Here is a 128989-nt window from a genome sequence, read left to right on the forward strand (position 1 = left end):
CATTAGGTGGCTACTCTTCTAAATCTCAAACCCAAATTCCCAATAGGAATAGAGCTGTCCGCCCAAATGTCGTAAACCCGATTTCGCCTTTAGAAAAAGGGGGCATCGACAGCTACTGGATTCAAATGGCGGATTCAGGATTTTAAAGTCATGGGTGCTCACTCAATATTTATCTAAATATTTTTATAATTGTCTATGCAAATTTACCAAATATGGTCAAAATTAATGGGTGCTTAAGCACCCACAAGTGCCCATGTGGATCCGCCATTGCGGATTCAACTGAACTCGTATCGTGTTTGGTAGCTCCGCCCAGTAATAGATGGTATCCAAACAAGCTGTAAGGGAACGTCATTTTATGGTGTTGGCCGTTGGGCAGGGCCGGCTTTTGGGTAAAGCCCATTTTTTACCCTATAATTTTTTTTAATTAAGTATTTTACTCTTATTACATATTTTGGTAAAAAATAAAAACATATTTTTGTTTCTTAAAAATGGGCTCCTCACATATAAATACAAAATTTATGGAAGAAATCAAGTGATTATTCTTTTTTCTTTAGTCTTTTTCTCATTAAATATTATGTAAACCTTTTCCACTTCCTTTCTTGGTTTGCACAATATTCAATTTTATTTTTCAATCTTTCTCAGTTCTCACCAAACGTTACTACTATTATATTTTTTCTTTGTGCCTCCAAGAGATCATATTGTTCCATATTTTTCGTCAATCAAGCAAAAGTCTACCAGAAGTATATTGAAAGCAACAAATATTTATTTTCAAATCAAATTAATGAATCAGGTTCTTCTATTCCAACTTTTTAGTACTAGTTTTCATCTACGTTTGTTTTTCTTGATATTTTCAATACGTACGCATATATTATCCTTTTAGTATTTATTAAATTTAAATATTCCAAATATAAAGTATGAATTCGGTTATTCAAAACTTAAGGAAAAAAAATGGTGAATCTTTGATACAGTCCCAAAAAGAAGAAATGATAGTACTCTAATTGGTATATTCAATCCAATAAAAATACTTGATTCTTTTTCATAGCTTATATTGCGTATAGAATAATGGTAACAGTTGTCTCGGGTCTTCCTCGATCACAAACTAGAAATTTAAAAGAAAGTTTTAAATTAAAATTGATAAAATCTTACTTAAGATCAACCATGACGCAAGAGATTGAATGGATTAACTATATTATAAATTAAAAAATAACTATTAGAAGAAATTGATTATAAAATAAAAATTCTTAATTTTGCATCTAAAAAGGCTAGAAAATTATATTTCAAATAATATATATATATATATATATATATTTTTTTTTTTATATTATACAAAAATAATTAAAGGCCTCTTATGGAAGTTTAGCTTTAGGCCACCAATAGTATTGAGCCGCCCCGTCGTTGGGTTAATAATGCGAGTAGTAAAGGGTGCACAAATATAACAAAAGACACTTTTAAAAATGCAACAATGCATTCCAACTTACGATCTGGAAGTTCCACTGTGAAAATTTACACAAAAATTACTTTCACGAGCAGCAACTAGTTCCGGGCTCCAAAAAATGAAGATAAAAATTCACAATGCAGAGAAACTAATCTTAGGTCTGTTTGACCAAAAAGCTTGGGACTCTTTTGGTAACTTCAATTATCGATAATGAAAAAGGTAAATCTTAGCCAAGCATAATCAACTTCAGATCTAAAACTGAATAACGAAATAATCAATGAAAAGTGGGAACATTCTGAGTTTATTGATCTTATAATCTATCCTTCATAAGAAGAAAAAATGAGTTTACATCCTTAACAATAAGAAATTGTAAGAGGAAAGTAGAGAGGAAGAGTCCAACCCCCCTTTCCCGAGAATTCCCCTTCTATATATAGTTCTCGGTACTTTGCTCAGTGTTCTTTGACCAACGCGCTCTCATGCGACGACCATTTTCGTCGTCATTCGAGTACTATTCTAACTTGACATACACTGTCGATGATCTGACTCCGAGGTTGGTCGTGGTGCTTTTTGCTGTTTCGCCACCTAGGCGAGGTCCCAACTTGGTCGACCGCTACGGTCAGATTTTTGACCTATACAGTTAGTCTCTCCGTCTGTCGAAGTCATCCCTTGGTGGGCTCGGCGGGCGGGTTTTGTCGAGTCGATGGCTAGGAGAAATCTGACTGTTCATGCCTTGAACGAGGTTTTTAGATTGAGGCGTTGGCGCAACGCTTCGGCGATGCCTTTAGATCGTCGCATCCGTCCGGAGTCGAAACGTTGCGTTGATTCGAAACGTCGTTTGTAGGTACTGCCATTATGACATACGTTTCCTGGGGATTGAACCGTTTTATGCCCTATCAATTGTGATTGACGACTCTTGGATTTCCCGCTTGGGGCATTTATGTCCCTATAAATAGGGGGAAACACCATTCTATTGGAACACTTTTTCGATTTATCAAAAGAATTTTGCGAATCTTCATCTTCTCCGATGCTTCAGATTTTCGATTCTCTCCTGTTAGTCAAAAATTGACATCACCGTCTTCCCTCTTACTTCCCTTTGTTCATTCATTCTGTTCAATTGAGATAAATGGCTGGTACTTCTTCCCGTGCTAACCATCTTGCCACAGTTCTAGCGCCGGAAAATGATGCTCTTGCTCTTGGAGTAGTAGAAGTGATAGAGGATGAGGGGGTTCCAACGGTGGCCGAAATATTGCCTCGTCCTGGGAAGCCGTGGACCGATTTCAATAGCCCTGCCGGAGAGGAATCGGAACCTGTTTCCTCTATTATGAATGAAGCGGCAATCGCAAAGCTGAAGGCCAAGTGGGGGATTCCGCACCACGTCGAGATGCTGCCGGCGGTAGGAGATGATATTATACATTTCGACCGCCTAGAATATTGTGCGTTCTACGCGTTTCCTTTTATTGTCGGATATACGCTTCCTCTACCTTCCTTAGTGGTAGATTTCTGCCCATTTCTACGAGGTGTGTCCGGCTCAACTTTCGCCGTACTTATATAAACTGTTCCTCATGCTGCTCAAGTTCGCGGAGCTTGCCGATCGGGAGATCACTCTGGGACATATGCTCAATATTCTTGCCCCTCAACTCATTCGAGGCATGATGATCCACATGCGCCATCGAGGGATGAAGAGTCTGGTGGTGAAGATGGACGATAGGGCCAATCGTCGTTTCTACGAAAACTATTTTTATGTACGGACCGAGCACCTTGTGGCGGATTCTGCAGGGTTCCCCGAGAGGTGGAACCTCGCACGTAAGTTTTTGTATCTTTTGTCGGAATGATAGTCGACCGTTTTTCTTTAGGCAGTATTGAATTGTTTTAGCTTTTGCAGCCACGAGACTACCCCCTACGCCCGTTGACAATATCTGCAAATGGGTGAATGCCATTCTTCCTCATACGGCGGGAGTTCGCGAATGGTCGTCCTTCTATGAGAAATATGGACGTAAACCCCTTACTGGTAAGTAGTCTTGCCGCATCTTCTGTTTTCTGCCTTACTATTTGACTTTGTTGCTTATACGACTATTATCATTATTAGGGAGAGTGCGAAGAGCGAGGGATCCTCCACTTGCATTTCGTCAGCCGACGTCTTCTACTCGGCCCATACCAAGGTCTGCTGTCCGACCAACGGCGAGGGCTGCTCAAATTGAATCTTCGACCAGAGCCGAGTGCATGGAACCTGTTCCCCGATCTGGGGCTTCGACTTCTACTACCCGCTCACCGGGGGAGTCTTCCCGTGTTGAGGACAGGGAAGGGCCGTCAAAGAGACGGCAAGTGGAGTCTGAAATGGCTCCTTCAGCCGTAGTATGTTCAAAGGGTGGCATTCCTTTGACGGAGTCTGAACTGGGAGGTGATGCTAACCCGTACGTAGTGGTAGGGCCGGTGATCGTAACCAACCCGACGGCAGAGGCTTCGGCTGCTGTTATTGATCAACAGACTATTGCGACGGGGAATCGAGATCCCGAGGCCGTTGTTGCCACTATGGGCGGGCCTTCGTCTTCCGGACCGGGTCGTGCTTCTTCCTCGGCCGCAGAAAGGGGGAAGGGTGTCGTGGTCGATGACTACGAGTCTGAATCCGATCTTGATCCTGACGATGTCAGGATGTTCGAGGAAGGCCTTACTCGTACGGTGGTAAATACTGGAGGTCCAACACGTATACTTGAAATCCCGTCAGAGATTAACCTTCTGGGGGATACGGAGGACTTGGTGCCGCAGTTTGACCTTTTGTGCTCTGCCGCAGAGTGTGAGGCTCTCCGGAATGTCCGTGACGTTGATTTAATTCATGAAGTGGCCGCTATGGGCCTGAGGGTACGTTTCTCTTTCTTTTTGTGTTCCTTTCATCTTTGGCGATCTTGGCCTTAACCAACTCTTTTCGTCTTTCAGACGTACATGGTGGAGATTGAAAGTGCTCGCAGGGCCGACACTCGGGCCAAAAGTTTTCTGATGATGTTGGAGAAGTATCGGCGCTACTGCAACAAGTGCCGTTGCACGAACGGTAAAGGGCGAATGCCGGTAATCAATCTCTCGGCGAGGAACTGGAGAAGAGGGATCAGGAGCTGGTGCAGGCTATTCGCAGGAATAGCGAGCTTGAGGAGCAACTTTGCATGAAGGACGAAAAACTTGAGTTGGGAAAAGGGGTCGCTGCAGAGTGTGAGCATCTTCAGGCGAAGGTAAGATCGTTGCAGTCCGAGTTGGATCTCAATTCCATCAGAGTTGAGGCGATGAGTGCGGAGTGGATGGGGAAGTTAACCGAGCTGGAGAGAAAGGTCTCCGATTTGGAGAGTGTCGAGAGTGTCTGGGCGTTGGCTTCTGCGAGGACGCCGGCTTTAGAGGATACTATCCGCATCCTTCATTCCGAGTAGGAATCTGAGAGGGCGACGGCTACGCTTAGGGAGGCGAGGCTCGAAGAGCGCATTGGCGAAATCGACCGGAGAGCTTCAACCTTGGGAGACCGAGTTGCTGTTCTTGAGGCCGAAAAGGCGCAATTGTTGGCCCAAGTCGAATCTGCCTCCGCCGATGTTCCTCGCCATTTGCACGAGCTCTGGGTACATGTCGAAGCCCAGCATGACATATATAAGAGTTTGTGGGAAGCGGGCTTCTGAGGCCGCTTATGAAGGAGCTTGGGCGAAGGCACGAGAGGCTCGTGTTAATTGTGGCTACGATCCTGCGATGCCGGAGGCCGGCGAGAATGTTGATGCTGAGGAGGGATTTCCTAGAGATGGTCAAGAGGAGGACGGCGGTGATGACGCCGAGTGAAAAAGTTGTTACCTTTGTTTTTTTTGTTGTTGCTTTTTTCTATTTTCTCTGTATTGGACCGGTTTTAGCCGTGTGTAATCTATGGCTATTCGCGCAACTGTTTAAATAAAGAGGAGTTTTCATCGTCATACGTCATTTGTATTTCTCCCCTTTTTGCTTTACATATCTTTGGCGTAAACTTTCGAATTTCTGTATGGTGAACTCTTGATTTTTCAGGGAAACCAATTTCAGTCGGACTGAAAAGGACCTCGTCGTGTGAGTCCGAATAGAGTCTCATTTGATTCGCCCATTTGGGCGAGATCGACTAGTGACTTATTGCTTTAAGCAGATTCGCCCGTGACTCAAACGAGGTTACATAATGGACTCGTTATTCCGGACGAAGTCAGTCTTGACTTGAGTCGTTCGAGTGGGACCAAACTATCATTGATTCGGGCGAAGTCGCTTTGCTTCTTTTCTTTTTTTTTATACATATTTGAGCGAGGTCGAACTTGGAGTTTGTAATCAAAAATTTTAGTAAGAAAAAATGTACGACGACGACCGATAGCTGCAAAGGCGTTATTGAGGTCGAACTTTTCCTTTTGCGCTGGCCTTTTTCCGTAGGGATATTATTTCGAGCTGGTTGAAATGTTAACCCGTTGCAATTCAATCGAAGTCGAACTCTTTTCTTTGGCGACGACCTTTGGCCGTAGGGGAGTTATTTCGAGCTGACGTCGAAATGTTATCCCATTGTGACTCAAACGAGGTCGAATTCTTTTCTTTGGCGACGGCCTTTGGCCGTAGGGGAGTTATTTCGAGCTGACGTCGAAATGTTATCTCATAGTGACTCGAACGAGGTCGAATTCTTTTCTTTGGCGACGGCCTTTGGCCATAGGGGAGTTATTTCGAGCTGATGTCGAAATGTTATCCTATTCTAGTTCGAACGAAATTGAATTCTTCTCTTCGGTGATGGACCTTGGCCGCATGGGTGTTATTTCGAGCTGATGTCGAAATGCTAACCCGTCGTCATTCGAGCGAGGTCGAATTCTTCTTTTTTGGCGATGGCCCTTGGCCGTATGGGTATTATTTCGAGCTGACGTCGAAATGTTAACCCGTCGTTATTCGAGCAAGGTCGAATTCTTCTTTTTGGCGATGTCCCTTGGCCGTATGGATGTTATTTCGAGCTGACGTCGAAATGTTAACCCATCGTTATTTGAGCAAGGTCGAATTCTTCTTTTTGGCGATGACCCTTGGCCGTATGGGTGTTATTTCGAGATGACGTCGAAATGTTAACCCGTCATTATTTGAGTGAGGTCGAATTCTTCTTTTTGCCGATGGCCCTTGGCCGTATGGGTTTTATTTCGAGCTGACGTCGAAATGTTAACCCATCGTTATTCGAGCAAGGTCGAATTCTTCTTTTTGGTGATGGCCTTTGGCCGTATGGGTGTTATTTCGAGCTGACATCGAAATGTTAACCCGTTATGAGTCCTAGTTTTTTGGAGAGTTTCGGGTGTCCTCTGGCGGAGTCCGAGTTTTGCTTAATTTTTGTGTTTCCTGGGTGAGTCCTAGTTTGCTTAATTTTGTTTTCCTTGGTGAGTATGATGACGGGGAGTATAAAACGGTGTCGTTTCGCTAACTGGAGAGTACCATATGCGTTCGTTTAATGCATATATTGGAATTTCCCTGTATCTAGTCCCTTCGTCGTTCGGCCTAGAGAGCTCGTCGATAGGCGGGGCGGTGAATTACCTCTTTAATTTGGAGACGTCCCCCTCATCGCCTCGTTAAGAACCTCCCTGAGAAAACCCAATAGGGACAAAACATGGGTGAGGGAAAAGGGATGCGACTTGAGGGGCGTCACTTCCCAGAGGTTGAAGTGTTTGAGACGGGCGACATTCCAGTTATTTTGTAGTAGTTTTCTTTTCATTGTCTGTAGCTAGGATGTTCCTTTGCTTGTTTGCCCGTGCGGCGATGGTGTTCCTGTCTAAGCAAACAACAGAGGGTAAACCAAAATGATGGGACTTTTCTTACCTCGATTCATTGAGTCGGTGAGCGAGGGTAGCCTCATAGCATTGCTCACTCTACCTGGCATTTGAATGGTTGATGGAATGGTGGTTTTTAGATTTGGCGGCCATATTCGGCTTTCCTTTCTTTTTTAAAGGTGCCTTGGCTTCGCGCGGGTTGGGTTCGCCTTAATTGCTGCAGTGCAGAAATCGAGTCTCGATTCAATCTCGTCTGATTCGTACCCATAACAAGGGAGACATGTTATACTTTTTTCGTGAATCATCCGATGTGTGTGGGCATTGTGTGGATATTGGTTGTAACTTCTGCTTTTATGTAGCAGCCTGATCTGGATTAGCATGTGAGGTTTACTTACCACTCTTTCGGGTGGGTGATTATATTTCACCGGTTTTGGATCTGAAGGAAACTAAAGAATTTGGCTAAGAAATCCCCACAGACGGCGCCAAATTGTTTGACCAAAAAGTTTGGGACTCTTTTGGTAACTTCAATTATCGATAATGAAAAAGATAAATCTTAGCCAAGCATAATCAACTTCAGATCTAAAAGTGAATAACGAAATAATCAATGAAAAGTGAGAATATTCTGAGTTTATTGATCTTATAATCTCATCCTTCATAAGAAGAAAAAATGAGTTTACATCCTTAACAATAAGAAATTGTAAGAGAAAAAGTAGAGAGGAAGAGTCCAGCCCCCCTTTCCCGAGAATTCCCTTTCTATATATAGTTCTCGGAACTTTGCTCAGTGTTCTTTGACCAACGCGCTCTCATACGACGACCATTTACGTCGTCATTCGAGTACCGTTCTGACTTGACATACACTGTCGATGATCTGACTCCGAGGTTGGTTGTTGTGCTTTTTGCTGTTTCGCCACCTAGGCGAGGTCCCAGCTTGGTCGACCGCTACGGTCAGATTTTGACCTATACAAGCTCCTTCTATTATTTTTAATACTTATACTTATTACTAATAAATATGAGTTCAAGTTGATCACCTTCAATTAATATTGGTATGTTCCGTAGGTGTGCCTTATTATACTTTTCATCTTTATTGTTTTTGCTCATAAAATAAAGGAGCAAAATCACTTTTTGTCAAATTATACGCTAGTTTTAGTGAGCTCAGCAGTATTCATTCACCTCCGCGTTACTTAAACTTGTTACAGCTTCTTTTGTTCGCTGCTACAGCAATAAGACAACCATTTAATCATGTGATGGGAGTTCAAATCTTTTTAATATTAGTTTATCCAAAATTTAAATATTAATTTCTTAATCGATTTTAAAGTCTTATATACTAGTTGTAATATATCCTTAATATCATCCACAAAATATTTAAAGAAAAATAGAGACTTTATTTTGATCAACTTGCAACAATCTTGCTAATTTTAGTTATAATCGTCATCTTCTAATCAATACGGTCATTAAAAAGTGATATAAGAATTATCAATGTTAATTTGTAAAATGAAATAAGTAAAAAAGAAATAAAAATATTGGAGACTTTCTTGATTATTCAATGATGCTTGGAAGAGTTCATTTATGCTGGAAAAGACAAATTAGTCCTAAAATTAGTCCTATTAATAATGGTTTATGTAGATAAAATTTTACTCGAGTTTACATTGGTAAATATTAAGGGTTTCTATATATAATACAAATAAGTAAAGATTTATAGTCAATATTTTAATTGTTGGGGTTTTAAGATTTTAATGCTTAAAACAGGGTGAATGGGAAAGGAGGGGAAAATAAAATATTTGAGTAATATTTGAGTTTCCCTCCTTGATTGTCCCGTATGGAAAGAGAAAAAGGTTTTTGATGGGTATATAACCAATTGCTCTTCTTCTAGCTCATAAAGAGTTGAAAAGAAGGCAAGCCTCGCGCCGTCGTCGCTCGCTCGGCTCGGCTTCGGATGGATTCGGATCCAATTTTCAGTTTTCTGTTTTTGTAATAGAAAATTAACTACCCTTCAATTTTCCCTCTTTATTGTTGAGTAAATAGCCATTTATGTTATGGCATTTATTCTTTGGCCGTTTTGCAAAAACAGCCATTCTGAAGAGTTGCACCTCTTCAGATTTCAGCCCAACTTTGGCTATAAATACAAGTCCATTCTCTCAGATTTTCCATACGAATTTTCTGAGTTCTTCTCCTTTCTTCTGCATATTTTAACTTCAAAGAAAGCAACAGTAAGTGTGATTTGCTACCGAACTTTGTGTTCTCTGAAACACTGGGGTTTGAAGTACCACTACACCAGTGTGTAATTCGTACTACCCTGGGAGGAAATAATCCATAACCTTGGGTACTAGGAGGGGATTAAATTCCTTAAGGAAACACTTTGAATTCAGTGGGCTCGAATTTTTTTATTTATTTCATTTACATTTCTGTTTATGTTATTTTATTTTCTCCAGAATTGTTTTACAAATACAGATTAGTAACAAGCTTAAAGAATTTAATATATTTTCTGTATTTGTGTTTTACTCACTGTTTCTGGAGAGTAAAACCTTTGTGGTTTTGTACTCTATTTGAGATTAAAATCTACGTGATTTTAACGTTTGTGTCATTCTTTTACAGAAATGACGAATGACAATGGAAACCAAGCTGTTCCGATAGTAACTGCCAATGCCTCAACGAGCCGAACAACACCGGCAGCATTGGCACCGGCGGAGAAACCCGAAAAAATTTTCGGGATTGATTTCAAGCGCTGGTAACAAAAGATGTTCTTCTACTTGACTACTCTAAGTCTCCAGAAGTTCATCAAGGAAGATGTTCCTGTGCTCTCCGATGAAACTCCAGAGACTGAACGCTTTCTCGTGATTGAGGCGTGGAAGCATTCGGATTTTTTGTGCAAGAATTATATTCTAAGCGGGCTGGAGGATAATTTGTATAACGTCTACAGTGGCGTGGAAACGTCAAAAGAACTGTGGATTGCGCTTGAAAAGAAATACAAAACTGAAGATGCCGGGTTGAAAAAGTTCGTTGCTGCAAAGTTTTTGGACAACAAAATGATAGATAGCAAGTCTGTTATTACCCAAGTCCAGGAATTGCAAGTGATTATTCACGATCTCCTTGCTGAAGGTATAAGTAGAATTAATACTAGTGTTGGTAGTATTAATTTTATTATGTTTACTAACAGAATTTTCATTGAAGGTCTTGTCATCAATGAAGTATTCCAAGAAGCAGCGATGATTGAGAAGTTGCCTCCGTTGTGGAAGGACTTCAAAAATTATTTGAAACACAAACGCAAGGAGATGTCCCTTGAAGATCTCATTGTTCGGTTGAGAATCGAAGAGGACAATAAAGTTGTTGACAAGAGAGGCCGTGGAAACTCAACAATAATGGGAGCAAATATTGTTGAAGAGAAAAAAAAGAGGAAGAAGGCTTCTGGACCGAAATACAACCCAAGCAAGAAGCGGTTCAGTGGAAATTGCTACAACTGTGGAAAAGCCGGACACAAATCTACGGAGTGTCGTGCTTCGAAGAAAGACAAGAAGAAGGGTCAAGCAAACATGGTTGAAAAGCATGATGATGTTGATGACTTGTATGCCATGCTTTCCGAATGCAACTTGGTGGGCAATCCTAAAGAGTGGTGGATTGATTCTGGAGCCACTCGCCATGTTTGTGCTGTTAGAGAAGCTTTTGCTACTTATGCTCCTGTTGGACCCGATGAGACGCTTTCTATGGGAAATGCTGCAAAGGCCAAGATTGAAGGATGTGGGAAGATATTTCTCAAAATGACTTCCGGCAAAGTGATGACTTTGAACAACGTCCTTCATGTTCCCGAGATTAGGAAGAATTTAGTCTCTGCTGGACTTCTTGTTAAGAATGGTTTTAAATGTGTATTTGTATCCGATAAGGTTGTAATAAGTAAGAACGAGATGTTTGTAGGAAAATGTTACCTCACCGAGGGCTTTTTCAAGCTGAATGTAATAGTTGTTGAAAATAATAATAAAATTTCAGCTTCGTCTTACTTACTTGAGTCAAATGAATTATGGCATATACGTTTGGGTCATGTCAATTATAAAACCTTGCGGAAAATGGTTAACTTGGAAGTATTGCCTAAGTTTGAATGCGATAAATCAAAATGTCAAATATGTGTGGAATCTAAGTATGTTAAACATCCCTATAAGTCAGTTGAAAGGAATTCAGATCCTTTAGACTTAATTCACATAGATATTTGTGATATGAAGTCAATACCATCTCGCGGTGGAAAGAAGTATTTCATAACTTTTATTGACGATAGTACTCGATATTGCTATGTTTACTTACTTAATAGTAAAGATGAAGCAATAGACGCATTCAAGCAATACAAAAATGAAGTTGAATCGCAACTTAACAAGAAAATCAAAATGATAAGAAGTGATAGAGGTGGTGAATATGAATCTCCTTTTGAAAAAATATGTTTAGAATATGGAATTATTCATCAAACAATGGCCCCTTACACGCCCCAATCTAATGGGATTGCAGAAAGAAATAATCGTTCATTAAAGGAGATGATGAACGCACTATTGATAAGTTCTGGTTTGCCACAGAACTTGTGGGGGGGAAGCCATTCTTACGGCTAACCGAATACTAAATCGAGTACCCCATAGCAAAACACAATCCATTCCTTATGAAAAATGGAAAGGAAGGAAGCCCTTGAATTATTTTAAAGTGTGGGGGTGTTTGACAAAAGTGCAAGTTCCTAAACCCAAAAGGGTAAAAATAGGTCCGAAAACCGTTGATTATGTTTTCATAGGATATGCGACCAATAGTAAAGCATATCGATTTTCTGGTTCATAAATCAGAAAATCCCGACATTCATAATAATACGGTTATAGAATCAGATAATGCTGAGTTCTTTGAAAATATATATATCCGTATAAAAAGGAATGTGAGTCGATTGGTGAAGGATCTAAACGACATCGGGAAGAAACAAAGAAAGTACATTTAATCAGGAGCATCCAAGACATAGTAAACGTCAAAGAACGTCTACTTCATTTGGACCAGATTTTGTGACTTTCTTATTGGAGAATGAGCCTCAAACATTTAAAGAAGCTATGTCTTCTTCGGAATCATTGTTTTGGAAAGAGGCAGTCAATAGTGAAATAGAATCCATATTGAACAACCATAAATGAGAATTGGTTGATCTTCCTCCCGGAAATAAACCGTTGGGTATTAAATGGATCTTTAAGAGAAAAATGAAAGATGATGACACTATAGACAAATATAAGGCAAGACTTGTGGTCAAAGGGTATAGACAAAGATAAGGTCTTGACTATTTTGATACATACTCTCCAGTCACAAGAATTACGTCCATACGAACGTTAGTAGCGTTAGCTGCAGTTTATGGTCTTGAAATTCATCAAGTGGATGTTAAGACGGCTTTCTTAAATGGAGAGTTGGAGGAAGAAATCTACATGGAACAACCTGAAGGGTTTGTGGTTCCAGGTAAAGAAAAGAAGGTATGTAGACTTGTTAAGTCCCTTTACGGACTAAAACAAGCACCCAAACAATGGCATGCGAAATTTGATCAAACAATGTTGTCAAATGGTTTTAAAATAAATTAATGTGATAAATGTGTGTACATTAAAAATGTTCCTAATCACATAGTCATTGTTTGCTTATATGTGGATGATATGCTGATAATGAGTAATGGCATTGCCAACATAAATGCGACTAAGCGGATGCTAACTGCAAGTTTGATATGAAAGACTTGGGAGTTGCTGATTTAATTCTAGGAATTAAGATCCATAAGACTTCTCAAGGTCTGGCATTGTCACAATCTCATTATATTAAGACAGTACTTGAAAAATTCAAGCACTTAGGTTTTAAAGTTGCAAAGACTCCAATTGACGTGAATCTTGCATTAGCAAAGAACAAAGGCCAAAGCATATCACAATTATACTCGTGTGTTGGGATGCTTAATGTACATCGTGAATTGTACACGACCAGATATAGCTTGTGCTATAAGTAAATTGAGTCGATACACGAGCAATCCAGGTCAATCTCATTGGATGGCAATGAAACGAGTTTTGGGATATTTAGAACATACCCAGGGCTTTGCTTTGCACAACAGTAAATATCTTGCGGTGATTGAGGGATACTGTGATGCAAATTGGATCACCAGTTCAACTGATTCAAAGTCAATAAGTGGATATGTATTCACTATTGGTGGAGGAGTGGTATCTTGGAAGTCGTCCAAACAAACTTGTATTGCCCGCTCTACAATGGAGGCTGAGCTCATAGCCTTAGATAAAGCCAGTGAAGAAGCTGAATGGCTCCGGAATTTCTTGAAAGACATTCCATTTCCGTTGGCACCAATATGCATACAATGTGATAGTGAAGCGGCAATTGGAAGGGCTGGGAGCGTTATGTATAACGGTAAATCTCGTAATATACGACAAAGAAATAAAACCGTTAGGAATTACTCTCTAGAGGAATAATCACGATTGACTATGTAAAGTCAAGTGATAATGTGTCGGATCCACTTACAAAAGGCCTAACTAGAGAGGTAGTTGAGAAATCATCAAGGGGAATGGGACTATGGCCGAGAACAAGTCATAGTGGCGGTAACTCTACCTAGAAGACTGGAGATCTCAAGATCTAGGTTCAAGGAGATCAAACAAAGCCATTAATGACGGTTCAACATTGTCAACTAAACTTTTGGTGCATTCTCGTGATGAGACAATATTCAGTACCAAGGATAAAGCATTAAGGCTTTTTAATGATTTCTAAATTTGATACGGGGTATATCAAATATTGTATCTACGGGATGACACGTTTAGGAATCAACTATGTAAGTGTGAAGTGTTAGCCGCTTCAAGGAGAACTTTGTAAGGCTAGTTCTCTACGCACTCATGAAACCAGGCGGTGTTCATCGCTGAACGAACACAACAATGAGAACCAAAGACGGTTAAGGGTTGGTTGTGCGACTTACGGTTGTCTAGGTATACACCAAAGTTCGACGGTTCAAAGATATCAAATCTACCGATTGATCGAGTATATCCGACATAAGTTCACTACGGAAAGTTCAAAGGGAAACCTGCTTATCCGGACGCAATTAATCTTTGCTTGCGAATCACACAGTTTTTCATGCATACTTCCGTGATATAGCCATTCCCCATTCATGTGGGGGATTGTTGGGTTTTTAAGTTATTAATGCTTAAAATAGGGTGAATGGGAAATGGAAGGAAAAATAAAATATTTGAGTAATATTTGAGTTTCCCTCCTTGATTGTCCCATATAGGAAGAGGAAAAGGTTTTTGATGGGTATATAAGCAATTGCTCTTCTTCTAGCTCATAAAGAGTTGAAAAGAAGGCAAGCCTCGCGTCGTCGTCGTCGTCGCTTGCTCGCTCGGCTCTGCTCGGCTTCGGCTTCGGATTCGGATTCGGATTTGGATTCGGATTTGGATTCGGATTTGGATTTGGTCAAATGATCGATCGATTGATTTTTGGACCAAATTTATTTGTTAATAGTAAATATTGACAAAAATGTTATTAAATATTTGGTTTAATAACAAAATATTAATATTAAAGTAAATATTAATATTAAATCCAATTCAGTTATCCAATTTTCAGTTTTCTATTTTTGTGACAGAAGATTAACTACCCTTCAATTTTCCCTCTTTATTGTTGAGTAAATAGCCATTTATGTTATGGCATTTATTCTTTGGCCGTTTCGCAAAAACAACCATTCTGAAGAGTTGCACCTCTTCAGATTTCAGCCCAACTTTGGCTATAAATACAAGTCCATCCTCTCAGATTTTCCATACGAATTTTCTGAGTTCTTCTCCTTTCTTCTGCATATTTTAACTTCAAAGAAAGCAACAGTAAGTGTGATTTGCTACTAAATTTTGTGTTCGCTGAAACACTGGGGTTTGAAGTACCACTACACCAGTGTGTAATTCGTTCTATCCTGGGAGGAAATGATCCATAACCTTGGGTACTAGGAGGGGATTAAATTCCTTAAGGAAACACTGTGAATTCAGTGGGCTCGAATTGGTTTTTTTATTTCATTTACATTTCTGTTTATGTTATTTTATTTCTCCAGAATTATTTTACAAATACAGATTACTAACATTAATTTATTTCAAAATACTAAATATCCCAAAAAGAGATTATATGGGGTAAAATTGGCTTATAATAAAAGGTCGAATAATAGCGTGACACGTGGAACTGATGACAGGTAAAAGGCGAGTCAAGTAACGGCCAGTACCGGGGACAACAACTGCAATTGTCATCAGGTAAGTCCCGAAGGGAGCACGGTCAATGGGAGCAAATCGAATATTTGTCATCGGATAGCATTCAATGAAGAATATTCCCTAACATTAAATGGACAACCGTTGTAGAAAATATTTGCATTCATGGCATGTCATTACATATTTATCAATGACTCCTTTATTATCATTTAAGTGGGGCTTGATCCTAGGATCTTGCTTCCATATGTATAGTTATAAATAGGCCATATACATATACATATACAACCCCTTAAACTTGGCACCAATTTTCACTTAGACATTTTAACTATGATTGTTCGCATGGAGCACTTTATCTATGTTTATACTGTCCTATTAGACACATTTATCTGATGTGGCACAGTGCGTGTACCACACTTCTTGTAAGAGCGTGGAAAACCAATATTTTGTTGTTCAATATTTTTCTCTCTCCTCCTACCCCTCTTTCTCCCGTCCACTGATCTCTCCACCTTCACCATTATTACAGCTATAACCTCCATATTAACAACGGAACCAAACGAACAAATTACTCTCTTTTTGTTTAATCCTTCTAGAGAGCTTCGAAAACCTCATATTTGAGGACAAAAGGCACGAATTTCCTAATTTACTTGGCAATATGATGGACCTTGGATGCGAGAGCTACCAAAATCAAACACCACCATTTCCGGTGCAACTCCTAGAGGAAATTCCGGTGATGATATTTAGTCGGACGGCGTCAACTTGCAGCATGGTGCTTTGAAAGTTCAGGCGGCTCGAAAAAATAGACGCCTCACAAGGACTTCTAAAATGTACCGCCGGATATTTCTCCATGAAATCCCTCATTGATACGTTCCATTCTAACTTCATCATTGCCCCGCCATTTTTGTTACAGCCGTGGATGTTATTTCAGCACCTGTTTTGTTGCAGAGCAAGAAAACTCTCAAATTTCTAAAAAATAGTGAATGGGCCGACGAGAGTTTTATATATTTATTTATTTTGTTCAAATGTTTTTTAGTCCAAATCCATGTGTCGTTTTGTCATTAGTTACTTTTGCCAAGTCAGCGTGTGTGAAGTTCACGCATTACATTTTGTGCACTGATTAGTCCTGAGGTGTTTAATTGTTGCAATTTATTGAAGTTAAAGTGTCTAATAGGAACAAGCTATAGTTAAAGTGTCTAAGTGGAAATTGGTGCCAAGTTTAAGGGTTATCTATGTATTTGGCCTTGTAAATAATAGGTTGAGTAGCCATTGTAAGACACGAAACCCTAGTGAACACGCCGTGGAAATAGCAAGGATCTTAAGAGAACAATAGAAAGCAATCATCAGTCACCTCGAGGCAGGACCGGGTAATAACAAAGTTAAAACAAGCATTGTCGATCGCTTCTAATAATGCAAACGGAAGGCCCCGATTCCCCTCAGCATTCCAGCAAATCAAACGACTCAAAGAGTCGATAATAACACCCCGAGGGGTGAGGTCTGTTATAACGGTGCCGGTGGGGCCGGTAGCGGATCTGGTGATGACAACGGGAACGATCCCTTTAAAATTGAAGTTATGAGGTTTGTGAGGGAAATGAACGAACGAATGAATAAAAATGCGAAGGAGTTTCACGTCAGAATGAATCAGAATCTGGGTGCGCCACTAATATTAAAAGGCACATATTCGAAAAAATACATACAATTACTATTCAAACCGAGCGCAGCACCAGAGTTGATTCTGAAGAGGTTAGATATGCCAGACATATCAAAATACGATGGGGCTTCGGATCAGTAGGAGCACATCACAACCTATACCACGGCTATGAAACGAAATGATTTGGCTCAACATGAGATCGAATCGGTCTTACTGATGAAGTTTGGTGAAACCCTCACAAATGGGGCTCTTACATGGTATTCACTCTTACCCGAGCATTCAATTGACTCTTTTGAAATGCTTGTTGATTCATTCATCAAAGCCCATCCTGGGGAAAGGAAGGTCCAAGCCAGGAAGGCAGTCATATTCAAGATTATGCAGGGTGAGTCTGAATTGCTGCACGAATTCGTGATTCGGTTCCAGAAAGAGAGGATGTTTCTACCAGTCGTACCGGATGAGTAGGCAGCGGAGGCATTCACAAAGGGTTTGAATTCGCGAAGCTCCAACTCCTCCCGAAAGTTGAAGGAAAGCCTGCTCGAATTCCAAACAACGAAATGGGCAGATGTCCATAACCGTTACGAGTCAAAAATAAGAATAGAAGACCATTAGATCGGGTTCCCGAAATCAGCCATAGGACGGAACCGAGATAAAACTAGGACAAGTTTAGGAGCGACTTCGATGCAGATCGACGGTCTTCTAAAAGTCATTTTCTATTGTATGAAAGAGTCGAGGGACGCGGCAGCAAAGGATTTCGGTCCTCGGATAGGATCACTCCCGATAGAAGAGCTTACCATGGACGAAATAGCAGATCATTATAGGAAAAGGAGGTACCGAGACTCCATATATCCCAAGTTATCAGATAACAACTTCAACATCAGTTTAGTGGAGTTGGTCTCGGTGATGAGGAATATCAAAGAAGCATGATTCTCGAAGCCAATCAGATCTGATCCCAGCCAGAGGGATCCCAACTTGTGGTATGAATATCATGGGACTCATGGCCATAAAACATGGGGTTGTTGGCATCTACGTGAAGAGATGGCGACATTATTGAAGAATGGCCATCTCAGGGAATTCTTGAGTGGCCGAGCCAAGAATAATTACAATCGAAGTTGGGAAAATGCAGAGCCTTCAAAGGCGGCAGAAGACTCCCCTCGGTTGACCATCAACATGATTTCGAAGAGAATGAAATTATGGTGTAACCTTTTCGACGGCCAAGAAAATGAAGATATCAGTGACTCATAACAAAAGATTACATGAAGTCGCGGAAGATGATATCACTTTCACGAAGGAAGACGTTATTGTACTCTTCTCCCATATAACGATGCTCTGGTAATTTCTCTTAATGTTTTAGATTTTAAAATTAAGCGTGTTTTGGTTGACTCAGGAAACTCAGCCAATATCATCCAATGAAGAGTGTTGGGGCAAGCAAAACTGACTGGAAGCATCATACCATCGAGAAAACTCTTAGCTAGGTTCAACTTGACGAGTGTGAAAACCCGGGGTGAGATCATGCTGCCCACGAACACTGAGGGAGTAACCAAAACTACCTTATTTGAAGCGGTAGATGGCAACATGTGCTATAATGTAATTCTCGGGAGGTTGTGGATACGCGAGATAAAGGTTGTGCCCTCGACATATCATCAACTGCAGAAATTCCCAACCCCGGAAGGAATCAAACAGATAAAAGGTGACCAACCGTAGCAAGGGAGATGAACGCGGTGACTATTTCCAGCAGCAAGGTAAAGGAGTCCACAAAATAGCAATCACAAGAGCCGGTGCCTTCTCCCTCTCCGAATGAAGATGATAAAAGCGAGGAGTCATCGGAATCCTACCAGGTTCCGAGATACTTTCAGGTACTGGAGGAGCCAGATGCAACCAAGTCAACTACGGAAGAACTCGAGCAGGTGGCATTTTTCGAATAATTCCTGTAAAGGAAATTCCATTTGGGAACAGGGTTAAACCTTGAGCTCATGTTAGAATTTAGCAATTTCCTTGAATTTAACGTCGATTATTTTGCATGGTCGCACTTGGATATGACAGGTATCCCATTAGAGGTGGTCGTGCATAAACTAAGCATGGACCTGAACTTCCCAGCGGTAAAGCAAAAGAAACGCCCAATAGCCGAGGTCAGAAACAGGTTTGTTAAAGAAGAAGTAACTCGACTACTCGACATAGGTTCAATCCGGGAGGTAAAATATCCAGAGTGGTTAGCTAATGTAGTTGTAGTACCGAAGAAAAATAACAACTTTAGAATGTGCATATATTATAAGGACTTAAATATTGCATGCCCTAAAGACTCGTTCTCATTGCTGAACATTGATTAAATGATTGATGCTACGGTCGGGCACGAGTTAATGAGTTTACTTGATGCTTCCTCCGGGTACAATCAAATCAAAATAAACTCGGAGGATCAGGAAAAAAACTTCTTTCATAATAAATTTTGGCACATTTTGTTCCAATGTGATGTCGTTTGGGCTTAAGAACGCCGGAGCCACTTATCAGAAGCTCGTTAACAAAATGTATGAGAAACAAATAGGCAAAACAATGGAAGTATATATTGACGACATGTTAGTCAAGTCTTTGAGTGCAAGAGATCATTTGAAACACATCCAAGAAACCTTTGACATTCTGAGGAAATATAACATGAAGCTTAACCCAGAAAAATACGCGTTCGGGGTTGGCTCCGGAACGTTTTTGGGGTTCTTGGTCTCACAAAGAGGGATCGAGGTAAATTCCGGTAAAATCAAAGCTATCAAATACATCCCGAACCAGCTAGCGAGCGTAAAGGAAGTATAGAGGCTAACCGAAAGGTTAGCCGCTTTAAGCAGGTTCATCTCAAGATCCTCTGAAAAATACCATCACTTCTTCTCACTTCTAAAGAAGAAGCAATTTCGAGTGGACTCCTAAATGCCAACACGTACCAAAGGACCTAAAAGGTACCTATCCAGTACCCCATTACTATCAAAACCGGGGGAAAGCGAACAATTGTTGATATATCTAGCAGTCTCAGAAGTAGCGGTAAGTGCTGTTTTGGTCCGAGAAGAAGAAGGCACGCAATCTTCCGTTTATTACATTAGCAAGATTTTATCGGGAGTGGAGACTCGCTATCCGCACCTCGAAAAATTAGCGTCAGCTCTTGTAGTCGCCTCTCGAAAGCTTAGGCCTTATTTTCAGTGTCACCTGATAGCTGTTATGACAATCTTTCCCTTAAGGAATGTCTTTCACAAGTCTGAGTTATCAGGCCAATTGGCTAAATGGGAAGTCGAATTAGTGAGTTCATCATTGAAACAAGTCTAAGACTGCGATCAAGTCACAAGTTTTGGCCGACTTTGTGGCCGATTTCAGTCTTGGATTAATGCCCTCGGCTACTAAGGTAGCAGTGCTGGTGTCGGAAATGACATCGGGAGTTTGGACCTTATTTATGGATGGAGCTTCCAATGTAAAAGGGTCATATATCGGGGTAGTCCTAATCACGCCCTCGGGAGAAACCCTGAGGCAGGCCATTAAGACTGTTCCATTAACTAACAACGAAGCCAAGTATGAGGCTTTGGTTGTAGTACTTGATCTGGACCGGGGACTCGGATCTGAGGTCATCGAGATATGCTACATTTTACTTTTGCTCTTGAAATAATAATCATTTGTTCTTATTATTACTTTCATTTCTGTCCTTGGAGACATTGCGCTTGGAGCCAGACTTGCCATGTTTTTCAATTTTCATTGCTATGTTTTATCTTTAATCTTATTTATTTAACATTATTGGATCAAATCAGTTCGCTTGTCTATAAACCACGTAAAAAATTCAATTGTACCATATTACGGGTAAACATAAATAAATGACAATTTCCTAGACCATGTGAGATTTGCTCAAACTCAAACTTTACATCACACTTGTAATTTGACTACAATTGTAAAAGAATCCCAAAACTGAAGTTGCATTTTATTTTTTGTTTTAATTTCGGCTAGTCAAGCACTCCTTCATAGTTATTAGGCGTATCAGGTATAAAAGGTTTAAGATTCTGTTATTTTCTTTAATTATGTTAGAATTAACATAATATAAATATTAGGAAACAATAACATGAAAGGTAGTATAGTTATGCTACATATTTCTAATAAGAGAATAATTTATATAAGGTAAAAAAATTAATGGGATTTGATGTCCTAAATATTGGGATTTTCTATATAAATAAATAAAAAAGTTTAATAACCATAATTTTAGTTAATTTTGAATTTATAAATATTAGTATATTAATTAGATGACTATTCTGCCTAAGTGTGAAATCTATTTTTAAAGGATTAAAAAAGCGAATGATATTCCACTACGAATTTCGTGTTTTTAATATAACTTGTCTTAGAATACACATTTCGCGTGTGTGCCTATATTAATGATTTCATTATTTTCAAAAATCACACAAGTATTATTTGATAATTTATTTGAGTTATATAGAACTACAAAAATAAAAATTAAAGAAAAGTTTTTTTTTTAAATGATGAATATTAGTCCCAAAGAGCTAGCTCAAAAAACGAACAGAATCTTGTCTTACAGATGTTTTCAAATACGGTACTGTAATTTATGAGGACTCATACTGTCTTTAAAAATAGATATAGATCGATAGATAATCATCTTAACTTGTAATCTAAAATAAAATAGACAGATAATAACAAAGCTAAGACAACGAAAACATGAAACTTTCATGTGGCGCTCAATTTTGCTCACATTGAATTTGTACCTATTTTTTTAAAAAAAATTATTTGATACTCGATTTTTGGGTAACTTGGATACATACACTTTTTTATTCTTCTTCACTGCTTTCTTCTTCTTTTTCTTAATTGCAAAACTAAATTGTTAAATTTATTGTTGTTTTGACAATTTGATAATTGAAATACACGAAAATTATATTTTAAATTTGAGCTCATTTGGAATAGATTTGGGCGTTGGATCGTGTGTTGGATTGTTGAAATTCGAATAACAAGTTTATGTTTCAAAACTTAAGAATCGAAATCTGAAGTTGCATTGAAGATACTGAACTACTTAAAATTTAAATTTCTGAAGTTGCACTTGAAAGATAGAAAACTTCAGATTTAATTGTATTGAAGAAATTGAACTACTTAAAATTCGAATCTGAAGTTGCATTTGAAAGATAGAAGATCTTTAGATTTGATTTCTGAAGTTTCATTAAAGAGATTGAACTACTTCAGATCCTAGCGAGTACACTTTGCAAAAATTTATGCAATGCAAGTATAACTTCAATGGTAGCTCTAAAAGTGAGTACGTATGAAAATGCTCCATCAAATGCCTGATGTATGTACATATTTGAAAAGGATAACAAATTCATATGTCACAGCAGAGAATGTTCCAATTCGAATTGATGTCACTATAGAAGTAGGACCATCTACTAGTATCATAGCTAATGAGTCCAAAGCACGCCTAAAGCGTAGCAGATTGTTGGGTCCTAAGGATCGAAATCCTAGAAAAAAAGAAATAAATGGTCAAGATGACGCTACAAAAGAATCTCATAGGGAATCTAATATTTGAGCAATCCCGAGATTCGTGAAGAAATCAATGAGCCTGAGACTAAATAAAATGAGAAACTATCAATAAATTCAATTGATGCTGAATCGTGATAAAAAAAATGTAGAGAAAAGGTAAAGAGATAAGTAATGTCTTAATATCTTCTAGGATCATATACCATAAATAAAATTCCTATATTTTTAGGGAAAAATTAACTTAGCCACAAAGTTTCAATGACTAATATTTCTTCAAAGTGACTTAGCCACAAAGTAATAATACCTAATATTTCTCTAAAGTGATAGATATTCACTCTAGATAAAATATAATTTATAACACTCCCTTAAATGTATATTTAATAGATACGGTGTAAATCTTTACTATAAAAAATTCCGTAAAGTTTTCTTTTTGAAAGAAAAAAAGTAGAAAAAATATCAGCTATGTCCATTTATAAGTAGCATATTATGAAAACTGGCCAATTCATAAAATATTACTAATATTAGCCAATTAGCTATTTGTAGCAAAAAAGAAGTCAAATTTTTGTTTTCTTTTGAGTGATTGTTATTAGAGTAGATTTGGTACATCTTAAGGAGCTTGAATCTCAACTTTGGGATAATTTGACGGTGTTTTGAGGTGGTTTGAGTTGAAAATTCGAAGTAGAAGATGATCATCAAAAAATAATGTGTGTATCACTTGTGTATCAGATATGTATCAAATGTGTATCACATGTATGTCCATGTATACCTACGTGTGAGATACATGAGTGATACATGTTTGATACATGTGTCGCACAATAACTTTTTGAACTCAAGTTTTAACTACGAATTTTGATACCAATTCAGTCCATATCACCTACGATCTTCCTCAAATTTTGTATGTTGACTCATCTATATGTTTTCAATGAATCTCAACCACACCCATTGAAAAAAGTTCCTTTTTGCTTAGATTTTTTGAATCTTGTATATAGATATATACATATATTTTGTATTTCATCACCTTATTTGTTACCACATCCATGAAATTTCCTTTTTGTCTTGCATCTAATGTTGCTAATCACACTTAATAATATGGAAGGAGTTCTTTTTGTGTGATTCTTCTAGAGAAAGAACCTCATTTCTTTGGGTTTTCAATTTTCATATGTCCTTGTCCAGTTTTGGTAAGTTTATAATTAATTACTAGAGGTATGTAAGTTGGAACTTTTTGGGACATTTCTATAAGATTACCAAAAAAAAGTACACATATCTAATGGTATGCTTTGGCTGCAAATAGCTGGAACGTATAATAACAAGAAGAATCCCTAATGACTTGGGATGAATTACGATGGAATAGAACCCCTCTACTTATAGAGAAAAAGTGACTTAGCCACAAAGTAACAAATCCTAGGATCTCTCTAAAAAATATAGATATTCACCTTAAATAAAACTCTATTTATAACACTCCCCCTTGAATGTCTATTCAACAGATAATGTGCCTCGTTAAATCCTTAACTAAAATAAAACCCAGCGGAAAAAACTATTGGTGAAGGAAAAAGAGTACACATATCTAACAATACGCCTTTTGGTTGCCTCGTTAAAAACCTTGCAAGAAAAACCCCTTCACATCCCAGTCTTGTACACTAGTTTCTTGAAGGTTGACGTCGTTAGAGATTTGGTGAACAAATCAGCCATATTATCACTTGAACGAATCTGTTGCACATTATATCACCATTCTTTTGAAGATCATGTGTGAAAAATAACTTTGGCGAAATATGCTTTGTCTTATCTCCTTTTATGAATCCTCCCTTCAATAAGGCTATGCATGTTGCATTGTCTTTATATAAAATAGTAGGTAGTTTGTTACATTTCAAAGCACATTTGTATCGAAAAAGTATTATAGACCTCAACCACACACATTCTCGACTTGCTTCATGAATAGCAACTATCTCAGCATGATTAGATGAAGTAGCTACGATTGATTGCTTAGTCGATCGCCAAGATATGGTAGTGCCTCCACATGTAAACACATAGCCAGTTTGAGATCGAGCCTTGTGTGGATCGGATAAATACCCAGCATCGGCATAACCAACAAGATCGGGACTGCAATTATTGTCATAAAATAAGCCCATATCGGTAGTCCCTTTTAGATACCGCAATATGTGTTTGATTCCATTTTAATGTCTCCTTGTAGGAGCATAGCTCTATCTTGCTAAGGCGTTTACTGAAAAAATTATGTCAGGCCTTGTTGTATTAGCAAGATACATTAGTGCACCATTGCACTAAGATATGGTACTTCAGGACCAAGCAACTCTTCATTCTTTTCTTGAGGTCAGAACGGATCCTTATTTACATCAAGTGATCGAATAACCATCGGAGTGCTTAATGGATGTGCTCTATCCATGTAAAACCGTTTCAATACATTTTCCGTGTAGGCATATTTATGAACAAAAATCCCATCAATTTGCAAACCGAGACATAATTTTGTCTTTTTGAGATCTTTCATCTCGAATTCCTTCTTTAAATAATCAATTGCCTTTTCGAGTTCTATAGGAGTTCCAATAAGATTTATATCATCAACATATACAGCAAGTACAACAAATTCCGATGTTGTTGTCTTTATAAAAACACATGGGCAAATGGCATTATTTATATAACCTTCCTTTAATAAATACTCACTAAGACGGTTATACCACATTCGTCCTTATTGCTTTAGACCTTACAAAGATCTTTACAACTTGATTGAAAACATTTCCCGGGACTTTGAATTATGTGCGTCAGCCATTTTAAATCCCTCGAAAATTTTCATGTATATCTCATTATCAAGTGAGCCATAAAGGTAGGCGGTAACCATATCCATTAAATGCATGTCAAGCTTTTCATGGACAGAAAAAATAATGAGCTAACGAAATGTTATTACTCCATAACAGGTGAATATGTCTCTTCATAATCGACACTAGGTCTTTGTGAAAATCCTTGTGCAACAAGGCGTGCCTTATATCTTTGTACCTCATTTTCTCATTTCTCTTGCGTACAAAGACTCATTTATAGCCAACAGGCTTAACACCATTAGGTGTTTGGACTATAGGCCCAAAAACTTCACGTTTTGAATCCAACTCAGATTGGATTGCTTCTTGCCATTTTGGCCAATCACGTCTTTGTCGACATTCTCCAACAGATTAAGGTTCAAGATCCTCATTATCTTGCATAATGCTAGATGCAACATTGTATGCAAAGACATAATCCACCACTATATCTAATTGATTCAAATCCGTCTCAATTTCGATTGGATTTGTTGATAGTTTCTTATTCATTGATTTGCTCATGAATCTCATGATTGGTTAAATCATGGGTTTCTTTATGAGAATCATTCCTAGTGTCATCTTGATCATTTATTTTCCTTTTTTTAGGATTTTGATCATTAGAACCCAATGGTCTGCCACTCTTTAGGCGTGCTTTTGACTCATTAGCTATGACACTAGAAGATTGTCCAACAGAGAGATCAATACGGATTGGAACATTCTTTGCAGAGATATGTGATTTCGTATCCTTTTCAGATCCGTGAATGCATTTGGAATTTGATTCACAAATAGAGGCACGTGGATCAAGATGAGACAGTGATGGATTATTCCACAAAAATTTCCGCCTGATTTCACTAATTTCTCCCCCTGATTTTGGGAAAAATGCCTTATCAAATCGACAATCTGCAAATCGAGTAGTGAACAAATTTTCTGTTAATGTTTCGAGGTAACGAATAATGGAGGTCGATTCAAACCCAATATATATTTCTAATATTCTTTGGGGACCCATTTTGATACGATATGGTGGTGCTACAGGAACATATACTGCGCATCCAAAAATTCTTAAATGGGATATATTTGGTTCATGACCCAAAACTAATTGCAACGGGGAATATTTATGATAATTTGTCGGTCTGAGGCGAATTAACATTGCTACGTGCAAAATGGCATGACCCCAAATAGAACTGGGTAGCCTCAATTTCATGAGTAACGGTCTTGCTATCAATTGCAGACGTTTAATCAAAGACTCTGCAAGGCCATTTTGAGCTTGAACATGAGCTACAGGATGTTCCACTTTTGTCCCAATTGATAAGCAAACTCATTAAATGCTTGAGATGAAAACTCAGCAGCATTATCAAGTCTAATAGACTTAATTGGGTTACTTGGGAATTGTACCCGTTATCGAATTATTTGTGCCATTAATTTCGCAAGCGCGAGATTGCGAGATGACAATAGGCACACATGAAACCATCTAAAATATGCATCTATTAAGACCATAAAATATCGTAATGACCCACTAGGTGCAAATGTCCCATCGTATACGTTCCAAAAATGATGGGGACTTAATCCCAACCTTTGTTGGTAATAGTCTAATAATTAACTTGCCTAGATATCAAGAAGTGCAAGAAAATTCATTATTTAAAAGAATCTTTAAATTCTTTAATGGATGCCCATTTGAGTTCTCATCATAATTGATCCAAGATGTCTCAATCGATCATGCCAAAGTACAAAAGTATTGGAATTTACAATAGAATGTGCCTCAATTGCACTAATTCTTGTCCAATACAGGCCACAAGACAAAGATGGGAACTTCTCAATAACCCTTTTCTGGCCAGAGATATTTTTGGTAACGATGAGATATTCAAAGTTATTCTCATCGTTTGTCTCAATATGATATCTATTTTGGCGGATATCTTTAGAACTCAACAAGTTCCTGTAGGACTTGGAAGAGAATATTGGATTATCTATGATAAGTATTGTTCCCCTAGGTAGAGTTATAGTAGCTCTTCCAGAGCCTTCAATTAGATTACTACTACCATAAATTCTAGTAACATCTGTCTTACACATAATTAAATGAGAGAAATATTTCTTCTCTTAAATATTGTATGTGTCATACATGAATCAATTAAACTAATATTCTTACAAATTGAACTTTGATCCAAGTTTGCTTTGAGAGATATCCATATTTGCTTCCTGTGATTTGACATACAAATAAATATTAGTGTTTTTGCAGGAAAAAAAGGAAAGAAAACAAAGTTAACCCAATGATTCAATAATAATCTTTTAATGCTATTTCGAGCAAACTCTTATTATAATACAAACAATTACATAACTAAAAATAATGTAATTATAAGTATACTACTCATATGACTAATACAACTACAATGGATATCTAACGTACGAGTTGTACTTGTCAAGATCAAATTCTTTAAAATTCTTTGCATCAATAATCTGTCTTAACTACTAATGTTAAAGACCGGGAAAAGTGCATTCTACACTTACTGTTTGACAACAACAACAAAAAATTATTTTATTATTAGAATTATGTATATAGATATTTCAAACAGTTGCTACATGATACGAGAAAAGTTGAAATAATGAATAAAAAACAAATACGTTTGGGCCATAAAGAAATGAACAATGTTTGGGAGAAGTTGACGGCATCTCAGATAAGGAATTTTGGTCTTCTTAATATAAGTAGAAAAATACGAGGAAAAACTAACACCATTTCATAAAATAAATTGTACTAATTGATACTAATGATTATTAATCATGTAAAGAACTATGATTACATGATGGTTATTCGCTAGATACTACGAATAGGCAAAAAAAAAAAAATTAAACTACTCAATCATCTTTAACCACGGATCCATCACCGATCAAGTGGTCTATTTTTCCATTAGGGTGCTCAAAGAAGTCTGCCACATTCAAGTGGGTGATGTCAAATTCATTGTCAGAGATTAAATTAGCTTCAGGGATTTTAATCTTTAGAGATGCTTGATAAAGCTCAATCATATATCGTGGTGTATGGCAAATATTTGTCCAATGCCCTTTTCCACCGCAACGAAAACATTCAGTTTCTGAACCCTTTGCTTTTGGCTTATCGTCTTTCCCTTTCCACTTTTGGTGGTTATTTTTCTTTAGGGGGTTATTAATACCAGAAAAATTTCTTCCTTGGCCACGACCACGGCCACGAGCAGGGAAAGACCTTTTCCACGCTTAGCATAATAAGAATACACCCCATCCACTTCAGACAATGGTGTAGACCTAGTGGGTCGATTTTCGCGATTTTTCATGAGCAAGTCAATGTTCCGTTCAGCTACAAGGAAAAGAGAAATCAACTTAGAGTACTTCTTGAAACCTTTCTCTCGGTACTACTGTTGCAAGACCATATTGGAGGCATGAAACATTGTGAACATTTTTTCAAGCATATCATAGTCAGTGGTACAATCTCCACAGAGTTTCAATTTAGAAGTAATTCTGAACATCGCAGAATTATATTCAGAAATAAACTTAAAGTCCTGGAGCCTCAGATGAGCTCAATCATATCGTGCTTGTGGAAGAGTGACCAACTTTAAGCCATTTCACAAAACAAGTGGATCTTTGACTGTGAGATATTCTATTTTTAACTCTTCATCAAGGTGATGGCGGAAGAAAACCAAGACCTTAGCATAGTCTTGGGTAGATGCTTTATTTTTATCTTTAATGGCGTCTCCAAGACCCATTGCATCTAAATGGATTTCAGCATCCAACACCCAAGTCATAAGTTCTTGCCCGAAATTACAAGGACAACGAACATTCGTTTCATAATATCAGTCATAGTTAAAAGAGGAGAAAAATTATACCTTAGTCTTCTCAAAGAGATTCTTAAGACTGTAGGGTCTCATGCTAAATTGATGATAAATATTACTTTCACATAGTGAAGGATTATTTTGAGATCATTATTGGTTTCATTACCACAATGATGACAATTATAATTTCGTCTATTGCCACGTCCACATCTATTATTACCTTCACGATAATAATTTTGTCTTTTTTCAGACTTGACACATATTGCTATCATATTCTCTTAAGGGAATGAGAATAAAGCAAATTTAATGGGATGAGTTTCACTTCTTGTGCTCACAATCATACATGAATTTGATTATGGCAAGACATAAAAATTTTACCACTTCGGATGGTTATAATTTTTTACAAACTCCATTAGAGTTATAATCAAAATCTATTGTCTTTGCTTGTATTTAAAATCAAATTATAGAATTTCTTGAATTTAAAAGAAAAAATAAGGTAAAATACTTACCTTAAGTCCAAAATTTATTTCTCAAGGAAGTTCATGGAACAATTGGCATTATGTATAAGTTGAGAATCATGCACGTATCCTAAAGCCGCTACTCAATTGGTTGGAGTTTCGTGCTGATAACGTTTTATAAAACAATTAAAGAAGAAGCAGAGTATTGCAGGGAAAAGTAGAGAGATAATTCTTATTGATTTGGGATGAATTACAATGGAATAGAAGCTCTCTATTTATAGGGAAAAAGTGACTTAAGCACAAAGTAACAATCCTATAATCTCTCTAAAATATGGACATTCACCAAAATAAAACTCTATTTATAACAAAGTCACTGAAAACTTTAGCACGGCCTCTTTTCTTCAGTAGGCGGGCTTATTGGACACAAAAACATCAGGGCCCATTTATTCTGTGGTTTGGGCTCCGAAATTTCTAGAAGAATCTAAGCAAGGCCCATATGGAATTAACTAAAAAGAAAAAGTTCAAAATTTGAATCTCCGCTCCAACGGTCACCTTTTCAAGTATATATATGTCCCTCACCTGTCCCATCCCTCTCATTCAGAAAACGCCCAAAAGTAGTACCTAGGTTTCACCATAATCAAAACATCACATCGATCTTCAATCTTTTCCAGTGACAATTCTAATGGATTTCCACAGCCTCACAAGGAGAGAGCTCCAAGCTCTTTGTAAGAAGAACAAAATCCCAGCTAACATCACAAATGTCGCCATGGCTGATGCGCTCGCTTCTCTCAAAACTGTAAGTATTTTAATCGAACTTCGAAAATACTCATGATAAGCTCTTGTGCTTACTGGATTTTGATGAGTTCGTCGAAAATTAATGAAAATGAAGATAAATAGGGTTGCAAAATTGATCTGTCTAGGGCTAGCTGAATAGCAAAAACAAAAAATGTGAGTGCTTGTTTTCAGTTTAGTTATTGAACTGTAGATTTAAGATGTATTCGATTCATGTAGCTGACAAATAAAATTAGGATTGAGATTTGAGACCTTAGTTAGATCCATTAATATTTGACTTATGCAAATTAAAGTTGTTGCCAGCTGGTATTTCGTGTGCATTGATCCTTGATAGTTTTTTTTGGAAACTCTGTATGTAGAATTCTGCTTTTTTACGATTAATTATGCATGAAGGTTAAAGTTCATATTTCCACTCCATTTATTGACTTGTCATCTCTGATTCAATGTTGAAACTGCTTTCTATAGATTTTATTGCAGAGATTAAGTACACAGGCAGTGTTTTTTAAAATGTAATGTAATAGTCATTTTTATTAGACTACCAATTAGTAGTACTTATCAAGAGATTTACCAATAATTAGCTAATAAATAACCTGATTATGTAAATATTTCTACACCGTCTGTTCACAAAACTTAAACTCATACTGCATTATGTGTAATTTTGATAAAGCCTGTTAAGGATTGTTTGCCAACCGCATCAGCGTCAAAACTACTTATACTAAAATTTGAAGATTTATTCTTCAATATCAGTTATCCTACATCTGCTTACAACTATTTGGACAAATTTATATTTATGTTTTGTTTCCGAAGGAGAATTGAGCTTCACATTTATTTGCAGGTCGATGGTATTGAGGAGTTCCTGAATCCAAGTGAATCCGAAACTGCAAACTCGTCCATGGTGTCTCCTGAAAAGTCGGAAAAAGTATCAGCGAGTGTACCTCGTACCTCGACTATGACTAGCGGGAGAGCAAGAGGAACAACAGCCAAAGCTGTCAATGAAGCAAAGGTTGAGATGATTGAGACTCCTGCCTTGCCAACTACCAGAAGAAGAAGGGCTGCAGCAACTTCAGTTCGTTCAAAATTGGAAACCTCGATGAAAGAATGTGAATCGGATGAGCACATTGGTGATCAGGTTGAGATGGAAAAGAAAGAGGTTCCAAGGACACCAGCAGCTGGGCATACTAGCCGAAGAAGAGAAGTGAAGGCAAAGAGTTCAGTCACGCAAGTGTATAGCACCCGTCGATCAACTAGGTTAGCTGGGAAAACTAGCTCTGAATCAATCACACAAGAGAACGAAAAATCGGGAACCATTACGTATGATGCGTATTCGGAAGACGATGATGAAAATTTGGAGGTGGACTCTAAGCAGCATTCTAGTCATGAGAATGAAGAATTAGATAGAAATGGTAATATCAGAAATAATAAGTTTCCTTCTCCCTTTTGTGATATACTTTGTTAAGATGCTGTTTTCTCTGAGTTCTGACTGCAACATTTCCACAGGTATTGATTTGAAAGCAGCAGAAGAGAGTTTGGATGTCAATAAAGATTCAGAGATTTTATCAGTTCAAGATTCAAATGTCTTGGTAGAAAACTTAATGGAAGTGGAAGTTGGTGTTCAAGAAGTAAGTGCCGATAGCCTTGCAGTTGATGTCTTGAACAAAGAAGCAGAAAAGGGCTTGGAGGTAGAAGTAGTGTATCACAGTAACAATGGTATGTGTTATTCTCAGGGTATTACCATGAATTTCATGCTTATAATAGTTTTGGTTCTCCTGGAATATTGATATGTGATAAAATCAGTTGCCCTTCTTAGTACAAAAGAATGATGAGAATCAATTTATCTGCTCATCCATGTACTCCTTTAACAATTACTTGATTCGCTGTCACTGTTGTATATACTTCTCATTCTTCACGTTAGTCCCAACCAATTACTCCTTGCTTTGCTGCCATTAAGGGAAATTAACTGTTGCAGGGCTTGAAGTATATGCAAGAGAAGATAATGTACTTGAAAACGGGATACAAATGGTTTCTGGCGAAGAGGAATCCGGGGGTCTGCATTCTAAAATGATGGACGTTGAGCTCCTTGAAGATAGCGGTAGGGCTAAAGTAGTTATTTGTATTTCTCTTGTGACATACTGCACATTTTTGTTAGAATGTTATCATCTTCATTTAGCACTTTATGACATGATATCTCAATTTTGCAGTTGTTGATGCATTCAACTCTGAGAATGAGAATCAAATTGAGTCCATGAACGAAGCGAACGGAAATAAACAAATAGAAGGATCTGCTGCAAAGGAAGTGAATGATGGAGAGGAAGAAACAAAAGATGAAGATATTCAGAACAAAACCCAGGACTTGGGTCATGATGCAAAGGCTAGCCTAGATTTCCCTAACGTGACCTTGTCCAAGCAGTTGACCCAAGAAAATCAACCCCACCGGGACGAAATCTTTGATTTTGAGGAGGATAATGTTGTAGAGGAAAACCATGATGATGAGATGTATGAATGTGAAGTGGATGATGGAACAGAATCTAATTCTGATGATGCAGGAGAAGGAGAGTTGATGGAACACAAGAAAGAAAAGGGGGAGATAAATGTTAGTGGAAATCTTCAGTGTTTGAAAGATGTTTCAGAAGCTAATGTAGAACTTCCTGGAGACGAACTGATGGACAAATCTGAAGTTGACGATGATGAGGCTGATGTGGATAATACTGCTGCTGCTCCTCTTTTCCCCTTGGTTTCTCTTGTTCCTAATGCCAAATCAATGGGAGAAGTTGAAAGTTTTAATACAGAAACTAACTTGGATGTTCTTGATATGGATTTGTTCGGGCAGTTGAACCGTGAGAAGGAGGCTAAGGCGAGTGAAGGTCTTCATCTTCTGCAAGATGTTTCAGAAGCTAACATAGAATTTGCTGGAGAAGAACCCATAAAAGAATTTGAAGTTGATGATGCACAGGCTGATTTGGATCCTGCTGCTCATTCCCCTGTGGCTTCGCCTATACCTAATGCTGCCTCAAAATCTGTCTCCACTTTGATACTGGAACCAGTGCATATTCCGTCTGCCTCGACAACAGTGAACCCGGTTCTCATCTCTGAAACAAGCTGTTTGACACCAGTGAAGATATCTTCAAGCAAGACACCAATGAAGAAATCCATGAGCAAAGCATCAGCAGCGACAAAAGTGGCTCAGATCCATGATGACAAGGAGAATATAGATAACAGTGGCAGAAAATTCGTCCTGACAAAAGAGAAGTTGAAGAAAAACAAAAGCAATGCTGTCAATAACAGTAAGCAATCTTTGCAAGATTTAAGCTTGAGGCAGCTTACAAAAATGTTGAAGGAGATGCATATTTCAAAAGATCCTAAAATAATGGATAGCACTAACACTAAGGTGAGAGAAATCCCTGCTTCATTCCTTTCATTTCGTGAATCCGTCGTACTTTTTCAGGTAATTGTTAAATGTTAAGAGAGTATACTAAAGTGTTTTTCATTCGCAGGTAGCAAGTTCAAGACCAGCTTTGCAGACACTTCCAGAAAATCGCTTGACGGGTGAAACTGAGAAGTGAGGCTTACAAGGCAAACCATTTTGCCATAGATCACATGAACTTAGAGAGTCGAATGATAGACTAACTAGCCTTGCAAACCTTCTTGGTTTGCCCTTCAGAGATGTATCAAAATTGTGATCGCTCTTATTTATGCTTCCTTTGAATTTATGAAAACTTATGAAGTATTCTATAATGATCCACCTGATAGTAATTCTCTCTAGTTTTCCTCTCTTATTACAACACTTTGTCACTTGAGCTGTTTCTATTACCGGAATAGTTGTGATCAACTTGCCTCACCAACAACTTCTTGTTGGACATAGTAACTGTTAGATTATTGTCAAATTGGTGAAACTGAATAACCTAAGTATACCAACTGAACAGAAACATGATCCCCATGCAGAGGCGGATTCTAAATTAATGTTTTGTACATATTAAATGAATTTTCTTAGACAAATACAGAGTTTGGACCAAACCCGCAGCTCGGTCTCTAGCTCCACCCCTGTGACCCCACGAGAGGTATCTTTCATCTAGCATATTCCATATATTGGTAAAGTCGCTGCAATTTTCTCTTGGCAAAGATCCTGAATGGTCACTTAAAAGTTTTAAATTTTCCATTAGACCGGAGTTATCCAAATCGTGTATCACGATCCTAATGATTGAGTCATCACGATTCTAATGATTGATATGAACATTCTTAGTAATCCTAGGTTTTGGCATGGCAGTATGGCGAAACACAGAAGGCACAAGTGGTTTTTATAACACTTCTTTACAGCTTTCAAATGGTCCATTTCTGGACTACTTTGTGCAAAAATTCCAACAACAACACTAGTTTGGCCTCTCATATACTCCCTCCGTTCACTTTTTAGTTGTCCCCTCTTGACGCACATGAAATACATATTTTACAATTCTACCCATAATAATAATACTAGTATTTTCAAAGTTTTGGGGAATGAATAGTTAATGATAAGAGTAAAACAGGGAAAAAATTGTCTTTCTCTTGATTTAGTACAGGGTACAAGTAAAAGTGAAAATATATTTTTAGTATAGTGGACAAGTAAAAGAGAACGGAGTGAGTATGTTAACTAGGAAAAATAATCACAACACAAAATTCTACATAAAATGATACAGTGTACGGTTAGCGCGGGATTAAAAATAAATATAAACTAATGCGTTTGATTGCCCGAATAAGAAAAAAAAATCCTAGCCTAGGACTAAATTCCTTAGATTGTCACCCAACTTATGAGATTATCCTACCAAAATTATTTTTATCTGGTTTAGGATAACAAAGTTACCCAACAACAACAACAAAAATAACATACCCTGTATAATCCCAGACCTTGCCCATATTTGAAGAGGCAGAGAAGTTGTTTCTGATAGATCCTCGGCTCAAGAAAAGGTGAAAAGGAAGAAGAAGATTATGATGATGAAGAAGAGGGAAACAAAAGACGATAAGGAAAAAGGGGAGAAAAAGGAAGCCGAAAAAGAAAAAGTAGCATCAAATAGTAACAATTAGGGAAATACAATACACGAAGTGAACGAAACTATAGGCAAATACTAGAGATCAAAGAATACGAAAATACAAGAGTGCTACTTATACTACTAGTAAATAAAAAGAACTCTAAACTACCTACTATCATTCTACCATAATCCTCGACCTCCATACCCTTCTATCCTGGATCATGTCCTCAGTGAGCTGAAGTAGCGCCATGTGATGTTTAATCACCTCTCCCCCCAATACTTCTTTGGCCTACCTCTACCTCTTCTCAGGCCCACCATGGCAAACCTCTCACACCTCCTAAAATGAGCATTTGTACTCCGAGTCCGGAATCGAAATGTAGTCTTTTTGAACTCAAAATACTTAATTAGGTGGGAAAAAATTTAGTTACCAAAATATATGAAATGCGGTAATGAACCACGTTTTACCTTAATGTCCATTTGGGACATTAAGGTAAAACGTGGTTCATTACTGCATTTTATATAAAACACTTTTTAATAACGCATTTTTATATAAAAAGCCTTTTAATACTGCATTTTACATGTTTTGTGGGCCCACCAATAACTCTTATGTGCTTAACTAACATAACAATAATTCAAATATGTAAAACTCCCTTTTAAACTGCGTTTTACTTCCAAAAATTCGACCCCCCTCCCCCCGGATTGGGCATGCCTTATTTAAAGGCGTTAAGGGTTTTGAGAAAAATCATTCAGAAATACTCCAACTTCGTGATAAATTTTTCTTGTTGTTAAATTCTCGAGCTTTTTTCATAATGTCTGAAAAGCGAAAAGTAAGGGTTTCATTATATTGGAGGGGTGAGGTTGTGGTGGCGAATAACTTAGTGAGCTATATTTTATCTCTACGGAGTCATGTTAAGTTGTCACTTACAATGGAGTACGATAGACTGGTATCGTTGTTATGCAATAACATGAGGTTGAGCAAACGTTCGGTGAATCTTGAAATAACCGGAAGATATCTGTATTTTGTGATTCCGCAAGGGGTTGCTTGTTACGCTAAGTTTAACATCGAGGATGATGAAACTCTGAGAAATTTTTTGGGGAATCCGGATGAATATCGGGAACTTATTTTGATAAAAATATTGGAAATGTACGTGAAGGTTGAAGACGTTCGCAATAATGATGTTGCGCAAAGCACGGATAACCCTTAACCATCGGGTGATTACTCTGGAGCAGTTTTAGCCCAACAGGTTCCGGATGAAAGAGTTTGGCCGGATCTAAACTTATCTCCACGGGCGAACGAGGAGCGAGGAAATAATTTCTCTCCTACTTTACATGATCCACAAGACGACTGGTAAACTTCAATTTTCCTTTGTGTTACGATGTTTATTTTTGTTGTATTGAATTTGTATTAACACTCATATATTCCACAGGGGGTACCGTCAAGATATGAATTTTACAAGTTATGACTCGCCCAGTTGAAATATGCGTAGTTTTGGTGTGTTGGATCACGGTGGTCCATCCGGGAGTCATCATCAACAGGATAATGTCCATCATGGAATGCCAACACATTACGACTTGTATGTGATGAAGTGATATAGCTATTTGTAAAGTATTTATCAATTTGAGTAGCTTATTAGTTTGTTGTTTGTGCAGTGAAAACGAGCAACTTGATGGTCCTGACCTCACTCAGTTGCCCGTAGACGACGTATTTACTCGAGATTTGCAGATGCGCAGAGTCAAGAAGATAATAGTGATTATGACAACAATGCCGATGAGTCTGGAGATGACACACCCTTCCCTGACGAGGGTGATGAGGAGGAGGAAATGAATGTCGAACCTGAGCTGACGAGGGAGCATGCTCCACCTCCCGTTAGACCAAGAGTGTACGAGTCACACGTGTCGTTTCATTCAAGGCATATTCCCTACCTTGATAATTTGCCAAGCATGCCAGATGGGGATGCGCTCATAAGGGATCTTGACGAAATTCAGACAGCAATATGGGATGAGTCTAGACCAATAGTGCTGGAAAAGGGCATGTTTTTCCCGATAAAGTTCGCCTAACCAGGGCTTGTAAAATGTACAGCGTAAGAGAGTGTCGTGAGATGATAGTATGGGAGTCAAGTCCGGAGGTATACAAGGTTGTTTGTCGTAGATGGTTTACGCGGTTGTCACTGGATGCTGCGTGCGACCAAGAAGGAAACAAGGTTGTGGAAAGTGGGTAAATATATTGGCACCCACAATTGTGAAATGGACACATTCAATGGGAATCACTTCAACTTGGATGTTGACTTGATTTCTCTTCAACGGATTCCCCACATTGAAGTGTCCATTAGGTACAAGATCAAAGAGTGTGTTACATCTATCCACCAGGATATGGGTGTACTATTATCAAAAGAAAGGCATATCTCGGACGCAAACGTGCATTTGAAATTGTTTATGGTGATTGGGATAAGTCATTTGCATCTCAACTCAGGTACATGGCCGCACTGAAACACTTTAACCCCGGGACTGTTGTTGAATGAAAGCTTGAGCAGAGTGCAGGAATACCGGAATATATATTCAGATACGTGTTCTAGGCATTTAAACCAGCAATTGATGGTTTTGTGCATTGCCGTCCGGTAAATTCCATAGACTGTACTCATGTCTATGGAAAGTATGATATTAAGTTGTTGATCGTCGTTGCAGTAGATGCCAATGGACAAATATTTCCACTAGCTTTTGCCATCTGTGCCAATGAAAGCCAAGAGACGTGGACGCTATTTTTGAACCACTTGAAGCAGCACGTCAAACAATATTCAGGTATTTGTCTAATATCTGATCGGCATGGTGGTATATTAAGTTAGGGGTATGCATTCGATTTATCGAATTGATTTTGACCCTTATCGATAATTACTTATCGATTATCGATTTGTACATATGCTTATCGTTATCGTTTCGATTTTTTCGATTTCGATTTATCAATTTTTGGGACTTATCGATTCGGTTATCGATTACACCAATAAGAAAATTTACGGAATTCCACGGAAAGTATATCGCTATTAACATGCCTAACTAATATGGACAAAAAGAAGCTAAAATAAGACGAACACCGTTTATAACATAAAAATTGTGTCAACAAGCACATGCAACGAAACTAAAGTAAGGGATCAAATGTATGTCACCAACACCCCAACGGTATAAAAAAATACATCATCACGGCTAATTTTATTTTCCATTAATTTGAAATTCATTCCCTTGAGCATTAAATATGATCATTACTTAAATGTGGTAGAGGAAATAATAGGATTAGGGACTTAGGGTAAAGGAAAGGGTATTATAGAATAAGGGTAAAAAAAGTTGTCTTTTTAGTATATCTTATCGGTTTATCGATAAACCGATAACCGAAGAGGACAAAATTGAAATCGAAATTGATAACTCGATAAGAAAAATTTCGAAATCGATAAATCGATAAACCGATAACAAATAATCGATTCGATTTATCGATAAATCGATTCGAATGCACACCCCTATATTAAGTTCTGTAGAGCATTTGCCCGAATGGCAGGAACCCTATGCATACCACCGTTACTGTGTGAGGAACTTGAAGGCCAATTTCCAGAAGAAATACCCCAACAAGGACTTGCATGATTTAATGTGGATGGCTGCAAGTGATCACCAGTAGTGCAAATTCAGGAGGCACATGGAATCGATCTGGCAGTTAGACGAAAGAGCCTATAATTGGTTGATGCGACATGAGCTTCACAAGTGGGCATTGCATGCTGATGGTGGCAGACGATGCGGAACCCTGACTACAAATGTGTCGGAGTCTTTCAACGGGTTATTGAAGTCTGTACGTGGATTGCCTGTCACTGCCATGGTCCGAATGACATTCAAACAGATGGCGGAGAGGTTTGTTAAAAGGCATAGAGGTGCATCGGAATTGATGGAAAGGGGTGTTGAATTTATTCCAATACCGATGAAAAGATTTTAGAAATACAGGAGGCAAGCACATTGGCATTCATTTTACATTATGATCACGACCGGGGTGTTTTTGAAGTTTGCACCGCTATCCATCAACACTGGGGGAATAATATACACACCGTAAATGAAGCCAGCAGGTTGTGTTCATGTGGGAAATGGACCATCTACCATATGTCATGCTCACATGCCATGAAGTGCTTTCAACATACAGGTTTAGGGGCAACCAACTATGTTGATAGGAAATACAATGTTGTTGCATACTTAAACACATATAGTGGCAGTTGCAGCCAGTGGGTGCTGAGCATTATTGGCCGCCGGAACCATTTAAAATGCTGTGTAACAAGGACTATTTGCGCAAGCTACAAGTGCAAAAGAGAACGCGTATACGGAACCAAATGGATGTTGGTGATACCGTTTATGCGCGTAAATGTGGCATATGCTCGCAAGCAGGACACGACCGTCGTAAATGTCCTTCAGCTGGTTTGGTCCACCCTGGTACCATCATCCCGCTAGTAATGTGTGGTCTGCCAGGTGGGCGGTGTCGGTAGGAGCTGCGGCCTGCCAAACTGGCGAAGTACCCGCTAGGTGGCGTGATGTTCCACAATATCAAGACAGATCAACGGGACGGAAGAGCCCCACATAAGTCAGTCGGCCGAGCAATAACAGGGCAAGCCAGCTATCAACGCGTCGCTGTATGGCGTCCAGATGAACTATTAAGTAAGAATAGAAAACGTCAGTATAGGCAACTTGTGTTGGAAGCTATGACAAGTAAACTTAGATATACATTTACCTGTGCGCCTTCCAGCAAATCCAAGATATCCTTGCACAAAGAGAGATTATGTCGAGCCTCGTACTCAAGCGTATGTCCCCGCTGGAGAACCCACCTCCTAGCTAGAGGGAGCAACGGAGGTGGTACATCCGGATCTAATGGTAGTAGAGGTGGCTATAACTGCAGGAACCGCTCCCAGGCCCAAACCTAACATAAAAAGTTGACGTAAAATTTAAGATATATTTTTATTAGGTATGTTAAAATGAAAAGAGTATTCCAATATGCTGTCAGCTGTAGTAGCGGCAAAACTCCAGCAACGTCACGCTGGGTGCCCATGCTCGCCCGGCACATCTACCTTGTACAAGTAGCCGAGAACAGCAACACCCCAACTATACTAGGGTAAATCATCTAGCAGCTGAAAAAATCTCAAGCTGACTAGGTTCCCCGAAGTGTTCGGGAACAAGACCCCTCCAAACATAAAGAGTAGCAGCAACCTCGTATACCGGTCAACATGATAATCCGGTATATCGCCATCGATGTCAGGATGCAATGCCTCCAACCACTGTCGAATAGTCGTCAATGGAAAATGATTGGTCCCAGCCAGTACATTCTCATCCTCTGGCCGGAAAGCAGTGAGCCGCTGCAGTATGTCCAAGTAAGGCACACGTGTCATCTCTCTCATGCCAGGAGGCAGAGCAACGGGGTGTCCATTAACGGGCAACCCATATAAAATCTCCACGTCCTGCAGTGTGATGCTGGCTTCGCCAATGGGAAGGTAGAATGTGTGTGTCTCCGGTTGCCACAGCTCTATCAGGGCCGTGACCGAAGACCAATCGAGCTGCAATCGCTCGATCTCCAAAATCCTGTAGAAATCCTGTGACTACACGGGGATGGAGAACTCTGTCATGCAGAAAGTCCCACATGTCAACCACTCTCCTGACGCGGAGAGTATGGGTCAGTAACTCTCCCTCCCATATGTGGGCGGACCTATGATCGCCCTGTAACGACAGTAGCTCATCGCTGGAAGGTCCGGGATGAATAGGCGGCACCTCCATGTCGTCTACTGTAAATTAAACAACATTAATTACATGTTAGTTTTGTAATTTGATATGTTTGTTTGTAAATTAAATAATTAATTTTTATAATTAAATATTCACATATGGGTTCCAGGCTCGATATTTGCGGCCCAGTAGCACCAAGATATCCCAAATTCTTCTATGTGTTAGTTTTATTATTTTACATGTTAGTTTTATAATTTGATATGTTTGTTTGTAAATTAAATAATAAATTTTTACAATTATACAATATTTAATTACTAAATATTCACATATGGGTTCCAGGCTCGATATTTGCGGCCCGTAGCACCAAGATATCCTGAATTCTTGTATGTGTTAGTTTTATTATAATTTTATATGTTAGTTTATAAGTTAGATAATTAATTTTTATAAGTAAATATTCAAATATGGGTTCCAGGCACGATATTTGCGGCCCAGTAGCACCAAGATATCCTGAATTCTTGTATGTGTTTGTTTTATTATAATTTTATATGTTACTTTGTAAATTAAATATTCACATATGGGTTCCAGGCTCGATATTTGCGGCCCAGTAGCACCAATTTATCCTGAATTCTTCTATATGTTAGTTTTATAATTTTATATGTTTGTTTGTAAATCAAATAATTAATTTTTATAATTATACAATATTTAATTACTAAATATTCATATATGGGTTCCAGGCTCGATATTTGCGGTCCAGTAGTACCAATTATATGTTGACTATAATTTGGACAGAGTTTGTATTTGATCTATCAGTTATCTTGACGTACTTTTTAGTATAAGAGATACTTAAACTACAGGAAAACTACGCTGAAAGGCACTACATTATACTACGCTAAAAGGCACTACATTATATTACGCTAAAAGACACTACATTATACTACGTTAAAAGGCACTACATTTTACTACGCTAAAAGGCATTACATTTTACTACCCTAAAAGGGCACTATATTACTAGTCTTTAAGCAAATAAATAATATAAACCAGATAAAACACAATAACTACATTTTAATCACAAAAGATCCACAAATATACATATAAAACAGTAATAATAATTTATTAATATCTTTATTAACAAATAATAACGATTTCGTAATTTTTACATATTTGTTTAGAACATTAATATCTTAGTACGGATAAAAATAACATACCAATTTAATCGTAAAAAAATACAAAACAACATGGAACACATTCAAAACAACTAATATGCATTATTTATACGGTTTCGACATAAACTAAATCGGAATACCTCAATTTGTGTTTTTCGGAAAGTTGAAGAATTGAAAATTTGACTTTGAAACGAGCAACTCACAACAATAGAAGGCTTGGCTAGGATGTGGGACTAACTTTGATTGGTTTTTGTGGGACGGGTGGGGTCCACTCGATGATTTTATCGAGTTAATGGGGGGGGGGGGGGGGTTCTGTCCAGAACTGGGAAAAAAGGGAAGGGGACGATTACTTATATATGTAAAGCGCGTTTTGATACTGTATTTTATATAAAACGCGTTAATGAACCGCGCTTTACATAGCCGTCTTATCAGCTTCCATGTAAAACGTGTTTGATACTACGTTTTATATAAAACGCAGTAATGAACCATATTTTACCTTAACGTCCTTACGTGGTTCATTACTGCGTTTTACATATTCTGGTAACTAAGTTGTTTTTCACCTAATTAAGTATTTGAGTCCAAAAAGACAAACATTTCGGTTCCAGACTCTTTGTACTCCTCCTCTTTACGTGCCCGAACCATCTCAGTCTCAACTCTCGCATCTTGTCCTCCACGGGGACCACCCCACTTTGTCCCGAATAACTTCATTCCTAATTGTATCTCTCATGGTATTCCTAACTGGCTAACACTTAGCCCCATACAGCATAGTAAGTCTAACCACAACTCTGTAGAACTTACCCTTAAGTCTTGGTGGCACATTTTTATCACACAAAAACACCGGATGCGAGCCTATATTTCATTCACCCCGCATCAATACAATGAGAGACCCCACGCCAATCTCCCTGTCACCTTGGATTATAGACCCGAGATACTTGAAACTACCCCTTCTCAGGATAACTTGAGTATCAAGCTTCACATCCACGTCCGCTTCATGAATCTTGTCACTGAACCAACTTCTAAGCAAATTTCATTCTTGAGATCTAAACAAGTTTTTCTGATTCTCTAAAATATTCTCAAATGCATACTTTTGCTGATTATATTTTATAAAAATTAATTTGTTGAGTCTTTCTCAAATTATCTTGTTTGTGAAGAATCATATCCAAATTAATTTGATATCCAAGTATTTTAGAAATATTTCAAAGCAAATGTGTCTAATTTTTCTAAAATGCTTTCATGTCTAATCTTCACAATCAAATGTGATCTCAGACAATGGGGATAACATAGAGCACATTCTCAAGGCTAACTACTGAAATATTAGCCTCCATAGACGCCTTCAAAATAATAAAATTCTTTTAACTCCATTTTCTAATATAAAATCCACTTGGAAGGTCTAGTCGACATCTCAAAACAAGATGAGACTTAAAATCGAAAAGGTATCTTGAGGGAGAGGTAAAAAGAATAGTTAAAACTATTTGAATCATTTCAAATTAAAAAAACGTGTAAAATTGAGATAGAATAATATTTAAAGAGAAAACAGTAATGTCAGTACAATATATCTTTACGTTCGTTAGATGGGTATAAATGTCACGGCTTAAATGAGTTTTGTTATTAGAAAATGGAGTTTTAATATGGGATTTTTACCTAGCTATACTATAATAGAAACCTATTTATCACATTTATTTAGGTTCCTTATTAATTACGTTGTATATCTATATTTACTAGTTATATACAAAATCATAAAAAGAAAAAGAAACTCAAAATCCCTTAAATCTAGCCTATCAGTTATATGACACCCAACAATAATTCCCCATACATTTTAGATTCTTTCCTTTTCCAAAGAATTACAAAAACATCTTCTCTTTCTTAACTTATCCAAAATTATTCTTACTCACACAAAGAAATTTCGTTTACCCACTTTTATCCGAAATCTTGCTTACCCATTGTTATCCCCCCAAAAATTGCAGATTTTTTTGTTCTTCCAAAGCTTTTGAAATTCAATTTCTCTCTTTTTTACTAATCACCCAAAATCTCTATTTTCTTTATTGATATAATGCAAATGAAATTTGAAATATTGCTCTAGAATCAAGTTGTGGGTAAGTTTTTAATCTTGTTTTCTTTCTTTCTAAAATCTTTATTATATGTGACTTGTATATGATATATCAATACCAAAATAATACTCGATACAATAGTAATACAATTATAATATGATTATATTAAATTTTTAGTGTAGAATTATAATTGAAACTTGAAGAAGATGAAGATCATAATTGTGTCACAATTTTTCAGAAATGTATCGTGATTGTATTATAATTGTATATGTATCATAATTGTTGCACGAATTGTATAACAAATGTATGATAATTGTATATTCATTGTATATTGTTACGAGCAGTTGTGCGTTCATGACGAATTTCACAGTTTATATCACAAGTATGATAAAATAATTTTATATTATTTTGTTAGTATTGTATCAGGTATTATTTTGAGTATTAATATACCAGATACAAGTTAGATACGATTGTGATACAAGTATGATACATTTATGTTTTAAGCATTGATGTATCTAATATAATTCAAATACAATTATGATACAATTATCCTACAATTATCATAAAATTTTAGAATATTTTTTAATAATATAAAGTTATCGGTAATGGTGGGAAGAGAGATGATGTAGATTTTGGGCGTAGATTAAGGGATTTTGATGTTAAAAAAAAGGAGAGAGAAGAGGAGAGGGAAAAAAGGAAATGATATAATTGAATCTCTTAATTGAAGGCACTAATAATGGAGTGATAGTCTTTTAAGAAGCAATATATACAATTTGTAAGAAAAACGTAGATACTTATTAAAAACTTCAAAACATAGAGAACATAGGTAAATAAGTTTCTATTATAGTATAGCTAGGTAAAAATCTTTTTTAATATGACATGGCATGTCAACAGGGTCGTCTCAACAAGGTTGGGGGTCTAAAGCTAAATTTCAGAGAGAGGCCCCAAAAGGTCAGAGCCCCCAAGCGATTGCTTTACTGGTCTTATAGTCGAGCCACCCATGCATGTCAAATGTGTGATATTTATATTTCGTGTCAAAATGCAATAGTTGCATGACTTTGTTGTACCAAAAGAAACAAAAATGACTTCGATAGAATGTTCATATTAGTTGGGTGACCATCCAAAGAATTTACTTCCAAGCCTACCTAATGCAACCTTTGGTAGGTGGTAGTAAATAGCATATTTATGTGGCAGACTATTTACTACAGTATTATTTTATGCATAAGAATAAGCACAACAAATATATGTATCAGTAATACGCGTATGGAAGTTTTCAATGACAAACTGCTTTAACGTAAATAATATCTACATTACATTTACTGTATTTTGCTCACCGCCGCATAACGATCTTGTCAAACGTCTCTATAACAGTCCAGTTTATTTCGAAATTTTTTGGCTACTATAGTGAAGTGTTGTTATAGATGACACATACTATAACATAATATAAAAATCGATTCTGAGAAAAACTTGGCTTTTATAATGAATAACTACACCTATTATATAGGGATGTTGTTATAGAAAAGTCTGATTGTACTACATAACAATTCTTAAATTGTTATTTACCTCATAAACAATCTCTAAATTATTCCCTCTGTTTCAATTTGTTTGAACCTCTTGGAGTACGAGGGTCAAGTTTTAATTTTCGGTGTGAATTTGGACATAGATACTTTAAGTTTTTTGAAATAAAATTTACGCGTTTAAAAACTATATGAAAAGTACTATAATTCACAATAGTTAAAAATCAAAATATTTAAAAATTATTTGTAAAAAATAAGGTCAAAGAAAACCTTGTTTGACTTCACAAATAGTAATAGGTTAATTCTTTTTGAAATGGAGGGAGTATAATTTAGCATAAGTAATATGTTAACATAACGACCCCTAATTTAATCTTAACCATCATACTAAAACATTTCATATCATCTTAATTTCAATTTGGTTTAAACATGTTCTCGCCTTATGCCATGTCATATGAAACAGATGATGTGTAGAGACAAAAAGTTAGTCCAAAAAACTTGAAAACCATAATAAAGTGGTGGTTTAAATGTCACAGTTTTGCTCAGAGGGTTTCTAATATCCCATATCGGTAATCCATGAAAAAGCGGATCAACTGGGTCCTATATAATGCAAAGCCGGTGGTTAGATTAAAACTATCTTTGCGCTTGGGGCAATGACGCAGCTAGTGAGGTTCTAACCGAGGCGCGTCTATTGCTGGTTGAAAACTATTTCCAAACCCCCTCTTCGGCCTGGGTTCGCCCTTGGCCGTCGAGAATTTTTGGAAGGGCTCCCTTTGGGGTTAAGCCCTACAATTCTCAGTTAAATTTTTTGATTTTGTATTTAAGTTCCGTAATGATATAATTGCCGCTGTTCCTAAAGGGACAGACTTGACTTTACACTAACAGAAAAATGGACCAATTAATATTTTAAGAAAAAGTTAAGTCTATTTTAGGAGGGATAAGGTATTTTCTGATACCATGAACAAAATATTCTTAAGCATTTGTCGCGTAACCTCGTTTAAAGATGTAATAAATAACAGAAATTGAATCAGAATTAAAAGAACAATCATTTTGAAAAATATTTGGTGCGTGAAATACCAGGTTGAGGTGATAATTTGTGAGAGTATTACAGCTATTTGCTTGCATGCATAGCCTACTTTAGCATAAGAGTTTTTAAGTTCTAGAGAATGAATCACAGATTTTACACATGATATCATAAAAGTTATGTATCATTCAGTCAACAAGATGGCGTAGATCACGTTTGAATTATAAAGACTGATATGAAGAAACATTGTTGCCGATGAGTTACTGTTTTGCATTAAGGCAGTGAAGCAAACTCACTTTCAACTTCATTCAGCTTCTCCTGTGTTGGACATGGTCATGTTCTCAACTAAGACAATTCTTATATCACAAGTGGTTCGGAGAGGGGATGAAAGAGGGGTTATCTTGGCAGAATTCCTGAATTAAGTTATCACGCTTAACAGCATTAAATGAATAAAAAACAAAAGGAAAATGCGAATAAAAGTCTCTCATGCCAGTTGTTACAAAGGAATGAGCTTTAGTCCAGTGCGACCAAAAGAAAGGATATTGGCAGAGCTTCGCAAAAGTGAACCAATACATATTATTTTCTTCAAGTGAAGACTAACAGCATTATATCCTGCTGCACAGACATAATGTGAGAGGCAATGGAAAACTGCCCAAAAATTTACTTGATTCTAAGGATGTTTCCATATTTGAACGGCATACAGAAATTTAATAAGATGGTAGATACATATATTTACCAGCAACCAAGTCATTGATGACCTTATGTTGCTTCAATTGAACAAGAGCAATTGCATGATAAACCGACTGAGCGTGCATCAACCTTCATAGTGGCACATGAGAGATGAGCTTCAGTTCAGTGGCTGGCAGATTTCAAGCAAATCAATGATAATTATACTTCTGCAACTTTCTTAACGATTACAGCGGCATAATTAGCTATCGTTGAATCTGGTGACTGCTGAAGCTGCCTAACTACTGGAAATAGCTCGGATGATCGGAGGAATTGTCTACAAGGTGGATGAGCACACATCTTCGCCAGAGAAAATAGTGCTATCTTTAAAGGTGACTCATTTATTGTATCTTTTCTACTGGGGCTCAGAGCTACGACAGAACAGTCTGTCACCAGCTTAAGTAATGCCTGGAGAAAAAGGACCATCAACTTTGGTAAAGGGAGTTTGCTGAACAAATTAAGCATTCTCTATTAGGATAGAACAGGCAGTTAAGGCATAAGGCATTTGCATCAGGCACTCAAAACTAGTATAAAGTGATATAACTATGAAAATATTCTGGTTTAGAAACAATATATTTGCAAATGAAAAGAATCAGTAGGTTCAGATTTGCTATGCAAATAAGCAATGATGAAGGTAAATCATGATAGGGGCATGAAAAACCTGCATGGCTCCTTTAGAAACAATATCTCCGCAAAGCTTGTTGGAGTTGCGGACAAGATTACTGAGTGCCCCAGCAGCATTGGCCTTGGTTTTGTCTTCCTCAGCTGAAAGCAGCAGATATGAGAGCTGAGGAATGGATCTCCGGAGCTCATCATACAACAGCTCATTATGATAGGCAGCATTGCCAATCTACAAATGTGGAAAAGATCTTAATCAGCTAACCATTTATAACAATAGTTTGATAAAAATTAAAAAGATAATTTGATTTTATCAAACAGCTAGGAAGCAAACAAAAGTTTTACAGCAAAGCAAGCAAACTTCCGCGTTCTTTTGTCAGTATCAGCACAGCGATCAATGAGAAGACTAATGATGCCACGTTTTGCCTACAAAATCAGCAAAAAACAACTGAGAGTTGGAAGAGAAAGATAGAATTAGTATATGCAGTAAATTCTAGAACTGTAAAACCTCAATAGAAAGTAATGCTGAAATTATAAATGAAAGATCATTTTGGTTTAAACTAGATATAGATGAAACCAGAGGTTATACAGGAGGGCGTTACCAGCGAAGCATAGAAATAGGAGCTGTGACGACACATATTTCCTACAGCACTGCATGTTTTGGCACGCACATTAGGATCTTTATCGGTTAGGAACTCCTTAAGATACTCCAAGATATCTGCCCCATCAATGTATTCATAGAAGGCCTGGATGCATATGTACAGTTAGAATCAACATCAGCATAGTTATGAAAACTTATGATACAATCAGTCTCTTCAATGATATCCGCATCAAATAAGTACCACTAAATGAGTCCTCGCACAATCCGTATCAAATAAGTATTTCACACTATCTACAAGGTTTAAGAGTAAATTTTTTTGCTAGACTATAATATTACGTTCAATATAATTTTTGAACACAGAAAAATAAACAAACCCTAGCAGTTAAGCACTTAAAACGTATACTCAACTTCTAGCTTACTTTTGACAAATTTAGTTAACTGTGACTCATACAAATCCAACTTTAAAGGTCAATCATTCTTAATTTCCGCATATTGCCAAAAGAAACTTCGGAATAGTATAAGAGGTATCAAGGAATGTTTAAATAATAATCAAGGATACATCAGACAAGAAATTAAACAGGCAGTAACATGTAAAACATAGAGAGGAAAAAGAAAACACAGCCAACGACATTATAAACAAAGTCAATCTTTAGCATTCCTGTACACCATTCTTTGACTTCTACTAACCAATGAAGAATTAAAAGTCACGAAAGTTCACCATCGATCAACTAAGAGTGTATGCCCAGTAAAGAATTGACCTTATCCATGCGAGCTAAATCTGAAACAATCATGAGAACATCTAGAACGACTTCTCTGGGGCATGAACCATACAGTAGCGACTTCATTCTCCTTGGATCCAGCAAACCTTTACCCAATAGTTGAACCGCAAGAGGTCGGTAAGCCGTCATTTTGGCAAGAAATGCAACAGGCCTGGCTTTATCTTTGGATTCCATATGTTCCAAACACCGAAGAATAATGCCTGGAACTCCTACCTGCAAGCATAAAGCATATCTATCATGGGTTAACCAATCCAAAGTCACTTGCCATCCGTGTCATTCAAGGATGAGTTATCTTAGTAATTTCCAATAGAAAGGACAAAAGGTGAGGTACATAGGACCATGCGTGTCATCCATGCAGTAGAACGATGCTGAGAAATGCATGTCTCATTAGACAAACTAGCTTATTGAAAGCTTAAAACTATATGGAGAATCATATGCTGATGACACACACAGCGACTCTTAATTTGCAGAATGACCAACTTGCAATTTGCTTTGTACTTGTGATATTTCATGCTTAGATTTCCACGAATATCCTTTAAGAAATTTGGCCGATAAACTGCAAACCACACTCAGAAACCTTATCCTTCAAGTACAATATTTCAAGTAAGATTATATGAGTTTGAAGGGAAGATACAAAGTCCAACCTCCAATAGGATTTGAGTATACTTTCCCAAATGTGATTCAATTGCTTTCACCATGTCTCTGTCTTCAGGACAAACTCTTCCACCAGGTGAACCAACATTAAGGAGAAATCCACTATTCACTGAAGCAGTAGCAGATGGCAAACCTAGACCATTCTGTACAGCCACAAACGGAAATGCCAAAAGATCTATAACCGCATTTATTGTATCCCTAACCCCATCCACCCCGCCACCGGGTCCACTCCAAGATTTGACTAGCTTAAGATGTATGTCCAATATCAAATCAGATATGACCTTGACATGTTCCATCTTAAGCAATATATGACGAAAAGTTGACACTCCCCCAGTAAGGCATTGGCATAGTAATGAAATGCTCCATGCAACTCCAGTTGGTGATAGCTCAATTTGGTCTTTCGAAAAATTGGATTCTTCAGAAGAGACTTCTGTAATGTTGTTTGTCAACAAATCAATAAGCAGCTGTGGAATACCACTAGCACAGGAGTGTTGCACAGCCAATGGTCCTTCCTTCTTCATTCGTATGTCCAATAACCCAATACATCCATCTCTTAGGCCATGCCAATGTGAAAGCATTCCACTAAACATACTTGTTCCATCTTGTTCATTAGCAGGATTCCTAAGGTATTCACATAGCTTCGCAGTCCTAGGGATCATAGGCACAGCTATGTCAAGAATGGCAGTTTCAACTGTGCAGCCAGTTTCAAGAGACAGAATGGATGCTAGAGCTAGCATTGCAGATGCAGAATGAGGTTGGCATAATGACTGTACATCAGCAGAGAAATAATGTGCAAGGTCAGAGAGCCGAGTGAGCTGCTTTCTTGAAGATGTAGTGAGAATGAACAAGGCAGAATTCCTTCCTGATGACTTTAGACATTGTGCAATTGTGGCAAGAAGAAGGCTTAAGTGCAGAGCCAAGGTGTTTGCTTCTCCGCCACGTGCTTTCTTAGTTGATGACAGTACAGAGAAAATCTCTGAAACAATAGTGCCATCGCCTCCTCCACTCACCACTGTAGTAACGGGAAGAGAACTAGGCAGACCACAGAGGATATTGGCAACAACTCCACTATGCAAGCAACACCTCAGAACAAGCTGAAAAGAAGAATACGTTAATAATTTTGACATGTGACAGGACAAGATATCAGGATAAAGGCACAAAATATAGCTACTTATTCAACATCTCATACACCTAACCTTCTTTCAGGGTGCGTGTGAAAAACAGAAAACAAAATATATTTTGATGAGATGTAATAAGCCAATTAGCCGTTTGTTTAAAGAGTGTGCCAGTGTTATTGAAAGACAATGCTTCGCTGCTTAAAGAAGCGAAGCTAAGCAAGGGGGGCATCACTTCATAGAGATGTCCGCTTCAAACAATGATGCGCAAAGTGAACCTGAACATGGTCAGTTCTTTGAAGACCAACTTTGAGGAGTTGGATTAATATTGGCATTATTATTATTGGATACTGAGATCAGTCATTTTAGTTGCAATTTGACCATAATAATAGTAGAATCATTTGTTTGTTACTTTAATGTCATGACTTGTGCGCTTCACTTCAAAGAAGCATGTGCTTCACTTCTGGTTATTCCCTTCAAACCCTATGGACCTTGTCCTGCTACTTTGAGCTGACACCCGTTATTCTTCCCTTTCCCGTTACATCATTAGATGTCATGTTTAGGAAAAATGTAGAGAGCAATCTTGCTTTACTACATTAGCTTGAGCGGGAATAGAAGTACTTAAGCAACCAACTATGCACAACCAGGACCACCAAATAGATCTACTGGTCAATGGCTCCAAGGTATAATGATAATAGCACAGGACCTTTCAACAAATGTCAGTTAATAATTGTTCCAGAACATTTTGCTATGAAATTATTAGCCTGGAGATGGTAAAAGTTAGCTGAGAAATGGACATTGGTGGATTTGTAAATACAACACACACACAGAGAGAGAAAGAGTAGAAAAAAAATAGATCCAAGTTACTGTGATTCATATGGTACCTATCCACAAAAATCCAACAGCTCCAAACTCATTAAGCAAGTTCCAGTAAAACATAGTAAGTGACAACAAAAAGATAGATACCTGTACTCCAGCACAGATAGAAGGTTCAAGACGCTGATGCAGACAATAATAAACAGCAACTTGTATGGCTTTGGACCTTAGAAATGCCTTTGTCATGGAATCAATAATTTTTGTTGAATCCCATCCAAGTAATGGACCTCGCTCATGGTCCTTGATGTCAAGTCGATGTAAAGATGGACTTCGCAAACAGCTAATTGGAAAATGATATCTATTATCTCTTAGAGAAAGTAGTTCAAATGCGTCCACCAGCAACCAAAGAGCCCTGCAGGCTTCAGCAGCAGCTCGCAGTAAATTTGAGGAACCTGATATGAGGTTAGACCCTGATGTAGCTAAACACAAAATCAAAAGGTCCGCTATGCCAGAGCTGGTAGCATGGTCTAACAGTTCTTTGAGAGTTCCTATAAGGGTTGGCGGAGAAGATGATACTTTAAGAGCCTGAGCCACTCGAAACAACATAGCTGCAATGCAACCAGTTGACTCAGACAAAACTCGACCAGAAGCATCATCCAGGTTATTTATCACCTGTACATTAGTATATAACAGTTAAAAGAAAGCAAGTATAAAATGGTGACATCAGTGCCACAGTTTTCCAAGTTAGGAAACGAAACCTGCGAGTACAGTTCATGAAGTGTTCTCCAATGCCCTAAACATGAGCCTCCAATAGCACCTCCACAGATATCTAACAGTTTTCTGGTGACGGAGAAACTCTGCATTACAGTCAGACCACGTTAATCATTAGTTTTTAAGAAAGCAAAACAGCACCAGCAATATTATTGAAAATTTGTTTTGAAGGATACATGGGTTATTCAAAATTCATATTAGTCCTAGTGAAACGTAGCTCTCTTTTCATATTTTAACACTTAAGTTTGGACAAAAATTAAGCACAAAGTTTGAGATTTTAGCTATCTCATTGAAGTCCAACGAAAAGATGTGCAATTATAGTCCACAAGAAGAGAAACCCATATCAGAGCAAAATCTCTTCCTCTTTTACTTTGGTCTGGTAAGTTAAGATCGTTCTCATGAAATTACCTTCATCAGCAATTCAGTTCCATTGGAAGACCTGATTTTAAGTACAGCAGAAGTGAAACCAAGAAGGACACATATAACTTGATCAAGAGTCCCATTTGAGTTGATGGCAGCTGCTGCAACTAAGTTCGAAAGGATCCTAAGTGATTGGTTTAATTTGATAAAATCATGATCCCTGTGCAAGAAACAAGCAGGTTAGTAATATCAAAACTCAAAAGTAGCAATTTTGTGCCTACTTACTTCAACCAGATATCAGTTCTTGTAACCATCAAATGTTACCAACTTTGGCTTGATAAATGATACCAAAGTCAAACAACAGCAAGCAAACTGATCTTCTAATACGTGTGACACATAATATCAAAACCTCTGAGAAAGTAAATTATATCTTTCTCCTTTAAGTATTTACAGACATGCAGATGGAATTCATTCTAGTAGCATTATTGCAGCAGAGGGTGACGGAATCCCTCAATATGAAAAACTCTTTCTCAATTGGAGGCGAAAACAAAGGCGAATGATTTATCTAGCCTAACAAAAACTGGTCATTTGGACTACCTGCTCGTTGAACAAATATATTTTACAAATATCATGTAAAATATACAATATCATGTCTAATCATGAAATAAGATGCTGCACACCTCTTATACAGAGTTCTTACCTGCCAGGAACTTTTGATTCATCACACAAGTTTCTTAACGGAACCAAAATAGCTGATAATGCATCATTATCTTGCCCAATAAGTTTTGCACCCTTGACTGTTCGGGAGTTGCTTTCCAGTCTGTCCAAAACCTGACAACCTGAGAAGATGGCATATATCATGGATATCGTACACATCACAAATCATGGAAATCTCACACGGGGCTATACATAATAAAATACGGGATGTGATATAGGAGAATTGGTAAAGATTGTTTGATCCTCCCCTCCCGAAAGAAACACAAGAATGACTAACAGAAACATATGAATGAGATATCATAAGTAACTAAGCAGTTAAAAGCATGATCAAGAACTAACTTGTGAGTGAAATTCAAATGTCCTAAGAAGCTAAGAAAGATGAGCCGGAGAAACTGACAGATGAAGAAAGAGCTATTACTTATCCATATAAAACTCAGATAAAGAATACTGTTGTAAATATTATATTACATGTATGCAGGCCTCCTGACAATTCTTCAAAAAGTTGAACTTTCTGTCTGTTAGATAATGAATGTAGACATAATCTTATGTAATATACATAGCTAGCATAATTATAGGGATTCACAGCAGATTTATAGGATTTCCTTTTTGATTCTTTCCATAATTAAGGCTCTATGTACTTGTATATATACTTGTTACTTCTTGAATACAACACAAGAGAGATTTCTCTATTGTCTATGTACTTTACATGGTATCAGAGCCGGTCTACTGCTCGCCGGAGTTGAGTCGAATCTACTGCCGGAAATTCCTTGGCCGGAAGCTATTCTGAGGTCTTTTTGACATTTCCAGTTGACTTGTGGTGATTCTCTGATCATAGAATCACATTTTGGCAAAGAACAACCTTAGACCAGATCTTATTCTCACTTTGTTTGGTCAGGTTTGAGTTTGGTTTATTATTCGATTTCTTTAATTCTGTGGTATTTTTCTTGGAGGCTACCTGTGTGAGAAGCTTGCATCTTTATTTTTGACTCACTGTGGTGATCGATTAGTGACTTGATATTGTCCGTTGGGTCTTTCCTTATCAGAAACTTTGTTGCTCTCTAATTTTGTTTGAGTTGGGGGCAAAATAGTTTGGTTCTCTAATTTGGTTGAGGGGATTATTAAAGTTGAATCCTGTTCAATAGATTGTTGATTTCGTATCTACCAGGATCTGTTTGGGTATCTTTTAGCTTCGGGGACCTTTGTTAGTTTAATCAGTTTGTTATTGAAAGGAAAAAATGATGGTAAAGAATAATAATGCAACAACTCCTAGTCCAACAAACTTGGTTTCGAATGAGTTTCTAAAATTCCTTCAATATTATAAATCAGTTAAGGAATCTTCTTCAGTTAATGCCTTTGCTGGGTCAGATAAAATATGTCTTATCACCTCTTCCAATAAATGGGTGATCTATCAGGTGCTACAAAAACACATGACAGGTAATCCAAATATTTTTTCTAGCTTTCGCTCACATAAAGCACCCTCTCCGGTTACTGTAGCTGATGGATCAACTTGTAGCAGTTTTCGACCTGGGACTGTTAAACCAACTTCCTCTATTACCCTGTCATCTGTATTAAGTCTACCAAACTTGGCCTTTAACTTGATTTATGTTAGTAAAATTACCAAAAACCTTAATTGTTGTGTTGCATTCTTTCCCGATCATTGTTTGTTTCTAGATCTTAAGAAGATGCAGGTTATTGGTAAAGGATATATATCTGGTGATCTCTACATCCTTGATGAATGGGAGCCACGGTCTGTTGCATGCTCTAGTATCGCGTCTCCTTTTGAAGCACATTGTCGACTTGGACATCCCTCTTTGCCTTTGTTAAAGAAGCTTTGTCCTCAGTTTCAGAATATTTCATCATTGGATTGTGAGTCATGTCAATTTGCAAAACACCATCGCATCTCGTTAAGTCCAAGGTTTAATAAGCGAGCTGAGTCAGCTTTTGAGTTAGTCCATTCTGATGTTTGGGGACCATGTCCGGTTGTTTCTAAAACTGGGCATAAGTATTTTGTCACTTTATAGATGATTTTTCTCGAATGACTTGGATTTACTTTATGAAGAGCCGCTCTGAAGTGTTTACTCATTTTTCTGCCTTTTGTGCTGAAGTCAAAACTCAATTCAGTGCTTCAATATGTACTCTAAGGAGTGACAACGCTAAAGAATACATGTCAGAGTTATTTCAGTCCTACATGAGACAACATGGTATATTACATCAGTCTTCATGGTTGATACACCCTCTCAAAATGGAGTTGCTGAGAGGAAGAATAGGCATCTACTTGAGACAGCTCGAGCACTTTTGTTCCAAATGAAGGTTCCTAAACAGTTCTGGGCTGATGCGGTTTCTACGGCTTGTTTTCTGATTAATCACAAGCCATCTAGTGTACTCGATGGTAATGTGCCTTATAGTGTTCCTTCTCCGAACAAGTCATTATTTCCGGTGGAACCTAAGGTGTTTGAAAGCACATGTTACGTTCGAGATGTTCGACCATCTCTTACCAAGTTGGATCCCAAGGCTGTGAAGTGTGTTTTCCTGGGGGCTATTCTCTCCTTCAGAAGGGGTATCGATGTTATTCTACAGAGCTTGGCAAATATTTGGTGTCAACTGATGTGGTATTTTCAGAGACTACACCATTCTTCTATGCACCTCCCATTTCTACAAGCCAGGGGGAGGAAGATGAGTGGCTAGTATATCAAGTTACCCGTACTTTGACAGAACAATCAGATGATACTCTTCGATCTCCCAGTTCTTCTATTGAGCACAAATCGACTATTATGCCTTCAGCACCTGCTCCAGCAAGACCTCCAATTGTTCAAGTTTATTCGCGAAGGCGAGAGACAAATGATACATGTCCCGCACCAGTTCCTGCATCATCTGACCCTCCTTTGCCTCCTTTGCCCGATCCTCCAGATAACCTTGACCTTCCTATTGCTCTTCGCAAAGGTACACGTACTTGCAAATTGACATATTCTGTTGCTAACTTTGTTTCCTATGACCACTTATCCTCTACGTCTAGATCTATGATTGCTTCTCTAGACTCCATCTCCGTACCCAAAACAGTGAAGGAGGCTTTGAACCATCCCGGATGGTCTGATGCAATGCTTGAGGAAATACATGCTTTAGAGGACAACCACACATGGGATTTGGTAGATTTACCAAAGGGAAAGAAACCAGTGGGATGCAAGTGGGTCTTTACAGTTAAAGTTAATCCAGATGGTTCTGTGGCAAGACTTAAGGCCAGACTTATGGGGTGGATTATTCTGACACCTTCTCCCCGGTTGCCAAACTCACTTCTATCCGCTTATTTATTTCTCTAGCCGTGTCCGAGAATTGGCCTTTACATCAGTTGAATATCAAGAATGCGTTACTTCATGGTGATCTTCAGGAGGAAGTGTATATGGAGCAACCACCCGGTTTTGTTGCTCAAGGGGAGTATGGGAAAGTCTGTCATTTGAAGAAGTCCTTGTGATGAGTAAGTGCGATCACTCAATCTTCTATCGGAAATTAGTAGCTAGCACTATTCTCCTTGTTGTATATGTTGATGATATTGTTATCATCAGAAAGTGACTATGCGGGGATTTCTTCCCTCAAGTCTTTTCTGCATACTAGGTTTCATACAAAGGACTTGGGCCAGTTGAAATACTTCTTGAGAGTAGAAGTAAATAGAAGCAAGAAGGGAATTCTTTTGTCTCAGAGAAAGTACATTCTTGACTTGCTTGCAGAAACTGGAAAGTTGGCAGCTAAACCTTGCAGTACTCCAATGGTTCCTAATGTGCATCTTATGAAAGATGATGGTGATCCTTTTGACGATCCAGAGAGATACAGGAGGTTAGTTGGGAAATTAAATTACCTTACTGTGACTCGTCCAGATATTGCATTTGCGGTAAGTGTTGTTAGCCAGTTCATGTCTGCACCAACGGTCAAACATTGGGCAGCTTTGGAACAGATTTTGTGTTACTTGAAAGGAGCTCCTGGACTTGGCATATTATATAGCAATCACAATCATACTCGTATTGAGTGTTTTGCAGATGCTGACTAGGCTGGATCGAAAATTGATAGAAGATCTACTACAGGTTATTTTTTTTTTGTTGGAGGAAACCTGGTATCATGGAGGAGTAAGAAGCAAAGTGTTGTATCTCCATTCAGTGCAGGATCCGAGTATAGAGCTATGTCACAGTCTACATGTGAGATTATGTGAATACATCATCTGTTGACTGAAATTGGGTTAGAGCATCCAATGCCAGCAAAACTCTGGTGTGACAATCAAGCTGCCCTCCATATTGCGTCAAATCCGGTGTATCATGAAAGAACTAAGCATATTGAGGTTGACTGCCATTTTATTCGTGAGAAGATTCAGAAGAACTTGATCTCTACTGGCTACAAGAAGACAGGAGAGCAACCGGTTGATTTGTTCACAAAGGCGTTGAATGGAATTCGAGTTGATTACCTTTGTAACAAGCTGGGCATGAACAATATCTATGCTCCAGCTTGAGGGGGAGTGCTAGATAATGAATGTAGACATAATCTTATGTAATATACATAGCTAGCATAATTATAGGGATTCACAGAAGATTTATAGGATTTCCTTTTTGATTCTTTCCACAGTTAAGGCTCTACGTACTTGTATATATACTTGTGACTTCTTGAATACAACACAAGAGAGATTTCTCTATTGTCTCTGTACGTTACACTGTTTGTCCTACGTACACACGAAACTCTAACTGATAGGAGCTAATGTACCTCAAGGCAAAACCTGGTGGCTTTTTATCCCGTAGGGGTGCAGAAGAAGAAAATGTTCAGTTACTTACATGATATCAGAGAGTAACTGTGGAGCCACTACTGATTCAATTTAAAAAAGAAAATTAAATGAAAGTCGTGACAAGAGTTTAGTTTACTCCTTCCATCCTAATGTGTCATGATTTGACTTTTTCTAAGTGAAAGTGACCTTTTCAACGTTCAGGAACTAATACTAAATTTTTTTTAAATAAAAAATATATATACATGTCATATATCCTAGATTACAATCGGCAAAGAGGTAATACAAGAATGAAGCTCTTCCTTTATTCCTATGTTGAAAACAATTGTATCAGCTGTATTGTATGTAAGCTCATAGAAAGCCTACGATTTTGCAGCATGATCACATAAGTAGAAAAATATGTCTATTCTACCTAGCAGAACACAACTTACCTGACTGTACAATATCATCAGGCTGTGAGAAACCTGGGAACTCCTCTGGTGAAGCATTGACTGTGACGTTGTCTGGACTTTTCAAGTGAACATCAGTCTGAAGGTTCCCAATGTTTCCATTTCCACTTACAGCTTGAATATGACTTTTACCTGCAGTGGTATCCTTTGAGATAGATGAATTGGGCAAAATTAGAAGTGCATGTGCAATATGTTAATGGATGGACTTACTTTCGGGACTTGCAACATTCAACTGAGTTGATTGAATATCTCCCTTTCCCCTCCAAGTTGCATCAGATCCCTTTGCAGTAGCTGCTGCAGCACGAATCTCCTGTTATTTTGATAAATTGCTCCATTAATGAAAGACCAAAATGGAAGATTAGATATTATTAGCTTGCTTTTCAAAATCTATAGTTACCCTGGCTTCCACATCCTCCAATGTTTCTTGAACAAATGGATGCTCAAGAAGTGCAGGCCAGGTCAGTCTATTCTGCGGTACCTGATTCACAGAATTGATCACTAGATCAAAAGTAGGAAGCTAAAAATATAGTAGTGCAAGGGCTTCTATATTTATAGATGGAAACCTTGTTAAGCAGGCCCTTCAGAAAACTCTTGAAGCTTGAGCTCATATTGTCTGGATACTTAACTGGGTCCTGAGTACGAGTGCGATTACAAGTTAGTGGTCTAATCAATCACAGCTCTAGATCCAAAATCTATTCAAGCATAACCTTGGTTACCTTGATGATGTGGCGAACAAGAGCATAAACTGAATTAGTATAAAATGGAGGTTGACCAACAAACAGCTCATATCTGCATAAAATCAGCTGATCAAATTCATAAGGAGAAATAAAAATATGCAGAAGAAGGAAAGAAGCCAATAAAGGGTATAATTGGACTAGTCTGCAACTGTTTTCCTTGTCAATGTATAAGCATGTTCCTATTCAGACGTTTGTTCCTATTTTAGAAGGTTCAGATTCTTAATGCCGCCAAACTGAAAAGTTTGTTCTTTTTTTTCTTAGCATTAGAGGAGCTCATTTCATCTAACAGGAGTCAAGCTTCCCTCCAGCTAGAAGGCAAATCGTTTCCACCAATCACAAAGAATCTTAAAGTTACTCAAAACACCGAAAGAGTTCCTAAATTAAGTAGATGACACATACAAGATAACACCAAGAGACCACAAATCAGCAGTGTGGTTGTATGGTTGTTCTCGTACCAATTCTGGAGCCATATACAACGGTGTACCTAAGAAAATGGAAAGAAAACAGAGATCAGGTAAGGAATGGACAACAGTAGCTTGTATCAGCCACTTTTTTGAGAATGTAGCTTGTATCAACCACTTGATGTCCATTTATAACCGGAAACTGAAGCAATCCCTACAAAGTGAGGCAAAAGTCACCTTTTATGGATCGCAAAACTACTGTGTTTGTGGACATGGCTCGTGCAAAACCGAAGTCACAAAGCTGTTAAATAAAAAATAAAAAGAGGGAGACATGAGAAGATAGGGTTATATCTTTACTGCTGAACACAGAGTACAATAAGTACCAAGTTATACACTGCCAAATTATCCGCAAAAACATGAAGATAAAACAAGCTCAAATGCATTTCTAGTATCATCGCAAGTTCTTATTATGTAATAATGCTTTAACAGATATTGCAGGCTAGTTGTCATATAGCCACAAAACATACCAATGAATAAGCTAAATTATGTTCCCTCAAGGAACTAAACTAAGACTAGATCCCTGGCAAAAAAGATCACTTGAATGTATGATGATAACAAATTAAACAACAACTATGCTTCAATCCCAAATTAGTTTGGATCGGCAATAATAATCTATACGAGTCCTAAGTATCCACGTCACTCCATTAGACGCGTCTCTATGCAATATTCAATAATTGAAGTTCTATACCAAATAGAAGCTCTTTAAATTTTCTAGTAGCGTATAGATCTCTTGAATACTCCAAAACTCCAAGTGGACATTGAACCTAAAGTAATTGTATCAACATGACTAAATCTTAATCCCAACTTGTTGGTATAGCCTATGTGGATCTTTTCCTCCATTTTGCTGTATTTTGTGCTAAGGTTGCTTTCACGAATTCTGAGTCTTTCAAGACAACTTCTTCCCATCTGATTTTAGGTCTGCCTCGTCCCCTTTTAGCACCTCCGATGAATTTCACCCATGTGGACCGATCCTTCTAAAGATCTACATGGGACATGACCAAACAATCTCAAGCGACCTTCTCTTGTTTATCATCTATCTATGCTACTTGCACCTTTTGCCTGATATGATTATTTATAACCTTATATGACAGCACAGCCATCTAAATATACACATTTATGATTCGCTCATCTTGTGGATATGTTTAGGTCCAACACCCACTCCCATATTACATTGCCAGTAGGGCAGTTGTTCTAATACGCAAAATGCAAACCTCCATTCAACATATTAGAGGATACACTGCCTTTCTGCCACTGCTTCCGGCTGAGCTTAATGATGTCAAAGTATACTAACAGAGGATCTGATGGTGAATAAAGAATGAATAGAGAACTGTATGGTTTTCTTTTGCTTGGGTTTTGTGCTTATGGCACTGTTTTTCAATTTCTAGGTGTGCTAAGAAAGACATTACTCATACACAATCATAAACCTAAAAAGAAGGAACTTCTGAGACTGCGCGTAACATGAAATAACAACATTTTGAATGGGCAGAACTTTATTACAGAATTGGCTAAGTAAGAGATCATAACTAGAATAATATCCATGAGAAATAAACGCATCAATTAAGTTTTTGTAATATCTAATTGTAACACAATTCCACGAAATTATTGGTTCATATAATAAATTAGTTATAACCAACCTTGACAATAGATCCAGCACCAATGAGAATATTTTGCGGCTTCATGTCACGATGTATTATACGATTCGAGTGTAAATAATGCAGTGCTCTTACCTGAAACGAAAAGAAAAGAACAGTTAAATGAATAAATAAAATATGTAATATGGGACAGTGATGGAATTCCTCCACATATAAGTAGTCGATAGAAGAATAGTAATGTTTAGATATAAAAGAAATCAAAATTTTGTGTAGATTACCAACTGCTTTGCTATTGCTTGGACTTGTTCTTCAGGAAGGCATTTATCGTCTTCAAGAATTTCAAACAGCTCACCCTGGATATGATAGGTTTCATTAGTCAGCGATGCTGCCCTGCTACTACGGGATAGAAATTTAATACGTCTTATGCATGTAGACATGGAGGAAATGCATATGGCATTGTGACCTAACATTTGAAAGAGAGAGAATAGAGAGAGGAGACCAATTACTTGAGCAAATTCTGTAACGACACAAAACTCCTGCGGGCTTTCAAAAGAATCGAGCATTGCTATAATATTTTCATGCTTCAACTTTCTTAGAATCTGCACCATTGAAATAACCTCCTTCAGAGAAAATAGAGACAGTGCAAGCAGAACCTCAAAAAAACAGTAATCAAGATGAAACATTAAAACTTATGATCGAAGAGCAAGCATAAGCGTCTGTTTCAGCAAAATCCAAGGAAATGTTTTTTTTTAACCACATTTTGTAGACCTAGTGAATGCCCAAAGTATGGTAGCACCACAGAGAATACCTCAATTTCCTGCCTTAAGTTGTGAATGTCCTTATCGCTTTTCCCATGTTTCGGGATAAATTTCATGGCAACCGTCTGAGAGTAATCAAATTTAAAAGTAAGAACAAAAATAAGAATGACTAGCAAAAGCACTAACAGTCCTTATCCTGAAAGAATAACAAATAGTCTTGCCTAAGAATTAAAAAAAATGTACCTGGCCAGTAAACTTTATCCTGAAAGAATAACAAAAAGAATTAAAAAAAAAATGTACCTGGCCAGTAAACTTTCTCCTCCCTTTGTACACCTTCCCAAAAGAGCCTTCGCCCACAAGCTCTATAACATGGTAGCTCTCCACACCCATCTTAAAAAGTAGATGAAATTTTCTGGCACAAAAATGTACAAATATTTATAATTGATCCAGTAAATTCTAAAACCTAAAATCCTCACAATTATTGCAGACAGATAGCTATAAATTTAGATCGAACTGCATCAGAGCTGAGGGGGTAAGTCAAAACATAGAGTTTTTTTCTGCATAAATATATACAAGTTAATTATCTATTTCACTGTAGAACTAATTTACAAGTTCAAGAGTAACAATTTCTCCTCTCTACTAACTAATGAATCTAAATCCGAAACAAGTGAGTACAAGTGGAGACTTTACCTTTTTATTGATGAATGCCTGCACCACCCGGCGTGTGATGAACTGGAATATATATGAAATTCGAAACGGGAACAGTGGATTTTGGGTGTTTTATGGGAGAAATGAAGATGTTAGAATTTAGATGGAGAGGGGATTTGTGTTTGAAATAATACCATACGGTCCCCTCAAAACCTTTTCCCGCTTGTCAAATTTTTATTTACTCATATTTCGAGAAATGACATAAATGGTCCCTTATGTTTGAGGGTATATTTACAATAATCCTTTAAATATACACTTGAGCACTTTTGGTCCTCTAAGCTTGTTAACATTGAATATTTTTTGTCTCCATCAAATATTTAACAAACTTTGGATGTTAGATATAACGGAAACTGTGAAATAGAAAGAAAAAAATAACAAGAAACAACACGAGAGTTTTGCAAATTCAATAAGTGCAGTGCCCAAACACTACATTGAATACTAAGAATAATTAAAATAACGAGCAGTGTATCTCAAAAAGTGTACCTGATTCTAAATATATATATATATATATATATATATATAAAAGAATAGCAAAAACTACACGTCCAAATGTGAGCTCATGTTAAATCTCTTTTTTTCATATTTTCCATTACACATGATTAATACAATTTAAATAGTTGAAAGAGAATAAAAATGTTCACTTTTGACAAACTTAAATTACCAAAAGTGCTCGGCAATATATTTAAAGGGTCAATTTGAACCTATTCCCCAAAATAAGGGACTATTTTTGTTATTTCTCCTAATTTTTTCCTCCTCCTGAAGATTGCATAAGTTTTTTAGAATGTGACATATAAACTCTCTTTAATTAGAAAACAGGTCAGGGTTATTTGATTTAGAACTAAGTTATGCCAGGATTAGTAATGCATAAATTGTAATGCAAAGAATATTTGTTATCAAGATGTATGGCTCACTATTAAAAATTATTTTGGTTAAACTGCATAAGAGTTTAAAAAGTGATTTGAGGAGACCCTCAATGGCAATTTTGTAATTCAAGTGCTTATGTATAGTTAATCATGATAGTGTTATTCCACAATGATTTCACATAAATAATACTGTTTATAAATATACGAGTGTTCACCCGTAAAACAGTACAGTTAAATTTGTAGCGTGGTTTATAGACAAGCGAATCTATTTGATCCCAAAATGATAAATTATAAATAAAATGCAAGACTTAGCATTTGAAATCGAGATAAGACAGCAAATAGCTTGGTTCCGGGAGCAGAGCTTCCGAATGCAGTAATAAGAATATCAATAGACAGGAAATAAAGTATTATTTAGCCTTTGAATAGTATGTAGCATAAGTTTATCAAAAAAATTTGTGTCATTTACAATGGTTGTTGAATTCACTATTTATAGTTGCACGGAACAAGGTCCTAGGATCAAGCCCTATTAAATAACAATTATGGGGGTCATTGATGATTGTGTGATGGCAGACCATGAATGCCAAAATTCTCTATAACGGATTATGTATTTAATATTAAAGAATATTCTTCATTGAATATCATCGGGCAACAAACGTTCGTTTGTCTTCATTAACAATATTCCCTTCGGGGTCTTCCCGGTGCCAGCCGAACCTGCTGTCCTCGGTCTTGATTTCTTCTTGCCTCGCTTTTCGTCTGCCTCCGATTCCACATGTCACTTTATTATTCGAGTATTTAATACGAACCGATTTTACCATATACAAATATTACCCCTGCTTTCTGGTGACACATCTTTGTGTCATCCGGAAGTTGGTGAAGATACCTTTCTTGGCGGAAAATTTTTTGATCCCCTCTAAAAAGTTTCTGACGCTTAATTAGACGCACATCTCTCTGCATTTAATGCCCCGAACACGCGTCACTCCATGATTTAGCAATACTTTCGCCGGTTCTCGAGGTAATCATGGCCACGACTTTAGCCGCATATTCCTTTACTTATATGTCTCATTCTTCTTCTTTTAAACTTCACAGTTTTTCAAAACTCTCTCAACTTCTTTGCACTCAACTCTTTCTTGCTTTTAATCTTCTTCTTCAAAAAACTCTTATTATCTCCTGCTAATCACGGCCTCCTCCTACAAGAACTCAAGCTCTCTAAAAAATAAAGAAAGCACCGATGATGTTGCCCCTCCTGCGGTGAGCACCATCATTCATAGAAGGCTCGGTACTGTCAAGGATTTTGAAGAAAAGATACCTTCTACCAGCTCTCGTACATGGGCTGTTGCTGTATATCCTTCTTCCATCCATCCTTCTAGCATTCTTGTTGTGAAGGAGGATTGTGGTTGCCATGGTCTGAACATCATCGCTCCCGAGCTGGCGGAGCGAGTAATCTTTCCTAAGAAGGGTTTTATGTACGTTTACACGCACCCTTTTACTTTGGGCCCATTCTCATTAATCGGGAGACTTGACCCTGTTATCTTTGAGTTTTGCTATCGATATCAAGTATGCTTGGCATAGGTGAGCCCCTCTGTGTGGCGGATGATAGCTTGTCTATGGCGGCTATGCCAGGAGATGGGGGAAGAGCTCTCCTTGGCTCACATGATGAACTTTTACTCTCCCCCAAAAAGATTTTTCGTGGTGGAGTAACAAACTTTAGCAAACATGGCCACCATGCTTTGCTCACCAGCATGGATGATGACACCAACCGTGGATGAATGGAGCGATTCATTGTAGTTGTCACCAAGGATATCAACCCAGTCACAACTCCATCTTTCCTTGAGTCATGGGCTCGTACACGTTAGTTTAACGTCTGTCTGTTCTTTAATGAAAGGTTGTTTCATGTTGTTACTGATCCTTCTCTTTTCATTATTTCAGCAACTCGGTGGACGCACCAAGGGTTGAAGGCATGGACTAGTGGGTCTAGAAGATTTTGGATATTACCACGCCCGAGACCCGTCGGTGGAAAGAACTGCCCTCAAATACGGGTGGAAGGCCAAAAATAATGGTAAGTTGATTCTCGAAACTAATCTTGTTTTTACCTAAAGTATTAGAAGATTGGTTAACTTCTTTTCCCGTTGAATTCGGGTCTTTCGTAGGGCTCTGTTACCGTCCCCAATGAGGACATTTTGGTTGATCCCGCAGAGGCTGCGAGGTTGTTGAAGGAAGCCTTCACCCGAACAGGCGTCATCGACCCGCTTCCGGCACATGTGCTTCCTCCTGGAGTCCCCGACCGCAGAACAAGCAACCAAAAAGGCGACGTTCCTCTTCGGTTGAGGGCAAAAAATAAAAGGGTAAAGAACACTGCGCACGATCAAGCCACTGTGGTGATTGATAATGATAGGGAAGCCAGTGATGAATAGGCTNCCGAAAGGATCAAAGGCCAATTACAGCTCGAACTGCGACACGATTCAGAGACTGGACCCGAGATTTGTAGCACGCCCGGAGGCACGGCACAAAGACCATTATCTCCAACTCAAACAAGAAGAGCTCCAGGATATATCAAGCCCGAGTCGGGTTCCCGACTCGGAGACTAGCTCCAAGAAAATTGCAAAACACCTGAAAGCACGGCACAAATACCACCGTCGCCGATCGGGGGAACCTGGAAGCTCGAGATCGATTACAGCTCGAGTTGCAGCACGACTCAGTAATCGGATCCCAAAATAAATGAGAAAAAAAGCCAGAGCGCGAAGGCGTAAAACTCCCGCGGCAACTCTCGGCAGGGATCACATCAATCAGCCCGGAATGGGCTGTAAAGCTACACTATAGATTCAAAGCTCTCGCCGATAAAGGAAATAAATTCACGAGGGTAACAAACTTTAGCAAACATGGCCACCATGCTTTGCTCACCAGCATGGATGATGACACCAACCGTGGATGAATGGAGCGATTCATTGTAGTTGTCACCAAGGATATCAACCCAGTCACAACTCCATCTTTCCTTGAGTCATGGGCTCGTACACGTTAGTTTAACGTCTGTCTGTTCTTTAATGAAAGGTTGTTTCATGTTGTTACTGATCCTTCTCTTTTCATTATTTCAGCAACTCGGTGGACGCACCAAGGGTTGAAGGCATGGACTAGTGGGTCTAGAAGATTTTGGATATTACCACGCCCGAGACCCGTCGGTGGAAAGAACTGCCCTCAAATACGGGTGGAAGGCCAAAAATAATGGTAAGTTGATTCTCGAAACTAATCTTGTTTTTACCTAAAGTATTAGAAGATTGGTTAACTTCTTTTCCCGTTGAATTCGGGTCTTTCGTAGGGCTCTGTTACCGTCCCCAATGAGGACATTTTGGTTGATCCCGCAGAGGCTGCGAGGTTGTTGAAGGAAGCCTTCACCCGAACAGGCGTCATCGACCCGCTTCCGGCACATGTGCTTCCTCCTGGAGTCCCCGACCGCAGAACAAGCAACCAAAAAGGCGACGTTCCTCTTCGGTTGAGGGCAAAAAATAAAAGGGTAAAGAACACTGCGCACGATCAAGCCACTGTGGTGATTGATAATGATAGGGAAGCCAGTGATGAATAGGCTTCCCTACATAGGATACAACAATCTTCATCGGATCTTCATCAGCCCAACAGAATGCTCAATCTGAAGAGCTTATAACGCTAACCGAGGACGACGTACAAGCGCTCTAGGGAGAGTTTGACTTAATGGAGAATGCCAATTTTCAATTTCGATTCGAGTCACTGCTTCTGGTACTATGAGGCTTGGTACCAGGCCTCTTCCATCTTCGGTAGATGAGCAACCAACAACCAGCACCGTTTTTGCTGTAACTGCTTCTCAACCCACAGCGACATGAGCTTCATCCCCTTCTATGCCAGTCATACCTTCATCACCAGCAACTGTTACATCACCCACACCAGCCACAGACACCTGAGAGGACGATGTCCCCCCTCCCCAGACCATGGGAATTTGGGGCACAACTATTCGCCCCCTCTGCAGATCCCTAGAGGAGGAGGAGCATCTCCCGCTTGGTTTCTACCGAGTGCCATCTACTGTCCCGGCTGGTGGAACTCGCCAATTACCTAAAGTCGATGGCCTCAGAGAAAGATAAGAAGAAAATACACTCTCTTTCGGAGGAGCGTATGATAAACAATTCCATGCATAACACAACAATTGTATGACATTTGTTCCTTTGTTTCTGTTTGACTTTTTATGACGGGATTTCTGATTTGAGTTTTTGCTTTGTAGGCTAACTTCCTTGCTTCCGAGGGCCTTCAGAAGTTGATCCTCGATAAGAAAGACTTATGTCCGAGCAGGATCAACTGTTAGCCGAGCAGGACCAAATTGTTGCTCGCCTACCGGCGCTGGAAGCACAAGCTACCAAAGGCGGTGAGTTGGAGGCTCGGTTGCAGCAGAGCGAGCAAGAAGTGATGGCCCTTAGCCAAGAAACTTACTGGTTAAATATACAATTTCAAGAAGCTAAGTCTAAATAGTTCAAGGTCCAGAATTTTGTCCTTGCTGCTACCGAGCGCGAGGCTGCCTCCACTGAGAGATTGAATAATTTGGAGGCAGCCTTGAACTCCAAAGCTGAAGAGGTTGTTGCTGCTGAGGAGAAGCGTGCCGATATGTATGAGAAGTATAAGAGGGTCATGGAACATAATAAGGTTCATATCTCTACTATTCGTAACCTTGATTTTAGCCTTAGTGCCGCAAAGTCCAAGCGGGATAGCCTTTTGACAGAGGTTGACCAGCTTAAATTAGAGATCCAGCCCCGAGCGGATTCCCTCACTGTTGAGAGAACACATTCTATGTATAGCATGAGGAGAAAAACCCTGGAAGAGGCCAAAGTGGGCGTCATTGAATTTGATGCCGAGATCGCCAAGCCCCGCGAGCTGGAGTCTACTACCCGAATTTGCCTCCCTGTTCGACTAATATGACTGACTCTTCTGGTTTCGATTCCGAGTTCTCAGGAACTGAGGAGGAACTTGAAGGGGATGATGACGAAGGCCAAGATCCCGATTCGGTGGCAGATCCTCCTATTTCTCATGGGGATGCAGATGCTTCTCTTCCCCCAAGTCCTGGGGACGCAATAGTTTAGTTTTTTGCTTTCTTTTCATACTTTTGTATCTGTGCTGCTTGGCACGTTTGTTATATAAAAGTGCTTTTCATTTAAGCTTCGCGTGAAGCTTACTTTTTGCGATGTATTATGTAAGGCTCGAATATACAATATTGTTCGAATAATAATTGACAGTACAATAAAATGGGAAGGCTCCAAAGGACTGCGACGACCAAGCAGCTCTACCTTGAATCCTTGCGAACAACACACTAAATCTGCTTGAGTCCAATATCTCCAGTACCTGGATCTGTACAAAAATATGCATAAGTGTAGTATGAGTACACCACGATCGATACTCAGTAAGTATCAAGACTAACCTCAGTGGAGTAGTGACGAGGTACGGTCAGGACACCCACTAATCAAATAACCTGTGCAGTATAGCAATATATAATAATAATGGAAATCAACGAGCAATGATGCAACGAGAATCAATCAATGATATAAACAACAAGGCAACAAGAACGCCATAATTATTCAAACGAATAAGGAACACAAATACAACCAATTAATCAAGTCCCTCAAATATACGTCTTTCAAATGTAAGTACTTCAAGTATAAATCTTTCAAATATAAGTTTTTCAGATTAAAATCTTTTGAATATAATTCTTTCAAATAAAAGTCATCTCGTGAAACCTCATTTCATAATCATAAAAATACGGGTCTCGGCCCACTTTCATATTTTCACAGCACCTCTTGCCCATATTTCTACCACAACCGCACGGACAACTCACGTGCCAATATTATCATCATTTACTCACGGTACCTCGTGCCCATATTTCATATCACAAACTGCACGGACGATTCACGTGCCAATATCATTTTCATTATATAACCATGGCACCTCGTACCCATATTTCATATCACAACCGCACGGACAACTCACATGTCAATAATAAAATCATAATATTTTTCCCCGGCACCTCGTGCCCATATCATAATCCGCCCGGCAACAGCCACAGGCTCACAATTTTAACATGTATCAGACTATTATCAAATTTACTGAATTAACAAAACAAGTTGCACAATATATAAAAGAAATCACAAGGAAATCACAACATCACATAAAAATCACCAACACAGTATCCCGACATCATCACATGACAATTACCAACACAATAACTCCACATCATCACATATCATCCCTGACAATAGCCACTGTTATGTCTCCTATAGCCACCCTCATCACTCCTATAATAGCCTCCCTTATCCCTCCGCCTTGACAATATCAATAGCCACCCTTATCGCTCTTATAGCCACCCTTATCTCACTTTATAATAGCCTCCTTTATCTCTCCGTATAATAGCCTCCCTTATCTCTCCATATAATAACCACTTTTATCACTCGGCCTAGACAATGTCCCAACACACATAACTACAGTGAAATGCTACCTTTATCACATAATATCAATAGAATGCCACCCTTATGCCCTCATAATAATAACTCAAATCACACAACAATTTACACGGAATAGTATCACAATAACACAATACAATAATTCATATCACAAATTGCCTATAGGCCACACCCAATTCCAAAGATACAACAAAATTAATTAAATTCACATCAAATAGCCCGAGGCTCCACACAACATATATAAAATCTCGAAGACAACCACGAGGATGGAAAAGTTCAGCATAGGACAACGCCTTCTTTAATCCAAATTTTCGACAAATATATTAATAGCTCTTTTTAAACTTATTTAATTAATTATTTGTAGATGGAAAATCCATAATGTAATTATTTTTAGGAAATGTCAACTCAACAAACACACAGGATTCACAATAAAATCAAAGTGACAATCACACCAAATTATCATATAAAAATAATTTCGACAAACAAGGATTGAGGCATGCCAAATAAATGATTTAATAAGTGCTAATAATTTTCCAATTTATTGCATAAGGGTGCCTACGAATTTTTAACTGATATAATTTGCACATTTAAACCAAGTACGTACTCGTCACCTCGCGTACATGGTTTTCAATCACACAATTTCCACATAAGACTCAATGCATAAGGGAAAATTCCCCACACAAGGTTAGGCAAGATACTTACCTTTTTGAAGTTAGGCCGATATTCCAAAATAACCTTCTTGCTTGAATTGACCTCCGGACAGCTCGAATCCATCCAAATTAATTGTATAACTTCATTAAAATTCATCGAAAATAATTCCGGATAATATAACGTCGACTAAAAATTTCACATTAAAAAGTCAACCGAAAGTCAACACTGGGCTCGCCTCTCGGATCTGACATAATTTTCATGAAATCCAAACACCCATCCTGATACGAGTTCAACCATACCAATTTTATCAATTCGATAACAACTCAACCTCCAAATCTAAAATTTTTGTTCTTGAAAAGTTTTGCAAAAATCTTGATTTTTTCCATTTAAATCTGAAATAAATGATGAATATAACCATGGATTTATGAAATATAATCACTTCCGGATATAGTAAACTTACCCAAGTCGAAGTCGTGAAGAAATCCTCAAAATCGCCCAAGAATCGAGCTCCAAAAATCCAAAATGAAATGAAGGAATGACTGATTTTTTATGCTTTATGTTTCTGTCCACAATCGCTTCTGCGGGCAGCACTTTCACATCTTCGGCTTCGCTTTTGCGAGCCAAAATACGCATATGCAAAGTCCCAAATGCTTAATGCTCAGTAGTAGCTCACATCTGCGATGTCGCTTCTGCGATGGGATGGCTTCTGCATTCGAGTCTCCGCACTTGTGTTGTCGCAGGTGCGCCCAGTCCTTCGCTTTTGTGACCTCACGACCAAGCTGCCTAACTCCCTTCCATTCGTTTCTGCGAAGAGCTTCACGCTTCTGCGATGTCGCTTCTGCGACCAGAACATCGCAGAAGCGATGCACCAGCAGTCCAGAAACAGCAGAAATTCCAGCAGCTCTCTTCAAGTCTAAATCAATCCGTTAACCATCCGGAATTCACCCGAGGCCCTCAGTACCTTAACCAAATATGCCAGCATGTCCTAAATACAATACGAACTTAGTCAAGGCTTCAAACCACGTCAAACAACGCTGAAATTATAAGTCGCGCCTCGAATCGAATTATGAGTTTTCAAATCCACCAACTTCTATATTTTGCACCGGAACGTATCAAATTAATCCGGAATGACTTCAAATTTTGCACACGAGTCATAAATGACATAATGGAGCTGTTAAAATTTCCGAAGTCAAAATCCGACCTCGTTATCAACCAATCGACTTACGGTCGAATTTATGAATATTTCAAGAACTTCATTTTCCAACTTTTTGCCGAAATGTGCCGAATTGTCCTACGGACTTCCAAATCCAAATCCGGACATACGCATAAGTCCGAAATTACCATACGAAGCTATTGACATCATCAAAATTTCATTCTAGAGTTGTTTGCTCAAAAGTCAAACTCCGGTTAACTCTTTTCATTTAAGCTTCAAAAATAATCTTTCAGTTTAATTTCGAATCTTTCGAAAATCAAACTCGACCACACACGCGGGTCATAATACATATTACAAAGTTGCTCGAGATCTTAAGTCGCTGAACGGGGCATTAATTATTAAAATGACAAGTCGGGTCGTTACAGCTTTGGTCCGATAGTAACTTTTATTTCCCCTTAGGAACTTTGCTATCGAGCCAAAGACTATATAACCATCCCGTATAGGTTTGTTGTTTCCATGCCTTATCATTTAAAGGTCTTATTTTTGCTGATGGCTTTTCCCTTGTAGTATGCTTTCCGCTGCTGCCTCGTTAAAAACCTTGCCAGAAAAACCCGATTGGGACAAAAACTGGATAAAGGGAAAAAGAGTGTAGCACATACTTTCAGTATAGGCGGTTCCCATCAGCAATAGTATCTTTTGAGGTGTGTCACATTCCAGTTGCTCGGCAATTTTACTCCGTCTTGATTTTCCAATTTATATGATCCTTTCCCGGTGACAACTGAAACCTGATAGGGGCCTTCCCACGTCGGACCTAACTTTCATGCGTTGAGCTCTCGGGTGTTTTGAGTCACTTTCCTTAAAATCAAGTCTCCCACTTTGAAATAACGGAGATTGGCTCTTCAATTATAGTATCTTTTCATTCTTTATTTCTAGGCCACCATCCTTATATGTGCCAAGTCCATGCGCTCATCGAGCAACTCCAATCTAACCAACAACGCTTCGTTGTTTGCTTTTTCGTCCCCTGGAAGTATCTCATTGTAGGTTCTCCCACTTCCATTGGGATTAGGGCCTCTGCTCCATATACGATAGAGAAATCTGTCTCTCACGTGCTTGACTTGGTCGTCGTTTGGTATGCCCATAGAACTCTCGTTAACTCTTCGAGCCATTTGCATTTGGCTGCTTCCAATCTCTTTTTGAGATTTTGAATAATCACTTTGGTTGTTGATTTCGTTTGGCCGTTTGCGCTCGGGTGGTATGGCGAAGATGTGATTCTTCTGATTTTCAAGTCTTTAAGGAATTTTGTGACCTTTGCGCCTATAAATTGTGGCCCGTTGTCACAGGATATCTCCCTCGGTATCCCGAACCTGCAAATTATGTTCTCCCATAGGAAATTGACCACTCCGTGCTCGCCAATTTTTTGGTAAAGACCTGCTTCAACCCACTTAGAGAAGTAGTTAGTTAAAATCAAAAGAAATCTTACCTTACCGAGAACCGGTGGCAGCGGATCGACTATGTCCATCCTCCATTTCATGAATGGCCAAGGCGACAATACCGTATACGATAATTCTGCTGGTTGATGCAACAACGGCACATGGTGTTGACACTTGTTGCATTTCTTTACAAATGCCTTAGTGTCTTGTTCCATCTAGGGCCAGCAGTATCCTGCCCTAATTAGCTTTAATACTAACGACTCCGCACCCGAGTAATTTCCATAGATTCCTTCGTGAACTTCTCTCATGACGTAATTAGCCTCGGAGGCTCCTAAACATTTGGCCAAGAGGCCTTGGAAAGACTTTCTATACAACTGGCCTCCCCTGAAGCAGTAACAAGCTGCTTTAGTGTGGAGTGCGCTGGATGCCATGGGATCTTCGGGTAGTTTGTCGTGCACAAGATAGTCAATGATCTCATTTCTCCAGTCCCAAACAAAATGGTCGCGTTTACTTCATAATAACCGTCCACATCCAATACCGAATGCATGAGCTGCACGACCGTACCAGAGTCTGATCCATTCATTTTTGTGGACGAGCCCAGATTGGCCAGTTCATCTGCCTCCGCATTTTCTTCTCTCTATATGTGGGTGATTTACCCATTCTCTAAACCGTGCGAGCAGAGTCTGGACTTTCACTACATAGTGTTGCATGCGTCCATCTTTAGTGTCAAAGATGTTGTATACTTGATTTACTACCAGTTGGGAATCGCATTTGATTTCAATGACCTCGGAGTCTAGTCCCCATGCCAGTTCAAGTACTGCAATCAATGCCTCATACTCGGCTTCATTGTTAGTCAAGGGAACAGTTCTTATGGCATGCCTCAGGATTTCTCCCAAGGGCGTAATTAGTACTACCCCGAGCCCAGACCATTTCACGTTGGAGGCTTTGTCTGTGAACAAGGTCCAGACTCCTAATGTCGTTTACAACACCATCACCGCTTCTTTGGTGGCCAAAGGTAGCAGTTCGGGACTGAAATCGGCACCGAAGTCGGCCAAAACTTGTGATTTGATCGCAGTACTGGTTTATACTCTATGTCAAATTCACTCATTTCGATTGCCCATTTGGCTAGTCGACCTGAAATTTTAGTTTTGTGAAGGATATTCGGTAGGGAAAAGGTTGTCACCACGACTATTAGATGGCATTGAAAATAAGGCCTAAGCTTTCGAGCGGCGACTACAAGAGCTAAGGCCAATTTTTCGAGGTGTGGGTAGCGAGTCTATTCTCCCGTTAAAACTTTACTAACATAATAGATAGGAGATTGCGTACCTTCGTCTTCGCGGACTAAAAAAACACTTACCGCAACCTTTGAGACCGCTAAGTAAATTAGCAATTATTCGCCTTCCTCCGATTTCGATAGTAATGGAGGGCTCGATAAATAACTTTTAAAATCTTTCAAGGCCTGCTAGCATTCCAGAGTCCATTCGAAGTTCTTCTTCTTCTTCAGAAGTGAGAAGAAGTGATGACATTTTTTTGAAGACCGGGAAACGAACCTGCTTAAAGCGTCAAGTCTTCCTGTTAACCTCTGAACCTCTTTCACATTTGATAGATGGTCGGGAATGTCCTCGATGGCTTTAATTTTATTAGGATTGACTTCGATACTTCGTTGTGACACCAAGAAACCCAAGAACTTACCGGAGCTGACTCCGAATGCACACCTTTTTGGGTTAAGCTTCATGTTGTGCTTCCTTAGGATGTCAAAGGTTTATTGGAGGTGTTTCAAATGACCACTTGCATTCAAAGGCTTAACCATCATATCATCTATGTAAACTTCCATTGTTTTCCCTATTTACTTTTCGAACATTTTGTTCACAAGCCTCTAGTATGTGACTCCGGCATTTTTAAGCCCGAAAGGCATCACATTGTACAATATGTGCCAAAGTTTGTTATGAACAAAGTGTTTTCATGATCCTCCAGGTTTATTTTGATTTGGTTGTACCCGGAATAGGCATCGAGGGAAATCATCAACTTGTGCCGCCCAATGTTTGGCAATGGGAACGAGTCTTTTGGGCATGCCTTATTTAGATCATTATAATCTATACACATGCAAAATTTATTATTCTCTTTTGGAACTACTACTACGTTATCTAGCCAGTCGGGATACTTTACCTCTCGGATTGAACCGATATCAAGCAATCGAGTTACCTTTTCTTTGACAAACCTATTTTTGCCTCAGCAATAAGGCATTTCTTATGCCTCACCGGAGGGATGTTGGGATCCAGGCTTAACTTGTGCATGGCCACCTCTAGAGGGACACCGTCATATCTGTATGTGACCACGCAAAACAATCAACATTAAATTTAAAAAAATCTATAAATCCTGACCTGAGCTCGGGGTTTAGTGTTGTCCCCAAGTGGAATTTCCTTTCCAAGAACTTCTCGAACAATGCGACTTGTTCGAGTTCTTCCGTTGTGGATTTGGTTGCGTCCCTTTCTTCTGGTACCTAGAAATACCTCGGTACCTGATAAGATTCCGACGGCCCCTCCCCTTTGTCAATTTCGTTTGGCTCAGGGGCAGGCGTGGGTTCCTGTAATTGCTATGCCGCATGTTCCTTCCCTTTACTACTGGAAATCGAGATCACGTTCATCTCCCTTGCCTCCGGTTGATCTCCTCTTATTTGTTTAATTCCCGAGTTGGGAATTCAGAAAGTTAATGGTATGTTGATGGCATAACCTTCATCTCATGTAGCCATAGTCTTCCAAGAATAATATTGTAGCCCATGTCGCCATCTACTACTTCAAATAGGGTCGTCTTCTTGACACCTTCGGAATTTGTGGGCAGCAATATCTCTCCTCGGGTTGTCACACTTGCTAAGTTGAACCCAGTGAGGAGATTTATGGCCGGAATGATTCTTCCGGTTAGCTTGGCTTGTTCCAGCACTCTCTATGGGATAATATTGGCTAAACTTCCTGGGTCCACCAAAATGCATTTAATTTTAAAATCTAAAAAATTAAAAAAAAATTACCAGGGCATCATTGTGCGGTAGTAGGAGTCCATTGGCGTCCTCCTCCATGAAGGTGATATAGTCCTCGGCGACTTCCCGGAGTCTTTTTCTATGGATCACAGATATCTTTGTCTTTTTTGATGACAAGAAGGTTATTGATCTCGTTCCCTTTGAAAATCATGTTGATTGTTAGATAAGGAGGATCTTCTCTCGGCTTGGGGGACTCCGCGTTATCTTGGTTGCAACTGTAGTTGTTTTTAGCCCCATCACTTAAGAACTCTCTAAGATGGCCATTTTTCAGCAATGTTGCCACCTCCTTGCGCAGATGTTGGCCGTCCCCAGTCCGGTGGCTTGTTAGTCCCATGATACTCACACCATAAATTAGGATCCCTTTGACTAGGACTGGATCTCATCGGCCTCGGAAACCTTGCTTCCTTAATGTTCCTCATCGCCGATACCAGTTCCCCATACTGACATTGAAATTGTACTCGGACAGTCTGGGGTAGGGTAGGTGGAGTCTCGGGACCTGATGTCTTTTTGTCCTGTAACATTTTGTTATTCCGGCCACGGTCGACTCTCCTATCGGTAGCGAACCTGTCCGCCGATCGAAAGCCTGTGCCGCGTTCTTCGGCCCTTTCGTTGGGTAAAAACCAGCCTTTAGGAGATCGTCGATTTGTGTCGAAGTCATCCTTCAGCTTTTCTTTATTCTTCTCTCGGTACCGACCTTTGGTTGATGCCGGGAAACGTGCTGGTCATACTCTATTCTTATCTTTGATTCGTAGCGGTTGTAGACATCTACCCATGTTGTTGCCTAGAACTTGAGCAAACTTTCTTTCAGTTTTCGAAAAGCACCAGAGCTCCTCGGGTTCAACCCCTTAGTAAATGCCTCAGCTGCCCATTCATCTGGAACGACCGATAGCAGCATCATTTCCTCCTGGAATCTAGTCACGAATTCTCACAGCAACTCGGGATCTCCTTGTAATTCTGAATATATCGGCCTTTTGGGCCTGTACCTTCCTGGCCCCGGCACGGGCCTTGATAAAAGAATTTGCGAGCATCTCAAAGGAATCTATTGAGTGCTCAGGTAGAAGTGAATACCATGCCAAGACTCCCTTCGTGTGGGTCTCCCCGAACTTCTTCAGCAAGACCGACTCAATCTCGTACGGAGCTAAGTCGTTTCCTTTCACAGCCGTTGTGTAGGTGGTGATATGCTCTTGAGGATCCGAAGTCTCATCATATTTTGTTCGTCTGGCATTTTGAACCGCTTCGGGATTAACTCCGGTGCCACACTCGATTTGATCGGCAACTGGGTGCATTTCTTTGAGTCCAATCTATTCAACAGTGGCGGTGCGCCCGGATTTGGTCCATTCGGGCGTTTATTTCCCTTATAAACCACATGAGTTCGGTTTTAAAGGGATTATTCTCGTTGTTGTTACCAGATCCGATGTGTTGTTATCAATACTTTGTGCTGTTTGGTTTGCGAGAGCACCGGGAGGAACTGGACCTCTTTCATTTGCGTTGTTGGAGGCACCCGATAGCGCTTGCCTCAACTCTATCATGGCTTGATCTTGTCGGGAAAGATGGACCATAATAGCCTTTTGTTGTTCCCTCAAGATTCTCACCGTTTCCGCAACGTGCTCGTCTTCAGCATCATCAAGAGTTGCCTCCCGAACGTGTCGTGAATATTGACTGCCATGGACCAGCGTGGCTACATCCTCATTGTTGCTGATATCACTGGTCAAATCTTCATGCTGAGGCTAATTTCCTTGGGCCTCAATGTTATGTGTGATGTTGACATCGTTATCTGTCATTTTTTACGATTTTTCGCTAAATAAAAAAGAATTAAACAGATTAGTAATAGATGCAAGAATCAACTCAATTACACAACTATCTAAGCCCCACGATGGGCGCCAAACTGTTTACCCGTAAAACGGTACAGTTGAATTTGTAGCGTGGTTTATATAAAAGCGAATCGATTTGATCCCAAAATGATAAATAAATTACATAAAATGCAAGACTTAGCATTTGAAATCAAGATAAGATAACAAATAGCTTGGTTCCGGGAGTAGAGCTTTCGAAGGTAGTAATAAGAATATCAATAGACAGGAAATAAAGTATTATTGACCTTTTGAATAGTATGTAACATAAGTTTGTCAGAGAATTCGTGTCCTTTTCAACGGATGTTGAAATCACTATTTATAGTTGCACCTTGGGAACAAGGTCCTAGGATCAAACCCCTCTTAAATTACTATTATGGGGCCATTAATGATTGTGTAACGGCAGGCCATAAATGCCAAAATTATCTATAACGGATTGTGTATTTAATATTAAAGAATATTCTTCATTGAATATCATCGGGTGACAAACGTTCGTTTGTGTCATTAGCAATATTCCCTTCGTGGTCTTCCCGGTGCCAACCGAAGCTGCTGTTCTCGGTCTTGGTTTCTTCTTGCCTCGCTTTTCGTCTGCCTCCAGTTCCACGTGTCACTTTATTATTCGATTATTTATTACGAACCAATTTTACCCTATACAATGAGGATTACATATCTTAAATTTTAAATTAGTAATCACAAGATTATAAATAGAAGAATATAAGTTTTTATACCATATTACTTATTCTACTACAACAATAAAAATATCCTAATACCGAGCAAGAGACATTCGAATCTTGCTCGAGTGTGTAGACGTCAGTATGACTTTATAACATGTGTTCCATCTAGCTTAGGAAATGAATTTAAACTGCTAAAATCTATGACAAAATTAACTGAGAAAATTATATCACATTCCACTATCTGTACAAATTCATTATCGTATGCACTGTACATCAAATTTACGTACAAGCGTTTTTATAGCTTACAAATTTGTCTTAGAAAAGAAACTATATTCAAATTTGAATAATTATTTTATTCATTTTATTATTGATTTATTTATGATAGTAATAATAATATGTATTCTATAACAACATAAACTAATTATTTTTTTGAAACATTAAATGACATAAATTTTTTATTTGCTAAGTTGTGCTATTTTTACCAAATTAAGAAATTCAGCTTCATTCGCAACAAAATCTTTTACGTCGACTTTCAAAAGCTTTTCATCATCGTACAAGTAGTGCATAAAAAACGTTATAAAGTTCACAAATAGGTTAAAGTTTTCGAATTTCCCCCTAAAAGCTCCGAAAAATATTTATATTTTCGCATAACCGAAAATAAATACTCCTGTGATTGTTATTTCGAAATCAAAGGCGTTGTTTGGAAATATACGTAAAAACTTTTGCACATTCTTTTCAACAGTTCAAACTTCTTTGGTCACAAAACCTTTTGAATACAAAAAGAGTAACCTTTTTCAACTTTAAGAACAAATCAACTTATTTGAAAAACTGAAAAACTACTTCTATATAGCATATGTTATATATGATTTTTTTGGTTATTTAACACAAATCTTTTCTTGTTCCTCCGTGGTTTTCTTTAAAGCAAGAGTTTCTTCATTTGAGCCCTAAAGCTAACAATATGTAAAGTTTGAAGAGCCACTTCAAGGAACAACAAATGGACTTTGCTCAGCAGCTAGTTACTGGACTACAGTACCAAATCAGAGCAAGGGCATAGAACTTCAATCTGTTGCGAGCGCTTCCCACTAACAGCAATGAATATATATGCTGTAAGTACTAGATTGACACCTATCTACAATCTGATATCAACCACATCACCATCTTTTAACTTTGTGGGGCAGCGGATGAGACTGCTCTTCCCTTAACCAGAGGTCTCGAGTTCGAGCATTGAGTATGGAAAAATCCTTGGTAGGGAGCGCTTCCCACCGAATGGGGCCCTACGCGGCGCGAATCCGGATATAATCGGGCTCCAATGCGGGTACCGGATACCGGGTGGTAAACCAAAAAAAAAACAAAAAAACTTTGTATTTGGCGCTATCAGCTGGCCATTTACTGAAACCAACTTCTCTTCTACGCCAGATCTCCTAGCAGCTCAGCCGCAGTGCTAGCGGTGCTCATGCGCATTATATCTCATCAATGGGCCAGCAAAACACTATCTTTCTGACAACATATGTTATCAGAAATGATAGCTTATGTCAAACAACAGGAAGCTAAAATAGAAAAATTATTAGAGGGAAAGCAAATGAAATTCCCACACATGCCACACTTTTGGTATCGTAATCACTAATCAGTGTCAGCCTGCAAGGAATAAATACTTTTGGATAACTGCTGATGCCTTTTTGTTAGTCTCTTCCCATACATTGGATGGACATTGATCAGAAGAACAAGCTTAGTGTCCATTTACATGGTTTAGTTGCTAACTTCATTCATCATCATTGACGACATTATTACGTCTCCAGAGTATTATATAAGAGCATAACAATGATTCTATAAGAATACCAATGTAGGAAAAATCAACTCGCCGAAAAGAAGCAGAAAAATATGATAACAAGAACTTCAAAGCTGTATGATAAGTTTGACACAAAATCACACTTCTAACCAATGCATACAACACATAATTTGATTGCAAGGGCAGCCCGGTGCACTAAGCTCTCGCTATGCACAAGGTCCGGGAAGGGCCGGACTATAATGGTCTATTGTACGCAGCCTTATCCTGCATTTCTGCAAGAGGATGTTTTCACGGCTCGAACCCGTGACCTCCTAGTCACATAACAACAACTTCACCAGTTGCGCCAAGGCTCCCCTTGCAAGAAGTAACTATATTCACTCACTCTACATCAAACCCTTTCTCCTGGAGCTCCGAAATAACTTCATTCTTCATCCTCATCCACAACTTGAAGGCTTCTTGATCAAATTTCTTATCCTGCAATGCTTTCTGAAAATTATAGGAATCTTTATCGGATTCAACAACTCCCTTAGGACCAATAGTGGTACCAATCATCCCACCTTTGGCAATAAACTCCTCCATCGCCTTCTCATCACCTGGATATGGAAATTTCCGGCGTTCATACAGGTGTGCTAGTTCTTTTTCTTCCTTTGGCTTGGGCTTCAGGGTCCACCAACCAAGTGGTGAAGTCTCATTCCATAACCACGCTACGCCGAACAAAGTGTAAGTACAAAGCAACGCCTTGCCCACTTGCTTCCAGAAGTGATAGTCTTCTTTTCCTAACCCAACTCTCTTCAGATATCTCTGGGCATCGAATGATTTTGCCACCAAAGCACCTACCAAAACAGTCGCATTTATGTATAAATTACTCATTTTTTTGTCATTTGCAAAACGAAAATGCGGTTCAAACATTTCGTCGAACAACTGGCATGCCTCATACAATCAGAGTAAACTCAACATTTGTGAAACCTAAAATTACATTTCATTGGATGATATATCCTATTTTACAGAAAAATGTACAAGGTTAATACTTCTTTTAGTCTGATTTTGGAGCTTTTAGAAATGGGCTGCGGCAAAATACTAGAAGTGATAGTCGAATCATAAGAGGGGAAAAAACTTGAAAAACAAACAAAATAAGCTCAAAATAATTGGTTCTTCACCTGTTTTGACATCATGAAATCGCTTGCGAACCATCGAGGAAGGTGGAGAGGAGAAGAAGGATCACAAACTTATCTTTGCTTTTCGTTTGTCTCTGGTTTCGCTTGGGAAAAAGAAAGAAGCCTAAGCAATAATTTCACTTTGATCCAAATTATGGAAAGGCCCTTTTGTTATGAAAATGATAAAAACATACTTCTTTGCATTTCGCACCCTTGATGTATATACTATTCTTTGACTTTACACTCGATCCTTCATCTTTTTCCACTTGACCCTCTACCTATTCATTTATTTCCAAAATCAAAAAGAGTTCATTTTGGGAGGATAAAATAGGGATGATATATTACTATTTTATTCTTTGAGAAAAAAGATTGCATCTAATTAGTTGAATTACTTCACCCAACAGCACAACATTGATTATTGCCCTGTCAAAATTGCGTTCACATTGTTTTGGAAAATGCTTAATAAAGTGTAAAGCTTTGTTTGTTCACAAAGTTGTTTATAAAGGGAGCAACTCTTTTCCTAGACTATTCTAAAAATATCAATTTATTTGAAACTTAAAAACTACTATTGCAACTCATATTTTATAAAGTACAGTCAAAACCTCTCTATAACAACATCGTTTTTCCGAATATTTTTGGATGTTATAACGAAATGCTATTATAGAGAACATATATTATAACATAATATGAACATTAATTCCGAAAAAGTTTGGCTTTTATAGTAAAGTGTTGTTATATAGGGCTGCTGTCATAGAGAAGTCTGACTGTATATGAATTTGTTGTGATTTATCACAAACATTTTCTTTTTCCGTACGTATTTTTCTTTACGCAACTGAAACAAAGGAAGTTTTGTGAAATCAGATGGAATGAACTAAAAAGTGTTTAGTCTAGCCTCTCTTCTTTTCATTTTTCTTTGAACGGTATGGCGCTCGCCCTGCGTCAATAGTGATTTCATTTGAGCCTTAAAGTTAACAATATGTACATTTTGAAGAGCCACTTCAAGGCCTAACTATGAAAAAAATAGGGACTTCACACAGCAGCTAGTTGCTCTGACTACTGTGACCAAATCCGAGCAAGGACATAGAACTTCAATCTGTTGCGAGCGCTTCCCACAACTGCAACAAATATACATGCTGTACAGCCTGTACTAGATTTGAACGTAATGAAACATATCTACATTCGGATCTCAACCACATCACCATCTCTTAACTTTGTATTGGGCACTACCAGCTGGCCATTTACTGAAACCAACTTCCCCTCTACGCCTGCTCTCCTAGCAGCATCAGCTGCAGTGCTACCGGTGCTCAGGCGCATTATCTCACCATTGGGCCAGCATACAATCACCACCTCTCCTAGCAAACCAGAGCTAGCATCGTATGTTTTTGTAGCATACTCCACTTGCTGGAGACTTGCTTCAGAGCGCAGTTGCTTCTCCCATTGAAGCATTGTCCTCAGCAAATATACCTGTAGGTTTTCCAAATTGCAAGCTGAATTCATTAGCTAAATGAACCTTTAAGGGTCATATGGGGGACGTGCTTAGCTTATACACTGTACATTTATGTGCAAATACAATGAAGATTGAAGGAAATAGGAATGGATAGATCACCTGAGACTGAAAAGAGATACAAAGCCAGGATCCACAAAGTGCTTTCTTATCATGTCACTGTATCATGTTCTACAATCTATCTGTTCTTTGTTTTTTTTTTAAAAATAAGTTCATGTTCTACAATATTGTCACCTCACAAAGCACCTAAAGTTTCATTGGTCGAATCAGTCTACTACTTTAATGAATCAAACCGTCCTCTAACTTTTCCCTCTTTTTTATTTCCAAATACCCAACCACCACACCATTGTCACTGACCATGAAGCAAAACACTATCTTGTGACAACATCTGTTATCAAAGTGATAGCTTATGTCAAACCACAGGAAAGCAAATGAAATTCCCATACATGCCATACTTTTGGTGTCGTGATCACTGATCACTGCAACAACAACAACAATAACCCAGTGAGTTCCCACGAATGGGGTCTAGGGACGGTAAGATGTACGCAGACTTACCCCTACCCTGGAAAGGCAGAGAGGCTGTTTCCGATAGACCCTCGGCTATGATCACTGATCGCTGCCAGGAATAAATACTTCTGGATAACTACTGATTCCCTTTTGTTGGTCTCTTCCCATACATTGGATGGACATTGATCAGACAAAGACACGTAATGTCCATTTACATGGTTTAATGGCTAACTTCATTAATCATCACTGACGACATTACTACTTCTCCCAAGTATTAGATAAGAGCACAACAATGGTAAGACGTTCATCATACTGCTATCGTGAACTTCGGGTATGTACAAGCAGTCAGTACCTTATTGTTGATGCCAGAATCCGTTAGTGTTGAATTAGCAGAGCTATAGCCAGGCTTATTCTGAAAACTTGGGTTAGATGTAACAGAAGCAACAGGTTTCCCCTCAAAGACGGCAGACATGATAGCCCAATAAAGATTTTCTTCCTCCTCTGTCAATTCAATGATTTGGATGAACGTCGGCAACATGCGCTGGAACTGGTCTTGCTGCATCAACAAAATAATAGTTGTTACAAGATCCCAGCAGAATAAAGAGACATGTTAACTGTTCATTCGCAACTACTCCATACATCCCTTTTATGTAACACAACTTGACTGCACACAGGATTAATAAGTTGACTTGTGTATTATGCTGATCCTAGAACAAGAACATATTCAAGCAGCAGTTTGGGAAGTATCAAAGGAAACATAACATCATGATTTACCTTTGCATTCTTAAAATTAAACTTTCAAGCCATGGTATGAGACTTCATACCTTGTGGTACATACCATCTTGACAAAGTGTATACTTTTCCAGGCAAGTGCACCAATCGCCATGTCCTGGTTCGAACCACCATTCATCGGATACCTGAAAAACCATTTCGTAATCCCTAAAGTTAAAATTTGACGATTTTAGGCACTAAGAGATGACTACTTGCCTGCAAATATGCTGATAATGTCAAAAAGATGTATGTTGTAAACAGAAATTTGAGGAGACAGGAACTTACATCACCATCTTTTTTGTTTGTTTGTTTTGATAACGGTGATGTCGACATCAGCTTGCGTGCACCTCTTCTAATTCCACCGGGTACCTGCTACCTTCTACCAACACAGGTACCGGGTAACTTTGCCCACCAAGGTTTTGACAGATGGGAAGAAATCACCTAGTATTTTTTGCGCCCGATGGAACTTACATCACCATCTCATCATCATTATTGTTATTACTATTGTTGTTGTTGTTGTTGATGATCCTGTATACCTAAAAGTTATAGTCTGAATATCGATTCTCAAAGGGCTAACTAGGAACACTAAATGTTGCTATATCAGCTGCAGATTGCCTGGACTCAATTACATATTCCAATACTCCAAGGTAAATTTCTCTTTTCGGCAATATTGTCTCTCTCCTCCTTGTCTCAATTCTGATTGATTAGCTTCTTCCTCCTACTTGCTTTCAGATTTTGATCTGCTGCTCTCTCTGCATTTGCAGATAGATGTGTTTGGCCTCCCCCATTACATATTGATCTACGGGCACCATGCAACTATTTAATGCTATCATCACCAACGTAAGCGCAACTAGCTATCAGGTAAGTTAAATAGGCAATATTGGTGTCACAATTCTATTATTTATCTAGTATTCCATTTTTAAGGTCAACCAAACTATGAAAGAGGAAAAGTTTCCGGTAAAAACTTAAGCCACTTTCATGATTAGTGTGGGTGATAGCTACCTTATCAGGTTATATCAAGAGAATATCAAGGTTTCTTTTCATCCAGCAATCAAGGTCAACTAACCATCTCTAAGTACGTCAAGGTCAATGAATTGGAAAATGAGGAGAAGTCCTTGAGATTTTATTAAGAGATGTGACTTATATTTCCTTGGCACCAGAACATGAATACGCTAACAGACATGCAGTGATCAGCCAACTATTCAGCATAGAACTTGCTAGGTATAAGAACCATATTATTCTGAAATATAAGTTATAAGACTTCCACCGAGTACCTTCTTATATAAGCTTGCATAAGCTTCCCATCTTTTCGTTTGAGAAGAAGATCTTCTGTCAGCTACTGCCTCAGAAGCTGCTAGCCCAAAGCTTACAGCAACAAGCAATTCTCTTGCATCCTTGTCCACTCTGGTGAAAAAGAAAATTATGCACATACAAGTTAAATGAAAAGCTTTCGAGATACATACTATGAATTCAGTGATGATCTACCTCACAATAACTGCAGCAAGCAGGTGACCTGCTTCCACTCTGAGGACAGGATGTCCCACTTTTAACGAGCTATACTTATGTGACCCATCATCTAAAGTAGAACCTTCATCTTCAATATCTGTTGAGAAGTATGAGGGTGTAGTTTTTCCAGAACCAGTTACACTGGTCTCCAAGGGCAGCTTATCTTCAGTTTCTTTATAAAGCCAATGTGCAGCAAGTCCATGTTCAGCACACTCATGCATCCTCTGAATATTCAAGACCAGCATTTTAGAGCTACATAAAACTTAACGATAATCACCACTCTACCGACTAACAAAAGAAAATTCAAAAAAAGAAAGAAAAGGAAAGACCAAAGTATAGAGAATAACTATCTATTATCAACTGAAATGTTTGAGGAATAATACCTGGGTTCTTATTTGAATTTCCAGGGGTGAATTGTCGGGACCTTGTACTGCAGTGTGTAGGGACTGAGATCAGAAGGAGAATTTAAGGATGGATAGATGTCAGAACAGTGGTTATGCCGCAAAGATGGCAAATCTAACTTTCAAAAGCAGTAACCCGCTGAAGTAAAAAGGAAGTTCAAACCTGGTAGCCACTTGGTTTTGGATTAACAATGTAGTCATCAAACTCTCCATCAATAGGGGACCATAGCCTAAACATTTGAAAAGCAGAATACGTCAAGTTTGAACCTCTATAGGCACATTATTGACATGCATATTCAATCTATCTTAAGAAAGTTTATATGATATCCGATAATTAAATTAAAACAAGCAGATGATAAATACGCTCTTAATAAGTGTGCAGATTCTTCGAAGGGAACAAACCATTTTCCTACTTTTTGTGCCATTGCTGTTCGGAGGTCTAATCCAATTATATGTATAAAGGTGATATTAAACAAAACAAAATCAAATCAATTTATACACCTGTGCACAATATTGAGAAGATTATAGCAACATTGAACTGCCTGGCTGTGTAATGCTCCATTCTTATCTCCGACAATAACCCTCAAGGCACGGGCATCATATACTTTGTTTATGCCAATTTCTTTCCTTTTCATCTGTGTCAAGTAAAATAAAAATATAAATAGATTGTCCTCAAAAACAATATGACAAAGAAGCAAGATATCCGAGTATGAAGCAGCAAAAGAAGAAAGATAATCAACAAAGACCTCAAAATTTTTATAATTTAAAGCATCTTTGGCACCACAATAGATTTTCCACATTTCTGATATTTTTTAACAAGCAACAACTTTGCATGAATTGTGCTTTATGAATTTATCTTTCTACCTTACTGTAAATACTGAACAAGCTTTTTAAGCGTCCAGATAATGTGACTTCCATCCCAGGCACATATCTGCAACATAAAACAGATACACAATGTTAAAGAGCATTATAATAGGTCATGAGACCTTTCTTTTATTCCAGATGTATTGCATTGATTGATGAGCAAAACATACGAAGTAGAAATGAACAATTCACGCTCCAAAGCCTCCTCGCAAACTACCAGAGACCCTAGTGCAAAAGCAGCATCCCTTACGACCTTTGGTTTTGTCTCCAAATTTGAATTTGCCACAAGCTTGTTGAAAAAGTCAATACGCTTCTTTCTATCTAGTAAAAGATCAAAAGGAAGTACAGCTTGCAAAAGAACCTGAAGGTTAATGATAGTTAGACTCAAATTCATTAGCTGTTTAGGTAATACAAGAGCAGACATAAATACAGATGAATGAACAGCCTGCACCAACCCACACGCAAAAACAGAGTGACGAAAACTGTTGGAGGAAAGAATAATACTGGCATCCCCTACCCACATAGGGGGCAAAGGAAAAGGTTTTGGTAAAAATATCAAATTCTTGTTCAAGTCAAGTTATGACTGACAGACTGTGCAGGAACAGGTAAACTGAATTTGCTATTGGAAAGTTACAAGTTCAGAAATACGATCAGTTTGAACTTCTAGTTTTGTAAAGTTGTAATGCTTAATTGCCCACTTTTGGCGTCGGTTGGAAATGCAATATCTGCTTTTAGAAAATCCTAATAAGAAGTTTCTTCGGACAAGTTGTGATTAGTGAAAGATGATTTGGCACAAAAATGAGAGGAAATTACAAGGAAAAAGAAAAATCAACCAAACCAAAAGCATATGAGCTCGAATGACATGGTGACTCTCTGATAGAACATAGATCATTCATAGAGTGACCGGGAACAGAAAGAACGGACACAAATTATCAGTCATCTAGCAATTTATCGTTGCAATGCATCAATAAAGGTTTCAAGAATAAAGATGAAACTAAATTCCAAACAGTCTTCACCTTCGTGCATATGTATTCCTCATCAGTTTCTGCGGGTTCTTCATGCTCAGCAGCCATACTTCTCATTCTCTGGTGCAAAAGAGAGCTGGACTTGCCATGTATTTTTCTTGCATTGCCTGTCCTGTTTGGGTGGCTCCACATGGAGGCTAGGTCAGCTCTCATGCGAAGAAAAATTTGAGGCTGCATTATATACTCTCAAGTTACTACAAATTTTTGCCTTCTCACATGACAGCATTGCTGTATAAATGACTAAAACATGACACACCTGAAGCACTGCAAAACATAGATCTTCAAGTTCGGCTTTTAATGCCCAAAGACCCAATCTCGAAGCAAGTGAGCACCAAATAGACAGAGTCTCCTGAGCAACAGCTTGAGCCTTGGCTGGAGGTAATGCATATCTAGAAGAGTTCCCATGAACAAGTAATCAACCACATCAAAAATAGTGTCACGCGTCGATGTTTAGGATTTACAAAGACAAAATATTGAAGTAGGAACTCAAATAAAAAAGTCAACATTTTCCTAATTATCGAAACCCAATTGGACACACTCATGCATAAATCAATCTAACTGAAACAAACTAAAACTATTGGTTCGAAGATTGTACATGGTTCTCATGTTGTGAAGACGGTCTGCTAGTTTGATAAGCACCACACGTGGATCATCAACCATGCCCAGTAGCATCACTCGTAAACTATTTGCCTGTAAACAGATATACAAAGAAATAAACATATAAAGCATAGTGCATAGCTACTAACTTCAGGACTAAACAAAGCTTTATACTTTATCCACTACCATATTATGATGCTAAAAGGAACAGTTCAAAGCCCCTTTTCTCGCTGCTCTCAGAAGTCACACTTGTTTGATAACTTTAGAAATAATAAAGAGCTGAAAGTGAGAGCGAATATAAAATATGAGAAGAGGAACATTACATTTACATACTGTCTTACAAAAGGATGGATGTCATCACATCTATTCATACACTCAGTTTTACTCAGAAAACAATGAGAAGAGTATGCTGGCAAGATGGAAGTAGCTGGACTACTCTCAGAATATCAAAGAATACACAAGAATGAATTAAGAGATCCTCTTATTACTACCATTCTCCAAACAAGCCATCACATAATTTCAGATTCTATGCAATGGTCAACTATCTTAATGTGCATTCAAGTACCTCTTCTTGGCTAGGTGCAGCTTGATTCTCATTTAACCTGCGATGCCTCCTTAGCAGCTGCACGGCAAATTTACTTAAATGTTAGAAGTGACCAGAGAACCATGAAGAAGACGAAGGAGAAAACCAATTGCTCCACCCAAATGACAATCCTACTGGCCAGTTTGGGGCATCCGTAACAATGTCCACTTGTCTAAAAGATATATTTTCTTTTGCACTGCAGTCTATTTGAAAGATCATATTACTTTAAAAATACATTTTTCCAGAGGAGTTATCTCTATCTTTCCTTTTTCGGATAGCCCATTTAAATACAGTGATCTTAAATTTGTTCTGTGCCCAGTCAAAGTACCCCAGATAATATGGTTCCGAGGGTCTGCAATTTTCTGAATTTAAATTGAGGCATATCATTGGCTCATCCATTTTTTTAATTTACCATGTCCTGATTTAAACTCATATCAACCATAGTTGTGACTTCAAATCCCTCATTAGTGATCATAGTGCATACTGTACCTGATTGATGTAACTTAACCTAGAAACACCTGCTACTAAATTTGCAACATCAGTGTCAAACTCTCTCTCTATAGTGTCCAGACTTTCACTAGTATCATCAATCACATCATGGAGAATTCCAGCAACAACTGTATCAATCGCCTACAAAAAATTTTCGCAGTTACCGTAAGCAAATTCATTTATGAGATATGCTAATACAGCGCATGCATTACTTCCAACATAAATTAAATGAGAACAAGGAACCTAGATATATATGAAGAGAGACACATAGACCTTAAGTGATATGAGATGTTCAACAAACTACTGCCATTGGGAAGACAGAATTGTACCCTTTTCCCAGTTGATGGAACCAAGACAGCTACGATTTTTCCAGTGTGGATACAGTGTGTTAAATAAGGCTCTCCAGTTCTGCGTAGCTGTCCATGGTGAGCTTTCCGTGCAAATGCAATAGCCTTCTGCACCTGCCTTCACAGATTCAGAATCTTAAGTACTATTGACAAATGTTTATATGGACATCAACAAGTGCAAGTTGAGATGGTAAACCTTATCATCATTGAATATGGGGTATCCGGTGACATCTACTCCATCCAACAAGAGTGATCCTGCAGAAGAATTACACTTACTTACTAGCCCTTATAATGTATACTCTTTACAGTAAGAAAGAAGCCAATCTGTGCCTAAGTCAAAGCTAGTATACTATCAGATTTTATCCTGCAAAAACCAGAGAACTAAGAAGCTTTCTCATCTCCTATCTACATCTCAGGCACACATAATCTGATAATCCCAACACTTTCAGATATAGAATGGAACATAAGACTTCTTCAATGAATGCTTTAGAGGCAATAGTGCAGAATGCACATACTATGTGCAACAAAGGAAATGAAAAAGTGAAAGCTACTTCTTTCTAGTTTAGTTACATGTAAGAAATTGCATAAAATGTAAGTATTGCCCTAGCAATAGTTCTAAAGGCAGTTCCAATTTAAAGACCGTAATACATGCAAATGGTAGGGCCAAGCTCCCACTAAAAACTTTGAAAGGACAAGCTCCAGAGGCAAGAAAGGCGTCCACTACAAAAGGTAGAAACAAAAACTAACAGACTCTTCCACTGTCCACCAGGATTCCTAAACTTAAAAGGTGTAATATATACTGCTATACTTTTTTTCTAGTTTAACGGAACACATCAATTCTTCTAAAATTCAATTGCGGTCAAAGTTGCTTCCCTGATAACCAAAACTGCCGCCATAGTCACAAACATTCATGTTAACTCTACTAACAGCATCACTTACTTCTAATGGAACGTATACTTCCAATGCAGCTTTTCTTTTAAAATCAAAATAAACTTAAAAATATAGAGTTTAAGCTTTATGCTAACAATCATGTCATTTAAATGGCAATTGTAAATAACTCTATTTAATAACATTGAACTGTAGCTTAAATAAATGATAAGTAACATAGTTAAATTACACTAATAGAGTAAAAAATTGATTACACTATTAGTATATATAACTTAATTCCAAATATATATATATATATATATATATATATATATATATATATATATATATAGGATAGGTAAAAGGACAGAAAGTAGGAGCTCACCAGGTTGTTCATGTACTTTGGGCCACAAAAAATCCACCTTAGTGGAAAGGCAAGCTCCGGAGGCAATCGCCACCGCCGTGACGGCGACCTGAGTTATCGCAGACGAAACCGCTCCGTGAAGCGAGCCGGTACCTGCCACAGCGGCCGCTGCAGCAATCGCGTTGCCGGAAGTCAAAACTGAGCTCAGCGAAGAGGAAACGGCGAATTTGGGGACAATCTGATCGAGAACACATCGGAATTTCGCATTTCTACGAAGACCTTGACAACAGGGGAAATAAAGCAACAGCGGATTCTTACGCAAAATCAAGGCGCGTTTGTGGCAAAACATAGTGGAATTTTGACATGAACGCATCTCTATTTTGATCTTTTAGGAGAAAAAGATCGAATCTAAACTCCAAATAATTCCATGTAAATTGGAGTATGACATGACATTTGTGTGATTTACCAGTAGGTAATGTGTGGTACAAGTGAGAGACCTTTTTTGGTTACTGGTGGTTGTGGTTTCTTTTTTATTCCACCGACAGTGACAGTTAATCAGTTATGGTTCCAGTATAGTGAATTTCTTTTGGAAAAAGGGACAAATGTTATAGAATAAAATTAGTAACACTCATGTGATTTGCGAACCAGTGTACAATGAGTATGTTAATCAATGCGCACCAAAAGATAGCGGCCGCATATTTTTCCTGAAATTTTCCAATACAGAAAATAAAAATATAGCAACAATATTCTTTTTTTCCCCAATGGTACTATGATCAAAAAGTGGGTAGAGCAAGCAGAGGCGGATTCAGGATCCGGAGGTTATCGTTGCCATTACTTTATGCATACAGTGTATTCAAGGGCAGATATAAATGACACCAAGCGATGTTACGGGACACCGCTTTGCTGAAATATTTTATTAGATATGTATATATAAATAAAAAATATTGGATATGAATACAAAATTTAACGTTGTTTGTTGTTATAGTAATTATTTATTTGTTCGCTTCTTCAAATATTGACACCGATTATTAAAATTTTATGTGTATGCCCCAAAATAATACTTACAACTAGCTACAAAGACCGAATAAAAATGATTTAGGATTAACTGGAATAGGTCTTTTTTGACAAATCAAATAAGTTCGATTTAGGTTCAATATTTTTATACTTAATTTAAATATATATTTGTAAAAGAAAATTGCAAACAAAAAAAATAATCATGAAAGAGGGCCTCAAATTAGAAAATTTACTTAAAGACTAGCTTAATACTACATATTCTTTGTTTGACTAGAATAATTTACCTTTATCATTCTTGGGTTAATTTTTTCATGTTAATTGTCGAGTTACCTTCAACATTCAACCTATTATAGTCAACTCAAAATGACTACTAGTCAAGTTATTCAATGTTTTTTCAAAAGCCAATAAGAAATACGATACAAATTATTCTCCAATATACAAAATAATATTATGTTATAAAAAAGAAAGTCATTATATGCTAATACTAAAATTAATTCAAAAAGATAGATTAGCAAATAAAAAGGAAGAAAGGGAGGACAAGAAAGCAAAGGGAAAAAAGGAAGAAAGGGAGGACAAGAAAGCAAAGGGAAAACAAGGAAGAAGAGGTGGGCCCTAGAGCTAAATAAACTAAGAATAAAGAAATCGTAATAAGTAGAATAAAAGGTAAAAACAATGAAGACGCTATAGTAGGATTCGAGCTCGTATCCGTAAGGGCACCAAAGCCTATGGAGTGGGCGCTGAACCAGTGGCACCCAAGACTACTTTGTGATTTTTAGGTGCCACTCTAACAATATAATAGTATTCTCACAGCTATCTTACACACATAGTAAAACTTTTACGGAGGCGAACAGGTGGCGTGGCACCCCTACCTCATAAGGTAGATCCGCCCCTGAGAGCAAGTCCGATGCACATGAGATTCTGCATTCACGCAACGTTTGGGGAAGGATCGTATCTTAAGGTGTGTAAAGTAGATAGCCTACTTTAATGCAAGAATTAATGGCTGCTTTACGGCTTGAACCCGGAGATAACTTCACTATTGCTCCAAAACTCCGACTATCAAAAATTGAAAATACCAAAATAATATTTGATACTACCAAGAAAGCTAAAATGTAAGGTGTAATAGCAATTTACCAAGTACAATTATTTTACTTAGCCTGCCTCTCCCATGACTTTCCGGACCAACCAATCCGGATCTGCCTTCGCAAGTCTCTCTGCATTTTGGGAGCAGAGCATGCAGCAAAATCGAGCAATGGATCTTAGAAGAATTCTACTTTGAAGCACGACTCTTCCTATTTCCGTGCTGGCATCTGAGTTGTCTCCCTTCCTCTTTCAATCGAAACACTCGACTCGACGCAGATAGCTCCGGTGACTCCCGCTTCTCCCTCTATCAAGCGGCGACAGCCCCCTCTCCACATCCACATCATAGAGGAGCTGCTCCAACATCCGCACTACAACCAAGAAAAATGGTCTATTTTTTCTATTTAACCTATTGAATTGTACATATTATATATATGTTTTTTTTTAAAAAAATAGGGTGCAATTAGGAGAACTTCTATGATATTCTTTAGTTTTTGAATAGAAAAATGTCAAGTGTATGATCATATTTCAATTAATCTATTAATTGCAAAAGATTGTTTTACACCATCATAATTAATCCAAACCTCCCTTTTCTGATAATCATGCCATAGTTTTTTTGTTTTGCTTTTCTTAAGCAAACTGTGGTCCCATTTCTCTTACTCATTTTAGGAAGAAAAAAAAAGCATCTTCAGTTGCTATTTTTAAGAATGATTGAACTCTCTAAGGTCATGTCCACATCATTCTTTGTTGGTGAATGGTGAAATTAGAAAATACTGTACTATTAAATGTCCAATAGTTTAGTTTTTCATTCTTATCCTAGTAAACCTAAAAAGGAAAACAGGATCGACCAGAATAGTGTTGGTCTTATCCATAACAAAAAGAAAAAGAAAAAAAAAGAAAAAAGAAGATGTAGTAGTAATATTTTTAGTAAAAAAATTTTTCTTCTATCATAGGCAGGTCATGTCCACATAATTCTCTACTGGTAAAACTAGTGAATCTAAATTTTGACAGCAACAAATGCCGCAACAAAGTGCATTTATAACTTCGATCACATATAATTTTACGTTGTTTATACCAAATATAAGAAGAACAATGGTCAGTGGTAAACAGAAGATTTGGAGTTGCATTATAAACGCAGACTAGAATGATACCAGCGAGTTAATTAATTTTTTAATTCGTTCATTCTTTCTTTCATTCTGTTTAGGTCCTTATCAATGGAATAGTTTGACTGTTTGAGAATTGATAGTTATCTGTCTGGCATTCATTATTTTATTAGAGGCTGGCCTTTGAATGGCTTATAATGTCATTGCTGTTCTTTTCCTCCACAACTTATTGTTTGTCTTGCCTCAGAGACCCCTCTCCAACTTTAATAAATATATTACTTTAAAAGAAATTTAATCAATTTAACCTTTAACTCCAAAACTGGCACAATGAAGATGAGCACCAAAATAATAATAATCTCGAGTTAGTCTTCTGTGTATCGAGGCTGTCGACCTACTATTAAATTAAAAGCTAAGTGATCGAGACAGACGTACAGGGGAATTATGTACAGGGAAGTAAACTCTATACACAAACGCTTAGTGGGTTTGAAATTCTTTAAAAGGAGACTTTTTACTTGATACATGTATTTCCATGATGACGAAACTGTTCCAGGAATAAGATTCACTTAAGAAAAAAATGAGATTAATGTTTTGACTTTTGATAGCAAAAGCTTCTCGAGCATCATCTGGGAAAGCATGTTTTCTGAAAAATTTGACCGGCATATTTTGTACTTGGACATCTGGAAACTAGATGATTAGTTACCATATTCACATGAAAGCATTCATACTGAGAGTACTGCAGTAGGTATCGACAGAAGCATTCTTAGCGTCTAGGTAACATTAACTGTAAGGCCCAGATTTCAGTATACAACAGAATCAAAGATCAAGTTTCACACTAGGCCCGAAATCAAGTGCCTTATCTACTTCACTAGCACCAAAAGCACAGCACCAAGAAGTGAAGGGAAAGAACTATCATCGTGAGTTCATAATCTTCGAATTTATAAACAGCTGGGTATTGAGTGTTGCTCCTCAAAAGAGGTTCAAGTTCTTTAGTGAGCCTGCAAAGGGTCAAGTATAGTAAGATCAGCAGGTTATGTATACTAGCTACAAATGTGAAGACATCAAGGCTAGGTCTAAACCTGATTATTCAGAAGGATGAAGGGCCTATCGAAGAGTATCCAACAGCCTTGTGTTCTTTCAAAGTGCTGGCTAACCAGTCCAGTCCCTCGTATAGGCCATCCCCTCTAAGAGCACATGTACCTTGTATATGCCATTTTCGGTTTTTAAGCTCATAGAGACCAAGGCCTTCACACACTTCCATTGGTGTCATTGCTCCTTTCTGGATAAAAAAAGATATTCAAGATAATAATAGTACTACCCAACACTAAAGGGAGAAAATGGCATGTGAATAAATGAAACTTCTAGTATCTTGCCAATGCGTGACTACATGAAACGTCATCTTTTTTTTTTTTTTGGTTTTTCGAAATGGTAAATGTTATAGAATTGGAATAGCACAAAGATTGTGCCTGTTTACTATCTATGCAGATTCTCTATACACCATTAACAGGGTCTCTCAGTCATTTACAAAATCCATCTTACCACATTTTCTTGCTTTGACACTATTGCTTTTAAGTGATAAAATGCTTGCTTTTAACAAACGACAGAAAGATAAGGAAAAAGAATGAGCTGCTTCTTTGGTGGAAACTAGAAAGCAAGAAAGAGAAATAACAGTGGTCGTGTGCACATATTCATTGGAGACCATGTTAACATACTTTGATTACCGGAGCTCACTGAGCAACTATCTACTGAGGCAGATACAACTTTGGTTTCAATAATCAAGGATCAGAGTACACATGTTTAAGTCTGCTTAGATTTAGGTAGAACCTTTTTTTCCCCTCCCCTTTGATTCCCCTTTTATCCCCCTTTGTTGGAGCTATTGCTCCTTTGGTGACTCGAACCCACAATCTATCTTATGAGATATGGACAATAGTTCGGTTTCACTAATCAAGGTATCAAGGACTACAGTATATCATCCTCGTCCACATGAAATTTTAGTTATAACAAACTAAAGAGCAGAACATCTCAAAGTGCAGGACAATAAATCTGATAAGTTGCTCAATAAGCTTTGAACCTTTATTTTCTTTTTAAAACAAAAATGGTAACAGTACGTTGAACCTTTTTTTTTTGGATTCATTTAGTAGCTTTAGCCTCCTCCTTTTTTTGTTCAAAGACCAAGTAAAAAGAGCAAAATGGTAAATAAGCATTTGATTGCATTTTGAGAACGAGTAAACATACTGGAACAAAAAGCAACTTACCATGTCCTGTTTGTTAGCAAAAATCAAGATGATTGCATTAAGCATGAATGGATCTCTGATGATGGCCTGAAAACACATTATCTTTTATAAGGAAAACTTTTTTTTTTTTTTTTTATAATGAAAACACATTATAAAGGCCATTAAATTATGTCATCGACAAAGAAGCCTGACTCATAAAATTAAGGTCTAGATAAACAACCTGAAATTCTTGTTTCGCCTTTCCAATCCTCTCTCGATCCAAAGAGTCAACGACATAAATCTGTATAACGTAGCGAAGAGATATGGTATATAGTTTAGAAAGGCAATTTCCAAACAAGAAATTGAAATACATAAACAAGAGAAGCGGTAAGTTTTGTCAATCATAAGGGATTGGGCCAATACATTTAATAATGCATGCTTCTTCTGTATACCAAATTCAAACATTTGGATAAAAATATTCATATGTTTTCTTAATTGAAATATCCATCTCTTTTCATTCCCTTTTGTCTGTGTGGTCTGTGGAGGGGAGGGGCTCAGAAGGAACGGGCAAATAAACTTGGCCCCAAGAGTTATAGGGAGAAGGATACAATTGAATGTACAGTATCCTTGATAATTAATCTCATCACTCTCAAGACTTCAAATTCCTCTTTGCTTTTACGCAATGTTACCTCTCTCAATGAAGAAAGGAAAATTTATTTTGGCCACAGGCATATATGTGATATTATGGGTTAGATGCCACTGAATGCAAAGTAAAGAAATGATTTCCAGATATAGAGTAGCAACCAAAGAATACAATCTATTTTCTTTGAAAAATAGAAAGCAAAGAATAATAACGGGTGCAGTTACCAGGCCATCTGTGTTATTGAAGTAGTGCCTCCAGAGTGGCCTTAATTTCTCTTGTCCACCAACATCCCACACGGTAAAAATAACATTTTTGTACTGTACTTTTTCCACATTGAATCCTGCAAGACATGCATATACAATCATCTATTACAGTAGTTCCAGACACCATAGACAAATATTCACCTGGTGATGCAGGTGTTTTTGAGAATTTTCTCCGAAAACTTTAATGACGTTACAAGCAGGAAGAGTTTTCACATCAATGTTCAAGATTTCAAACTTCCATTATGCAAATATTATGTTGAGATAATAAGCAATGACATCAGAATTAGAAAAACCATAACCTATTTTAAGTCACATAAGATAAGATCTGGGCTCCGAGATGTGACAGCCAAAGTAATGTAAGAAAATGAAAAGGATTCCCCTAAGAAAGAAGAGATTAGTATGTGATCTATCCAAAAACAAAAAAAAGGTGTCGAAAGTATGCCATGGAATCAAGTGTTGCACTTGATCACTGGGAGTTTGCAAGTAAAAAGGAAGTCAATTAGATAGGAGAAGCGAGCTTTTTTAAGGTTCCATTAACTATTTTGGTTAGTGCTGGCCTGCTGGGAGCAATTTCCCAAATAAGTTACTTCATGAAGTAGTATGTACCAAACACTCTCAGAAATTCATAATGAACTAACAATGACCAATAGAAAGTTATAAACTGGCGTCTCCTACAAACTTTTTCCCATCTTTTCTTTTGGATAAGAGGGGTGTCCAGGACACCACCTTGCACGCACCTCGACTATTCCGGTGGGCACCTGCTACCTCCCACTAGCACAGGTACCGGGTAGCTCTGTCAAACAACAAGAAACAAAAAAAGAAAGCAACACATGCTGACAATGACTTCACCACAAGCAGATTGGTTGAAGTTTTACAAATACGAACTTCATAATTGGTCCCATACCACAGTAAGCAGAAGTTAAAACAGACAGCATACCAATGGTAGGAACTGTTGATAGAACTTCTCCTATGTGCAGTTTGTATAATATAGTTGTTTTGCCAGCCGCATCTAGCCCAAGCATTACAACCTATCCCAGTTGAAATTAGAATCAGAGACAAGAAATAACAGTAGAGGGAAAAATGAAACAAGATAACAAGACATACGTATTGTTAAAAAGTAACTACACATACAACAACAACAACAACAACTACCCAGTAAAATCCCACCAAGTGGGGTCTGGGGAGGGTAATGTGTACGCAGACCTTACCCCTACCCGATAGGGCAGAGAGGCTGTTTCCGGTAGACCCTCGGCTCAGAAAGATGGAAATAAAAAACAAGAAAAGACAACTCATTAGTAACTCCAGTAGAAACCGTAATAGTAGCAGAAGCATAACAACCAAAAGATGAATGACATGCAATAACAGTAACCAGTATCTAAGGCCCGGGGCTAAGATAAACAGCAAGTATTTAAAAAGTAACTACACATACAAGCAGAAAATCTAGGATCTACAGAACAAAGCTCCTGCAGGAAATAATTCAAGATGAAACTGAGGTTGGTGAACATAGATAGCAATGGACGAACAATGAAAGCAAGTTCTTGAATTGTGGATAATAAATGTTGCACTATATAATCACTTATTACTTCTGCAGAAAATGAATTTTCTGCTACGAAAACCCGACCAACTTGCAGCAGTTGTTTGTTAAGAGAGAGCAATAATAGTTTGGAGGATGAGCCCTGGTTTCATATTCTGGTGTCTGTGGACAGAAAGAAACAGAAGATGTTTTGATGGCATATCAGCTCCAAACTACACTCTGAAGGCTAGATGTTTAGCAAATCTGTTTAGTTGGTGCGATCTTTCCCTAGTTAGTTTCCGTGAAACCTTTTGGACTTTGTTAGCTCCTTAACTTTAGAATAGACCTTTTGTAATAGAGCTAACATTGACTTTTATATTTATCTTTTCTTATACTATTTGCATCTTCTTGATGCCTTTTATGAAATTCCTTACTTCATCAACAAAAAAAAATTCATTAGGAGAAGCAAACTGATTTGGCTCAAAGAAACTCTTATCCCCATACCTTCCAATGTTTCGACACATTGGGTGCTGCACCACATGCCTAATACCCCAAGGAAAAAGATTTTATTTGATGATATTTCATATGTTCGGATGACATTTACCTTAAAGGAGAAATTAAGGATGCTGACTAGGATCATATCACCTCTGACACGGTGAAAGTGCCTATAAATTTATTGAGGGCCTTTTTAACCTCTTTGACTTTCAACTGGTTACCCTATCTACTTAAGGCCATTCTTGAAGGGAAAGTGGAAACTGAGATTTCCAAGTTAGTTATTCCAATTTGCTAGCTGACATCTTGCATTGTTTTCTTCAACTGCACCTCAATCCCAACTAGTTTGGGTCGGCTATATGAATTCATTCTGGTACTAAGTAATTTATCTTTCAAACTAAATTAGGGGTTCTCCATATCTCACATTTATCCCTACACACTAACATACAAGTCCTGACCAAACTAAAAAAACTCTTGATCAATCACAACCTACATACGGATTGGTGGTTTTGGCAATATCTAACTTGTTATTCCAAACTGACAAAATTACTTTCATGTTTCAAAGGAACTAATTCATCACTTGACTGTATGCATTACCAAAACCATGTTAAATACTAGCTACAACAGTGCATTCAATCAACGTGAGAAAGGAAGCAACCTTGAAGAAGCAAACTAGCTGCAGTAAGTGCACAACAGATATTACTAACATTAGTGGGGTACTGGGGTTAGAAGATTGTATTCCCCATATTAAGTTTAGATGTATTCAGGATTTGTAGTGTTGGAGGATTAGAAATATAGCAGCTGAAATTATAGAAATTTTAGCTCTTCTGGATTCCTTACAGGTTTAGGAGGAGCAAAGGGCCAGACACTGTTTACAGATTACTACCGCCTTGTTACTATTTTATTCAGTAAAATTCTACCTTTCATCAGAGAAAATATTATTAAAAATGGTCAGCTGCGGAAGAAAACATTTCAAATCAGTCATTCTAACTACCAATTAACACAAAAAATGGACCATACATCACAGTACTTGTCACAAATATGTCCAATATCCCTAGCCAACAGATACTTAATTATGTTAAGGTGCCTTTTATCACTTTCATGTGCTTTCAAAAATAAGTTTCTTTCTCATTCAATATTCTCCAAAGAAGAAAAGGAGAAGCGGAGTTAAACTAAGAAATCAACTAAAAAATTTCCAACTCATACAGAAAGAAAATATTAATGATATGCTGGCTAATTCAATTTAAGGCAGTCTAAAAAAGACAACCGAAATACACATTAGTTGAAGGCTCAGCACGATCCAGCTTATTACAGTTCGTCCTGAATAACCTCAAACATGTTTCTAAACAGTTGGCTTCTTCTAATCCAAAGAAAGGAAAATTTGGAAGCATATGAAAGCCCATCTTCCAAACGAGCTAAGAACAAGTGCGGAGAGCTTAAATTGGCAAAATTAATTACGCAAATTCACACAAAGCACTACAGAAAAAGAGCAATCAATAGATCATATTATAATGGACAAATAAGAGGAGAAGGACTAGGCCGAATTGCTATACCCTCATTTCAGAATTTCCGAAGAAGGTATCGAAGAGCTTGCGAAAGGCTTGTCCCATTTCGCCTCGCCTTTCTCTTCTTCTTCTTCTTCTCTCTCTCCAAAAGCAAATCAGATGAAACTGGAGAGCGAAGCTCGAAGAATCGATGCCACGGAAAAAGATATATTGTGATGATCTGATGATAAAGCAGCTTGTTAATTGGGTGATCAAATAGATATATGGAAAGAGTACAACTTGTGCTTTAAGAGAAGGTTGCGTTGTTTTTCCTTTTGGTTTCACTTTCTGCTGGCAACTTCTCTGAGTTTCTTTTATTTGCTGTTTTTTTTTTCTCTTTTCTCTTTTCTCTTTTTGCTTTTCCCCTTTTCCCCTTTCCTTTCCTTGTACTTACCATTGTTTAACAGCTTGTTTGGATGTTTAACAGTGGCATTGTATTTTTGTCTCAAAATAATATTTATTTTGATTGTTTTATTAAAATTGATTGTATTGTATTGTTAAATCTATTATTCCGGAATAATAAAAAGTCTTCTTTTTTGAAATAACCGATTTGGTGTGGTGCGATTGTTTTCTATTTTTCTTTCCAATTATGTCCTAACTTATTACTCCACAATTCTATTTTTTCTATTTTAACTCCAAATTTCCAACCTATAACCTAATTTGTTTTTTTTTAAGAACTTGTACCGCCAACGTTAAAGGTATTTTGCCGCCTTCTGTTTTGTTTTTTTTCTTAATTTGCTTTTAACTCAATTCTAATTAGCTGTGCTCCTTTGTTTTGCCTTCTTTTATCACAATCTTTTGTTCTTCTTTTTCAAGGTGCTTTGCCTTCTTCTGTTTTATTTTTTAAAATTATTTTTATGTAAGATTTTTGATAAATTCAATATTTAAACAATTGAGAGTATTTTAGTAAACTTATCAGTTACCATATAGTACGATACAGTCAAACCAAACAGCAAAATATTATTTAACAATAACAAACAATACAATCTATCCAAATATTATATTTATAAAATAATACGATACAATACATTATAAAACAATAAAAATAATGATCCAAACAGAATGTAAGTAACACATCATAATTGACTTTTCTTTGTCCCCCTCTTTTTTATTTTCACTTTGTTTCCAGAAGAATTGCCACTCGAATCAAGTCCAATCGCAATATATATTGTTTTTGTCTTGAAACTTCTAGAAATTTCTCAAAGGGAAAAAAGCTATCCAATTGAGCAAATATTTTAATTCAGATCAAAACAGTAAAACTCATTGAACGGAATAGCTTGTAATAACTGCAGTAAATTCAGAAACTTTCATATTCTCATTCATAATTTTCTGTTTACCATTGGCATGTTGTCGAACTTTTCGTATAACTTCTAATCGTTTTATACTTTTCACCAGTAAATAAGTGATATATCATCAAAATAGAAAACAAATCATATGTGGTCTCTGGCAAACTCCCTGCTACAAAAAGTAGGGATTTTACATTCTAATTCTTTTTTTTCTTTGGACGTTGGTACGACATTTCTTTCGTCCACTCTTATGTGTCAGTCATTCAATAAATTTGAATCAGTCTACGTCTTCCGCAGCCACGCGTGGTCTAGCCGTCAAAGCATAATCTACTACTCCCTCCGGTCCAAAATAAGTAATTTTTTTGACCTTTTTTTTGTGGTCCAAAATAAGTAATTTTTTCAAATTTCAAGAATAAATTAATTATATTTTTTTCCTACATTGTCCTTGGAGTAAATAGTATTAGAATATGTGTCAGGAGCGTTTATGTGAGATAGTAAAGGTTAATATGATCAATTCCATTGCTAATTAATGCTAAAAGGTAGATTTCTTAATCTGTGTGAAAGCATCCAAAAAATCACTTATTTTGAACCGGAGGGAGTACTACTGAATAGTCTGTCCTTCCTATTTGAAAAAAAAAATTCCAGCAAAAATAAAACAAATAAAATAGAATAATCAGCACACGTGCCTATATTCCTTTCTATTCCTTTTGTGCAAAACCAACGGTAATGTTCCCGTAATGAAACAGAGAATATTGTCCCTTTGTCCCTTAACTTCGCTGAAAATTCATAGATGCCCTTCATTAATACATTTCAAACCCAGCTGTTGTGGCAACAAACCGCATATACCAATAACCAAAAATCATACTTCTGAGTATAGTACAGAAATACACTGCTGTTTCCACCAATAAACAAAAATGATTTCTGCATCACTGACAGATGCCTGTATACATAATAAACCTACTCTCGATGGATGAATTATGTCAATTCAACAATCCATCAACTACTCTAACCAACTACAATATCGAATGAAACCATGAATGTCCAATAAACACACTGTACTCCTAGATTAGGATCTAACTACTCTACATCCAGCCAATCCTTTTCTTGGAACCATTGTCATGAGTCCTAGATACCACTTCCACTACTACTCTGAGAAAATTTTCGCAACACGATAGAAATTCTTTTAAAATAGGATGTGCTGGCCACTACAGTTCGTGATAACACACTCCAAGCACCCACACCACCTCCAGGGGCATAAAACGGAATGAAGTATCTATATATGGCGGACATTTTGTATCTCATGAGTCCACCATTTCATCCTGTATCTCATTAGGTGCAATTAGACCAGGAATAGAAAGCATCCGCTGTCGTTCCCTCTCTCTCTGAGCAGCTGCTTCCTCGGCAAAAAGGTCCTTATTGTCCTGCAAGAAAATTGAAGCATCCAAGTGAGGATATCAAAAATCCAGCTAAGGAAAAGATAGATCTTTATTTTGAACAGGATTAAGTGGTTCAAAGAACAGCTAAAGACAGAAAAAAATGACAAGCTAGTTAATAACATTACTAGGGAAAGAAAAACATTAGTTTGGATGTAAATGGGGCAGGGCGGGATAGGCAAGCCTTAACCCCTTAAAATTCCAACCCGCCATGCCCTGCCCCGTTTAGCATTTTCACATAATTTTGCCTCCTGCCCTGGCATGCCCCATTTATGTTCTTCCATTTTTTCACTTCATAATATTCTATTTATTTTTTAACTTTTTCTATTTTATTTTCTTAGAATGGAAATGGCTCTTTTAATACTGAGAATGGGGATTGTGTTACAGAAAGTGATTTCTTGTAATCTAGAACAAACATTTGAGATTTTTCTTTCCAGTTTTGGTTAGATAGAATCCAAACCTGTTGGGTTTCATCTTTGGTATCCTCCAAATGATGCTAATAGGTCATGTACAACAAGAAAGAGAAAGTCGTTGTGAAGAAGCAGAAGCTTTTTGAACAACAATCATGCCATAATCTTGGACGAGATCATGCCATAATCTTAGACATGACAAGAACCACCCAGAACTAAATGAAGAACAGATTACTGATATTGTGAAACTTGGTTCGCTGGATAGTTCAGAGAAAATTCATACGGCCTCATGTCTGTATAGATGTTTTAGAACCTGTTTGGCCAAGTTCTAAGAAGCCAAAAGCACTTTTTTGGAAATTTAAGGCGTTTGGCCAATACAAGCAAGTGCTTTTCGAGCACCAGCAGAAACAATTTTTCGGCTTTTGGAAAGAAGCTATAAATTCTAGCTTCTTCCGAGAAGCAGAAGCAGAAAAAAAATTCAAGACAGAAATATCCTTACTGAAAATTTATATTTCCTAAATTTTCCCGCATTAATTTAACTTTGTTCTTTTCCTTGTTTGTTGCTACCATCCGTTTCTTCATTTTTCTTATTTTCTATCGTTTTTTTATTCTTCTCCTATTTTTCTTTGGAATAGTCTCTCTACTATAAATATATCTTTCTTTTATATAGAATTTATGGAGTGGGTTTTTAGTTTTTACTGAACAATGTATATTGATATGTCTGAATCATCATGTAAACAATAAGTAATGCCATATAAGCAATATTACTTCTTTGGATAACTATATTTTATATTGAATAAAATCTTTAATATATATTTTTACTTTATATTTTATAAATTCAATTCTCTTTTACAAATAATATCAATTGTAAATTGAACACTTACCATCCTTTTTTCGAAATTTGATACTCAAAAATACTTTTCGGAAAGATTAGCCAAATAAAATTTGCTTATCAAATATTGCAAAAGGCACTTCTAAATGACCGAATGGGTTCTAACTTAGGCAGCTAACCATGAGAAGGTCCCCAAGCTGCAAACTATGAAAGCCAGAGACTTTGTACATTGCTTGCTAATTTTAGTCAGTTTAAGTTGAATATTTCACAACCTGCCACCCACCTTGGCCAGTTATAAATTTCCAGGAAAATAAATTTTGACCCACTCGCCCATGCCCATCTAAGGTTTCTCCCCGCCCCATTGCCTTTCTCGAACGTTATACTTATAAGACCAAGATGGAAGAACCAAAAACCTTAATAGACTAAGCCCAGACTCATAAGAAAGCAATCCACCTATATCAAACTTCAGAAGGAAAGGGTATAGAACTACTGGCCTTTGATTGTGTAACTTTTTGATATCCAGTAAAAAGAGATTCCGAAATCACGTTTTTGTTTTAAGTTTTTTCAAAAGAAGTTTTTGCGAAAAAATGTTTTTATGGTACCTTTTAGAGAAAAGTTGTTCCATTCAAAAAATGCTCTGAGAACTTCAAAAATAACGATAAATGTCCAAGCACATTTCTTTTTCAGAAGCTTTTTTTCCCAATATTTTTTCATAGAACTTTTCGATAAGTCGTCCAAACGGATCTAAAACTAATGGCGTTTGTTTGTGCAACTTTTTGATATCCAGCAAAAAATTGCTTCTGAAACCACATTTTTGTTTAAGCTTTGTAAAAGCAGTTTTTACAAAGAATAGTTATTCGAGTAAGTTGTTATAGGGTAATCCTTAGAAAAAAGTTGTTCACTCAAGAAATGCTCAGAGATCTTCAAAATAACAACTATCCAAGCACATTTTTTTTCACAAAACATTTTCCACAAGTCATCCAAACAGCTCTACTTGAGATATGAACAAGCAGGTTATCTGGAACTCACAATACGACCTAAACAGAGTTCATCAGAAACCTTTATGCCAAACAATTCTTTAAAGGTACATGAATTAGTGGACATAGGGTAGAAAATTAGCATGTAAGCTGATATGAAATTCACAGCATGACAATGAGTGCTAACCCATAACAAAAAAAAAAAGACATTCTAAAGCCCTACACATTTTAATTCATCAGATCCATGATAATTTCTAAGTAACTCCATCCTGTTTAAATGGTCTCAGTATGACCTGGCATAGACATTAGAGATAACTTCGAAAATGTGAACCGTTTTTTATTTTTTGGGGAACATGTGACTCATGCGTTGATTTTTACACCTTTGAAGAATTTGAGAAAAATGGGTAATAAATAGATTGAAAGTAGGGTCCTACATCTTATGAGTTTTCTTTTCAAAGAAACTGGGTACCATTATGCCAAAATTAAAGCATGACAATCTGTTTGGAAAGGGACAGGGTAGAGAAATAGAAGACCTCCACTTAAAACCCCTCCCCCACAAAAGACATACCAATAAAGCCCGGAAACAAATGGTCTACTAGTAACACTAACCTGAGAGGAGAACTCTTTTGATTGAACGAGGAAGTCCCTTATGTGATTCTTGAAAGTGGGAAGGTCATTTGTTGACTCAAATAGCCCACTGACAAATTGAGTCACCTGAAAAGAGCAAAGCATTATTAACATCTAAAGAAAAAATATATACAGATTGACGTGAAAAAACACTATGTAAAATTTATGGCATACTTCAGCTGATGTCATGTTGGGGAAGGATGTACTAAGAAGTTTAATGGTGTATTCACGAACAAACATAGCATTATTTGGATATGGATAAGGTACTGTTGATGCATCCCATAGTGGCTCAGTCAACATGCTAGACTCCACCTGAAATCACATCACTATGTTACAAAAATGCAAGTATAGATAGGAAACTAATCTGTTAGCTAGACACATACCAGGCAAAACAAATGTTGTAGCACCAATACATGCAATTTAAACCCAGGCTTATGAAACGTATCTGTTAGTACAGCAAAAATTTCTTGCTCGATCGTCAAAAAGTAAGTCCTATAAAACTGGTTAGCAAATTCAGAAGCCTGCCATGAAAGAAGAAACTATTAAACCCCACCGCATAGATTAAACAATCAATAGGAAGGCCAACAACAAAGATGCACCTGAAAATTTTTTAGCATTTCCAGCAAGAGATTAAGCCCAGTCTCAGCAATGTTCCTCTCTGTGTGCCGGAACGCCCATATTATAGAATCCATAACAAGTTTTAGTTGCTGAAAATAATCAGGACACTATGAAAATCCAGCACAAGCTTATGCAGACACAAATAAATATGATACCGTATAAATAAATCTCTGAAGGATTCTAAGCTTTATAAATTAGAATTGGTGGTCCATACATATACCAAGAGCAGGCAAAAAACATACCTCGCTCGACAGCCGTATCAAAGCAGGAAAACAATGTGTAGCAATTGCACGAAGTAACGAAAAGAACTTCAGCCGATGCTCTGGATAATCTTCAAAGTTTTTCGTAATCATCTGTTATACATAGAATGAATTCATCAAACAGATCACGTGTCATCTCAATGCTGAGCTTCCCAAAATGTTTACTATAGTAACCAAATTATCTCTAAAGCATATAACAGGTCTGCAGCTGAGTCACCCTGATAAGGCATATGATACTTACTACCCGTTAAAATTGTTTGGCAGTCAACAAAAGGTTACCTCTAATAAAACCACGATGATAAAAGCAGTAAAAGTCACCAAGAAACAGGATGCAAAAGTAGCAGAACAAAGAAACTTGCAATCAAAAGAATGAAGATGGTGAATAGTATCATCTAAATTAAGGACTTAAATGAATACATCTATAACATTTGTGAGAAGATGCAGCATTGTTAAATTAGGAAAACCCATCATCAAAAAAGTACTTTATAAGTATATATTTAATTACATAACATTGGGGAATATTTCGTATAGAAGTGAGTACATACAATATTATAAAACTTATCAACTCAGAATAATTTTTTTTTTTGGGGGGGGGGGGGGGGTCTAACCTCCAGAGTACACTGGAAAACAGCTTCAAAAATGCGGGGGACATCCTCAATCATAGCACCCTTGTACCTAACAAAAAAATGTTAGATACAGAAGCAAATGCACCATAAGAATATGGACAGTATTGTGCACAAAAGAAATTCATGGAATCTTGAGCGCATTGTGTGTTACAAAGTCAGTCAGTTAATGTATGGAGTAGACAATCACAACTTATGAATTGTCAGTCCTGCTGAGTGCCAGTTGGGAGTTGGAGGCAGTTAGCTTACTTGTTTATAATTGTTGCAAAAAGCGAGAGAACTTCAGATTCCCTAGCATCAGGCACATTCCTTGCGTAGTCTCCTAAAACTGGATCCATCATTGGTGGCACAAATTGCTTCCCGATATGTGGTTGATCTTCGGCCTTGTCCAAAAATGTTTCAATAAGCTTTAATGTTTCCCTTTTTACTGAGCTGCCACATATGACACATGTAAGTAGATGCATCTTAAAGATGGCCAAAAAAATGGAAAACCTAAACTGGAACCTACCGCAAGAGCTTCACAATGGATGTCCTTGAGGCAAAGGGCCCTCCTTGTCCTATGCTTGTAGAAATAAGCTCACTGTACATTCTGCAACAGAAAATGTTCGCAATTAAAAATCAGAAAGCACAATAACTGTTAAAAAGTGGGAATACGATGGCACTGGTGACAACCTAAGCACCAAATGCATGCAACCAGATTCTATAATAAAGATGCCATCTAAATATTTAAAAAACATAAAATCAAATAAATACGATATCCATACCTATAAACATTGAGCATGTCCAAAAAGATGAGAGTAATTTGAGGTAAGAAATAAGTCCCAAGTGAGCTAGCAGCACTTGTATTAGTCTGCAATGCAAAAAAAAAAACATAAACCCCATGTTAGGAATAAGAGAATATAATGCAAAAGGCATTGCTAGGATAACATTTAAAACCGAATAGGATATGAATACTGATCATCAAAGCTCCCTGACCAGCACACAGAGGTAGCCACATGATTTCAAAATAACACAGCATCCGGATTGGACATTATTGGTTGACGTTCAGAATACTCCTCAAGCTAGTTTCTCAACTTCAAAATTCTCTATTTCAAGTTGAAGTTGGAATACTGGACAAAATTGTAAAATGAACATTGATTTGCAAATAATATTTCATTATTTTCAAATAATATGTATGTCCAAGTACCTACTAAGTTTGTCATAGAAAAAATAAAAAAGGAACATATACTACTAATGAGAGGCCTGCATTAAGAACCCCAAGTATACTAGCTAGCTAGTGTTAGCAAGTCCCGGTTAATATCCTGTCATAATGACATGACAAACTGTGTACCACTTTTTGTGACTACAGTATTCAAGGTAGAAAATTTAACATGGGTAAAACTAAAACTGGGATGATTTTTTTGAGGTCTGGCGAATGTGCAAACAGATCATGCATAAGGAGAAAGGATCATACATCATACCACGTGCTTTCTTTAAGTCTAAATCACCAAAGTATTTTCTATTTTGGAGAAAAGTAAATCACCAAACTTAAACCTGAAAGATTTGGTAGCACTAGTAAGATTATATAAAAAATGACTATTAAAGAGCATGGAACACTTCTTATGGACTCGCTGAAAATGATCTTATCCAGTTCATGGCCTATTGGAAGTAGAAAACACTCGGTTGGGATACTTGTCCCTGCCCCCGACTTCTTCCTTACTATGGCAACTCGCAAGACTTTGTGATGAGAACAGAAAGAAGGCGAAAGGAAAAAAAATCACAAGTGCATGCCAGCTGATATATTTACAGAAAGAGCTTAGAATTTATCATCTATAGAAGGTAACCTGCAATATATTTAGCACAGCTCGGATAACATCTTGATCTTTAAGATAGTCCACACTTTGTCGTGCCTGTCCTATAATTTCAGTCCATCTCTGTAAAAAATAAATGTTCGTAAGCCACAATAATATGCAGTGTATACTCCACGTATTGTTATGTGCCGCATTTAACGGACGCAAAGCCAGATATTAATACACAAAAATATATAAATAAACAAATAAAGAATTAGATAGCACCACCCAAATACATCTTATCTAGACCATACGTAAATACCTGATTTGGAAGCTCCATCAACCTCTGCAGATACTCGTCTCTTTTTTGGGGATCAGGCTCTGCTTGAATCATTTGACCAACCTAACAAAATGATATAGAACCCCACCTTTCAGTAATAAAGATAAAGTACTACTCCCTCTTTTCAATGTTATATCATTCTTTCCTTGTTAGTTTGTTTCAGAAAAATTTATACCTTCCTATATTTGGAAACTCTTTAATTTTAAACTCCCCATTTTACAGATAATGAATTCAAGTATGTAAAGAAAGTATCTTTATTTCTTAACTCCATACCCAGTCAAACACCGATGTATAGAATAAGAAAAGTGAATACAATACATCTAAGGAAACAAGTAAAACTAATGAAGTTTATTCTTTCGAACAAAAAGACTCTTACAGATTCGTAGAAGGCATGAATCTGATGAGGTTCTAAATCTGCAATAGTTGTCGGGAGAGTGGTTAGGAGTTCCGAGACAAATGGCTCATTTTCTCCAACCTGAGAACAAGGATAGTGGTCAGTACAAGATCAGTGTAACTCTTGTATCATCATAAAAACTGATGCTATTAACAAACAATGCTCTTACCTGGACTACAACAAACTTGCGCTTGCACTTCTGAACGATTTTCAAAAATGTATCACAGGCCATATCCTAGAGAAAAGAGACAAAAGGTCATCAGGAACAGAAATGAAGCCATGACAATGAACCATAGCATATAAGCACAAGAAAATAGTTTATTGCAGTGCAGTTTTCTAGGCCATAAGGTGAAATAAGTACCATGCACTCTAACCCCTCCCCACCCACACTACCAGAACACGAGGGGGGGGGGGGCTCAACTCACATGCAAGTCATTTGATCATTTATTTAGAGGCCAATACTAATAACAAAAAGACATCTGCTTCCCGTTACCATATGACATTATTCCATTGGACATCCCAACGATCACCAAGTCATAAGCGCCAGCACAACAATTGGTGATTTTTGTACCAACCAATCAGTAATTTGAGTGCAAAACAAAAAAAATCTAAAACAAGGATAAACAGCACAACAGTAACTGAGTGGAATCATTAATCAGTAGTCAAACCTGCACTCCAGGATGGGTTTCATGCATGAACTCGAACAATTTGTTCACAACAGTCTTCAAGAACTTCCAATGAGCTCTCAAAAATCTAGGATATTGCCCAACCACATACCTAGCATTTAATCAACACAAGTCATGACTGCATTTCTTGATTGAAAGAACTCAGTGTACCCACAAGCAATACAACCATTTAACAAATTTAGTATAAGCAACATTCTGGAAGATCAGATTTGTAAATACAAAGCACGAGAATTGAAAATTCTGGCAAGATAATAGAACTGGCAGACAACAATGAGATCGCATCCATACATTATATTACTTGCAATTACAGCTTTGTTGTCTTTCCCTTTGGTGATTTCACATAGGTTTAGCAAATCGCGTATCACCATTACAAGAAATCTGTTCTCCTGCCAAAGTGAACACAAGGAAAATGTGAAAATTCAAGATCTTAGCATGCAAATGATACAAAAGAGCTAAGTCATATTGCCTGGTTCAATGCAAGAAAATAGTGATGCACACAGAAGAACACAAAGCACAACTTCAGAAAAAATGACAGCATGCAACAACATTTAGGACATATCTTGCATGAGGGCTAAGCAAGAAAGTTGCACAGCCAAAATACAGTTTGAGCCTCAGTGATTGGTTAATAACTACATAAAACAAACTAGTATAAGCATACCTGCTCTTCCAGCATCGACCCAGATATGGACCCAATTGCCCAACATAATGTATTTAGATTGTTCCACGACCAATCCTCACCATTGAGTTGTTTGCTAAGTTTCTTCAGCATCTGGAGTGATACAAGAATATGGAAACATTATGAATCTCGAACATAGCGACTGCGCACCATGACACAATCTTTTCAGAAACACCGTGTCAAAGTGAAGAAATGGCAACATCCAATGAAAAGTAAAGGTTCATCAAGGCCAGAAGCAACTAGCAACAGTCACTTGAAAATATGTTGAAGATAAACAAATGAACAGCTCAACCATAACTAAGTCGCTGAAGTATAGAGCAAATTGCAAATTAACCCGAAGACAAGTGAAATTGTTAGAACCTCCTTTCCAGGAGTTAGTAAAGAAGGATAGGATCATTATCTCGACTAAAACTACAACAGATCAGGACTTGATGCATCTCCAGCAATTACCCATACGCTCACCATAATTGAGAAAAGTAATAATAACACATCCAAACCAGCTATTTCCAAAGTAGACTTCTTGGGTGCCGATTAACCAACCAAAAAAGTATAATGTGAAAATAATGTCGCCCATACGAATCACGAAAACATTAGCATGCTGCTTCGACTACATTTATTTAGGTCATATCAAAGTTGATGGCTTCAAAAGAAGTGCACCTGCTTTTCAGTATCGTCATGATCAAGATGTGACAAGTAGATCAGAGTTTCCCTCATGATCTGCAACATCAGACATCATTAAACACATAAATAGGGGGGAAAAGACACAACATTGCAAAACAAGAATCATGCCTTTTGCCAAATATAACATGCATCTTACTCCAATCAAACAAGAGGGGCCTAAGAATGTCAATCAAATTCAACAGGTTATTCTGTAATAAGAAAGATACCTTGTATTGCACAAGGACATCATTGTCCTTCATTGTTTCGCGGACAATGTTCCCATTTTCATCTTCAACAATGAGAACTTCTTCAGGTTTTGCCATGCGAGATATCATAAGTAACCTCAATTTGGACATTGGACCAGCATAAAGTTGTCTCCTCTGCATAAGTTGCGCTCCAAGACCATCAGTCATACCGGAAAGCAATGGTATCTGCTTAATTAACACAAAAACTTGCATATGAGCAGTTTGTTTTTGGAGAATTTTAGTCAACAAGGATACAGGTAACTTCTCATACTTGAAGCCCCATCATATTTGCAGTCATTGCAGGATTGTCTAGATTATGATGTGCTTCAAACAACTCAAGAACTAAGGAATTCCAGTAATCCAAGCAAACCTGTGAAACCACATATTAGGAATCAGACACTTCCAAGAAAGTGTATCCATCACGAATAAACAGTGGAACAATACCTTAAAAACCTCTGTGTCATCCACGTACGAGATGTTAATAAGATACTCAAGTCCCAACAGGAGGGCATTTATATTCTCTTGTGATGTTTCTAGCACACGTATATGAGACTGCATACAAAGTAGCTTCTCAGACACAATGCTGACTACTACGGTACAAAGTCATATTGTCAATAAGCAACTACAGAGTGAAAGCTATCATGTAGTAAACACAGAGTAAAGAAGCTTGCCTTAAAAAATGACGTAAAAAACAATGCTAGATTTTGAATGAATGCCTGGATAAAGGAAAGAGAAGCATTAGTTACATGTTGATACAACAATAGACTAACCATTCACTGTCTCAAACAAACCTGCTCTTCATTGCTTCCATTTGCATAGGCCTCGGGAATGTTTGTGTTGGGAGGAAGAATAGTCTAGATGTCAAGAAAACTCATGAGATAACGAGCACAAAAGCACAAAGATAGTTAGCTAATACAATAAGGTATAACTAAATAAGTTCTATCAACAACATTAACACCTAGGATGGCAGATGAATTAAGTTCAGCTGCAAGTTTGGACATTTTGCTTCAAGCAACTGAGTTTACAGGGATATTCCAACTCAGATATCAAAGCAACCAAACTGTGTGCAATCAGCAAGTTGAACGTGATGTGTTGCTTAATCTAAATCGAAAGGCAAACTCAAAGTTATCATAGCATCTGCTGAAGGACACAATTGAAGACTAGCATAAGCAATTTAAAGGATGCCTCAGTTCTGTTAACAAGAGAACAATAACCTAGTCTAATGAGTTTTAACACCTTTACTTTCAGCCAGTCTAGACTTGGAGAAATTTAAAAAATTCCCTTTGCACCTACTGGACTACATAACTCTTATTGATAAAGTACTAATAATTTCACAGATGTGAGGAAGCACTGGTATACATGTGGTATACAAAATAGAAAGGGACCTACAGACAAATATAGTTCGCCTCGGACCACACCAGATCATCCAAATTATTCAACTTCCAAACGTAATGCATCAAAACTGTCCACTATTCCTATGATAAAATTTTGTTTGCAGTATGTCAGTGATTGAATGTTCTCCACAAAGGTTTTCATGAGACTAACTTTCACCTTTAAAATTTTCAAATTTATTAGAAGAAAACCATGCATTCGGTACAAGGTCAACCACAACCTTCAAAGCTCACAAGAAACTTTAAACATAGATATATATTTGGCTAAATGCTAAAGAAAAGGATATCAATACCATAGGTGTGCTGCTTTTACACAAATACATGGAGCGAAAGACACTTGCTCTCATCAATTCATACAACAATTCAAAATTTGATACCTAGAGAAGGTTCAGTAATTCTTCTAATAACTTCTATCCATGTGTAGACCAAGCAACCAATTCTAGGAGAAAATTTCTTAAGGCTCAATTGAGAAACAAAGAGAAGGGTAGCCTCGCTTCAGAGTAAAAAATTTCTTAAGGCTCAATTGAGAAACAAAGAGAAGGGTAGCCTCGCTTCAGAGTAAAACCAAATGGCCGTACCACACTCAAAGATACAACTCCACTGACAGCCGTTATAAAGAAGCAGAAAAAGTATTCCCTCCGTTCACTTTTACTTGTCCACAGTGGACTTTGCACTCCCCTTGAAATAATAAATGAAGTACATATTTTACATTAATACCCATAATAATGATAGCATTTCAGAAAGTCTTGGAAAATAATTTGGGAAATGAGTAGTTAATGATAATAAGAGTAAAACAGGAAACTCTTTCCTTTCTCTCGATCTGCCAAAATGGACATGTAAAAGTGAAAATGTATTTTTAGCATAGTGGACAAGTAAAAGTGAATGGAGGGTGTAGATACAGCAATACAAAGATATAATTAAGAATCATAGACTTCCTTCATCTTGGTACATCTTGAACTAATTAAAAAAGCATAAAGCAACATCAAGGATTAATTTAACTCCACCTGCAACTGCACCATGAATATGGTGTACTTCTTGACGTACTGGTCGTTATAAAACTCCCCAAAATTAAGGGCAGCAACCTGTCACATTAAAACAGCAACCAAGAGTATACTGAATCAATTTAGATTGGTTTAATTGTTAGAAGAAACCCTACTAGAGATCTTGTCATAATATACCTCTGTTAGACACTGAAGTGTGAGGTTGCGATAAGCTGGCATGGGGAAAAGTTTAAGCAGGGTTTCCAGCTGTAATATGAAGAGACAAAGGTCAGACAGCACCTCTCAAACGCAGTCTGTATTGAAACAATAAATTGTAGACATGCTTCAACCAAAAAGATAAATAATAAGCAGCTGAGGAATACAAACCAATGTTGATTCAAAAATATAGCCAAGTGGAATCCATGAAAGGAAAGCATGGAGTGTAGCAAGAGTAGCCCTGATGAGCTCGGTTCTTTGGGATGCTGATAGCACATACAAGCATAGCTCATGGATGAGTTGAAACTCGCTGTAAACAAAGAAAACCAACACTTTAGAAAAGATGAGGCTAAATAGAATTCGTTATAAATTAATATGTAAATAATGCTTATATAAAAGACCTTCGGCTTCAAAATAATAAAAGGAGCTCCGCAATTCATACAGTGTATAGGATCTTTTAATTCTCATAACCGACTGATATTACCCAAGCATAGAAGAAATAAACAGATTTTTATCGCATTGAATGTTTGAAAAACAAATAAGAGAAAGAAAAAAAATTAGCAGGGAAGAACAAGTGTTAAGTTTATAAAATAAGTGATTACTACAATCAAAAAGAAGAAAATAGTATTTATTCACAGAAAGATACAAATGTATGCAAAAAGGGGTGAAAAAGATAAATTTATGCATATAATCTTCTTCTTTCGTGAAGGGAAAAATATAGAATGGCGAAACATTTTCGCCTGTGCCCACAAAGCCTCACACTAAAACAGTTATAACTCTATCCTATTTTCTTAGCAGCCAAACAAACTGTTTCGGATTTCTCTACCATTTGCATAATTCTATTTAATTCCTTCTCTTCTATACCGCAGCTTCAAAACTTTAGCCAAGGCCCGACTTGATAGCAAATGAATTCTAGACACAATTCAACATCAGTATGTCAAAAAGCTAGTTTTTAAGAGTCCCATAAATCAAATAATCTTATGTCGAAAATCACAAACATGAAAAAATGTATCAGGAAACAACTCATATAAATCAGGAGTTGTACCTGTTTAAAGATTGTTTGAGCTCCTTAATCTTTTGTTGAGTCATTTCACCCCTCGAGAAATCAAAAACTTCCTCGCTTAGAAGCTGAAGAATAGCGTTTCAAGTTATCAAGGTGTATTTTCTAATGTTTTCACTGGAAGATGGAAATGGAACGTAGAGAAACCTTCAATATGGCCATGCAGTTTTCACATATAGTTTCGCTTGTCTTTGCAGCTGCAACTAAGTCAGGAATGAAGCTTCTCCATCTAGCAGGCCACTCGTGCTTCAAAATCTGAAAATAAAAATTCCCAAGAAAAAGATAATTTCTGTAAGACATTTCAACTTCATGTGTAACTTGAGTCACAACCAGTCCCATCACTTGCAATCACCAAGAAAGAAAGTGAGAGAGAGAGAGAGCGCTTTGTCTATTAAGAGCTATGTTGCACGGACTCTCCAAAATACTGCCGCACCCGTGTCGGATTCTCCAAAAATGCTTTTGGAGAATCCGACACGCACCCGGCGATATTTTCGGAGAGTCCGAGCAACATAGATTAAGAGTACCTGAACCAATGTTATGTTTAGCTTGCTAATATACAGCTTTTCACGCCGAAGAGAAGCTTCATCACTGGAAAGCTGAGATCAATATACAAGATATGCATAAATGTAACAGTTAATAAAATCCATTGGAACGAAAAATTCAATTCAAGATCCTCAATAAGAGAAAATGACAAGAATTATGTAGTTATACCTTCACGATAACTTCAGATATATAGTTTTTCATTCCATCTCGTTGTTCGACTGGCAACGCATTCCATCTATACTTTATAACACCTTCTAGAACCTGCAGGGTGAAGCCAGTCAAGTATTTTACTCAGTTTCCTGCCATATATATCAAAAAACGCAAACAAACAAACAAAGACGATGAAGTGAACCAAAAGAACAGTTTTTTTTTATTTTGGGAAGTTACACGGTAAATGCCACCTATCAACATCTCTATCGTAACCAATCAATATTAAAACACATAACTTTAGCATCTGTTCCAATTTTTTCCTCGAAACTAGATAACTCAATTCAAATTCCCAATTTCAAAAAAAATGGGTATTTGGATTGTCAGCCCTCCCTTATCTCTCCAATGTCCAAGTATAATTCCTGAACTTAAGCTCTCATCTTAAATCATGAGAAATTAATACATGAATTACTTTTTTCGCCGGTACAACATCAGTCAAAGTCACACTTATAAAAGAAAACATTAATCATAGTATGACGGTTGCATTAAACAATCCTATTCTAATTTAAACACCAAACTAAAAATTAAACAAAAAAGTCATAGCCGTAAGTCAAACTTCACAAAAAATACTCTGTAAAACTGACCTGCAAAGCGAAAAACTTAGTATTCAGGCTTTGAGTGCTCGATAGAATGTGAACCACTTGAAGCCACATATCTGGGTTATTTTGCAAATCGCGCAAAATGTGGTCAGCTGCAGCCCGCTGCAAAGCAATAAATTTAGTACATTTAACAAAAGAGCAAAAGCAAAAAGATTTTCTAAAGCTAGGTATAGGCGTCCAAAAAGGGGAATCATCGTTAATGATGACATAGCACACCATCAAACAAGCTATAGATGTGATCCTTTGGGGGTAAGTCATCTTCTGTTGTTTATTCTCAATAATTGTCCATCTCCGAAGTTCCCATTTATCCACATAAATTTTAATTTATAATCTACATGTTTAACGTGGAACAACAAACACTTGAGGTTTCTTTTCTTCCGAGTCTAGCAGAGAATTGAGAGGTCCTCGTACATATCTGGTTTCCAAAAAGAAAGCAGATGTAAAAGTCACATCAAATACCAGATGGAATTTTCTATCAGTTACCACTATTATTATAATCCAGTCTTTGAAATATTCTTGTAATATGGCTAGCAACATGAACAAGATTTTGCGAGTTCCAGTCCTCAAAGTAAACCCTCTAGTGTATGCAACTATACCTATCATTCCCTTTTGCGCATCCTGTTTCTTTGCTAATTCCATGTAAACCATAAGTCCGTCTAAAATGATGTTTTTTAAGGCGTTATCAGCTGATCAATTTTTATTTTTATTTTTTTGATAAGGGTTATCAGCTGATCAATAGAAACAGTCACAATCGTAAGACACTTCAACGACATGAAATAATTCAGAATTAGACAACTGTCTCCATGATGTCTCCGTGAAGCATCACTATTTAAGGCTTGTTGATACACCTCTTTGACTGGTCTACCACAAATCCTAGAATTCAAATAAAAACAATAATTGCTGCACCAAACAGTAACTGCTTAACATACTTGTTATAATTACGGGCAATTAACACTGCCTAACTGAATTGTTATTCACACTAAACACTCACTAATGATATTTTCCATTTTTCCCAAATCTGATACTTACTAATTCACAGAATACAGACCCCATTATCCAATTGGTGAATCCAGGGCTATGAAAAGCATTTAAATGAGCCTGAATAGAATGCAGTAGTGCATCTTTTTAAGTGTTCTAGCAGCAGCCTGGCAATATACACCAACTGGGTGATTAGTACCATACTGAATAACTGCAGAGTTAATTGCATTTTTCCATATCCACATATCAGGATTGAGAATCCTTCTAATGTGCCACTATCTATCTATCTTCGAAAATTAAAATTAAAACTCATATGCCAGTGAATGACACCTAAGCTGCTTTTACCACAGTCCGCGAACTTAGGTGGGGCCTTTCCCCCTTCCTTCAGTTTTCTCTTACTTTTTCCTTTTTTTTAACTAGTGGTAGGAATAAAGAATGTAACAATGCACATTTCAGACCTCTGAAACTGAATCCTTAGGAATTGGACAAACAATAGTCAATATCTTGAATAACAACAATGAGCTAAATTAAAAAAAAATAGAGAAAAGCTATAGGAATGGCTGGCTTAAGCAATACAAAATCTTCAAATTTAAGAAAGGAAGTGACGCTACCTTGAAACCAATTAAAAAACAAATGACGAACTTATAGAGCCATAAAATCTGTAAAGTAACAAATTTATCTCGCTGAGCCAATTTTCCAATTTAAAACGACGTAAAACTGTTCAACTAAACACTACCAATCAGAAAACTTTCAACAACCGAGTCTGAAAAGAATTGGCGTCCCACGCAATTGAAAACAAAACAAAAATGGCAAACCAGCAATTGTGAGGGGGAATAGAATGTAACGCAAATGAACTGGAGAAAATTAGACAAATTAAGAGAGAAGGCAAATTGCTCTCACCTCTTCCTTAGATCCGGTGCCATAGAAAGCGGCAACAGTAGCGTCGAGCAACGAAACATCAATAGGCTGACTCAAATCTCTAAGCTTATCCGCCGCCATGGAGAGAAGATGAAGGAGTGATAAACCCTAGAAATCAACGGTCCAGTTCAAAAACCCTAGAAACAGAGAGCGTGGACGAAAACCCTAGCAAAAAAAAGTGAGCGCTCAATCTTAAGTCTATTCAAAGATGTGGGGATCTTGAAGCTAAGTTCTAGAAGAAAGAGGCCAAAAAGGGAAAAAACACAGACAGCTTCAATTTGAAGCAGAAACAGTCTTCTAGAGACTAGAGGAGTAGTAATAATAAAACGTACTAAATAAAAAAGAGATAAAAGAGGGATTTTGGGAAATTATATTTTAAGCGCTTTTTCCTCCTCCCTCTCTTTTATAATTAGTGTGGGTGCGAGGAGCGTTTTCTACGTGTTTCTGCTATTTATTATAAATATAAAAAATAAAAAAATAAAAAAGGGTTAGTGAAAGGCGAAATTAGAAAAACAGGGAGGCAAAGTTTCGGTAGTTGCGACTGGTTTGAGTACAGCAATGTCCCCCGCTTTGGCTTTATATGGAAGGGGGAAAAGAGGGTAAATGAGGGTATTGCCCCACTCACACTCCCAATAGTGAACACTTAACAGTGAAAGTGGAGTTTCTGTTTCACTCTTCTTCTTTTCTTTTAGGTTGTTTTCATTGTTTTGGTGTGTGATTCTAGAGGGTTTTCTTCTTCTTTTTTGTTAAAGGGATGCATGCATAAATTAATTAAACTGTTTGAATAGGTAGAACATAGGGAATGCTAGAATCCCCCATCAAATCCGGGTACTCAGCCATTGTATTTAGGCAGATAATTTTACAATCCAAAACAAGTCTAGTGAATGTAGTTCCTAGAATGTTTGTCATAAATACTTCATTTGCAAACATTGAGGAAATACGAACATGGTCAATTTTCCAAAAACTTCCTTCTTGATTCCCTATTTTGCCAAAATATCAGTTATTCTACTCTGCTCCCTGTAGTTGTGCTTAATCGTTATTCTACCCATTCTTTCAATTAGCAATCAGCACTCATATGTAATAGGATCATATGTGTGATTCTAGAGGTTACAATTAGAATTGAGAATGGGAGTGTTTCACAACAAAGTTTTATCAAGTTTCATACTTGTGGTACGGTAACTATTTAGTATGATAGGAAAGTAATCGCGTGCTTTGTGTTAGGATCGAAATTGTATACGGTTGAAATCGTATGCCTCCGACCTATAGGCTCGAGGGGTCGTCTTAAGCCCGAGTCCATGCAAGGTCGAATTCAAGCTCGAGGGACCAGATCCGAGCTCGAAGACAGGATGCAATGCCCGAAGATAGAAGTGTGAGGAATACCGAAGTCAAGTATGTTTGACCCCAAAATTGTACCGTTATGGATTTGTAACAGAATGAGCTAGATGTTAGTAATCTATATTTGTAAACTAATTCTGAAAAAACAGAATAACATATAAACAGAAAATGTAAAGAAACAAAAGTTAATCCGAGCCACTGAATTCACAGTGTTTCCTTAAGGAATTTAATCCCCTCCTAGTACCCAAGGTTATGGATTATTTTCTCCCATGATAGAACGAATTACACACTGGTGTAGTGGTACTTCAAACCCCAGTGTTTCACCGAACACAAAGTTCGGTAGCAAATCACACTTACTGTTGCTTTCTTTGAAGTTAAAACAATGCAGAAGAAGGAGGAGAAACTCATAAGATCGTATGGAAATTCTGAGAGAATGGACTTGTATTTATAGCCAATGTTAGGCTGAAATCTGAAGAGGTGCAACTCTTCAGAAGGGTTGGAATGAACGTTTAAATGCCCTTCAAAAGTAAGTAAATAGATTCGAAACATATAAAATGCGGTTAATCCCGCCGTGGCCCAAGCTATTATTGCGAAAATTGGAGAATACAACCAACTATCATTAAGAATTTCATCTTTGGACCAAAAACAAGCAAGAGGTGGAATACCACAAAGAGAAAGTGTACCTAATAAAAATGTGATTTTGGTAATTGGTACATGTTTTCTTAAACCTCCCATAAGACCCATATTCTGGCTTTTAGCTGGAGAATATCCAACAATAGTTTCCATTGAATGAATAATGGATCCGGATCCTAAAAATAATAATGCTTTGGAATAAGCATGAGTAATCAAATGAAATAAAGCGCTTCGATAAGACCCCATACCAAGAGCTAACATCATATAACCCAATTGAGACATTGTGGAATAGGCTAAACCTCTCTTAATGTCTTTTTGAGCAAGAGCTAAAGTAGCTCCTAATAATACTGTTATTATTCCTATAACCGAGATCAAATACATTATGTAAGGTATAACTCTGAAAAGAGGAAGAAGCCGAGCTACAAGAAAAATTCCCGCCGCTACCATAGTAGCAGCATGTATAAGAGCCGAAATGGGAGTAGGCCCCTCCATGGCATCAGGTAACCATACATGAAGGGGGAATTGGGCGGATTTAGCAACTGCACCGGCAAATAAGAGAACAGCACATAAAGTAACAAATAAAAAATCGACTTCATTATTATAAATCAAGTTATTGAATATTTCGAATAAATCCCTAAATTCGAAACTCCCTGTTATCCAATAAAAACCTAAAATTCCTAATAATAAACCAAAATCCCCTACACGATTAGTTACAAACGCTTTTTGACAAGCATTTGCCGCAATAGGTCGTGTAAACCAAAATCCTATTAATAGATAGGAACACAGCCCAACCAATTCCCAAAAAATATAAATTTGTATCAAATTCGAACTAGTAACTAATCCCAACATGGAAGTACTGAAAAAACTCATATAAGCAAAAAATTCTACAAATACGCCTTAATGAGCCATATAATTATCACNAGTCCATGCAAGGTCGAATTCAAGCTCGAGGGACCAGATCCGAGCTCGAAGACAGGATGCAATGCCCGAAGATAGAAGTGTGAGGAATACCGAAGTCAAGTATGTTTGACCCCAAAATTGTACCGTTATGGATTTGTAACAGAATGAGCTAGATGTTAGTAATCTATATTTGTAAACTAATTCTGAAAAAACAGAATAACATATAAACAGAAAATGTAAAGAAACAAAAGTTAATCCGAGCCACTGAATTCACAGTGTTTCCTTAAGGAATTTAATCCCCTCCTAGTACCCAAGGTTATGGATTATTTTCTCCCATGATAGAACGAATTACACACTGGTGTAGTGGTACTTCAAACCCCAGTGTTTCACCGAACACAAAGTTCGGTAGCAAATCACACTTACTGTTGCTTTCTTTGAAGTTAAAACAATGCAGAAGAAGGAGGAGAAACTCATAAGATCGTATGGAAATTCTGAGAGAATGGACTTGTATTTATAGCCAATGTTAGGCTGAAATCTGAAGAGGTGCAACTCTTCAGAAGGGTTGTTTATGCAAAACTGCCACAGCATAAATGTCATAACATAAATGGTTATTTACTCAACAATAAAGAGGGAAAATTAAAGAGGGTAGTTAATTTTCTGTTACCAAAATAGAAAACGAAAAAATGGAAACGGCTGGATTTTAATATTAATATTCTTGGATTTAATATTAATATTTTGTTATTAAAACGGAAATTTAATAACATTTCTGTTAAAATCCGAATCTGAATCCGAAGCCGAAGCCAAGCGAGCGACGACGACGACGGCGCGAGACTTGCCTTCTTCTCAACTCTTTAAGAGCTAGAAGAAGAGCAATTGCTTATATACCCATTAAAAACCTCTTTATCTTCCAATATGGGACAATGTTCCTTCATCGGGGGGGGGGGGGGGGGGGTACTTAAATTTTTTATTTTACTCCATTTCCCATTCACCCTATTTTAAGCTTAATGCTTAAAACCCCAACAATCCGCCACATGAATGGGGAATGGCTATATCACGGAATTATGCATGGAAAAACTATGTGATTCGCAAGCAAGGATTAATTGCATCTGGATAAGTAGGTTTCCCTTTGAACTTTCCGTGGTGAACTTATGTCGGATATACTCGGTCAATCGGTAGATTTGATATCTTTGAACCGTCGAACTTTGGTGTATACATAGACAACCATAAGTCACACAACCAACCCTTAACCGTCTTTGGTTCTCATTGTTGTGTTCGTTTCAGCCATGAACACCGCCAGGTTTCATAAGTGCGTAGAGAACTGGCCTTACAAATTCTCCTTGAAGCGGCTAACACTTCACACTTATATAGGTGATTCCTCAACGTGTCATCTTGTAGATACACTATTTGATATACCCCGTATCAAATTTAGAAATCATTAAAAAACCTTAATGATTTATCCTTGGTACTGAACATTGTCTCATCACGAGAATGGACCAAAATTTTAGTTGACAATGTTGAACCGTTATTAATGACTTTGTTTAATCTCCTTGAACCTAGATCTTGGGATCTCCAATCTTCTAGGTAGAGTTACCGTCACAATAACTTGTTCTCGGCCAATCCCATTCCCCTTGATGATTTCTCAACTACCTCTCTAGTTAGGCCTTTTGTAATTGGATCCGACATATTATCGCTTGACTTTACATAGTCAATCGTGATAATTTCTCTAGAGAGTAATTGCCTAACAGTTTTATGTCTTCGTCGTATATGACGAGATTTACCGTTATACATAACTCTCCCAGCCCTTCTAATTGCCGCTTGACTATCGCAATGTATGCACATTGGTGCCAACGGTTTGGGCCAAAATGGAATGTCTTCCAAGAAACTCCGGAGCCATTCAGCTTCTTCACCAGATTTATCTAAGGCTATGAATTCAGCCTCCATTGTAGAGCGGGCAATACAAGTTTATTTGGATGACTTCCAAGATACCGCTCATCCACCAATAGTGAATACATATCCACTTGTGGACTTAGAATCAGTTGAACCAGTGATCCAATTTGCATCACAGTATCCCTCGATCACTGTAGGATATTTACTGTAGTGCAAAGCAAAGCCCTGGTATGTTCTAAATATCCCAAAACTCGTTTCATTGCGATCCAATGAGATTGACCTGGCTTGCTCGTGTATCGACTTAAATTTACTTATAGCACAAGCTATATCTGGTTGTGTACAATTCATGATGTACATTAAGCATCCCAACACACGAGCATAATCCAATTGTGATATGCTTTGGCCTTTGTTCTTTGTTAATGCAAGATTTACGTCAATTGGAGTCTTTGCAACTTTAAACCCTAAGTGCTTGAATTTTTCAAGTACTGTCTTAATATAATGAGATTGTGACAATGCCAGACCTTGAGGAGTCTTATGGATATTAATCCCCACAATTAAATCAACAACTCCAAGTCCTTCATATCAAACTTGCTAGTTAGCATACGTTAGTAGCATTTATGTTGGCAATGTCATTACTCATTATCAGCATATCGTCCACATATAAGAAAACAATGACTGTGTGATTTGGAACATTTTTAATGTACACACATTTATAACATTCATTTATCTTAAAACCATTTGACAACATTGTTTGGTCAAATTTTGCATGTCATCGTTTGGGTGTTTGTTTTAGTCCGTAAAGGGACTTAACAAGTCTACATACCTTCTTTTCTTTACCTGGAACCACAAACCCTTCAGGTTGTTCCATGTAGATTTCTTCCTCCAAATCTCCATTCAAGAAGGTCGTCTTAATGTCCATTTGATGAATTTCAAGATCATACACTGCAGCTAATGCTACTAACATCCGTATGGACATAATTCTTGTAACTGGAGAGTATGTATCAAAGTAGTCAAGACCTTCTCGTTGTCTATACCCTTTGACTACAAGTCTTGCCTTAAATTTATCAATAGTGCCATCATCTTTCATTTTTCTCTGTATTTGTCAACTAATTCTGAAAAAACAGAATAACATATAAACAGAAAATGTAAGGAAACAAAAGTTAATCTGAGCCCACTGAATTCACAATGTTTCCTTAAGGAATTTAATCCCCTCCCAGTACCCAAGGTTATGGATTATTTCCTCCCAGGATAGAATGAATTACACACTGTTGTAGTGGTACTTCAAACCCAGTGTTTCAGCGAACACAAAGTTCGGTAGCAAATCACACTTACTGTTGCTTTTTTTTTGAAGTTAAAACAATGCAGAAGGAGGAGGAGAAACTCAGAAAATCGTATGGAAATTCTGAGAGAATGGACTTGTACTTATAGCCAATGTTGGGCTGAAATCTGAAGAGGTGCAACTCTTTAGAATGGCTGTTTATGCAGAACTGCCACAGCATAAATGCCATAACATAAATGGCTATTTACTCAATAATAAAGAGGGAAAATTGAAGAGGGTAATTAATTTTCTGTTACCAAAACAGAAAACGGAAAAATGGAAACGTTTGGATTTTAATATTAATATTCTTGGATTTAATATTAATATTTTGTTACTAAAACGGATATTTAATAATATTTCTGTTAATATTTACTATTGACAAACAAATTTGGTCCAAAAAATTAATCAATCAATCGATCATTTGACCGAATCCGAAGCCGAAGCCGAAGCCGAGCGAGCGACGACGACGACGGCGCGAGGCTTGCCTTATTCTCAACTCTTTAAGAGCTAGAAGAAGAGCAATTGCTTATATACCTATTAAAAAACCCTTTTCCTCGTTCCAATATGGGACAATGCCCATTTGCCAAAGGGGGGGTAACTTAAAATTTCACTCTAAAAAATTTTATTTCCCTCCATTTCCCATCCACCCTCTTTTAAGTATTTAATATATTAATTAAATACATCCAAAACCCAACAATCCCCCACATGAATGGGGAATGGCTATATCACGGAAGTATGCATGAAAAACTGTGTGATTCGCAAGTAAGGATTAATTGCATCTAGATAAGTAGGTTTCCCTTTGAATTTTCCGTAGTGAACTTATGTCGGATATACTCGATCAATCAGTAGATTTGATATCTTTGAACCGTCGAACTTTAGTGTATACCTAGACAACCACAAGTCACACAACCAACCCTTAACCGTCTTTGGTTCTCATTGTTGTGTTCGTTTCATCCATGAACACAGCCTGGTTTCATAAGTGCGTAGAGAACTGGCCTTACAATGTTCTCCTTGAAGCGGCTAATACTTCACACTTACATAGGTGATTCCTAAACGTGTCATCCCGTAGATACACTATTTGATATACCCCGTATCAAATTTAGAAATCATTAAAAAGCCTTAATGCTTTATCCTTGGTACTGAACATTGTCTCATCACGAGAATGGACCAAAAGTTTAGTTGACAATATTGAACCGTCATAAATGACTTTGTTTGATCTCCTTGAACCTAGATCTTGGGATCTCCAGTCTTCTAGGTAGAGTTACCGCCACTATGACTTGTTCTCGGCCATAGTCTCATTCCCCTTGATGACTTCTCAACTACCTCTCTAGTTAGGCCTTTTGTAAGTGGATCCGACACATTATCACTTGACTTTACATAGTCAATCGTGATAATTCCTCTAGAGAGTAATTGTCTAACGGTTTTATGTCTTCGTCGTATATGGCGAGACTTACCGTTATACATAACGCTCTCAGCCCTTCCAATTGCCGCTTGACTATCACAATGTATGCATATTGGTGCCAACGGTTTGGGCCAAAATGGAATATCTTCCAAGAAATTCCGGAGCCATTCAGCTTCTTCACCGGCTTTATCCAAGGCTATGAACTCAGCCTCCATTGTAGATCGGGCAATACAAGTTTGTTTGGATGACTTCCAAGATACCGCTCCTCCACCAATAGTGAATACATATCCACTTGTGGACTTGGAATCAGTTGATCCGGTGATCCAATTTGCATCACAGTATCCCTCAATGACCGCAGGATATTTATTGTAGTGCAAAGCAAAGTCCTGGGTATGTACTAAATACCCCAAAACTCGTTTCATGGCCATCCAATGAGATTGGCCTGGATTGCTCGTATATCGACTCAATTTACTTATAGCACAAGCTATATCTGGTCGTGTACAATTCATGATGTACATTAAGCAACCCAACACACGAGCATAATCCAATTGTGATATGCTCTGGCCTTTGTTCTTTGCTAATGCAAGATTCACATCAATTGGAGTCT

At 37.7% G+C, this 128989-nt stretch overlaps 6 protein-coding genes across 8 annotated transcripts; 1 reads left to right on the plus strand and 5 right to left on the minus strand.

Moving 5' to 3' along the window:
• Positions 1 to 30170: 30170 nt before the first annotated feature.
• On the plus strand, positions 30171 to 34116 carry LOC109214124. The gene is made up of 6 exons (XM_019378013.1): positions 30171 to 30361; positions 31193 to 31760; positions 31855 to 32064; positions 32324 to 32446; positions 32556 to 33742; positions 33849 to 34116. The coding sequence occupies exons 1-6, from the start codon at positions 30248 to 30250 to the stop codon at positions 33915 to 33917; spliced, it is 2271 nt and encodes a 756-aa protein (XP_019233558.1). The 5' UTR covers positions 30171 to 30247; the 3' UTR covers positions 33918 to 34116.
• A 13132-nt stretch (positions 34117 to 47248) lies between these two features.
• LOC109214122 (serine/threonine-protein kinase TIO) lies at positions 47249 to 63585 on the minus strand. Its single transcript, XM_019378011.1, has 23 exons — positions 63428 to 63585; positions 63038 to 63149; positions 62788 to 62862; positions 62486 to 62578; positions 62258 to 62332; positions 62022 to 62114; positions 60565 to 60628; positions 60326 to 60410; positions 59906 to 59978; positions 59753 to 59821; positions 59587 to 59667; positions 59400 to 59499; positions 59172 to 59321; positions 53971 to 54109; positions 53319 to 53490; positions 52898 to 52996; positions 52290 to 52811; positions 50199 to 51302; positions 49534 to 49767; positions 48777 to 48920; positions 48520 to 48600; positions 48218 to 48406; positions 47249 to 47964 (listed from the first exon to the last, which is right to left on the minus strand). The coding sequence occupies exons 2-23, from the start codon at positions 63125 to 63127 to the stop codon at positions 47719 to 47721; spliced, it is 3978 nt and encodes a 1325-aa protein (XP_019233556.1). The 5' UTR covers positions 63128 to 63149; positions 63428 to 63585; the 3' UTR covers positions 47249 to 47718.
• Positions 63586 to 81394: 17809 nt separating this feature from the next.
• On the minus strand, positions 81395 to 82940 carry LOC109214127. The gene is made up of 2 exons (XM_019378017.1): positions 82499 to 82940; positions 81395 to 82174 (listed from the first exon to the last, which is right to left on the minus strand). Exons 1-2 carry the CDS (start codon positions 82530 to 82532, stop codon positions 81720 to 81722), a joined length of 489 nt encoding a protein of 162 aa, XP_019233562.1. The 5' UTR covers positions 82533 to 82940; the 3' UTR covers positions 81395 to 81719.
• A 422-nt stretch (positions 82941 to 83362) lies between these two features.
• On the minus strand, positions 83363 to 92892 carry LOC109214121. Of its 2 annotated transcripts, none has more exons than XM_019378009.1 (18): positions 92342 to 92892; positions 91286 to 91344; positions 91072 to 91203; positions 90743 to 90883; positions 90236 to 90292; positions 89669 to 89763; positions 89330 to 89462; positions 89065 to 89244; positions 88219 to 88409; positions 88049 to 88115; positions 87686 to 87819; positions 87348 to 87414; positions 87167 to 87229; positions 86763 to 87007; positions 86552 to 86681; positions 85331 to 85423; positions 84859 to 85062; positions 83363 to 83959 (listed from the first exon to the last, which is right to left on the minus strand). In XM_019378009.1, the coding sequence occupies exons 1-18, from the start codon at positions 92691 to 92693 to the stop codon at positions 83669 to 83671; spliced, it is 2634 nt and encodes an 877-aa protein (XP_019233554.1). In that variant the 5' UTR covers positions 92694 to 92892; the 3' UTR covers positions 83363 to 83668. The 2 variants fall into 2 exon arrangements, with proteins under 2 accessions (XP_019233554.1, XP_019233555.1); XM_019378010.1 differs by having other exon boundaries at positions 91072 to 91207; positions 92342 to 92429.
• A 3258-nt stretch (positions 92893 to 96150) lies between these two features.
• On the minus strand, positions 96151 to 102501 carry LOC109214123 (ADP-ribosylation factor 1-like 2). Its single transcript, XM_019378012.1, has 7 exons — positions 102189 to 102501; positions 99568 to 99658; positions 98592 to 98707; positions 97966 to 98025; positions 97767 to 97832; positions 96591 to 96790; positions 96151 to 96509 (listed from the first exon to the last, which is right to left on the minus strand). The coding sequence occupies exons 1-6, from the start codon at positions 102243 to 102245 to the stop codon at positions 96599 to 96601; spliced, it is 582 nt and encodes a 193-aa protein (XP_019233557.1). The 5' UTR covers positions 102246 to 102501; the 3' UTR covers positions 96151 to 96509; positions 96591 to 96598.
• A 1736-nt stretch (positions 102502 to 104237) lies between these two features.
• On the minus strand, positions 104238 to 121425 carry LOC109214120 (protein EXPORTIN 1A). 2 transcript variants are annotated; one of them, XM_019378007.1, is made up of 32 exons: positions 120890 to 121425; positions 118997 to 119113; positions 118374 to 118466; positions 118187 to 118258; positions 117810 to 117917; positions 117648 to 117730; positions 116774 to 116912; positions 116585 to 116653; positions 116411 to 116488; positions 114807 to 114869; positions 114687 to 114731; positions 114460 to 114567; positions 114287 to 114385; positions 113998 to 114204; positions 113768 to 113827; positions 113093 to 113203; positions 112723 to 112820; positions 112417 to 112525; positions 111918 to 111983; positions 111731 to 111829; positions 111337 to 111417; positions 111069 to 111158; positions 110010 to 110095; positions 109754 to 109834; positions 109495 to 109677; positions 109231 to 109297; positions 108605 to 108715; positions 108344 to 108451; positions 108128 to 108265; positions 107919 to 108056; positions 107727 to 107831; positions 104238 to 104886 (listed from the first exon to the last, which is right to left on the minus strand). In XM_019378007.1, exons 1-32 carry the CDS (start codon positions 120986 to 120988, stop codon positions 104764 to 104766), a joined length of 3234 nt encoding a protein of 1077 aa, XP_019233552.1. In that variant the 5' UTR covers positions 120989 to 121425; the 3' UTR covers positions 104238 to 104763. The 2 variants fall into 2 exon arrangements, with proteins under 2 accessions (XP_019233552.1, XP_019233553.1); XM_019378008.1 differs by having other exon boundaries at positions 113998 to 114201; positions 120890 to 121424.
• Between the last annotated feature and the right edge of the window lie 7564 nt (positions 121426 to 128989).

The sequence above is a fragment of the Nicotiana attenuata genome, unplaced genomic scaffold (genome assembly GCF_001879085.1).
Source record: "Nicotiana attenuata strain UT unplaced genomic scaffold, NIATTr2, whole genome shotgun sequence".
Lineage (NCBI taxonomy): Eukaryota > Viridiplantae > Streptophyta > Magnoliopsida > Solanales > Solanaceae > Nicotiana > Nicotiana attenuata.

Bases quoted from the DNA above. Each gene is read 5' to 3' on its own strand.
- LOC109214124 (XM_019378013.1), top strand. From the start codon at position 30,248: ATGGATTTCCACAGCCTCACAAGGAGAGAGCTCCAAGCTCTTTGTAAG. The intron at 31,761-31,854 runs GTAATATCAGAA...ACATTTCCACAG, and splicing joins TGAAGAATTAGATAGAAATG to GTATTGATTTGAAAGCAGCA. The intron at 32,447-32,555 runs GTAGGGCTAAAG...TCAATTTTGCAG, and splicing joins TGAGCTCCTTGAAGATAGCG to TTGTTGATGCATTCAACTCT.
- LOC109214122 (XM_019378011.1), bottom strand. From the start codon at position 63,127: ATGGGTGTGGAGAGCTACCATGTTATAGAGCTTGTGGGCGAAGGCTCT. The intron at 62,579-62,787 runs GTATTCTCTGTG...TCAATGGTGCAG, and splicing joins ACTTAAGGCAGGAAATTGAG to ATTCTAAGAAAGTTGAAGCA. The intron at 59,979-60,325 runs GTATGTGTCATC...GATTTTATGCAG, and splicing joins TGGTCTCTTGGTGTTATCTT to ATATGAGCTGTTTGTTGGTC.
- LOC109214127 (XM_019378017.1), bottom strand. From the start codon at position 82,532: ATGGTTCGCAAGCGATTTCATGATGTCAAAACAG. The intron at 82,175-82,498 runs GTGAAGAACCAA...CTGTTTTGGTAG, and splicing joins ATTTCATGATGTCAAAACAG to GTGCTTTGGTGGCAAAATCA.
- LOC109214121 (XM_019378009.1), bottom strand. From the start codon at position 92,693: ATGCGTTCATGTCAAAATTCCACTATGTTTTGCCACAAACGCGCCTTG. The intron at 89,245-89,329 runs GTGTGTCATGTT...TATATAATGCAG, and splicing joins TATGTTTTGCAGTGCTTCAG to CCTCAAATTTTTCTTCGCAT. The intron at 85,424-86,551 runs GTACTCGGTGGA...ATGGTTTTTCAG, and splicing joins ATGCAAGCTTATATAAGAAG to GTATCCGATGAATGGTGGTT.
- LOC109214123 (XM_019378012.1), bottom strand. From the start codon at position 102,245: ATGGGACAAGCCTTTCGCAAGCTCTTCGATACCTTCTTCGGAAATTCT. The intron at 98,026-98,591 runs GTAACTGCACCC...TACGTTATACAG, and splicing joins TCAATAACACAGATGGCCTG to ATTTATGTCGTTGACTCTTT. The intron at 97,833-97,965 runs GTTGTTTATCTA...ATGTGTTTTCAG, and splicing joins AGGCGAAACAAGAATTTCAG to GCCATCATCAGAGATCCATT.
- LOC109214120 (XM_019378007.1), bottom strand. From the start codon at position 120,988: ATGGCGGCGGATAAGCTTAGAGATTTGAGTCAGCCTATTGATGTTTCG. The intron at 114,568-114,686 runs GCAAGCTTCTTT...CTTTGTATGCAG, and splicing joins TTTTTACGTCATTTTTTAAG to TCTCATATACGTGTGCTAGA. The intron at 109,835-110,009 runs GTATGGATATCG...TTTCTGTTGCAG, and splicing joins GACATGCTCAATGTTTATAG to AATGTACAGTGAGCTTATTT.